General features: G+C 40.8%; 3 protein-coding genes across 4 annotated transcripts; 2 read left to right on the top strand and 1 right to left on the bottom strand.

The window, feature by feature from the left end:
- Positions 1 to 48906: 48906 nt before the first annotated feature.
- On the top strand, positions 48907 to 76761 carry ST8SIA6 (ST8 alpha-N-acetyl-neuraminide alpha-2,8-sialyltransferase 6). Its single transcript, XM_053467799.1, has 8 exons — positions 48907 to 49169; positions 63268 to 63321; positions 63882 to 63968; positions 70725 to 70811; positions 71545 to 71689; positions 74077 to 74189; positions 75705 to 75797; positions 75989 to 76761. Exons 1-8 carry the CDS (start codon positions 49063 to 49065, stop codon positions 76455 to 76457), a joined length of 1155 nt encoding a protein of 384 aa, XP_053323774.1. The 5' UTR covers positions 48907 to 49062; the 3' UTR covers positions 76458 to 76761.
- A 14985-nt stretch (positions 76762 to 91746) lies between these two features.
- Positions 91747 to 105302, bottom strand: HACD1 (3-hydroxyacyl-CoA dehydratase 1). Its single transcript, XM_053467239.1, has 7 exons — positions 105135 to 105302; positions 96973 to 97090; positions 95142 to 95160; positions 94976 to 95064; positions 93742 to 93863; positions 92654 to 92832; positions 91747 to 92110 (listed from the first exon to the last, which is right to left on the bottom strand). The coding sequence occupies exons 1-7, from the start codon at positions 105248 to 105250 to the stop codon at positions 92028 to 92030; spliced, it is 726 nt and encodes a 241-aa protein (XP_053323214.1). The 5' UTR covers positions 105251 to 105302; the 3' UTR covers positions 91747 to 92027.
- Positions 105303 to 111068: 5766 nt separating this feature from the next.
- STAM (signal transducing adaptor molecule) lies at positions 111069 to 124045 on the top strand. 2 transcript variants are annotated; one of them, XM_053466958.1, is made up of 14 exons: positions 111069 to 111252; positions 114467 to 114551; positions 114872 to 114947; positions 115220 to 115315; positions 115439 to 115585; positions 116230 to 116320; positions 117197 to 117383; positions 117806 to 117900; positions 118223 to 118311; positions 119089 to 119176; positions 119715 to 119769; positions 121540 to 121693; positions 122422 to 122588; positions 122998 to 124045. In XM_053466958.1, exons 1-14 carry the CDS (start codon positions 111213 to 111215, stop codon positions 123203 to 123205), a joined length of 1578 nt encoding a protein of 525 aa, XP_053322933.1. In that variant the 5' UTR covers positions 111069 to 111212; the 3' UTR covers positions 123206 to 124045. The 2 variants fall into 2 exon arrangements, with proteins under 2 accessions (XP_053322933.1, XP_053322934.1); XM_053466959.1 differs by having other exon boundaries at positions 122422 to 122593; positions 122998 to 123122.
- Positions 124046 to 124420: the final 375 nt, after the last annotated feature.

Raw genomic sequence — 124420 nt, 5'->3', positions numbered from 1 at the left:
TCAAAAAAAGTGGAGAAAGGATGATAATCACACATTTAAATTTCAACTGTTATTAAACACATATGGAAAACATAACGCATTCAATGTGTGGATATATACAAAAAGCTGTTCACGTTTATTAAATATGTAAAAAGTATAGAACTGGGCGACATGCCATCACAGCATTGGCTATCTTTACCATGGTATGTAACATATGCTGTCGACTGATAAACGTAATGTAACAGGAAATTGGAGCTTCGTTTCTTTTTTTGCCACTAAAAAAATTCACATTTTTAACCCGGCATTTTGTTACCAAAGTGTTTTAATATTAACATTTATTTGTTTGTATGGGGTTTTCCAAGGATATAGACACGTACATAGCTACTATATATATATATATCAAGAGCAGGATACCTAGGGTGATAACCTCTAATATTCATGGTACTTGTTACTTGTTGAGACAGAACAGCTGAAATACAATTGAACCATTTATCTTAGGTATGATCACTCTCATTGCAACACAATAACAGAGAACACACATGTACTATCAATTTAGGTGTCAAAAAGTCAGAGATTATACAGACACAGAAATAATGGTAGCCATTACCATACACATGCTAACAATCAGACAAAACTATCATATGGCGGTGGAGCAGACTGATAATTCACTGATGGTGGTTAATTCTTTTACATTATTATTACATTTTATTTAAATAGGGCATATTATTACATTTTATTTAAATTATTTAAATCAGGTTCCATGGTGATATTATAATGAGGACATAATTCAAATCCAAAAAAATGAAAAGTGCTTTTTTTCTTCTCAAGTCTATCTGCTCCATTGGATACTGTAGACGATACAGTTAGACAAGACTAAGTACCTATTAAGGTCTGAGTCTTTACAGGAGAAGAAAACAGGCAGACTAAATGGGCCGAATGGTTCTTATTAAATTCTGTTGATGGTTGCCGGTATTTTGTATTGAGTTCCCTATAATGATGCTCATTCATCATGGATCCCAACATGGATCTGCTACAATCCATCCAGACCCACCTGCAAGTGTAAGGGTGACCAATTCTTTTATGTCGGTTTTCACATGTTTAGAAGGTACAATCTATAGCATTTTAGTAGATTCAAAATAGTAATAATATAATTTATTGGATAATGTAAATGTTAACTATATAAGTAGTGAACAGTATTATTTTTTAGTTGCATGGGTAAAAAATAAACATAAAAAAAGGTTTGAGAACAGACAGCCAGTTAAAAGTCTACCACGTCCCTGCTTAACTTTTTTTTCTCACATTTTCGTTTGTTAATGCAGAGAAAAAAAATCTTCATAAATGTATCAGTCTGGATGTGTCTAAAAGGGAAATATAAAACTGAAACTCTGCACAAGGCAATTGAAGACCACAGATGTTGCCCTCATGAGCCAGTTCTCCAGGTGAAAAAAACCCGAAACCTCTGGGAGTGACTTCCACAACATCCCACGCCCATCCCCATTTTAAATTGGGGTATTTGCCGTGATGTCACCAGGAAAGCTTACGACATCCGCGGGACCACCCACTGGCTTGCCGTAGCCCACAAGTACCCAGGTTTGCTCACCAGTGAGGTCCAGTTGGTATCCCTCTAGGCACGGATAAACAAGATCACCTTTACCCTTGAGGTGGACCTCAAGAGATCAATTAGCATGAAAAAGAAACATACAAACAGGTTTGAGAACAACTCTACTGGGAAGAGGTAGCAGCTTGCCCTCTGGTGTGTCCCCTCTTGGGAGTAACTCAAGTTTTTTAGCTCACGCATGTCATTCTAGAGCAAAAATCTCAATCAACATATCAATCTGATCCTGACCAAAATGGCAGTCCAGAAGCAAAATACAAGGCAAATTTCTTCTGTTCTGTTTAACCATCAATCCCAGGGTTCGGTTGGTATCCCTCTAGGCACAAATGAACAAGGAGGGCCGTGTCTGGGCTCACCCTAAGTGTAAAGATAAGTCCAGACGTGACCTCCTTGGTCACGTGTGTGTAGTGAGATATTAACCAAGACTTGTGAAAGCTTAAATGTAAATCTATTGGCTATCTGTACTTTTGATTATAATCAGACTAAAATGTTGATTGAGATTTCTTTTTCCGTAAAAGTAAAATAAGTCAAGCAAAACTAAAGACGCAATCAAGCAGGAACACACCTGAGGCCAGGCTATTAAATGTTTGAGCAATAAAATTGTTCTTAAACTTTTGTTTGCATATAATATCACAACATAGGTTTGTTTATGATTAATTTCAGAGCTTAGAACGATAATACACAATCTTTCAGGAAAAACATCCCGAAATACAGCTCCTGCTAATAATAACAAAGGACAACCAATCACATGCAATAGAACATGACCGCTAAAATAAAAAAGAAAGTGCTGCCACCATCTGGTGATGTCCAAATACTGCATCCCATTTGTGTTTAGTTTTAGTCTATCAGTTACAATTCAAGTTTATTTTTAACAAGCTGTTCATTCTGTCCAGATGCTTTTCCCCCCACATACCTTAACATTTTTTCTGTATGTGTAGCTTAGTAAATGGTGCATATATGTAACTGTAGTAAAAATTTATTTAATTTATTTAATATTGAATAAATATAAAATGATTTGAACTCGCTCTGACTTATTTTTTCAATTATGCAAATGCAATCTTAGTCACAAAAACAGCGACTAAGTAGTTGTTAAACTGCACCACTTACTAAGCTACACACACTAAAAAAATGTTAAGGCATGTGGGGGGAAAAGTATCCACACACAATATAAGATATTAAAAACAAACTTGAGCTATAACTGATAAACCATATCCACTTCATATGCAGATCCCTTTGGAGTAATTGCCCACCATACAAGACAGCCTTCGACAAAACTCGACTAAGGGGTCCAATACCCAGATCATCTCTCATGGGCAGCGGTCTCATCCCTAATAGAACTCATCAGCATGAAGTTATGATATTAGCTTAATACTTGAGGCTTGGGGTAGCCAAGAAATACCATTACATAAGTTATGGTGAGTAAAGGTGATGGAAAACCCTTCCACTTAAAATTAAGGGGGTAGTAGAAGCATTATTAAACTCTCATCTTCAGACACCAGACAGCTTGTTTTTTCCCTCAGAAATCTCATGGTGCTGCCACTACCACAAGGGATTCTGTGTAGGCACATGCAAATAAGGTCACTACTAATCACCTTTTGCCTCTATATTTACATGGCTCTCTTGAAAGTAATTGCCCGCTGTGCAAAACATCCTTTGACAAAACTCAGATAAGAGATGCACTTGTAGCAGCTGTTTCATCTATAATGGGACACATCAGCATGAGGTTGTAATGCTAGCTTAACACTTGAGGCTTGGGGAAGCATGAGAAATACCAATCACAAAAGTTATGGTGCGTAAAGGTGTCTTGTCTGGTATCTGTAGATGAGTGTTTAATAATGCTTCTACTACCCCCTTAATTTTAAGGGGAAGGGTTTTCCATCACCTTTATTCACCATAACTTTTGTGATTGGTATTTCTTGTGCTACCCCAAGCCTCTAGCATTCAGTCAGTATTGCAACCTCATGTTGGTGAGCCCCATTAGGGGTTAAACAGCTGTCTGTGATCTCTCTGTCCAAGTTTAGTTTAAAAGCTGTGTTGTACAGCTGGTAGTTACTTTCAAGGGATCTATGTTTGATGTGGGTACAGAAGCAAAAGGTGGGCAAACTAAGGGGAGTTTAAGTTCTTGGGGCAGTGAAGATTATTACTGTATTTATGTAAGATTCAAATCGTTGAATGATTCAAATTTTTGAACGACTTTCTGACTCTATGAGTCATTGTTCCTCTGTGAATTAATGAGCTTTGACTTGATCCCAGAGTCTGTGTCTGAGTGCTCTGCAGATGACTTGCTCTAGGATCAGGTTACAACTGCATGATTCATGACTGAACTGCTACAAATGAATCGTTCAGTCTACTGAACCGATTCATCCGGATCACTGAAAAGAATCGGATCAAAAGAACGATTCGTTCATGATCCGGACATCACTATTGCCCAGAATGCCTTGTGGTTGTGGCAGCACCATGATATTTCTGAAGGAAAAACAAGCCTTTTGGCTTGTCTGGTGTCTGTAGATGAGATAATAATGCTTCTACTACCCCCTTAATTTTTTGTATCAATATGGTAATGCATCATCCTCACCAGCAGGTGTCTCTCTAAGCCTGATGAATTGTGAAGACAACCATTTAGACATGTTAAGAGTACAAACTTGCTAACTCATGTACATATTTTGACTTCACAGCATGCATATACCCCCCCCCCCCCACACACACACACACCCACTTTGCACGGGTTGGTAAGCGTCTTGTATTCACCTCGGATCCCATTGTGATGCACTTTTTTTTCATACTCACTCTTAAATTGCCCTGGCAATTGGCTGGTGGTGGACGGTAAATTTTTTATCTTACCAGCCACTGGCTGGGGCCATGTGATATCTTCACTGGCACTTTATTTGGCACTGACACTTTTCAGTTTTTTCAGTCAGAGCACGATTGATTTCAGGTTTTGGTAGTGAGTTAAGAACCATTGGGTCATCTGAAACCATAGTGAAGCTGAGCCCCAGAAGACTCAGTCCAGTATTGGTGAGGGGAGTGGCGTGTGCCTTCTGGCCCCAATCCCCAGGGCCGGACTGGGACTGAAAAGCAGCCCTGGAAAAATTTGGAGACCAGCCCCATATAGTTTATCTCACCGTGAAGCTCTTATACCCACACGCACCCCTTATACACACCCGAGTCACACTATGTGCCATTCTTTTTATCTCATTATTTGTATTAAAATGCCAGAAAGCAAAAGTGTTAAAAGGCCCTAATAAATGAAACACATTACACATAATGGGATCAAAACATTTACTACTGCGAACTTTTTTAGATGAAAGAGTTCCATTTTATTCGGTGGAACAAAACACTGATCACATTTTTCTTCACGATATTCTGGTAAGAAACTTTTATTTCTTTATTAATTCATGTAGACTATTTTTTTCCATATTTAATAAAAGCTATGATTGAGGCATTGTTTGGTTTTTATTTCCTTTCATTTGACAACCTACCCCCGAGTTATGCACCTCTGCCCCCAGGCTTGCCACTCTGCCCCCCTGATATGCCTTCTAACCCCCTATATGCCACGCTGCCTCCAGAAATGCCTTATACCCTCTATATGCCACTCTGTCCCATGATATGCCTTCTAACCCCCTATATGCCACTCTGCAATATAGGGGGTTAAAAGGCATATCATGGGACAGAGTGGCATATAGTGGGTATAAGGCATTCCTGGAGGCAGAGTGGCATGAAGGGGGTTAAAAGGCATATCATGGGGCACTCTGCCTCCAGAAAAGCCTTATGCCCCCCTATATGCCACTCTGCCTCCCTAATATGCTTTATACCCTCCTATATGCCACTCTGCCCCATAATATGCCTTTTAATCCCCTATATGCCACTCTGCCTCCAGAAATGCCTTTTACTCCCTATGTCACTCTGCCTCCAGAAATGCCTTATACCCCCCATATGCCACTCTGCCTCCCTGATATGCCTCAACCCTCCTATATGCCCCTCTGCCCCGTGATATGCCTTTTAACCCCCTTTTTGCCACTCCACCTCCAGATATGCCTTATACCCCTATATGCCACTCTGTCCCATGATATGCCTTCTAACCCCCTATATGCCACTCTGCCATATAGGGGGTTAAAAGGCATATCATGGGACAGAGTGGCATATAGGGGGGTATAAGGCATTTCTGGAGGCAGAGTGGCATAAAGGGGGTTAAAAGGCATATCATGGGGCACTCTGCCTACAGAAAAGCCTTATGCCCCCTATATGCCACTCTGCCTCCCCGATATGCTTTATACCCTCCTATATGCTCCTTTGCCCCATGATATACCTTTTAACCCCCTTTATGCCACTCTGCCTCCAGATATGCCTTTTGACCCCCTATATGTCACTCTGCATCCAGAAATGCCTTATACCCCTATATGCAACTCTGGCATATAGGGGGTTAAAAGGCATATCATGGGACAGAGTGGCATATAGGGGGGTATAAGGCATTTCTGGAGGCAGAGTGGCATATAGGGGGACACATTTACATACACACACATGCCGATTTTTTTTGTTTTTAACAAATACAATAAACATTATACAGTACAAAAAATACATTATTTTACTCACCTTCTACTTCTCTTGACTTCCTGGTAGCTGCACACTGTTCTCCTCTATGCTGACAGCCAGGATGCCACTGACCTGACATCCGGTGCTGCAGCAGTCTGAGTGCGAGGGGGCGGAGCTTCCACCTCACGCTGCTCCCATCACTATGCAGCCATCAGACTGCTGGGAATGCAATCTAAACGGCCGGTGCGTGCTGATGCCGCCGGCCGGAGCTACTTTAACACTTTTTTTTTATTTATATGGTAAGCTGGATCGGCTTGCCATATAAAGTAAAAAAAAAAAGTATTAAAGCAGAGGCGGCCGGCGGCATCAGCACGCACCGGCCGTTTAGATTACATTCTCGGCAGTCTGATGGCTGCATAGTGATGGGAGCAGTGTGAGGGGTGAAAGGTCAGTGTGAGGGGGCGGAGCTTTCACCCCTCACGCTGCTCCCATCACTAGACGGCCATCGCACACGGTTGCTGGGTGCTGATGCCGGCCGGCCGGCCGCATCAGCACCCAGCGGCCGCTTTGATTAGATTTCGGGCAGCCTGGGGGGCAATTGTCCCCCTGCCCAGCCCACCCCTGGCACCGAGGGAGGCGTTCAATGCCATTTGCAGCCGCTCAGCGGCTGTCTTCATGGTTAGTCTGCCAGCCGCCCAGCCCACGGACCTTCCGGCCCACCGGGAAATTTCCCGGTATCCCGGTGGGCCAGTCCGGCCCTGCAAACGGGTCTTATCTAATGCCAAAATCTATATTTCTTAATACAAACAACTCGCAAATGTATTAGCCTATAAGTTAGTGAAGAGGTGAGATTTGTAGGTAAATAAATATCCAAAGGTAGACACAGAGCTCACCACAGTATGATGGGTCTTGAAAAGTAACCAAAACCCCCTTAGGTATAAAGATGCCATCTCTTCCTTACTACGCAACAGCTACCCATTGGGATGGGGTAAAGAAGGTGTAGGCAGACACAAAAGAACTTATTTAGTTCTTTTGAAAATAATGTAAAAGTTTTTTCTGAGTGTTAGCATGCAAGTGGATGTGTCTGTTATGGTGAACCCTTACCTCAACTGACTGCTGAACTTGGTAAACACCCGCACAGGGATTTGGGCGGGGACACAGTCTCCTTTTGTTTTTGCAAATGTATCTATTTATTATTTATTAGGCAATTTAATTGAGAACATAATACTTACAGAGCTAATAAATGCAATTCCATTGGGGAGAACGTCAATGTCTTCTGATTCGGCCTCTGTAAAGAGTTTTCATATAACTTTAAAAGAACCAACATTATAAAACAGATAAAGCCTCGGCAAAGACCGGGTCCGCCACTCTAAGGGGCCGGGAAGCCCCCCACCAGGGCCGGCCTTAGGGGTCTGCGGCCGCACAAAGCTTAAATTAAAACATCGGGGCTTAACAAAAACTTTATTTAACATGGAGGATGTTAAATAAAGTAAAAAAACAAACAAACAAAAAAAAACCCTGATGTTTTAATTTAAATTCTGTGTGGCCGCACACCCGTAAGGCCGGCCCTGGTGGGGGCTTCCTGGCTCCTTAGAGTGGCGGACCCGGACCCCTTATGCCGTGCGTTAATGAGGCCGCATAGGCCCAGTCAGTCCGGTCCTGACTGGGCCTATTTTAAGGTAGGGGCCTGGAGCTGCAGCTCCATCAGCCCCTAAGTCAATTCGGCCCTGCCGCGGCCCGGCCGGGCCCACCGGGCAAATGCCCGGTGTGCCCGATGGCCAGTCCGGGCCTGTTGTAGTGTAAGTATGCTTTCCTGCCTGCTCCAGTCTTTGCTGCAAAGTCAGCGGTGACAATTTATAGGGAACTGGTTACTCTGCGCAGAGCTAGATAAAGCCTTTACCTTGTCCTTTGTACACAGCATACAATTTGTAGCCATTGAACGAGAATGACTTGTGCATAAATGTAGATAATAAACAGTGTTAAACATCTGACAGGAGCAGCAAGGGCCAATAAGACGCTGTCATTTATGAAAAGGGAGCTGCTGAGTTAATAAAAGGAATAGAACTCCTTAGTTAATAATACGTTGAAATTGTTTACTTAGCAAAAAAAAAGGCGTCTTAGAGGGGATATGATTTCATTATACAAATCCATACAGGGTTAATAACAGCTGACCTCTAATGATCTATTGATTAATATGACTGTACAAAAAACACGACATTCATTCATGAGAAATTTTCACTTAAAGCAGTCAATCTTTACAATAAAGATGTGGAATTCACTAGCCACAGACATTGTGCTATCAGATTCGATAGACGCTTTTTAATATGGACTCAAATTTTTTTATAGAAATATTGCGGAACCCCCAATACTTACTCCTCAGATCAGTGAATGATATTCGATGAGTATGCGCGGAATTCTTCTATTGTTTTATGTTAGTGTGTGTGCAGGCATGTTATTACTGTGTGTGTCTGGGTATGATATTGTCTATGTGTGTCTCTCTGGGTATGATAGCATGCATTTGTGTTAGTGTGAGTGTCTGTGTGTGCATTAGTGCTGATTGTCTGGTTGTGTTAGTGTCAGGGTGTGTGTTAATGTATGGGTCTGGTTGTGTTAGTGTGAATGTCTGGGGGTGTGTATTAGTGCTGATTGTCTGGTTGTGTTAGTGTGAGTGCCTGGGTGTGTGTGCTTTAGTAAAAAGATTGTGAGGAGAACCGGTGTGCCCCAAAAATAGTGTGTGGTAAATAAGGAAATCTCTAAAAATACTTCCCTTTTGTTTTCTCACAGCTGCCTCCTTAAAAACAACTCTCTCCAGGTGTTGTTAAGAATAGGTTCAATTTCAATAGGGGGCGCTCATGTAAGAAAAACAAACGAAACAACAATAGTGTAGACTGTTCAGACGATACGGTGTTAATTATATTGCGTTAGTTGCACTCACAATAGTGCTGAAGATTTGTGTCTGTTTCTCATTCCCTTCTCATAGCAGCTCGTGAAAAAGGTAGTAAATGGTTGCACTCACGGGATCCAATGCACATAAAATTATGTGCAAGGTGCGCTCAGGGAGGGGGGTAGGGGAAGCCCACGGTGTCCAGGATCTCTTCTCCAAATGTCATGGAATTTCAGGTCCAATCCCCCGAACTCTGTGATATAGTGCGGCAACTTCTTCCAGCCAGGGAGCGGGAAAACCACCCCCAGAGAATAAACAACTGCTGCTTATATTTAAAAATATAGATTTATTATGGGAATATCCCTTTTATTTAAATTTTAAAAAAGTACTTTAAGATATATAAAATATAAATCTGTAAAAGTCAAACGATTAAGTGAAATAAAAAGTCTTTCCTCAACGCGTTTCGGCTTTAATGGCTTCCTCAGGAAAAAAAGTATTTGATCGCTTCTTCCACTCTTTTTATGTGTGTTAATTCGTTGTATTTTCTTCCATATACGCTAGATGGCGGTGTAACGTTGTTTCCCAGAACATGAGGACGTGTTGTACGCACATGTACACTAGGTGGCGCTGTTACGTCATTCCACAATACGTGAGGACGTATTGGAGGCTGGATGTGCGTACTGCCGTCATTCTGTTTATGCGCGTCCCCATAGAAACGGCTTCTCCTTCTCCGTAGGGCTGTCTCTATTCTTGGTGTTGCATCGGGTCGTAGTGTCCTGCTGTGCTGTGAAGTGCAGATGGTAAGCAATGACATTTAAAGACGGATTAACATGAAGGTGGTATAAACGCTATAGGATGTAAACGTTTAAGGATGTGATTGCATGAATGAGAAAACATTAAACGTGGATATATGAACTATAACTAAACATACTATGGGTTTTGTTTATACATAAATGTCTATATGGATCCAGGGAAAAGAGAGCAATAAGGGTGGAAAAGTGCCAAACAATAATACAAAATATGAAATATTGGAATTATGTATAATACATATACAATGTCTATTCCCATGATTCAAAATTGATTAATTGAGAAAACAGGACATGAATTACATTATTGTGGGACACCGTGTTTAATGCTTGAATTCATAATGTTCCCAAGATGTTCCTAAATTCTTCCTTTAAGTGGTCTGATTGTCCTTCCCCCATACTGTGCACCACATGGACATTGTAATAAATAAATTACAAATTTGGTGGTGCAGGTGATGAATTTCTTAATTTTGTATGTAGTCCCTGTCCTATTACTGATAAAACTGTTTGCTTTCCTTGGTAGGTAGGTGCACATCTTGCACCTACCGCATGGGAAAAAACCAATGGGTTTCTTGCCCAGAAAGGTATTAAAATTAATTTCTGTTTTCTTTGTTGGGAGGAAAATGTTTTTCAAATTATTTGTTTTTTTTTGTATATGATTTGAGGTTTTTCCAGTAAGAGGGGACCTAAAATGTCATCGCTCTTCAGGACATGCCAGTGTTTCCGCAATATCTTTTTAATGTGGTGAGCCTTAGTATTATATTCCTTAATGAATGAAAAACTGAAATCTTTCTTGTTCATATTATGTTTGGGCTTTCCTTTTAGTAGATGAGATCTATCCATTTGTTCCACTTTCTGTTGACTTCTCGCTGACTTCTCGCTAATAACTCTATTGGATAGTGTTTCTCCCTAAATTTACTTTTAATATCTGTGGTGTGTTTAATAAAGTCCCGGTCCCGTGTACAGTTCCTCCTTATTCTCATCACCTGTCCCGTGGGGATGTTATCTAACCATGCTGGGTGATGACAGCTTGTATAATCAATGAAACCGTTGGCATCGGTAGCATTTTTATAATTTCTGGAGCATTGCCTTCTGTGAATAGTTCCACATCCAAGAATTCAACACTTTGCTTTAGTATGTTGAAAGTAAATTTTAGGTTGTATTGGTTCTGGTTGATGTATTCTATAAATTGATGTAATTTATCCAGTGTTCCCCTCCATATAATTAACACATCATCGATATATCTCTTCCACAGCACCAGGTCTGCTTCAAATGGATTGTTGTGCCATATCTGTTCTGCTTCCCATTCGGCTACGAAAAGGTTGGTGTAACTCGGCACGAACCTGGCACCCATGGCTGTCCCACAAAGATGACAGTAAAACTGGTGTTCAAACCAGAAATAGTTATATTTCAAAATGAAATCCTTCCGATGTGTTGCATGTTATCTCCATGTTTAATGCTATCTCAATGAGTAGTGTTATGTCCATATTTAATGCTATGTCCATGTTTAATGTTATCTCTATGTGTAATGCTATGTCCATGTTTAATGTTATCTCTATGTGTAATGCTATCTCCATTAGGGCTATTCATAATCGATTAGTTGGCTGATTATTTTTTCGATTAATTGATTAATCGGAAAAAAAAAATCAATATGCAAATGTTTCGTGTATTTAAAATAAAAACTTATAATTTACTTTAAGATGTGTCATTAACACTTTTTTTTCTCTTTATCACAATGGCATTTCTCTATTTGCCTTCTTATTTTACTGATATAATAATGAAAGCTATATTCTAAAGGTACAGGAACCCAAAACACATTTTTTCTCAAACAAAGTTTTACCAAAATACCAAAAAAAGTTTTACTAGTAAATATTCATTCATGTAAACTATTTTTTCATATTTAATAAAAACTATGTCTGAGAAAAATGCCTCTTGTTTATATTTTCTTTTATTTGCCAACCTGCCCCCAGATATGCACATCTCACCCCCAGCTTGCCACTCTGTCCCAGAAATGCCTTATACCCTCCTATATGCCACTCTGCCTCCCTGATATCCCTTACAACTCCTATATGCCACTCTGTCCCCTGATATGCCTTTTACCCCGATATGCCTTATTCCCCCTATATGCCACTGTGACCCCCTGATATGCCTTATAGCCCCCCATATGCCACTGTGCCCTCCCTGATATGCCTTATAGCCCCTTATATGCCACTGTGCCCCCCTGATATGCCTTATAGCCCCTATATGCCACTGATATGCCACTCTGTCTCCTGATATGCCTTATACCCCCCCTAAATGCCATGCCGGGTTTTCCAGGAGGCAAGAAATCTGCAGGATCCGGTCCGGGATTCCTATGGGGCCGGCGTCAGGCACAGGTGCTGGACATTAAAAACCCCTGGAGCTTGATACTCAGAGAGACTGTTGGGGGAAGAGGAAGTTCCCTATGGTCCCAGGGCAAGGAGAGGCCCTGAAGAGGACAATCCCTGAGCCAAGTGAGGCAATACCTGCCTGGACATTTTGTGTGTTGTCTGGGGGAGGTTTTCCAGAGCCTGGCGTAGCTGGGTCTGGCTGGGAGGTTGAGGTAGTGGGTGATTAGGCTGGTCAGTCTGGACCAGCATAGTTCAGTTAGAGAGGGCTCCAATTGGAACTAGGTTTTCTTTTGCAGGTTTCACAGATACGTAATACTTTTATCCAGCAAAAAGAAACTTCACGTCCGGATCATCAATAAGTCGTCACAAACACATCAAGGCCATCCTCCATAAGCATATGTATTTCAGCCAGCAATACACAAGGGCACATACCATGCAACAGTCAAAGAGTGGTTTTTGGGGTTTAAGCGGTTAAAATAAAGCAAAAAAAAAAAAAACGAAAAAAAAAGAAAAAGAAAATAAAGCGCTGTTTTGTTCAAAGCTGCTATTCCTGGCTCTGATTGCCCTAGAGGACTTAGGTGCTTAGGATCCCTAAAAGTGACATGTATGGCCCTCATGCTATAGGGTTTGTCACATATGGTGGAGAATGCAGGCAAAGCACTGCTATGGTCTGTGGGCTGAAAGCAGGAGCAGAAAAAAATAATAATAAAAAAAAAAAAAGCACTGTTTTGTTCAAAGCTGCTGTTCCTGGCTCTGATTGCCCTAGAGGACTTAGGTGCTTAGGACCCCTAAAAGTGACATGTATGGCCCTCATGCTATAGGGTTTGTCACATATGGTGGAGAATGCAGGCAAAGCACTGCTATGGTCTGTGGGCAGAAAGCAGGAACCAAATTAAAAAAAAAAAAAAAAACCGTCGCTTTATTTTAACCGCTTAAACCCCCCAAAACACTGTTTGACTGTTGCATGGTATATACCCTTGTGTATTGCTGGCTGAAATACATATGCTTATGGAGGATGGCCTTGATGCGTTTGTGACGAATTATTGATGATCCGGACGTGAAGTTTCTTTTTGCTGGATAAAAGTATTGCATATCTGTGAAACCTGCAAAAGAAAATCTAGCTCCCAATTGGAGCCCTCTCTAACTGAACTATACTGGTCCAGACTGACCAGCCTAATCACCCACTACCTCAACCTCCCAGCCAGACCCAGCTACGCCAGGATCTGGAAAACCTCCCCCAGACAACACACAAAACGTCCAGGCAGGTATTGCCTCACTTGGCTCAGGGATTGTCTTCTTCAGGGCCTCTCCTTGCCGTGGGAGCACAGGGAACTTCCTCTTCCACCAACAGTCTCTCTGAGTATCAAGCTCCAGGGGTTTTTAATGTCCAGCACTTGTGCCTGATGCCGGCCCCATAGGAATCTCGGACCGGATCCTGCATATTTCTAGCCTCCTGGAAAACCCGGCATGGAATTTCCACAGCATGGGGAAACGGAGCATTGGCCCACTCTGCTCTCCAATTGCTCCACCCCAGGGACCCATATTTACGATCTGGATAGCACCTGTACCCAAATGCCACACTAAGCATTTCCCTGGGGTTTACACTGTCACAAATGCTATGTCCATGTTTAATGCTTTATCCATGTGTAAGGCTGTGTCAATGTTTAATGCAATCTCCATGTTTAATGTTATCTCTATGTGCAATGCTATGTCCATGTTTAATGCTATTGTCAAAAATCTGCAGGATCCGGTCCGGGATTCCTATGGGGCCGGCGTCAGGCACAGGTGCTGGACATTAAAAACCCCTGGAGCCTGATACTCAGAGAGACTGTTGGGGGAAGAGGAAGTTCCCTATGGTCCCAGGGCAAGGAGAGGCCCTGAAGAGGACAATCCCTGAGCCAAGTGAGGCAATACCTGCCTGGACATTTTGTGTGTTGTCTGGGGGAGGTTTTCCAGAGCCTGGCGTAGCTGGGTCTGGCTGGGAGGTTGAGGTAGTGGGTGATTAGGCTGGTCAGTCTGGACCAGCATAGTTCAGTTAGAGAGGGCTCCAATTGGAACTAGGTTTTCTTTTGCAGGTTTCACAGATACGTAATACTTTTATCCAGCAAAAAGAAACTTCACGTCCAGATCATCAATAAGTCGTCACAAACACATCAAGGCCATCCTCCATAAGCATATGTATTTCAGCCAGCAATACACAAGGGCACATACCATGCAACAGTCAAAGAGTGGTTTTTGGGGTTTAAGCGGTTAAAATAAAGCAAAAAAAAAAAAAAAAAATGAAAAAAAAGAAAAAGAAAATAAAGCGCTGTTTTGTTCAAAGCTGCTATTCCTGGCTCTGATTGCCCTAGAGGACTTAGGTGCTTAGGACCCCTAAAAGTGACATGTATGGCCCTCATGCTATAGGGTTTGTCACATATGGTGGAGAATGCAGGCAAAGCACTGCTATGGTCTGTGGGCTGAAAGCAGGAGCCGAAAAAAAAAAAATAAAGCGCTGTTCCTGGCTCTGATTGCCCTAGAGGACTTAGGTGCTTAGGACCCCTAAAAGTGACATGTATGGCCCTCATGCTATAGGGTTTGTCACATATGGTGGAGAATGCAGGCAAAGCACTGCTATGGTCTGTGGGCAGAAAGCAGGAACCAAATAAAAAAAAAAAAAAAAAAGAATTTCGCTTTATTTTAACCGCTTAAACCCCCCAAAACACTGTTTGACTGTTGCATGGTATGTACCCTTGTGTATTGCTGGCTGAAACACATATGCTTATGGAGGATGGCCTTGATGCGTTTGTGACGAATTATTGATGATCCGGACGTGAAGTTTCTTTTTGCTGGATAAAAGTATTGCATATCTGTGAAACCTGCAAAAGAAAATCTAGCTCCCAATTGGAGCCCTCTCTAACTGAGCTATACTGGTCCAGACTGACCAGCCTAATCACCCACTACCTCAACCTCCCAGCCAGACCCAGCTACGCCAGGCTCTGGAAAACCTCCCCCAGACAACACACAAAACGTCCAGGCAGGTATTGCCTCACTTGGCTCAGGGATTGTCTTCTTCAGGGCCTCTCCTTGCCCTGGGAGCACAGGGAACTTCCTCTTCCCCCAACAGTCTCTCTGAGTATCAAGCTCCAGGGGTTTTTAATGTCCAGCACTTGTGCCTGATGCCGGCCCCATAGGAATCTCGGACCGGATCCTGCATATTTCTTGCCTCCTGGAAAACCCGGCATGGAATTTCCACAGCATGGGGAAACGGAGCATTGGCCCACTCTGCTCTCCAATTGCTCCACCCCAGGGACCCATATTTACGATCTGGATAGCACCTGTACCCAAATGCCACACTAAGCATCTCCCTGGGGTTTACACTGTCACAAATGCTATGTCCATGTTTAATGCTATTGTCAGGAACCACTTTTTCGCTGCCTGAACCATGGCTTTTTTTTTTTTTATACCTGTGGTGTTTAAATCTGCTACCACTAGTGGCCACCCTCTGGAGCACTCAGAACTCAGGTGTGCCTTTTTACCTGGGTTGAGCCCTAGCCAATACATCCAGCTGGGCCTTGTTACCTGGGATTACCCTGCCTTTCAGTCAGGGCCTTTGTATTGAAGTCTATGGATCTTCCTACTGTGGCTCTGCACTTGTACCCTGATCAAGTGGACTCCCTGCTTTGTACCCTGATCAAGTGGACTCCCTGCTTTGTGTCCTTCCAAGTGGACTCCCTGCGTTGTGTCCTTCCAAGTGGACTCCCTGCTTTGTGTCCTTCCAAGCGGGCTGTGTGCCTTTCGGACCCTTCCAAGCGGGCTGTGTGCCTTTCGGACCCTTCCAAGCGGGCTGTGTGCCTTTCGGACCCTCCAAGCGGGCTGTGTGCTTTTCGGACCCTTCCAAGCGGGCTGTGTGCCTTTCGGACCCTTCCAAGCGGGCTGTGTGCCTTTCGGACCCTTCCAAGCGGGCTGTGTGCCTTTCGGACCCTTCCAAGCGGGCTGTGTGCCTTTCAGACCCTTCCAAGCGGGCTGTGTGCCTTTCGGACCCTTCCAAGCGGGCTGTGTGCCTTTCGTGCCCTTCCAAGCGGGCTCCCTGCCAAAAGACTCATTACCGGTATTTTATTTTGCCATACGTCTGGTTTCTTGCTTAGACTGTATTACCCTTATTTGCTGGTCCTGTTGTACATAAAATACACTGCATTACCTGGATTTCTGCTTGTGGTGTCTTTGTTTGCATAATCATGCACCGTGGGTTACAGACTGAACCCCAAGTATCCCCTGCGCATGGGCTCCTACCCGACCCGATCACCGGAGTCCGGACAGAATGCAAAGGCCATTACAAGGAGCCCGCGGGGTTACTTTCAGTCATCAAAGTGATAGGAGAATGTTTACTTGAACTGTGCAAATCTGGGACTCCAACTCCAATCACTCTCATGAAGATCATTCACCTACACCTGTTCCGTCACCTGAGAAATCCAACAAGCCTGTTACCAGTATGAAAAAGGAATCTTCTAGGAAACGTGAACCCCTTACCACAACCAAATTGCAACAAAGGCGTGATGATCAGGCTTGCTTTTACTGTGGCAAAAAGGGACACTGGATCACCCATTGTCCTCTGAAACCTCCCAAACCCTCCATACCGATTGAACAGTCTACGTCACAAGCACAGAGCTCTCCTAAAAGGGGAAGTAGCTTTATTCCCCAGGACAGTGAACCCATGGAGTATATACCACCCCTGGTGATTCCTAATGCTTCTCAAACTGTAGTGGATGTCCAGCTGATGACTGTTCTGTGATGGAATGCAGCTTCTGTGATTCTACCGTCTGTGGCAGTGTGGGTTTCTCCCATATGGATGAACTTCCTATTGCTTTCTGTTCAGCCATGATTGCAAGTCCTATCACTCTTACCTCAGCAAAGTGTGATACACCAGAGACTACCATAGCCCCTAATATCTCCTCTGGACTGATGGCAAAGATACATGACCCTATTCCATCTCTGAGGAGGAAGGGGCCTTCCATCAGTGCTTCCCATACCAAGTCTGCTTCTCCTGTTTTGAACCAGTGCAGTTCTGGTACTATCCCCCTGCCCCCAGTAGTGCCCTGGGTACAGGACAGCTATGTGACCCCTGGTACATGGAAAGAGAAAACACTGAATCATACCTTCTCATCAACTTCTTCAGCATCCAGTCCTAATTTGACCTATGATTGCACCACAGATAACCTTTCGTTTGATTGTGTTATTACCTCTAATGGCAATGTAATCAGAAATGAAGACCTGGAGATCTGTGAACAAGCTTTACCGAAAAAGAAGAAGAAATCACGTTAAGTACACCCTTCTGCTCAGTTTATTAAAGGCGTACAGATTTTGTTCAGACTGTTCGCGTTCGGTGACCGCTCCTTGGGGAGGAACCACTTTTTCGCTGCCTGAACCATGGCTTTTTTTTCATACCTGTGTTGTTTAAATCTGCTACCACTAGTGGCCGCCCTCTGGAGCACTCAGAACTCAGGTGTGCCTTGTTACCTGGGTTGAGCCCTAGCCAATACATCCAGCTGGGCCTTGTTACCTGGGATTACCCTGCCTTTATGAACCTGCCCTGCCTTTCAGTCAGTGCCTTTGTATTGAAGTCTATGGATCTTCCTGCTGTGGCTCTGCACCTGTACTGTTCCTGGTTCCCTGCTTTGTGTCCTTCCAAGTGAGCGGTGTGCCTTTTGTGTCCTTCCAAGCGGGCTCCCTGCCAAAAGACTTATTACCGGTATTTTATTTTGCCATACGTCCGGTTTCTTGCTTAGCCTGTATTACCCTTATTTGCTGGTCCTGTTATACATAAAATATACTGCATTACCTGGATTTCTGTTTGTGGTGTCTTTGTTTGCATAATCATGCACCGTGGGTTGAGATGTGTGTTATCCATGCGAATGTACATTCCGGGCACTCTGGGCGTCTCTCGCCCTAATACGGGTCCTGGATTTCTGCCCTGTCCAGTACCTGTTCTTATGCATTTAGTTATGTATTCTTATGACGCATACCTATACCATTGTGTTACGGCACAAATGTCCTGGCTGATTATGCATGTATTTTCAGACCTGTTGTTTTCCATGGTTGGACTTTGGGGTACCGTCTTAATCATAATATGATTTTTTTGAATATGTTGTTTCACAATGCATTATTGTATGTTGTCTTACTACACTATGCTGTACTGTGTTGTTTGTCTTTACACACCTTGCAATAAACGGAGAATTGATAAAAAATCATGCACCGTGGGTTACAGACTGAACCCCAAGTATCCCCTGCGCATGGGCTCCTACCCGACCTGATCACCCGAGTCTGGACAGCTATATCCTTATGTAATGATATGTCCATGTTATATCTACTTGTAATGTTATGTCCATGTTTAATGCTATGTCCATGTTTAATGTCATCTCTATGTGTAATGCTGTGACGGAACCCTCCATCACTGGGACCACCGGAGAGGCCTAACTGCCAGCCTCCTCCCTATTGACTATGGGCCCTGGGTTTGTAAAGACTTCTGTGGTTACCCCCAGCAGTATCATCTCATCACTGGCTGAGGGGATTATCTCCAGCAGACAGCCAGGATCTGGACTAGCCGGCTCCGTGACAAATGCTATATCTATGCTTAATGCTATGTCCGTGAGTAGGTCTACATCCATGTTTAATGCTATCTTCTTGTGAAATGCTCTGACCATGTTTAATGCTATGTCCATGTGTAAAGCCATCTCCCTCTTTAATGCTATGTCCATTTATATTGAACTGATGATGTTAAGGCAGTCTATTAAAGGGAAAGAGCTTGCGGTGGAGACATAATCATCCGCAGAAGCTTTGTGCTTCCGTGTTGTCAATTACGTTTTGCCTTTTCTTCTCTACAGGTATAAATACACAGTTAACCTCTTAGTGTCCAGAGGGAAGGACAATCTTTCAAGCCATGGTTCCCCAGAGGTTTCCCCCCCTTAGGGGTGGTTTTTCCTCTCCTGCGTGCTGAAAGGTGACTCTTCGTGAGTCTCGAGGTAGCTGTCACCATGATCATTGCTTTCCGGCCTAATTAATTTTGTAATTAATAATAAATAAATTAAATGACCATCAGTTTCTGTTGTGTTTTTTTTATACTATTGACTAAAAGTAGCTGTAACCATATGTAATAACAAAAATGAATGGAGTTTATCCAGACCAATGGATCGGGCCCAACCAGTGTGTACGGGCTGGCTTCCTCAGGACCCTTTGCCAGCCATTTCATGCTTTATTAAAAAACATCAATGCACAGGTGTACAAAAAGGACAATGTATGAATTTAAAAGGTTACAAATTTGCATCAGTGCGTCTCATGTTTAGACGTCACTTACATCTTCACACACATCATAGTTAAACATTTAGAATGTTATACAAAATACTAAAACCCCATATTTTTCATATATATCTAAACCCTCACTAAATCAGTTAAATTGACAGAACATACCCCAATAAAAATTCAGGTGTCCAGATTGTATATGCATTTCGAGCATTTTAATTGGGCTTATAAGGTGTATATTGCTGTTTTTTGAACTTTTTTTTTTTTTTTTTACGTTTAGTATGTTGGGTTTGTAAATGGAATCTTTAAACAAAGAAGCCATGAACACCACCCAATCTAGGATATGTCACTAGTGGCTTCAGGACACATTCCAAGCAGACATTTGGCCATAGATTAGCTATAGAAATACTTTGTTGAACTTTTTTTCCCACCAACGCTTCTGTGTTTTTTTTTTTTTTTTTTTTTTTTTTTTATTTATTTTTTTTAAGAATTTTTTGGCACAGGTTATGAGTTATGGCAGAGAAATCCAGTATATGTTTTTTGGATTATGGAAATGCCCTACATGCATAGGTTTTTTTACGTTATTATTTTTTTTTTAATTTGCCTGGAACAAACTTTTTGATAGCTGCGCAGAGTTTTTATATTGGTCATGTCCCATCAAAATACCCTACATTTTCATCTTGTTTTACTAAGTTGCAGCAATCCTACGGTCTTTTTTTTTTTTTTTTTTTTTTTAATCTCAATTCAAATCTCTGTTTATTCAAGGTATGCGTAAAGACAAGTTATAGTGTGTACATTAGAGGAATGAGAGACACCTCCCGCGTTTGCACAGTAAAACAACGGTCCGCTAAAACAAATCGGTAAGCATACCAGGGTCCGAAAGACTCTAGAATGAACAGTGGAGAGTGAACAACACCAGATACGGAGAGGAGATCAACATACTGTGATCATGTCAGAAAATACAGTATTACAAAAATACAGCAGTATTAATAAAAAATAAACATAACTAAAACCGAATCAAAACAGTCCAGGATGTCATTGCAATCCTACTGTTAAAGCAAAAGCAGAACAATATAAATATTGAAAACATTTCCAATTCCCTATTGTATGATACAGAGACCTGGTAGAGAGGGACAGGAAGGGCAGTGGTACCTAAGGAGTCTATCCCAATACCTTTTTTTATAGTAGACTTTTTGTGCGTTTGGTGGGGGGATTGTACAAGGAAAATACAATTTTTGTCTTTGGATGAGAGGATGTTTCTCAAAATCTTTAGCTGGAACTGTAGAAAAGTGTAATTCTTTCCAGTTCCAATTTTATCTTAAAGCACCTATGCATTAAACACGGAAATTTGGGTCAGGTAGATCACAACTTTTGTATACCATGTTGTGGTCTTGCCTAACATTAGGTAGGGCTGTTGACTTTGATCGGAAAGGTATACCCCACCATGTTTTATTGTTATTGATAATGCACTGTAGTTTTGGGAACTGTGCATCACCCTTACCTCTGACATGTACGAGTACCAAACTTTCATTGTGTATGGAGGAAAGAACATACTCTACATTTCTTCACAGAGCTCTTTTGTTTTGGGTACACCGATTGGTGGATGGAAGCTTTTTAGGCTGGGGTGTCATATATATAAAAAAAAAACAACTCCAGGCTGGTATCGGAATTATCTACCTGGATACCAAAGGTATGTACATTTCTAGTTTCCTATTTTTCCTTCTTGCAACATAACCCTGCACCCACTGATCTTTATACTTTTTTAACCTGGTCCATGCTATAAGCACATAAGCTTTCTAGACCTCAGAGGTCTTTTCGTCACCATTTCTTCTTCTGTAGGAGAGTCCAAACATACACCTTTCAATACAAATCATACAACGTATGCAGTTAAGTGTCCATTTTGCGTGTGGAGCTCAGTAAGAACAATACCAAGACTTTGCTACACTTTTAATTTCATTTAAAATATTTTACACGATGGATACTTAACATAGACACAACTGTACAATGGAACTGACAACATGTTGATATTGTTTTAAAGATACAACACCTGGCTTCTTCAAAATATACATAAATAAAAATTAATTAATTCAATCTGAATCCCGTTATGAGCGATGTATTCCTGGTTTTCATCACATTGGTTACAGATCTTCAATTTTATCTGGCAAGTGGGTCCAATACAAAAGCCTGACAAATGGAGATATTATTATATTGTGGAGCCTTGAACAAGTTTTCTAGTCTGAACTCTTAATTCAACTGTTTCTTATTCATTTATTGAATATCAGTGCACTTATTTCACTTTTTTCAATTGTTTTCTTTCTCTCTAATTAATGATATAATTCATTGTTTACTATGTTTTCAACATGGTAAGACGTGGTAAGTGGTAACTAGGTACCGGATAATTTAAGAGTTCCTCTAGACATATATACAGTGCACGCCGTCCCAGTGTCCTTAAACAGTTTGGTGGTTTCATGGGAACGTGAAAGTGGCCACACCAAGTCAGGACTCTAGGAACGATTCTTAGAATCATGTTTATGCATTGTCATCTTTAAAGAGTTTCTTCTGAATCAATGTCATCGGGAAGGTTCATACAGGTTATCAGAGAAATATAGAGAAGAGCATCTCTGGATAGCTTCACCCTACTAATGGGAATCTCCGAGCGTGGTTTCTCCTTCTCTGTAACATAAGTTACATGCACGGGGCCTTTGAAGTCAGTTGTGGAGATGTTGTCATGTGTGTTCCGATTCATGTTGACACTTGAGTACTTCTGCCTACTCTTTGTAAGAGGAGTCGCAGCCACCCCAACGCCTGTGTGCAGGACAAAGAACCATTTAAACAAGTGATATTCATAAACTGAATCGCAAATCTGATGTCATAATCCAACTCCATGAGTAAAATGACTACATTAAACTTATTGCACGGCTTAGGGACAGCATTAGAGCTCTTTGCTGTGTGATATGTATGCTCTATGTATGTTGTGCGGATATATATATATATATATAGGCAATAAAGCTTGCTAAAATGGTATGTAAATACCCTTCTGCCCTCAAGCGTTACCTGCAAGAGTCCAGACCGCCCAGTAAAGGGTTATAGAGTTCCACATATCCACACAACTATTTCCAAAGCGGGCAGAAAGGCCGGGTGCCCCGGGAAGGGCTCCTCGTAGCTGCGAGTTTGGGAGTTGCCCTCAGACCTCCCATATACGTGCCAACCTTCCTACCGCCTGACACATCGCATCTCTCTCCTTCTTCGCAGCACGGGCTGAACAATGACAAGCGCAGCGCACATACGAGGTTCTCTTCCTGGGTACAAATAAAATGTTAGCTGCCATTGGCTGCACTGTTCAGCTCTGGAGTTATTTTTGTATGGCACCATATGATTGGTCAATACATAACAACTCCCCTGCAATGCATGTGTTCTTCCTGTGTGTAAGTGTAAAGTGTCAGAGAAATGTATGCCCCGGGGGTATCCTAATCTCATTCTATTGGTGAGATTATTTCAAGTGTCACAAATCAGGGATTTGTATTGTTAAAGTGATGCTAAAAGGAAATGTGGGGCTTTAGTCAGGATTTTGGCCATCTTGCCTTTGCTAAGGTCACAGACTCCAGCTTTTACTGACTATATCTCCACAAATTAACTGGATCAAAAAAACACCCATAAAAACTTCCTATTGCACAGGATGGTGAGTGTGTGGCTTTGTAAACCAGTGGCCCTCTGGGAATTTGCCTCGTATGCCAGATGACCAGTCGAGGCCTAGGTCTATTTCTTAAAGGGAGCTGGAACACATTTACAGAAGGGGGGTACATAGAAAACTAATACAAGTCACATAGAAAGGATCCAGTTGTGATGGAACTGCTGCGTTTAGTCCTTTTTACACTAGGCATCACAATGGATGTGTGGGGGATTGCAAAACGAACACAAAACAGCTTCAGTGAATTACCTAAAGCAGGAGTTGACAAATTTGGTTTGAATCTAGGAGCCAACCAAAAATTTAGGAGCCAACGTTTTTTTCTTCCCCAAACATGTTTTTCTTTTCATTTATTACCTCCTGGTCTGCTGTATCACTTTGTACAGTACTGCAGTTAACCCCATTATGACAAAGGGTTATTTTACACCATAAAAACTCAAGCTTGTATGTTTAACCATTATTCTTACACTTACACACACTAACACATACAGTAACTGACACGCGTGTGCTACACTCATGTACACACATGCTAACACTATACACTAATACACACATCATATGCTGACATAATGCCAACATGGTGGACATACTGACTGGCACTATACATATACACACACATACACACTGACTCTGACATAACAATGTAAACACACACTCAGACTGACCCCAGTAACTATACAGATACACACTGACTGACACTACAGTATACACATTCATGCATTACCCAAACCCGCACACACACATATGCCTCGTAGAGAACGCCAATGCTGCTGTCCATTGTGAATCTGGCAACATATGCTTTTCGGGGGGGGGTTGTAGTGAAGCAGGTGCCATGAGGCGCACAGCAGGGTCGCATAACATGCATTACATGACCCCACTGGGGTGTCAAACACACAACACATGGTTTACAGACCATTTGATGTAGCACCTAAGCAACACAACATACGGTAAATAATGCATGACACAGTGCAGTAAATAAAATATGAATACAAAGTATGAATACAAAGGTCACATAAAATAATATGGTATTCTTCCACAACATATACCAGTGACTTGTTCTAGCCTTGGCTGAATATGCCCAGGGCAGCAGGTCATGAGGCATTAGACCTTTTAACACAACCGGGAGTAGATTACCCTACTGAGCAATCCAGATCCCCTTTGCACTACAGCATTATGGGTTGATTGGGGAAATCAATGATCTCGATTGTAACCAGCCCAATTACATCTGGATGGAATAACCCCCTATGGCAAGCTTCCACAACACTACAGGTCCTTAAGAGACGAACACTATTATATTACAGTGCCCTGCAAAGAGGATGGCAGCTGCATCGGTGCAGGATGTGGGTAATGTGCTGCCCTGTGTCAGGCCTGGCATGTGCATTACTAAAGGAATCGAGGAAGAACGTTCAGTTTCAAACAGATTTATGGGTCCTGCCATTTGTTTTGATTAGTTACACATTACTATGTTTGAAGCAATAAAATAGAAACCACAATAGGCTGAGTGTAGTGAATGATTAATAGCCACTGGACCTACTTATACATTGATTTTATGTGGTTTTATTAAGGATATAATTGAGTAACATATTTTGTCAAAACCACTATATCTATTTTTAGCCCAAGGCCTATACCTTTTATTTTTTTATAATTTGCTTGGGAAATAGATACATATAATGATTATATATGTATATATATATTATGTATATACATATTATGATGTCATATCTTTGTGTGAAGCAGTGGGACAGTCGCCTCAGGATCACACACAGGATTTCTGCAAGGTAAGTGAGTAAGAAAGGGGTAGTAGGAACATGTAGAGATAGGAATAAAGATATGGATAATGAGGAGAAGAAAGAAAGGGGAGAGAAGGGAGAGATAATGAGAAAGAAGAGAGAACAAAGGGGAGAGATAATGGGAAAGATATGAGATGGAGAAAAGTTATAGAAATAACAAAAAAAGGAAATAATGAATTAAGACAGATAATAGATAACAGACAGATAATAGAGAGGTAAAGAGAAAGAAGAGAGATAAAAGGGAGAAGAGAGAGCAGGAGAGATAAACTGAAAGGGGGAGAGAGATGTGGACAAAGGCAGGGCCGGACTGGGACTGAAAAGCAGTCCTGGAAAAATTTGGAGACCAGCCCCATATAGTTTATCTCACGGTGAAGCTCTTATACCCACACGCACCCCTTATACACACCCGAGTCACACTATGTGCCATTCTTTTTATCTCATTATTTGTATTAAAATGCCAGAAAGCAAAAGTGTTAAAAGGCCCTAATAAATGAAATACATTACACATAATGGGATCAAAACATTTACTACTGCGAACATTTTTAGATGAAAGAGTTCCATTTTATTCAGTGGAACAAAACACTGATCACATTATTCTTCACGATATTCTGGTAAGAAACTTTTATTTCTTTATTAATTCATGTAGACCAGGCATGTCCAAAGTCCGGCCCGCGGGCCAATTGCGGCCCGCGTTCCGGACTGATGCGGCCCCCTAGTGAGCCACGGGACTTGGCGTCATCAGCCGGCGCAGGGAGAAGGAAAGCGCGAGATCTGGGCTTTCCTTCTCCCTGCGCCGGCACACACAGCCACACAGCGGTGGGCGCGGCTTCAGTGTTGTGCGCCGGGATCTGTCAACAAACCCCGGCGCACAACAGCTGTTGCCGCGCAGATCGCAAGGGAGCAGTATCGGAGGTATTTACCGGACATCCGGCTTAAAATCACTCAAGGGAGCCGGATGTCCGGTAAAGACCTCCGATACTGCTCCCTTGTGATCCGCGCGGCAACAGCTGTTGTGCGCCGGGGTTTGTTGTCAGATCCCGGCGCACAACACTGAAGCCGCGCCCACCGCTGTCCGTGCCCTCTGAACCCCGTGCCCTCGGAAGAAGACAGAAGAACTGAAGAAGAAGAGGAGCGAAGAGCATGAAAAGGAGCTGTAAGGAGAAAAGAGGAAAGGTAGGAAAGCATACAGTGAGAGTGGATTGGTGTATGTGTGTGGATTGGTATATGTGTGGATGTGTATGTGTGGATTGGTGTATGTGTGTGGATTGGTGTATATGTGTGGATTGGTGTATATGTGTGGATTGGTGTATGTGTGTGGATTGGTGTATGTGTGTGGATTGGTGTATATGTGTGGATTAGTGTATATGTGTGGATTAGTGTATATGTGTGGATTGGTGTATGTGTGTGGATTGGTGTATGTGTGTGGATTGGTGTATGTGTGTGGATTGGTGTGTGTGTGTGGATTGGTGTATGTGTGTGGATTGGTGTATATGTGTGGATTGGTATGTGTGTGTGGATTGGTGTATGTGTTTGGATTAGTATATGTGTGGATTGGTATGCGTGTGGATTGGTATGCGTGTGGATTGGTATGCGTGTGGATTGGTGTGCGTGTGGATTGGTGTATGTGTGTGGATTGGTATGTGTGTGTAGATTGGTATGTGTGTGTGGATTGGTGTATGTGTGTGGATTGGTGTATGTGTGTGGATTGGTATGTGTGTGGATTGGTATGTGTGTGTGGATTGGTATGTGTGTGGATTGGTATGTGTGTGTGGATTGGTATGTGTGTGGATTGGTGTATGTGTGTGGATTGGTGTATATGTGTGGATTGGTATGTGTGTGTGGATTGGTGTATGTATGTGTGTGGATTGGTGTATGTGTGTGGATTAGTATGCGTGTGGATTGGTATGCGTGTGGATTGGTATGCGTGTGGATTGGTATGCGTGTGGATTGGTATGCGTGTGGATTGGTGTATGCGTGTGGATTGGTGTATGCGTGTGGATTGGTGTATGCGTGTGGATTGGTGTATGCGTGTGGATTGGTGTATGCGTGTGGATTGGTGTATGTGTGTGGATTGGTGTATGTGTGTGGATTGGTGTATGTGTGTGGATTGGTGTATATGTGTGGATTGGTGTATATGTGTGGATTGGTATATGTGTGTGTGGATTGGTGTATATGTGTGGATTGGTATATGTGTGTGTGGATTGGTGTATGTGTGTGGATTGGTGTATGTGTGTTGATTGGTGTATGTGTGTGTGGATTGGTATGTGTGTGGATTGGTGTATGTGTGTGGATTGGTATGCGTGTGGATTGGTATGCGTGTGGATTGGTAAATGTGTGAGAGTGATGGGTGTTATGCTGTACCATTTCCAATGTATTTTTCATTATATAATTATGCTCTAAAGTACATCATAACTCCCATCACTCTATACTGTTCCATACAGTGGCAGAGCTGGGAGACAGAGGCCTTGCACCCCCACCGCAGGACTCCTGAAAGGTAAGTGAACTTCAAAGAGGGAGAGGGTAGATAGTTAGGAGGGGTAGATAGGGAGAAGGGAGTGAGAAGGGGTAGATAGGGCAGAAGGGAGCGAGAAGGGGTAGATAAGGCAATCATACTCCTATCATGCCAAGTCTGCGACTGCCTCCTGGAATCTGGGTATGCCTGGGCATGATAGGAATGTGATTGCTGTTAACAATTATATATATATATATATATATATATATATATATATATATATATATTGTTATTTAATTGTTTTGTCCTATTTTGGTGTGTTACTTACTTTAAATAAAAGTGTTAGATTTTTTTTATGGTGTGTGTGGGGGGTCATATTCAGTTTCGGCCAGGTAGTTTTAAAGTGTGTGTGGGGGGGGTGCCACATACAGGATCCGCCCCGGGTGCCAAATACTCTAGGTACGCCCCTGCCCTCTCCTACACAATTTCTTCATCAGATGCCCTTGTGGCTGTGTGTGCCGGCGCAGGGAGAAGGAAAGCCCAAATCTTGCGATCTCGGACGTCGCTAGATTTGGGCTTTCCTTCTCCCTGCGCCGGCACACACAGCCACAAGGGCATCTGATGAAGAAATTGTAGGCAGTGGCGGAACTACCGGGGTCGCGACTGCGACCGGGCCCTGGAGTTCTGCCAGTCAGTGGGGCCCAAGGGGTGCCGAGCGGTTGCTGAAAAAGGAGAGTGAGAAAGGGATAGATGTGGTATGCCGTTTTCAATAAACTTTGCATAAAATAGTTAATTTGCATTTCATTTTAAGGGTTCAGAAAATGTCAGGCAAAATGGTCGGCCCTCGCACATGTTCACTTCATCAAATCTGGCACTCTTCGAAAAAAGTTTGGACATGCCTGATGTAGACTATTTTTTTCCATATTTAATAAAAGCTACGATTGAGACATGTTTGGTTTTTATTTCCTTTCATTTGACAACCTACCCCCGAGTTATGCACCTCTGCCCCCAGGCTTGCCACTCTGCCCCCCTGATATGCCTTCTAACCCCCTATATGCCACTCTGCCTCCAGAAATGCCTTATACCCCCTATATGCCACTCTGTCCCATGATATGCCTTCTAACCCCCTATATGCCACTCTGCAATATAGGGGGTTAATAGGCATATCATGGGACAGAGTGGCATATAGTGGGTATAAGGCATTCCTGGAGGCAGAGTGGCATGAAGGGGGTTAAAAGGCATGCCATGGGGCACTCTGCCTCCAGAAAAGCCTTATGCCCCCCTATATGCCACTCTGCCTCCCTAATATGCTTTATATCCTCCTATATGCCACTCTGCCCCATAATATGCCTTTTAATCCCCTATATGCCACTCTGCCTCCAGAAATGCCTTTTACTCCCTATGTCACTCTGCCTCCAGAAATGCCTTATACCCCCCATATGCCACTCTGCCTCCCTGATATGCCTCAACCCTCCTATATGCCCCTCTGCCCCGTGATATGCCTTTTAACCCCCTTTTTGCCACTCCACCTCCAGATATGCCTTATACCCCTATATGCCACTCTGTCCCATGATATGCCTTCTAACCCCCTATATGCCACTCTGCCATATAGGGGGTTAAAAGGCATATCATGGGACAGAGTGGCATATAGGGGGGTATAAGGCATTTCTGGAGGCAGAGTGGCATAAAGGGGGTTAAAAGGCATATCATGGGGCACTCTGCCTACAGAAAAGCCTTATGCCCCCTATATGCCACTCTGCCTCCCCGATATGCTTTATACCCTCCTATATGCTCCTTTGCCCCATGATATACCTTTTAACCCCCTTTATGCCACTCTGCCTCCAGATATGCCTTTTGACCCCCTATATGTCACTCTGCATCCAGAAATGCCTTATACCCCTATATGCAACTCTGGCATATAGGGGGTTAAAAGGCATATCATGGGACAGAGTGGCATATAGGGGGGTATAAGGCATTTCTGGAGGCAGAGTGGCATATAGGGGGACACACTTACATACACACACATGCCGATTTTTTTTGTTTTTAACAAATACAATAAACATTATACAGTACAAAAAATACATTATTTTACTCACCTTCTACTTCTCTTGACTTCCTGGTAGCTGCACACTGTTCTCCTCTATGCTGACAGGATGCCACTGACCTGACATCCGGTGCTTCCACCTCACGCTGCTCCCATCACTATGCAGCCATCAGACTGCTGGGAATGTAATCTAAACGGCCGGTGCGTGCTGATGCCCCCGGCCGGAGCTGCTTTAACACTCTTTTTTTATTTATATGGTAAGCTGGATCGGCTTGCCATATAAAGTAAAAAAAAAAGTATCAAAGCAGAGGCGGCCGGCGGCATCAGCACGCACCGGCCGTTTAGATTACATTCTCGGCAGTCTGATGGCTGCATAGTGATGGGAGCAGCGTGAGGGGTGAAAGGTCAGTGCGAGGGCGCGGAGCTTTCACCCCTCACGCTGCTCCCATCACTAGACGGCCATCGCACACGGTTGCACCCAGCGGCCGATTTGATTAGATTTCGGGCAGCCTGGGGGGCAATTGTCCCCCTGCCCAGCCCGCCCCTGGCACCAAGGGAGGCGTTCAATGCCATTTGCAGCCGCTCAGCGGCTGTCTTCATGGTTAGTCTGCCGGCCGCCCAGCCCACGGACCTTCCGGCCCTGCCAATCCCCCTAAGAAGGTCTTCATGTACAGTTTGGATCACCGCAGCACTCATCTTCACTTTGATTAACATATGAAGAAGACGACCTCGAGCTCAAAAAAAAAAGAGGTGTCCCCAAATGGTACTTGCTAATTCAGTGGGACAATCTACATATTTTGACTTCACAGCATGCATATTCAAGCGATTGCATCACTGATGCCTCTACAACATTATTGATTATTTTTCTCCTTTCAGCATGACTAAGCTCTAAATGACAGTTATTTGAGGAAAGATATTGAAATATTGACATTTCAAAGACATAACGGTATTTAATATATTGTACTGCATGTGCATCATGCATGGGTATGTATTATAATAGGGTACATACAAAATTAATATAATAAATCAGCCAGCATAGCCGAAGGTGGTCTGAGATGTAGGGTATGGTTATTAAGCTTGGGGCTGATCCTAGGATTTGCAAAGCTTGGTGAGAAATAACTTGTGGATTTAAAAAAAAAAAATTGTAATAAAGATATTAAAGAGGCAATAAAAATATTCCAAATGTAACTGTCTACGTAAGAAGGGTCTCTGTCCCATTGCGAAATCCCTCAAGTGATGTTACTGAAAGTAAGTGTTCTGTCCAAGCTTTGTTACATTGTTTTACTAAAATTAGACACTTTAGGATGAGACTGGTTCCTTCATGGACCCAGATGCACATGCGCCACTGGCCCCATCCTAGGGCTGGCCTTGACTACACTCTGAGTTGCAATGTAATGGTGCCAGACTACAAATAACATTGAATGAATCTTCAAGTATATCTAAATAAATATTATACAGCATATGGTGACACAATAGATTTGGAGCTTGAGGAGAACAGTACTGACCTACAAAGCTTTTATAGTGACCTGTCAGAGAACGGTATTTGAGAGTCAATCAAAACGAATAGGAAAATGGAAGAATTGGAAAGAGCATATGATTAATGAACACAGCAGCAAGATATTAGATGTGTAATCTACCCCCAATTGGGGCTTGTACTTTAACTTGACTCAAGGATCAGAGGAGAGTAAGAAGAAGGCTTTTCGTTAACCTTAACCATATTCCTATCTGTGCAACTATTTACACAAGTACTTAGCACACACTTATACAAACAGGCAATAAGACAATGACCTTTTATAACATGCTTGGCATAGTTGTGAAACAGAATGGCAGTGAAAGTTGGCTCTGGCAGTGTAGCCAATAAATCACAATGGTGCATGCGGCTGCACACTAAAAGACTGGATCAACAGCACTAGCGGCAATAATAGCCAGCTCAATTATTGGGCTCTCCCTTAGTATTCTGGGATCATTTGTCTCTTCTCATTAATGTTTATTGCAGTCTATTATTTACAGAATTTGAAACAGTTGCGTTCTATATGGGTTTAATACACAGCTGAGCGATTTAATCTCTGATTTTTGTCCTTCAGTTACCTGTGGTCCCAGAATCGGTCTGGGAACTCAGCCAACTCAATAATTGGGCTCTGATCAGTTATTATTAAGCTGGTTGAGATCCCAGTATAAGTCTGGGAACTCAGCCAACTGCTGTAATCAGCATTTGCTTTGTCAAGGGAGCTGTCCAATGTGTTTTTGATCTTTTCCTGACCTTACGTGGTTTGGCTTTCCTCACACCACAGGTTTTAGTGTGATCCAGTCATTTACTGTTTACCTCTAGAGTGCTTGTCGTTGTGCATTTAGCTAGGAGCACTGAATTTCACTGCAGATTTGTATAAAGGATGACCATTCCGTATTTACAGACTAAAACTAAATCTAGTTGGGAGCATTGGGTCAGGGCCATTAAGTTTAAAAGTTGTCCTCATGGAAGCTGAGATCAATAGCATGCATTATCCAATCCATCTCCCTTTTCATCACTCACCCTTACAAAGGCTTCCAGAAGCAATAAACAACTATACGATAGCTGAGCGATAACATACTGGGGAAGAATAATCATGCAGATTCTGAGAACAGGAAATTAGGATGGCTGCTCCCATACAGATAAAGTGAGTTTCTATTTTTATATGTCATTATGTGACACTTTTTATTGACACTTTAGCTGAGAAAGCCTTTTAGGACTGATCATACCGCATCCTGTGCAGTACAGTACACGTGTTGACGTTAAATTATAGGAGCATACATGCATGCTGTGTATAACATAGTCTATACTTTATACTTATATGGTATATCACTTGGCAAAGTATAGTGGGCGGTAAAGCCTAATATGTAATACATCATGTATTGAATATTTTTGACTCCTGAAAGTGATTACTGACCTATGTATGCAGCATCACAGCTTACCAAGGACGGACAGCCGCTTAATATTGTGTCCTACAGTGCATCCCATCTTGGGGACATCTCAAATTTTATTTGTAGGGTACGTCACTCCTTCAGGAGGTCGTGCAGACGTCGACCTCCTTGCTCTTTTGTGCCTAGAGGGATACCGACTGGACCCCACAATACTTATTGGCTATCCACTTACTGCACATAATACTTTGTGTTAAAAAAACCCTCAACAATGTGATAGATGTATTTGTGGATGTTTTTCAAAGTCGATGACACAAATCAAGTTTTCTATATGCTTAGATGGGAGAGAATGGCGAATGGCCATATATTATAGTTAGATAAGCAAAGTTTATATCTAGGGCAGGGCCGGCCTTAGGGGTGTGTGACTTGTGTGGCCGCACAGGGCACCATGGCAACAGGGGCGCCGTCCGGGACTTAAATTAAAACATGGTTTGGTTTTTTGTAACTTTATTTAACAGCCTCCATGTGAAGTTTTCAGCCTCCATGTGAAGTTTTCAGCAACCTATCGGCGCCCCTCACTCTCCGTGACTCTGTCGTGGCGCTGTGAAGCGCGCAGAGCGGGAAGACGGGCGCCTCCGGCTCCCACCGCAAGACAAGGTAAGTAAGGATAATGAGATGTAGTGAGAAGGGGCAGAGGTGGTAGATAGTGAGAAGGGGCAGAGGGGGGAGATTTTTTCCCTTTCTTTTTTTGGGGGATGGGGCAGTGCCAGAGGAGTAGTCCGCACAGGGAGCCAGAACACTGAAGGCCAGCTCTGATCTAGGGTTTCTCAATATATCTAATTAGAATAATTTAACAGTTCACCCCCTCTTACTCGCCTACTCCTACTGCTTCTTCAGACTAAGCTCTGCTGTTCGGACCCTGTTTTTGGATTGTGGCTCATCTTCTCCTTAATTGGACTGAATATCTGGTCTTCTACACATGTACCATCTTCCTCGGCCTCCCTTACTATTTGTGAACCTCCTTGCCCTCAACTATCCTTACCGTTTCCTCCACTATGTGTGAGAATCATCATTAATCATTTAATTGCATGAATAGCTATAGAAAGGACACTTAATAATACAAGAAATGGTAAAGCCCAGTCCCCTACAGCGATAAAACCCAAACGGTATCCCTTTGGCCATTTGAAATGTTGGGACATTCGGGCATCCTTGTAATCACCCGTGTTCCTTTTCAAGTTTTTGGCTGTTGTATTTCAGTATGGCAGTGGATGACTCTTTTCCAAATATTCTCGACAACTAGATGCTAAAATCGTCATCCGTCAGCAGTGAAAGCTGCGGGGTCTCAGATGGCACATAAACGTTAAGAAGATTTCTCTGCACGATCTAACTAACCTAATGAGAGTGGAACTCTGTACTCTAAAGAGCATTTTGCACATCTGCTATGTACAGTGTATAGTCACCTTAGAGTATTGAGTTTCTTGTAATGAACAATTAAATTAAATTGTTTTCTAAGAAATATTTCAAATACTTTTTACAGAGATCAGGAAAACAACCCTAAAAAAAAAACGATTCTTATCCTTTCAGTACATAAACCATCTGCTCAGAAACCAAATATCTGAGACCCATTACTTAAAGCTAATTATCAGACATTTGCCGGAATATCCACCAGCACCTTTTAGTTTTCCATTAGCTAAATCAGACTAAATGTGTACTAATAAAGCAGATGTTTCACATTCACATTAAAGGGAAGGAAATTTGCATATCTTCTGCATTGTGATACCCTAAATATCCCAAACAAGTTTGGAAATATTAATGTTAGTCACTCAACTGATAATTAACCCTTAAAAAAAAGATGCAGCAAATCTCTTTTAACAGTAACCACTAAAAGGCAAGATACATGTACAAACAGCTAACATGACGCAATTAAATGTGAACTCACATATCGACCGGAGGAAAACATTCTATGCAAGTTTCATATTTCTCTAATAACACATTTTGATCAAGCTTGGAATTCGTATACTTTTTTTTTTTAAACACAGATTTCAGTGTGGAATATTATACATCCCAAGGGAAGGACAGTCCCCTTCTTAAGTCCAAAACACACCTGGAATGTGTGTTAGAGGGTGTTTGTGTTCACCTGAGTGTGTGTGTTAGTATGAGTGCCTTGATGTGTGTTAGTGTAAATGTGTGTAGTCCACCCTAGTCACAACCTCTAAAATTATAGGCACCCCTCTTTGGTCACCAATTCAAAGGTAAAACATGAATTAATATCTATATTTTACATTTAAAAGCAGTCCATATCGTATACAAACAGATCAGTTGAGTATATATTTCAGCTTGAAGGACTTACATCATACAATATACAATATATTTGTCTCCTAAAAATAGCCCCTCTGTTGCACACATTTCTAATAAACTGTAATAACTTCCTGTTGTTACAGCAATAGAGCCGGGCCCCTGAATGGTACCTCTGCCTTTGTAACAAGTCAGTGCGAGAAAACCACATCAGTGAAGAATGACATCAGACACAGTAATTACACCCAAATTCTACAGAATAAAACACAGACAACCTTATGGAAACTTTCATTTACACAGCCGTAAGAATCTGCTATTCCCGATAATTGGTTTTGTTTGTTTCAGTCTAAACACTGATTTTCTCTATTTAGACCTGCTGTGATGTAGCAGAATATCATGACATAAATATGTAACATATGGATTTACTATTAGCAGGGTGCCTGAAGGGAAATGCACTGCTTACACAACATGAATAATCTTACAGTATTCATTCATGCCATCGTAAGCTATATCGCTATTCCATGAAAAAAAGCATTAATGTGATTTAAAGTGTATCTGCCAATTTCCCAAAATGGTATATGTTACAAATCAATAGCCATATGTAGCACTGTATTTACAAAGCCTCAAGTGCACTCAAAATGTGCCATTTCTTAAAAAACCCGATAACTCATATGAGATGTATTGGCAGCACCACAGAATTGCGTATTCATTAAAGACTGCTGAGTTTTCATCAATATTGAATTCCTGAGCCCCCATTAAAGTCAGTGGATGTACACCTCGGCCTTGGGGCAAGTATGACTGTTAGTTGTCATGCCCTTGTGGTGGGGGAGGGGGAACCACATTTAGCCCTTGCCTTTTTTACCAAACTGAAACTAGTCACCATACCTGGAACTTACATGCAACTTACTCCAGGACGTTTCCAGGGATGTTGATCATCAGAACTGGGAACTTTATGGCTACGGCCACCTAGAGCCCCCCTTGCGAGATGCACGTAGGTCCCACTGAAGTCGATAGGAGGTCCCGCTGACATGGAGGGACACATGCTATTTTAAATTGGGTAGTGTAGTGGGGAAAGGGGTGTGCCGCAACGCCGCTTCTGCCACCCGGAGAAGCGGCACTTCCCCCAGAGTCTCCGGACAAAACTCGGAGAGTTCCCAGGTCTAGCCCAGTCTACTTAACGGCTCATTACAGAGAGGGAGAGACAACATGGTCATGATGTCATATTTATTCTTTTTATTTATTCTTAGTAAAGCTAGAGTCCCAATACGTATTTTTGTTTAGGGCCTCCCAGTACCTAGAGCTGCCCCTGTCTGCCTGAGGGTCATCTCAACACCTAGAGAGATATTGCTGATACAATAAGGTTATGAAGCAAAGATTGATCAGTACTCAAAAGAACAGGAGTGATCTATAACGAGTGGAGAAGAGTCTACTACGCATTTGCTGAAGCCAGGCTCTTTCACACCAAGGGCAGAGTGCTGCTGGGATTGACGACAAACTGTCTTGGGATTGTATATTCAAAGGGACAGAATCCATGCCATCTATTAGCTTTTGCTTATGAACATTAACCTTATGTAATCAGATAAAAATCTTTTGATGAATAAGTCCAGACATACGTTAAAAGAACCTTTCACAAGCTTCTCACACATAAAATGACAAAAATATTTTACAGCTGTGTTTATCGTGTTCTTTGGATTCCATCTCTCAACACAAAGAGATCAGTGGTTCCTTTTTTACATATCACATAATTATATCACATAATATTTTAAAGTATTTCACACAGTAACTAAAGGTAGCATACAGAAAAATATACAATAAAATAGAATAAATGTACACTCCATAGAAATCTTTAACTTTAAAATACAAATCCTACAAGTATTAACCAAGTAATGGTGTAGAGGGCAGAATATATGTATAAATGGTTATCAAATAAAAAAAAACTACATAATGTGTATAACCAAGAGCCTTTACTACTGTATTTTGGCCAAAAATACATGAGCTCATTATCCCCGCCAAGGTTGATGGCTAATGAGACCCCCCCCCCAAAAAATGTGTGGATTTCCAGAATATTTGATTTAAAAAAAATCTGTAAAAATGGCTAGTATAATATGGCTAGACTCTTGATCCATTGTGTATGTGTAGTAAGGATATAAGCAAAAAACCCCCAAAACAATGGCACTTGGTTAAATAAAAATGGCAATGATGACGAATGTATGACACTAGAAGATGCTACATTGAGTAAGAGATTTATTAACATTTGGTTACAATCCAGAGAGCAAAATTGTTGCCTTTGTTGGCTTGTGTGAGAATATTAGCAAATATATCCATCCAGTATCATCAGTAATCTTACCACGATCCGGGAACTGGTGAAGCAGAAACATTACATTGGCTGCTATAAAGAAATCTGCATTGGAGAAACTTTAAAACGCGTTTCCCGTGGCGTTGATTGACATTTGAGCAAAACAATGTGTGACATGACAAAATCTAATGCTGTCGCCCTGCAAGCCCTTGCACAGCTTACAATAGTCTAGCACTAGTTAGTAAGTATTTACGATGGTTTCATCTCAGTACTTCATACTGTATAAAGCAGGGATGCTAAAATGGTAGATATCAGCTATAGTTGATCTAGGTGGGAAAGGCAGTGAGAAGGGGCAGAGGTGGTAGATAGTGATAAAGGGGGAGAGGGGATAGATAGTGAGAAAGGGGAGTTTTGTGACTTCGGGATGGGGAGGCGCCAGAGGAGTAGTCCGCACAGGGTGCCAGAACGCCTAAGGCCTAATAACATTTCTAATACTAAATCAAATGAGTTGTAATTGCTCATATTGCATTTCTCACCTGTTTTCAAACCGAAACGTGCAGAAAGCATGAAAACTGCGATCCAACGAGCAGTAACGTCTTGCTCTGTTGGATGTCAGCGTCCAGTTTGCTTGGAGTCCATTTTGCCGTAACTTAAACCGCCTTTATAAAAGGTAACAAGTAACAGATACTTTTTAAGAACTCTGCAGGGATTCATTATTAGGGAACTAATGCTACAAAGAAATCACGTTGCTTTAAGTCTGGAATTTTACAAGCCCCTACAAATCTTTGTAAGGAATACAATCTTACTTTTTCCGAGGGGCTTGTACGTTAGCTTTAGACCCTTGTTAAAACATACAAGCTTCCTTTGCAAACATTTTCCAATGTGATGGGTAATTAGTGGTGTACTCTTACACGCCGCAGGATAGAACTGCTGTTTATTTGCAACAGATTCCCTGTTCACGTGTAGAATTGTGTTTGAAGTCTCTGAACCAATGTGGCATGTAAGTGGACTAAGCGATGTTTTATGACAAGTATATATTGAAAATATTGGTACTGTGATATCGAAAATCCCGGGGGACATGTTTTGTGAGGATATTGTACACAGACAATGTCAAGATCTTGTGTATGGGTCCTTGGGGTGGAACATTTGGAGATCAGAGTGGGCCAGTTCTCCAACTCCAGTTTTTCAACAGTTCAAAACTTCACAATGGGGGATACTGTTGACAACCTTTGCAAAGTAAGATTTTTTTTAAATACTTCCAAGCAATGTGTATTAATATATAGATTGTAAGCTCCTTTGAGCAGGGCCCTCCCCACCTGTTGTCTCTGTAAGTCAATTTGTTATGTTACATGCTACTCGTTACGTCCTGTCTACCCATTGTACAGCGCTACAGAATTTGATGGTGCTATATAAAACAATAAATAATAATAATAATAAAGTCTAGGTACATTTTCTGCAGATAATTATCACATTGATCAAGGTCGCCCATATAATAGAATAACAGCTGGATATTGATGTCATTTTAAAAAGCACACTTTATATTAATTGCATGTAAATAAATAGATTTCTATAGCTTTTAACTTCAAAACTGCAGACACAGGGTGCCAGCAAAACACTATCAACCATTCTGGCCCGAAATTCATCAGGAATAAGTAGATGTGGTTGAATGAAACGGAACCCGTTCATATATCTTCTTGTATAAAAAAAGAACACCCTTGCACTTCGTGTCACATATAACTACTGATTTATTTGGAGTGCTATCTTATTATGCCAAGAACTATCTAGAGAAAATCTCTAGAGAAATATCTTGCCTTCCTAAGCAGTTTCTGGTTTCTTTCGCCTTATATTAATCAGCCTCTTTATTTATTTCTGCAAAAAATGCTCAATAGACAAACCAGCGGCACGGAATTGGATGCGTGTTAATCAGATTTCCATAATTGCAAGTTTTATTTCTCGTGCAACACAGACACCTCTGTAAAACCTCAATTTAATTTAAGATTTGGAGATATTTTTATTAAATTGGCAGGAAACTTTATTTTTAACAATTAAGAAAATGATTAAGCAAACCTGTTTATATGTATATTGTATTTAAACGTTTGCCTTTACAGATTTACATACTCACCACTCCAGCGGCCTGCTTTCTCTACAGTATTGGATCAACAGCAAGAAATGAAGATATGGGAAAGGCAGAACGCATGATGGACGCATGTCTTTTTTCAGCCTATGTAACTATGTAACCTTTCGCTTGTTGTATCCTCACATACAGTGGCATATATTTCTTTCTTTTTTTTAACTAACCCAGGGCAATGCCACCAGCCACCCCCTCCGTGCCACCTTCCTTACAGCTGAGTGCCGGGTTATGACATCATATTCCAACATTCTGCATTTTAAGGCGGTGTGGAATTGCGGCGAAAGTTAGCTATGGAGGTGGTGCTGACTGTGTTAGTTGGCCGTCTGGGGAGATCAGGAATCTCCCCTTTAACCGCCCGTCTCAACACTGGTGCTACAGAAAGCTTTATTGCCCAAGATAGAAATAGGCTCCCTGTTTCGTGACAGAGGGACTGTGGCACCCCTGGACCTGCCACCCTAGGCCAGAATACATTGCTGCCCATGCACACCTTCTTTTGTATGTTTGTCTTTTATTTTATTGTCCCTGGGAGCACCTTGAATATAACCATGACCCTTACAGCTAGTAACATGCATCAACCAATACAGTTAAGATAAAATAATTAGATGTATGTGATCAGGGCCGGCCCAAGACTTAATGCCGCCTGGTGCGAAGTTTAAAATGCCCCCCCCCCTTGCCGACACCATTATCTACCCTCCCTCCCTATTATCTACCCTATCCCCCCCCTTTGTACTTACCTTTAGACAGTCCTGCGGCGAATTTCCCTGCTCTGCCACGGTGCCGGCTTGTAATGCTGAGCGCCGGAAATTGACGTCACTTCTGGCGCTCAGCATTACAAGCCGGCACCGAGCTAGAGGGCTCGCAGAGGAGAGAGAGGGGCGCTGAGCGGGTAAGCGAAAACCACAACGAAGGTGCATGTAAAACGCAATCTGCCTTATCGCTGACGTGTGAATGATTCTTTGATAAACAAAATAACAACAAGTTTATTTGTGTAGTAAGTAAACAGCGCAGGGCATTTATCCTAAAGTGAAATCCAAGCGCAAATAATGATTCTAAGTAAATGGATTTTCCTGCCAAGCACATAAAACAGCACAGAAAATCCATGGAAAAGGAGAATATTTACTGCTGTGAATCTTTCTAAATGAACAGCAGCTGGAAGCCAGTGAGATTCTTATTAAGTCTTTAATGAGAATGCTGTTTTCTCACAGCTATTTCTCTCTCTTAAATTCAAAAACTGTGACAATGGTTTTGGGAAGAGGGCGCTTTGAGATCTATATGCAAAGTTCCTTGTCTTAACGTGTAGAACTTTCCTGTATCTTTCCCCTAATTTACACGCCACTTTTTAACATGGATGAATACTCTTCCGTGTATTAGGAGCAAATAACCTCCGGAATAATATTTTCTTGTGAATGCCCGGTTTTGTTCAGTTGAACACTCAGCGTAGCTCCAGGCTGCTATAAAAAGTGTTTATATCAAGTTGATTTACACCGGAGTAGATTAAAGCTTTCCAGACTATCATTCTGTATACATCTGGTAAAATATACATTTTATATTTAGTGAACCTAAATTAGACATTTAGTCTTACCAGACCCCCCTATGGAGTGCAAGAGCGACCAATGAGCGTACCTTAAAGTTACGGACCGGGTCATCAATAAATTATTTACATACATAGATTGCCAGTTTGTGACAGAAACATAGAATTTGAGGGCAGATAAGAACCATTTGGTCCATCTAGTCTGCCCATTTTTAATCAGCCCTTGGTCTCATGTTACATTCAGGAGCCATATACTCATCTCATGTTGAGTTCCTTCACTGTGTTAGCCTCTACCACTAATTTCTTGTGCCAATGAACCTTTCCTCTAAAAAAAAAAAAAAAAAAAAAAAAAAAAAAAAAAAAGGGTTAAATATTTGCATTCTAACATTGAAAAGATAATTTTGCTTCTCTAAAGTAACCGTACTCATCCGGTGCTTGGAGCAGATCCAGGTCGTTCATGGCATGTATGTTCGGATTTTAGCAGTGTACTGTCTATTGCCATTTGCCGCATGTAAAGAATTTGAAATATTTGTATTTACACTTCTGGGATTTGCTGCCACCTCCTTTTCTAAACACGAGTAAAAATGCCATAAAAATAAATGGAGTATGTGTTACCGCAGCACATAATGTGCGAATATTACCCCTGCTTCTTAGCTGAATGGAACAAGTGGGGAACAATATATATTATTTCAGTGTAGTTGTACCTTTTATTTGGCTACATTACATTGGCTGCTAGCACTTGTTACCAATGTTAATAGAGTCTGCGTCTCATACACTGGTCACCTATTTTATTATTATTTATTGTTTTATATAGCGCCATCATATCCCATAGCGCTGTACAATGGGTAGACAGGACATAACAAGTAGGATATAACATAACAATTTGACTTATAGAACAGGTGAGGAAGGCCCTCATCAAACAAGTTTATTTTACTTTCAAACACGTATGTATGTTTTGCATGACGCAGAGAGAGAGATGGCGGTGTTATAAATATATATCTCCTAGTGCTGTTAGGAAGATCTCTCTGAAGGCAGTGGTCTTTTTGGATCTTGCTATGAGTGAAGGGTTCAGCTCATTTAAATGCAAGGGAATGACAATTTCTGATGGTATTAATAATAACAAAGAAAGACATTCATGGGGCTATAAAATCACTGAAATCAAAGGACCACACAGATTCTGTAATATCTGTTATGAACCCAAATTAACTTTTCACCTCCTGGACATTCTCAGTGGATTTTAGAATGCCAAGACTGAGGTAGGGACTAGGAATGCGAACCAACATTTTGAGAGATAAATAGAAGCTGCCCAAATGGATGGATAAAACATGTTGAGATGGAAGTTTGGAGGCTGAGGTAGCAATGGAGTACTTGGGGGGGGGGGCAGTCAGCCCCAGGTGCCACTCGGTACATTGTGGTCCCAAGTCTCCTGTAAATTCCCTCTCTCTCAATGTCTCCCTACTATCTTCACCAAACAATTCCGTGTGTCCCTGCCTCGTTTCACACAGCTCCGCTTCTTCTCTTGCCTCTTCTTCTTTTGTCTTCTTTCTTCTGTCTTTGTGCACGTACTTCTCCCTGGTATCAGCTCTGTTGACTAGGCCTCCAGAATACTTTCACAAAAGGGCGTATTAAGTATAACAAGTATTTATATGGCCCCTGTCTCCCAGCGGGACGCAAAGCATTTTAGCACACACTCTCGGAATTAACCGAACCGGCAGCTGAATAACAGATGTTATTAGTACCTAGTTGATGGCACTCATTGGACGTGGACAGCCTCTCTTTCCCGTTCCTCTCCCTTTTTGAGGAAGCGCTCCATATGGGCTGGTCAGCGGAGCTGATACTGGGGTGAAGTGGACAAAGAAAGAAGACAAAAGAAGAAGCACAAGGAGAAGGGGAGCTGCGGGGAAGGAGACAGGGGCAGGGAAGCGGTCAGCTGAGAAGGTAGGGAGACATTGAAAGACAGCGTGAGAGGGTGTGACAGAGCGTGATAGTAAGAGGGACTGAGAGTGTGGATGTTTTTATACTGTAGGCCCATGTGAAGTGGACAGGATGGCACAGAAGGCTCTTCTTAACCACCATTTTTTCATGCCCACTGTGTGAACCATACAGGTTTGACTTTATTGGTTTATAACACGGACACATGTACTACGTGGGCTTTGCACGAAAAGTGACATTGTTACAAAGTTTGCAAAATGGTCTAATCACTATAGCCACGTCCGGGTGAACCAACCATAGTTGCTATGGTGATAATATGACTTTCCAAACCTTGCAACATAATCACTTTTGTACACAAAATCTCCTACTGCGAAGTAAAGAAACATGGTCTATTTTTAAAATAAATGTGTTAGAAAGGGAAATTTTAGAACAAGAGGTCATAGCCTAACATGGAGGGTCAGAGGTTTAGATGTAATTTAAGAGTGGTAGATAAATGGAACAGTCTCCCATCAGAAGTGGTAAAGGCTAATACAGTAAGGGAATGTAAACATGCATGGGACAGGCATAAAGTTAACCTGAATCCAAGACCAAGGACCAATTAAGATCTGAGATTTACATCGGGAAAAATGTAGATGAAGGGTAGATGTGTTGATTCTTATCTGCCGTCAAATTCTGTGTTTTCATCACAATCTCATGAAGCTCTTAATTTTTAGATTTCTAGATTGTAAGCTCACTTGACCAGGCCAGTCCACACCTTTGGTTTCTGTTGGTCTAAATTGTTATGTGATGCACAACCTAAATCCACTTTGCCCATTGTACAGCGCTGTGGAACATGATGGTGCTGTATAAATTAAATATAATTCTTCTCTTATTTTATTTAAGCAGTCAATGCCACATTCAAGATTTCTTTCCAGGAAAACAAGAACAAAAGTAAACTTAAAAAGCTATGTTTGTATACCTTTGTGGGCGACCATGTACCAAAAGAGAAAGAGAGCTTCTTGTCCAAATCTTGTGCGAATCAGGAATAGCTCGAAGCGCGGATATTCCCCAGCACGCACATCACTCCTTCTCCCCGACTTTTAAGGAGAACGCAGAGAAGGTTGAAAAATGTAATGTCTTAGTTGATTGTGGGACACGGGTTGAAATCAGAAGTGTTTAATGTATTCTTCCCCTTAGGGTGAAGCTGTGGATTCTCTACACTTAGATGCTGCAAAAGCTTTTGATATAGAGGACCATGAGGCACTGTATATATTAAGAATATAGATCTAGGAGAAGCTATTTGCACTTGTGAAGAAGCCTAGTTTAAATTCCAAAAACATAAAGATGTTATAAAGTGAGCAGTTTTCCAGCTGGGCAAAGGTTGTAGAATTAAAGCGTAATATTCTACACTTGGCATCCATCACTTTGTTAATCATCATAAACAGTGCATCTAAAGAGTGTCCACCATGTTGCCAAAGCTATAGATGACCCAGGTAATAAGACAAATATGATTGCATTCAGCAGAAATTGTAATATTTTAAGATATTAGACTCTGATTCAATGAATTAAAGCTAAATAATAGAACATATCTTCAAAGTGGAGACCTGAGTTGGAGGCGCATAGTAAGAATGGGGTTAGAGGCAAGGCCAGGAGCACGGTCATCCACCTACCTTATCTGTCAGGTACGATGTCATTTCGCAGCACTCTGCTTCAATAGATTGCAAGGTTGTCACGTGGGAGCCGTAATCGAGGTGTCTGGATCGATTTTATAGTTAGTGGGCCATGATCCCACAAAAGACTTGCTCTAGTTTCCCCAAATGATGAAGTATTCAAACACGAAGGTGATCTATGATGGTTATTGCACAATTTCGTCCGACAGACTAGAAAGTAATGCGTTACATTGCAGAACAAAATCACATTCAGTAGCAGGCAGCGGGCGTCTCAAATGCAGATGATATAAATATATATATATGTGAGATCACGTATATATGATTACCTATGGAACAGTGTGCTTGCAGGATAATGTAAAATAAACAGGGCGAGTAAATGAACAAATTATTAGGATCAACAAACAAACAACTAAACAAACAACTAAAGCGAAGGACAAACACCCACAAAACAGCATGGGGGAAGCTGCAGCCCGCACTAAAAGATCTTCAAAATAAGTTTAAGTTTGGTGAAATTATGTTAGAGCTTACAGCAAGTCTAAAAAGAATTCTAATTCATTATTATCACTGCCAAAGGGAACCAGAATCTTCCCTGCAGCAGCCTTTTATCTCGCAATAATGACAATAAGGGCAATTAAACTTTGGAGAGCAAAATAACTAATTTGCAAGTTATTTTTTAACACTCCTTTGGAAGTGAAGGGGTCAGATAAGGCAAATCTTATGAGATTTACTTCTTGACCTATAGAGGTTTTCTTAAGACATTTAAACATTAAAATCCACATTTTTTTAAAATCAAAAAACAAAGAAATGCCTACAAGAAAAACAAAATTCAATGAAACAACCAAAGAACCAGCATGTAGGAAAAACTGTAGTTTAAATTGTGTTTTTTTTAATGAATCATAAAATTGGGAACTCCTCTGCTTCAAAATCTGTAAATGTAGTTTCTGTTGAACACAAATGTTTTTACACTGCTAATCCGGTAATATATTTTTTGTGGTTTGTTTATAGTTTTTCATACAGTTCCCAGCTGGAAGCCCCCTCCCCGAAAAGTATTTGCCTCCTTCCTCACCCCAAGCTAGTTGGCTTATAGGGGATGGGTTCGGACAAACAAGACAGAATGATCACATGCGCATTAAGCACTCCAAAGGCCATGTCTGACCATGGGTGAAGGTCTTTTTCTTCAGCTCTAGAGCTGCAGCTTCTCCTAGGAGTTTTTTTAAACATTTTATAGAATGCATTTTACAGAACTCACAAAGTACTTTAATATGCATTCTTTATGCAGGGCTACATGGGGCACTGGAGTGTTCTTTTAATGTCTTTGTAAAATTGGAGCCCTTTGATGTATAACTCTTAAAGAGAACACCCCCCTGGTTGTGGATCTGCATTAATGAGACAGAAATATGGAATAGGCCTGCCATTTATATTTGTAACGTGGGGACTACAGACAGATACATAGTAACGAAGTGAACGACATGAATCAGCCCACCCCAGGAACTGATTAGACGCTGAAGGAGAATTTTTTTAGAGGATCAAACCTATATTTTTAGCACTTATTCCTGAAACACTGATGTCAAACTCCTGACCTTGAGTGCTACAAACAACCAGCATTTAGACCCTTGCTTTGAACACAAGTGCTTCAATCAGTTCCAGGCGTTTTGATTGAGCTGCCGGTGCTCACGCTGCGATATCCACAAAATCTGGCCTGATTGTGGCCCTCAAGGCTTGAAGTTTGACACCCATGTCTTAGAACCAAATATATTTTATGCATGAAGAGCATGAAGTGGAAAATGTCCCAGGACGCACATCACCTCTTCTCCCTGAACACCATCATGGCGGACCTTTCCTGGGGTCTTTGGTGGACATGAAGTTCTATGGACCTTCACAAACCTTGCCATGGACACAGGTGTGCTTGGACGGACACTTTGCCTATACCTGTCCCTGAATGGTTGTTCATGTTTTTAATTAAATACCTCTTTTTGTATTTGTAAATCATTTTATAACTTTTTAAGATAGTAAAAATATAACATTTAATGTACGTGTGTCCCAAACACCCAGAATGTGCCATACGTCAAGTAGACGGACATTAATATTCCTTTTAAGCTATGTTTGTTTTCGGGAGACGGGACAACTCTGTGGCTTGAAGAAGAAAAACCAAAATATTTATGGCGGATCCATTTAACTGCTATACGGTTGGAACTACAAAGGGTTTAACACATCTGCTTGAAGGGATGTTGGATCGTTAGACACAAACGAGCAATAAAACTAAAGCAAACATTAAGGAAGACATCCTGAGCTAAAGGGGAAAAAAAAGGAAATTCTAAGACATTTGACTTGGAAACGTATCACTGCTGTGACTTACTGGAAAACCAGCGCAAGCAAATTACTCAATGCAAAAAAAGAGTCCACATCATAAGGCTTTCTTTTCATTGGCTCAAGTGAGAACTCCCAGGCAAATGCTAATTATAGGGTCTACGTAGCCCCCGGCAGTAAGCACTTAGTAGACAGAGACAGTAAGCGCCCCTGTGTTCCGCAGACAGGTTGGAGCTATAAACAGCTTTCAAAAACAGACACTTATCAGACCGAAAGAATCCAACTGCACCGATCAACAATACAGTATTTAGAAACATGCTCGCCGGATCAAGTAAGCTTCCTCTATATGGTCTTTTAACCCCCCCCGCTTAGTCATTTTTCACCATGAACAAATAAAATAATTATGTTAAAATGCACAATGGGTATTTTAAGTACCGTATTTCATTGATTATAAGACGACCCAACAAAATCTGAATATTAATTTAGGAAAAAAAGAAAAAGCCTGAATATAAGACGACCCTATAGGAAAAAAGTTTTAGTAGTAAATATTAATTAATGTAAAGTATTTTTTCATATGTAATAAAAACTATGATTGAGAAAAATGCATTTTTTTATTTCCTTTAATTTGCCAACCTGCCCCCCAGCTATGCACATCTGCCCCCAGTTATGCACATCTGCCCCCGGCTTGTCACTCTGCCCCAAATATGCCTTATACCCCCCTATATGCCACTCTGTCCCCAGATATGCCTTATACCCCCTACTTGCCAGCCCCCCCCCCAGAATTGCTCCACGTGCTCCAGACTCCCTGGTGTCTACAGGGGCAGTCGGTGGACGTCTGCGCGATGCACTTCCGCCAGGGCTTTTATGGTGGAGCACCGGAAGGTCATGTCACACCGGTGCTCTGTCATAGAAGCCCAGGCGGAAGTGCTGGGCAGCAGCGGAGGTTGTCTGCGACCATTGTGCAGACGTTCACCGGCTGTCAGAGAGGAGGATCCAAGTCTCCTTTCCTCTAATATAAAACGAGGGGTATTTTTCAGAGCATTTGCGCCGAAAAAAACCTTGTCTTATATTCAAGCAAACGCCGTATATACACAACATAAAAAGTGATTTTCTGATGCAAGTAGAAGCAATCATGGTGCTTAAGGTGCTGTTCCACTGAGACAACAAATTGAGTACTCACATAAAACATACATTTTAGGAATTTTTTTTCAGTAGCAACAACCTATCAGTGTCTGCTTTTGTGTCCTATGACAAATTAAAGGTACCCGCACAAATTATAAATGAGATCAAATGTTACGAAATTAAATAATTAACATTTAGAATGATTCTTCCAATGATGTATAGGGTTAGAAAAGTGTTAAACTTCAGCAGAGCGGGTGGAACGGCACCTTCGAAAAATTCATCTAGAAATGCTAGTTCTAGTACATCGGCTTATATTGGAACTTCTCAATAGAAAGATGATAGCTGTTTCATAATATTACTTGTGTTAGTGAATTCACCCCTTAGCAATATATGATGAATCTAATAAATAATATTAATAATTATAATATTTTATAATCAATATTTAATATTACGCTCAATAACAATATTTAATCTATATTGATAAACATTCAGGATAGCTTTATGTCTATCCTATGTATGTTTTTAAATTGCATCACTGATGGAATCATCATTAGAATATAGTTAAGAATATGAAAAATACAATTTAAAAAATTGAATTATTAGATCTGTAATATATATAATACATATAATATATAATATATATATACAGTAGCAGACAATAAAGGAGTGGTTATGAGCTCTCTCTGTATTTAAATGGGGGCCCTGTTTAATGGGGAGGAAGGTATTAGCTGATCACCACTTTGATCATGCAAAAAGAGACAGATGCTGCAGCTTCCCTGGCAGGCTCCCCTCTCCGCCTTTATTAGCAGGACTTGGTCTCGGAGGCGGTGTGATCAGACAGCTACCTCTATGATGAGCTCGTTCCCTACTCACAGGACTCATCAGTCTCGGCTCGGAGACATCTGGCAGTGAGAGCCCTCTGTGGATGAGACCTGCGGATTTCGGAAGATTCTAAATAAAGGGCATGGTGCAGAACAGACCCGCGGGAAGCAGACGTGAAGCACACCGGAGGCAGGGGGCAAATCATGCTGTGCCATCCAGAGGAATGCTGGGGAACCTGATGAATGGCAGGCAGGGGCAGATAGTCAAGGGCTGCATGTAGAAGGGGGTCGCCCATACCCCGGCAGGTGAGGGTCCAGGAGATCGCGCTGGGTGGGGGGTATTAGCTGGAGCTTCCGTGTGATCTGGGTGGAGGAAGCAGAGGAGGGCAGCAGCTGAGCCCGGGGGAGGAGGAAGACTGGGTGGGCTGCCTGCCGGAGACGGGAGGGCGGAGGATCAGAGAGCAGCTATCTCCGTGATCTCACTATTTTGGAGGCAGGTGGAGGGTCGGTGAGATCCTGGCGTGAGAGAGGCAGAGAGGAGTGCCGCTGGATGAAGGGGGCTCCGGCTGGGGGGTTTCTGCTGGGGCGGCGGGGCAGCTGCCGGACCTCTCCCCGGCTCCCTGTCACTAGTGAGTGATCCGGCTCCCCGGAGACATGTGGATCCACAGCATGAAGAAGACCGTCCTGCTCGGGCTCGGGAGCAGCCTGCTGCTCGTCTTCATCACCGTCTGGCTCAGCATCGGGGACTCCCCCCGTTACAGGTACAGCAGCGGCCACCTCCTCCCGGCTGGCCGGGGACACGGGGGGCAACTTATCTGTGTCTGGAAACTGCCGTCTACAGGTAGTCATAGAGTGCATCGATTTACCCCGAGACTAGCGAACTGCTAACCGGGACATATATATATAGATATATATACAAATATATATACCTATACACAAATATATATACAAACACACACATATACGTTTATTTTATATATATATATATATACACATGCATATTGTATGAGAAGACACTAACAGCTATCTGTAATATATATACACATTTATACATATATACACACACATATATGTATACTCAAAAAGAAATGCTTTGTTGTGTATATATATATATATATATATATATATATATATATATACACACATATCAAATAAATGATGGTAGTGTCCAAAGAGGCGCCTTCATATTACATACGCCTTTAGCATGTCTTTTATGTGATATAAGTAGCAGAATTGCCATATAGTTAATGAGTTATTAGCACTATGTGTCATTAATGGATAGATTGTATTTTATTATTTGATTGTAGGTAAGGTAAAGACACTCTATATGTCATCCTCTATACTGACAGCTGGCTTTTGGTAGGAAAATGCGTACATTTAGGTGTGATCCATTTAGTTCTTTTCCTGTAGAGCATATGGTTACCGAGACCTCTGTGCTTATTTATCTCTGTTTTATTACATTAGTTTACTTTAGATTAGATTTATTACTTTTAAACAATTTTTGGGAGTAACACAGGATATTGCATTTAATTTGTGTGTATTTGAGAGTTTTTTTGGCAACGTATATCTATGTATATTTAATAAAAGAAAACTCTAAAAAAATGTATATATCTGTCCATATGCAAGAGTCTGTATTCACAAAAGAGATATTAGACCAAAAGTAAGTAGATGATGATATTATTAATTACGGACAGAATCCTAAGTGTTATTCCTTATATACATTATGCGTTACCGCTTACATATATAATGCCCCATAACCAATTCTTCTACAATTTCACATTGGACGGTATGGGGAATACGGTGCATTAGTCTGAATATGGATTGATAGCAGCTAAAATTAACCTCATTTATGCCAGCTCTTTACACCACTGGAGTAGGATTTACTAGCAATTTAACACTTAAACCTCGCTAATCATCCCTAAAAAGAAGGTCCGCCTATGATGTGTTTCATATCCAGAGGTGATGCTTAATAAGCCATTGACTAAGAATTGTCCAACAAGTCCTGGTGTAGTATATGGTATATGTGACCGCTTTACCGCTCATATAAGATTGTAGTGTGAAGAGCCATATCAATCATTTTAAAAATACAAAAGGGATACGCACCACATTATCGTCATTTTACTAATTTCCATGAATCAGGGAAAAAATCTTATCGTTTATATTAAATTATATTCCCATGCTAGCTCACATTCAGTTTTTTTTTTTTTAATGGATCTTATGTCCCTGGGATTTGTGAACATAATAGCAATCTCAGAATACCACTGTGCAAAATCTTACCCCGCTGTCTTCTTAAAATATTACATTTCAGTAGGGGGTAGACAGCAATTTATGACTTCCTATGAAAACTAATTGAGTGTTTATCTGTATTAGACTACATCAGGATATTTTGTACTCATAGATAACGTATTAGGAAAGGCTGCCATGTATTGTTCAATTGAGCTAACCGACTGCCATATGGGTATTGATAGTAAATGACTTACCTAACACATAAATAGATGGCTGAAAATGATAGGAGTTATGGCATTTGGTGTAAATTTGGTCCTGGACAAGCTGCCCCCCCATCTCATCACACCTTCCCCAGCCTTCTTTTTTGTCAGCACTTCTTCTCCTCACCTTAACTCTCAATAAGTCCCATTTACATCCAATTTTATTATTTTCCTCTTATCACCTTATTTTCTCCCATCTCCTGATTGTTAGCGTTGTTGCTCTAGATATATATATGTATATATATATATATATATATATATATATATTATATATAATTCTGTTAATTAGATTAATAATAATTCTGTTTGGACACCAAGTTAGACAAGAGGAACAGAGGGATGGTTTGGCTCAGTGTAGGTCTGTCCTTCCAAAACAGATAGATTTGCAAAATATTAGTTGCAATTGGACTGGTTTTCTAAAGGGTATACTGAACAAACTGTTGAGATTGGAAATAAAAACACGTAGAAGAGATATAAACTGCCACAAAATCTGTTGAGCAGTGATCTCCAGCAGGTAGCTATAAAGTCCCAAGTCTGGCTACCACAACATAGCTCTTGAGCAGCAGGTACACTTCATGTCTGGAAGAGAGGGTGTTGTATGACTGTTCTAGAACAACTAACAACTAATTCTTTTTTTTTTTTTCCAATTTAACTACTGTGTGGTCCTCATTCCCCAAATATCTAGTAGTAGCTGCTCATTTTACTCTTTTTCAGCCAAGATAACAGTATCTTCATTCTAGATGAGCTCTGTGCTTTCCACAGAGGCTAGTCCACCTAGCTCACCTTTATGAATACCTCCTTGGCCGGTACACAGCGTGATATCTTCTATCTCTCGGTTATACACGTTTGATGGTGGTGGTATAAATTTGAAAAACGAGTTCTACCGTTCCAGTTTAAGAATCCCGAGTTCCGAATGTGCAGACATCGGCACCATTATAAATCAAACATGATTAGAGAGAAGATGGCTTTGATTTACAATTTGCCCTTGTAGTCTACATCAATAATACCCCGTGTAGCCACCCTGTGTATAGCTCGCTGTGTTACATACAAACATTTCTTAATTATGAACATTAGGCTTACCAGCCTGCGAACACACACTCCTACATACTATCCTCTACTTCATATGCTTGTTTCCTGAAAATGTGTTTTAGAGGAACCATGGTTTCTCTAGATGAACAGCAACCAGATGCGTTCTATTTGACGACAGTGGTTTGCTTTGCAGTGAATATATTTCTGTGTTTTCAATTTAAGTCGAGTATCATAAATGCTGAGTATAATTATACGTCTTCCTGTAAAAACGTACAGAGCATAGAAGCATTTTACATTAAAACATATCCATTGATGGTTCATGTTAGAAGGATCTGTAGGCGGAATTCAAATACTTGGGAGACTAAAGTATCTACCTAACCACACAATGGGCTGTATGTACTAAAAGTCACTCTGGTATGCTCTTATCACCATACCATAGCTTTATAGAATGGTTGGCTTATGAACAATGGTTTCATTGTTGCAATTGGTACTAAGACCACTTTTCAAACTTCCCAAAGTAATCACTTTCTAGATTAAATCCCCACCATGTCTACAGTGTAGTATATTGCACACATAGCTTAATAGACATATGGAAAAATATCCAGTGGAACATTTGAAAGTAGTGATGGCCCGGCTAATTGCATATGTACTATATGATGCCTACATGGCCAAAATATACCCATTGTGATAAGAAAGTACCCATTCCCGACTTCTAGGTGACGTCTCATCAGCAGTTACCCTCTCTAACCCAGGAAGGACTAACCCAGGGCAGCGTACCCAACTAAATCCCAGGTCTTACCTCTTATAGAAGGTCATGTAGCTTCAAGGAAGAGGTAGCAAACATCACTGTAGTATAAATACTGTAGGATTGTTAAAAAGGAGAGATTGCTTTTCCTTAGTGAACCATTGAGCTGCTGCCCACTGAAACTTTACTGCCCCATTCCCTGGGACCTGCTGTCTTGGCCTATCTGTCAACAGTTTTACCTGGAAATTGCCATTTACTAATGGCTCAGTAGGTAATAGTTAAATGGGTTTGAGTAGTTTTTGAGTGTCGTCAAATTCAACGTTAGATGCTACAATTGTCGGCGAAAGGGTAGACGTTTTCGCTAGAATAAGCCAAATGGCTTACGATTTGAAGAATGGTAGAGAGAGGCAGCTGTAGGTTAATGTTGATAAATGTAAAAAAATGCACTTGGGACATAAAAATTAAAGACAAAATGAGAGAGAGAAATAGTTAAATACATAAAGAAATGGCAAAACATTAGGTCATAATCTAAAACCGGATGGTCAGAGTCTTAGATCTATTGTAAGGAAGCTTAACTGGGAGGGTCATAGGTAAGTGGAACAGATTCCCAGCAGAAGTGGTAGAGGTTAATACAGTGAAGGAACCTAGCCATGCTTGGTATAGGCATATGCTATCCTGAATTTAGGACACGAGGAAGAACTGATTGAGGTTCTTGATATCTTGGTATCTTTATATCAGGAAAAACAAGCAGACTAGATGGGCCGCTTTTATCTGCTGTCAAGTTCTGATTCTATGTTTTTCTCCTATATTTTACAAAAGAAATATGATAATGACACAATATTAAGACAATAATTCTGTTACAAACCCGGTACATTAATATTCCCAGACACACAGAATGTAACTTTGTTCCTTGATAACCAAGCAATTTGCTTGTATCTAATAATATACTAATATCTATGTAGAAATAAACTGCTCGGCGTTCTTTGTCCTGGATTTTAATGCTTGAGAACATTGTTGCAGAATGAAAAGGGGTCTGTGATCATTTAATGCGCCTGCCGTTTGTCTTAATTATATGGCTTTATGAAATTAGTTGCTTTTTCTGGTGTTTTTTTGTGTGTTGTCAGTTGCAATACTCATTTCACGCCGAACAATGCTTCTCATTAAAACAGTGGCAAAAATGAAAAAAGTACTTATTCGGTAAATATATTGACCTTAATGAGTTTTTCAAGTGTTGTGATTAGCGGGCTTTACTTTTATGCTTTCCATAAATTTCAGTTTCTTAGTTCCAAGCCTTTTACAACAGCCCTTTCTACCATGACAGGCGATTAAGATATTCCAGTTCCACTGTCATGTGTCTGGGTGAAGCTTCCAGAGCAGTTAATTTGTGTGACCAGTGACAGGTTCTGGCCATGTTCTAGGATGAGAGGTACAGGGGGACTGCAGCCCCCCTGCAGCTGCTTTCTGATCTCCCCAACTAACACATGAAGGACTATGCCGAGTCTAATATCTATATATCTTTATGATGCGCGGCTTTAAGAGAAAGAGTACCAAGTTATGATGTCATATCCCGGCGCTCTGTAATGAGGACAGCGCCAGTGAAGGAGATGTTTGGCTGGTTGTGACCATGAGATCTTGGTGGTTCCCTTCTCCTGAAGGCAACTTAATAGTGTGAACCGAAGAGTGGAAAGTTAATGTGAGTAGACATGGTAATCATTTGTTGCCTCAATGGCAAATTCTAATCATAATTCATTTTTTACATTGTTGTATTTTGGTCATCATGTGACTTAAGTCATCATATCCTGCCTTCCATCACTGAGCTGTTGGCCGTGTCTTTTACCTCTGAGCTAATTACACATACTATATGAGAATATTTTTAATTCAAATGTATGTTTCATGGCATGTTTTCTACTCATAATACCTGGGGGCTTATTTGCTAAACCATGAGCTGAGTTGAAACGTTTTATCTCGTTAACCATGACGCAATTATAATACATAATAAACAAATATGGCAGGCAAGCAGTCTTTGTATTCTTTTTCCTTTTTTTGCAATATTTTTATGTAAAGAATTCCTTGGTGATTGCCCTGTGTGTGTAACAGATAAATATTACAAATTCAGTGTAATTACGTATATTAACAAACTTCATACTATTTCAGTCAATCCTGCGGGAATTCCATGCTACCCTGATACAGTAAAGCCACAATCCGGCCAGCACTATATTAGTACTGGTTCTTAATTGAGTAATTTAGTATATTTAGCGTGTGTTTTCATCCCCCTAAACCTCCTAATAGATTGTAAGCTCACAAGAACATGGTTCTCTTTCTGTATCAGTATGTCTTATGTTTGTTCATGTTATTGCTAATTTTATATATTGTTTATTTAGAATGCTTTATTCCCACCCATTGTAATAGCGCTGTGGAATTGGATGGCTCGCTATAAATACAATATAAAATGGAATAATATTTGTAGCTAGTACACGTTAGTAGTATATGTATCATGTTTGCTCATATATTGCATGAATCATGAAATTCCACAGTTATTCTCCAAAGCAATGGCTCCAGACTAATTTTTCCAGCCACAAAGCATTTGTTCTCACACAGTGTTTTTACCAGCCATATTTCATCTTATTCTAGAATGAACTTTTCTTCATCATAAACCACAATGTTTTATTACATCGCAAGGATTCATTAGGCCAAAAAATAAAAAGCGCTGTAATCATTTCCATTGACGTATTATACATGGGAACATTTTATATTCTCCTTGTTTCATCAAATGTGGCAAGAAAATGGAACAAATATACAGAGTTTTCAACCTCAGTCTTCAGTTAAAGCCAGGAAAGCGGGCTTTCAGGATCTCCTCACACAGATGCAGGCTGTCCTAAACAGTGTCAAAATTCTCATTACTGTTAGCGGCATCTTCTGTCCTAAGTGTCCCAAGGCTTGGGGTGGCAATTACAGAAGGAGCCCCTGTGCCACAGGAGCAGTTAGTTGATCTTATTGGGTTCTCGATCTTCCTGGTGGGCCTCTGCCCAGAGGTCCGACCCTATGGAGGTCTATGACTAGGTCTTCTCCTGGGTCACGTGTCCTTCTGAGGCCATGAGACCATGCCCCAGGACACCCAACATGTCTAAGGCAGGACCAGTGCGTGGCTGAGAGTGCTGTTCTGGTTCAGGCCATGGCAGGCCCCACATAAATAAACCACGGCTGGCGGCTACATCTGTGCAGTGTCCAAATAGAAAGCAAATGTCGCTAAGTATACTAATCATATCTTTAAAGTGTTTTTTAATTTCATTCCATAGAAAGAATCGATGTAACACGTTTAATGCTCAGGAAGGCGTTAAGCACTCATTACTTCTATATGGCCATCTCTATTACTCTGTTCCCACTATCCTTGTTTAACGGCGAAAGCTTTATTTTGTGCGTTTCTTGAATTCTGCCACATTGATGTGAGACAATTGGGAAAAAAGAACTGCAAAAAATCCTCGAGAAATGTGCACTATTAAAAAATAATGAACTCATGTTCTATTCCACAACTCCTTCTAAGTCTTCCTCACTGTCCTATTTATTTTCTTCACGTTGACTTTTAAACTCGTTAACCTCTTCCTTCTCTGTAAAATATTTACGTGATGAAACCCATGCGTGTTATTCCTCCAATAGCTTTGCTTCGGGAGATGGCACCTTTGTTTGCCTGTGCAGAAAAAGAACATTATATATTAAAATTGACAGTGCCCCCCCAAAACATTTCAGGTGCCCGAATCGCATGATGGGAGGTATGGCAAGAGGCTGGGAAGAGCAGGGTAAATCCCAGAAGTGAATGAGACGGGCCCATGGCTACCTGTCTTACCTCAATAGCCACCTCATGACACTAGTGTCTCTCAGGGCCAGACCGAGGAGATCAGAGGGTCTTCCCAAAGGGCCGATGCTCCTGTGGGGCTGCCATCCGTGACAGTGCCCCAAAATCATGACTGTCCTCTTAGGAGGTATGGTTAATGCATTCATTATTTTTTATTATGACATAATAATTACTTGTGTTAAAAGATTTCCCTAAAGAAGTCTCTATCAGCGCTAACTTCCACTAACCCTTGGTTCTATCGACTATTAAACATTAAAGTGGGCGAGAATCACCGGAATAAACAACGCAGCCCCATTTGTAGAATTTTCTCCATCAGGAATTTATCGATCATTGATTTGAAGACTCTCCAGCTCCTACTGCATTATACAGAATAAATCTCTTCTAAATAATCTCTTCTCCGTTTGTAATATTAGTTCAGAGTGGCTGTCAGAGTGTTTCTAAATTTCTCTTTTTATGACGTTTTCTTTTTATTTCCCGTGTTGGACTTCTAATTCATCATGCGTTACTTGGTGCCTGCTTCTTACGCAAGATTATTACACAGTAAATGAATCAAGGATTTAATTATTCTTGATTAAAGATTATTTCTGGCAGTTACTTATGCACATGCTTAATCGTTGTCATGTCCTCCCTCTGTATAATACTGCTTTACTGTTGAACCCTTTTAAACATCTCAAAATGTTTATTCTTTTTTTCCCCCATTTAAGCCTGCGATATTTCATGTTTACAATAATTCTCCTTTAACGAATGTACATAATATTGACTGGTAATCACTCCTTAAGTGATTGGGCACAAATTTTTGGACCTTGCTGCACAAATACGGCCTCATTAGTACGGGCGCCGTAGGGAACCTCTGTAGTCACTATGGTTATTATTTTTGCATTTCAGTCTAACCTTTCTACTCTATAATCTCGCTGACATGTCTGTACTCTCGGAAGCTGCTTGGGTAATTATTGTTTGCTTCTGTTAAGCCCCAGCCATGGCTGCTATTGGATCATAATGTTGAAAGGATGCTATTTGTTGAGATTTTCAGATTACAGCACGGGAATCTTTTTTTCATTAACATTTCATCACCGGCTTGCCAGATAAAGCTTCCTGCGCCTCACGGCAAAAAACAACCGCTGGCCAAAATAAAAGTTCCTGTTGGAATACATTTCCTATCACTCTTAGCCGCATGGAGGCAGAAATTATCAGCGCTGGGCAGATGTCATGTTTTAATTCCCATTACTTTAGCCAGGCAGAAGCTAGAGGAGGAAAATAGAAATTGTATTCCAACGCCGTGACGTGTTATTAGACTCACATTTGACATTTAAAGAGTTGGCATTTAAAGTGGACCTGTCGTCCACAAATGTATATACTTTATGTACTGTACAGTGTGCTATGTGAGTTCTTTATTCACAAAATGTCTTTTAACTAGTTATAGGTGATAATGTATACTCTATAAGGTAACACCGCTATATGATAACAGGCATTTTAAAGGGGAAGTAATGTCTTGTTTTATATGTACAAGAAGTGACGGGATGGACTGGCGATGACGAGGTGGCCCTAGCTCTTTAAGGCCAACAACCACCTGATAACGTAAGGGTGGCCGTTGGCTGGATATCCATGGCTACACGTCGGGCTTTTATGCTAATGCAATGTGTGGCTGGGTATATTCAGCCGTCCGCCATACAATGCATACAGTGGAGTGGCAGATCAGGTGAGTACAGGGTGCCGATGGCCAGAAGTCCACCAGGCCTGCTGGCTAGGCGTCTGAAGGTGCTCCTTTTGGCAGCAGTGTTTTACATTCATTTCTAAAGACTGGGTTCAGTTGAAGAACATCAAATTGTTAGTATGGCAGTTTGGGGGGGGGGGTTATTTCCAATCTAGGTTTGATGTAGTAATCAAACGGGGCTCTCATCCGCCCAAGTTTCAAAGCAGTAATTGCGCATGCTTGTCTACACACTTGAAGAGCATGTGCAGTTACAGATGTATTTTGTCAATTGATATTAGAAGTAAACACAGACATCTGGCTGTTCTTCTCAACTCCACGTATCATATACAAACGTAAAACACTTATTGTAAGCCGAGGGTAGCTAGTGTGTTCTGTATTTATTTACAATTATTTAGAATTAATCAATAATCATTGACATGGGAGATGTGGCAAGGGGCTTGGAGTGCTAACATTCTCAATCACATGTAGGGCAGACCAGGTAAAAGTTGTGAGTTAGAATACTGTTTTTTTTGTTTGTTTTGACGCATAGAAGTGAAGTTGGGATCAATGTTCAATATGGTGGTCAGGCAATATTTCCCTGTGTATGGAAATATCAGGTACATACAAAATTTGGGATAGTGTTCCCAGAAAGCCACAAAAAGTACCTGATACAATACATACAATAAAATAGATAGATGGCACTGAGTTACGTTCCCATGAGCATGCCGCTCCCCGACATTGATAGGTGGCTATATGACATAGTTTTGTAACAACTATAGTAATTACAAAAAATAAAACATTATTACTAAAAGATATGGTAAAAATTTGGGGTAGAATAATATTTTACTTTGTTATTTTTCTTTTTTGAGCTGTTACAGTTACATGTTTTGCTGTTGTCATTGTTCATTTTCGGTCTGGTGAAAATCTCCTGTTGATTCAAACTACAGCTGACTTCAAGCGCTTTGGAAATCAAATCACAAGCTGCAAATATTCATAGGCATTCATCTGGAAACAAAATATCTGTTGGGTTTCAAAATCCAGCATTTCCATCTCCTGAGATGCCTCGCTGTAATATATTCACTTAGTGTAGATAATCAGTGGCGGGACCGCTTATGGAGAGTGCTAGTAGTTCTTTAAAATCAGTTGTGTTTCACCTGTGCCCGACGGGATTCCTTCCTACCGGCCTTACAGAATGTTTACCATTCACCTAGAAGTAGACAGTCTATTTAAGAACAATTTGGTCGCCTTACATTAATTATATACATTATTATAATCTTTTATTTATACAGTATATATACACTATATGGACAAAAGTACTGGGAATTTTCATTCAGCAGAGCATTTGTGAGGTCAGGCACTGATGTTGGACGAGAAGGCCCGGCCTGCAATCTCCATTCCAGTTCACCCCAAAGGTGTTCGGTGGGGTTGAGGTCAGGGGTCTGTGCGGGCCGGTCAAGTTCTTCATTATCAAGCTCATCCAACCATGTCTTTATGGACCTTGTTTGTGCGCTGGGGCCCAGTCATGCTGAAATAGAAAAAGACCTTCCTCAAACTGTTCCCACATCACCCCTCCTCCGCTCACTTATACAGGGTGTATTTTGATGGAAAGTTTATGTCATAACTGATATTTTTTTAGTTGATATTTGATATGTATGCTGAGTGTGGTATCTACAGAGAAAATACAGTAAATGTCATTTTATTTGAACCAATGAAGGTTTTCCCAGTAATATTTGACAGGAATATACCGTATTTGCTCGATTATAAGACGAGGTTTTTTTCAGAGCAAATGCTCTGAAAAATACCCCTCGTCTTATAATCGGGGTCGTCTTCTAATCAGACCTCAAATAGAGGTCTGATTAGGAGACTAAGATCCAGATCCCCCGCACCGCTGCAGGGGACCTGGATCCTCCTGTCGTCGCCCCCCCCACACACACACACTTACCGGTGCTTCCGGAGGTGAAGTTGGCAGCGGGGGTTTGTATGCGTCCGTCGCAAATACCTTCCCCGACTGTCAGAGATCATTGTTCCAGAGTTCCTGATCTCTGACAGCCGGGGAAGGTATTTGCGACGGACGCATACAAACCCCCGCTGCCAACTCCACCTCCTTCCGGCTGCCGCGGAATGAGACGTCAACCCGCTGCCCCGGCAATACACCAGGAAATTGGAAGCACCGGTAAGTAAGTAAGTAAGTGTGTGTGTGTGTGTGTGTGTGTGTGTGTGTGTGTGTAGGGCATTTCTGGAATGCCTTACACCCCTATATGCCACTCTGGCACTTAGGGGGTTAAAAGGCATATTATGGGGCAGAGTGGCATATAGGGAGGTATAAGGCATTTCAGGAGGCAGAGTGGCGTTAAGGGGGCATTTAATAGTGCACTCTGCCTCCTGAAATGCCTTATACCTCCCTATATGCCACTCTGCCCCATAATATGCCTTTTAACCCCCTAAATGCCAGAGTGGCATATAGGGGTATAAGGCATTTCTGGAGGCAGAGTGCTCTATATAATGCCTTTTAACTCCCTTAATGCCACTCTGCCTCCTGGAATGCCTTATACCTCCCTATATGCCACTCTGCCCCATAATATGCATTTTAACCCCCTAAATGCCAGAATGGGATATAGGGGTATAAGGCATTTCTGGAGGCAGAGTGGCACATAGGGGGTCAAAAGGCATACCATGGGGCACAGTGGCATATAGAGGGTTAAAAGGCATATCATGGGCCACAGTGCCATATTGGTGTGGCAAGCCTGGGGGCAGATGTGCGTAACTGGGGGACAGGTTGGAAAATACAATAGAAAATATAAAAGAAATAAAAACAAAAAAAAAAATATTTTTCTCAATCATAGCTTTTATTAAAAAAAATAGTTTACATGAATTAACATTTACTGGTAAAACTTTTTTCCTTTAGGGTCGTCTTATATTCAGGCTTTTTCTTTTTTTCCTAAGTTAATATTCAGATTTTGGGGGGTCGTCTTATAATCAGGGTCGTCTTATAATCGAGCAAATACGGTACACGTTGATTCATATAGCAGTTAAGATGGCTTCCTACACGATACGCTACACTTCCTACTCATCATATGTTTGTTCAGATTTCCATATTGTCTCAATGCGGATATATCTTCCAGTCCAATAACCGCAGTGTTCTTTAGTTACTGGAGTTAGACAAGAGACTTCTGCTGCATTCCAGAGTTTAGGGCAGTCTTTAGTTTAAAACAGTCCTATCTGCCTCTCTCTGTAATTATTTGAACCGCGTGTAAAAGGATTTATAATCCTTTCCAGATATATGTTCGCAAAACAGGTGGCATATGAACTCACAGAATGCATTGCATTGTTTAAACGAAAGCTGTTAGCTAAAGCAGCCGGTCGTCGGTTCCCCATCAGTGCCAAAATGCACCGTGGGCATGGGCACACTTTATTTAGATAGAAATCTGGCATTAATTAGTTCTATTTAGAAACAGAGCTCTGCCAGGCTTCCCATTAGCTTCTGACAGGTACATTGTGTAGGCAAATGCTATTCTTAATTTTCAAACGGAAACAGTTGCTTTTACTGGATCGACACTATTGAAAACACATTTACAACTCCCTCTTTAAATCAAAACTTAAAAAGTAAGACACGTGACTCCAGATAAATAACCGGTTAGCTGGTAGACCATATGGCCCCTTTAACCGGAGGTGCTTATGGAAAAATGTATATAGCACAGCTGCATTACTCAGTGCCGCCTGAGGTGTTTTTTATAAACACGATGGTTAAATGGGCCATCAGGACACCATCTCAATAAATAATTTTGGGTAAATGAGCGAAACATGTTCGTCTTACCTAGGTAATGCATTTACTTTAAACGGGATACAAGGCTTACCTATTAGGCTTGTGCACATGGACCAAAATAACGATTCTTTCGTTTTTGTCCATCGAATTTCAGGTTCCTGCTCTTTTTTAGGTTCAGATGAAATTTGAAGGGCTTTTTCCATTCTGAAACAAAATTTGTTGTCAGTTATCCTCACTCACACTCACTCGCTCTCTCTAACACTCTCATTCACATTCTCTCAATGTCTTCCTACCTTCTCCTCCAGCCGTTTCTGTGTCCCTCTCTCCTTTCCCTCTTCTTTGCTTCCTCTCTTGTCTCTTCTTGCTCTTCTGTCTTAATTGTTTGTCCATTTCTCCCCGTGTCTTCTTTCATTGCCTGCTTCTTTGTGAACCGAGCCTCCCGGAGCAAATTTGCAAAAGGGCAGCCGGGTTTACAGAGAAGAGGACGAAGAAAGAATACTTGAGGAGAACTGGACAAAAAAGACAAAAGAACAGGAAGAGGCAAGAGAAGACACAGAGCTGCAGGAAAGAAGACAGGTGCACAGTCAATGGAGAAGTTAGGGAGACAGAGAGGGTGTATGAGAGAGCATGAGAGAGTGTGGGAGCATGAAAGAGTGTTAGAGAGTGAGTGAGTAGAAGTAGAAGAGAGTAGAAGAGAGTGTGAGTAAGTGTGAGTGTGGAAAAAAATGTGAATTCAGAGCTCCCTGCTTCATTTTAATTTGTTTTGTTTGGAGTCCCTACTCGTTTTTGGACATTTGTACAAATTGACAAAATTGACAAATTTTGTTAAAAAGAAAATTCATACGAATCCAAATGTAAAAGTCTATTATATATTCCAAAGTGCAGCAAATATTGAGATAGTGTGCACATAAATGGATGCTAGTTTTAACCAAGAATGGCTTTAAATCCAAAGTACCATAAGTTACAATGAGAGACCCCCATACATAGAAAATTATTTTAGACATGATGCTTTGGACCGGTACCTTGTCTGCATTATGGAGACCCGGGCCCTGGGTGCTCTCGTGAAGATTTAATGAGCTCCATTGATTTTAGTAAAATACAGTCTTATAAGTGCAGACAGAAGTGTGTATAGAAATTCTAAAAGGTTTGGGATTTAACCTGAGAGATAAAGCAATTTCAGATCCTTTTCAAAACTCTTTCACACTGTACATACAATGGAAACACATCGACGATCTTACTTTCCAACACATTCCATCAACAGGGGACTATAATTTTCTTTCGTTTTATTTGACACAGGCCTGCTAATGCGACAAGTAGAGCGGGGCTGCTAAAGCCAGAAGTGAACCAAATGTGAGTCGTTTCTATTTTCATTATTTGATTTTTTTTTTGTTTGTTTTTTAACGCTTTTAAGCATAATGGTTGAAAATCAATTCACAACAACAAATAAAAATTTGGATTCAGACCTAAAGTCCAGTGCCATATATAAGATAACATCATACAGTATACATGTTTAAGTCTGATGCCAGCCAATTAAAACGGAATAATAAAAAATTTGGATTTCAATTGTAAGTACTAATTAAACAAAAGCTGCATAATTTCACAAAAAAAGGTCAATATATGTGATCTAAAATTCTATTTTATTTATTAATTTACAGGATATTGTAGACTCACCTTAATACATTAATTGTATAAAATAAATGGACTTTTCAATTTACTGTATAGATTCAGTGTAGTCTGCATTTAGATGGATACCCTCTGGTGCACCGTAGGGATCGGTGTAGTCAAAATACAGCCGCAGAGCTGATTCCCACAATGAATTATTGCGTCCAATTATAGAATTGCTATTATAGGTAATAATTATATTGGAAAATGTATACCATTAACTGTGTTTTCAATTGATTCATATTTAGAATATCTTCACTAAACGGCTATACAGCAAATACGTCATTCTGCAGAGATCTACAAGATCGTCTTTTGTCAGTCTCTTTGAGGAAAAGGTAATTATTATGACAATCTCTTGTTGCTTATGTTTAAAGAACATATTATATTTTTTCAATTTAAGCCCACAGAGCTGATATATGAAGGTATCTATATTTAAAAAAAATAATAATTTTGTTTCATTTGTATTTGAATGGAATTTATAACCATGATTGCCTTATCATTCAGTTTGCCTCTTTAAAGGTGTTGATCCACTTAAACAAAATATTAACCCCACTCCAGTATGCTGAGCTAAAACCTGGCCGAGAAATTTTCTGTTATTTGAAGCTTCAGTCACAGAAAACATTTAAAATGTTGCATTTTCCATGGCAACAGCCTATACACGCCTTCTTTTGCTTCACATGCCAATTATGTATTTTCCCATCAAACTGTCACATACAAGTAGTAGGAGACACCGTGGTCAGGTAGGACTCCAGGACAGAACGAGTTCAGACAAGCCGAGGTCAGGATTCCGGAGAGCAGGATAAACGATAAACGTAGCCGAGGTCAGGATTCCGGAGAGCAGGATAAACGATAAACGTAGCCGAGGTCAGGATTCAGGAGATCAACGTAGTCAGGCGAGCCAAAGTCAAAACACGGGAAGCAGGAGTGTAAACGCTATCAGGGCACTAACACAAGGCATAGACGACCATCAGAAGGCAAGGTATAGCTGGTTTTGCATTCCATGAATTATACGCAGAAAGTTGTGTTGAAAGTGAGCGAAGTCTAGATTCTTTAGTTGAAACGTTCTATTGTTATAACCCTTGGCAAAACTGCAAGACCTTTGCATGTTCAGGAATCATCCCGAGTTTTGTTTCCTCAATAAAAAAGCTTAATTGGGTTATATATTTTTTTCTGTAAAGTGACTCGAGTGTTTTGGACTTTCCCAGAAACTCTTTGGGGTGCCCCAGATCCCAAGCTAAGTACATCTTCAAAGCGATGACTGGGAATTTGAGTACATAGATTGTTCACATACTGATTTATAAGCAAATTCACAACTCCCACATGTGCTGTTACTAAAAATTAAGAAATGCCAGAGGCATAGTAAACCACGCAGACAGTTTTAATTGACAACTTGTAAAAGAAACATATGAAATACCGCCGAATAGTTTCTATGGAGTGGGGAGTGATTTTGTATATCATCTCAATCCATCTTATTTAGTTTAATGCATATGGTACTTGAGTGGTCCCTGTACATGCGTTCCCTATGCATTTGCCCCATCACAAACCCGGAGATATGTGTGTTTAGTACTAGTTTATACTGTTAATGTTAGAAGTTGTAGGATTATTACTGTTTGTTAATAGCTATAGTGACACTCCAGCCATCATATGATGGGAACTCTCCGGGTGAAGCACCGCTTCTCCGGGTCAAGACCTGAATCATCCGGGTCGCGGGAGTGAGGTATTGACACGCCCCACCCCAGGCCATTTTTCATTTAAATGGGGGTGTTTCCTGCTGATATCAACAGAAACGCCCCCAACGTCAGCGGAACCTCCCACCGACGTCAGGGGGAACTCCCACCGACGTCAGCGACATCAGTGTGCAGTCCTGGCTGCGGCCCGCAAGGGAAGGCTCCAGGTAGCCGGAGCCAGAAGTTCCCAGGTATGCATATGCTAAATTTTGCAAATGCATGATGTATAGTTACTGTGCTGTGATCTTCCGTGGCATTCTTCTCGCTGACTTTACCACGCTTTATACAAGGCCTGCTTAGCTTTTCTTGCAGGAGAACCTCTTTGGGGTTGGCCCCTCATAACACATAGAGAAACCGGAGGAGCGATACGTTCAGCTCTCCTGTAAACCTTCGGGTCAGTGAACACATCTGATAAAAAAAAGTATCAAAAACACGTCTTGTGCAGTCCCTCACGCCAATTCCTTACATCTCAGCACCATCGCATATTATACGAACGCGATTCCGTATGGCTAAACGTTTATCCTGCAAATATCTTTTCCAAGAATAAAACACTATTGGCATAAAATGCATTTTAGAATCAAGAGACAAGGAAGTGAAAGTGGCAATAAAAAGCTTAAAGTAGAACTGTCAGCATTTCATTAATGCCAAATAAAAGCTGTCTGCTCCAAAACGGTTCAGTGAGATTATTATGTTTAACACAATTGCATCTAAATCACCTACATCTTTTACATTTTTGCACGATATTTAATCCGCATGTTAACTGACTGTTCAGTAATTAGTGCAAAATTTGAGATATTCAATACATAGCTGCCAACGGTCTTGAATTCACTGGCATGATCCTGTAAACCAAGCATCTATCTCAGCTCTTTGCTGTCCTGAGAAATATCCCATTTATTTAGTCTGAAATGTTTTACTCTGGCCAGAGTTTCCACACATTTAATGGCACAATTGGGATTTTTATTGGTTTTCAGACAACTAATTCAGTTTCCTGCCCTCTTGGCTCGGATGAAATTTGGAGGGGTTTTTTCAATTTGCGAACAAAATTTGTTGCCCATCACCTTCATTTATTCTCACTGTCTAACGTTCTCTTGTGCGCTTTCACACTCACTCGTCTCCCGACTATCTCCGCCAACTGATTCAGTGTCCCCGGCTTCATTTACGCTTCTTGTCTTGCCTCGTTCTCGTTCTTCTGCTTTCTTTCTTCACTTTGCGTCAACTTCTCCCCGCTGTCCATTGCATTGACCAGGCCTCCCAGAGAGCTTTTTCAAAGGAGTGGAACCGTCACACAAACACTCTCCCTGATTGGAGGAATAGGGGAGAGGCTTTCCCCATGGGGCGCGCTGTGGCTCTGCCCTGTTGCAGAAGTACTCCAAAAGGCCAGGAAAATGCAAAAGGCTCAGCTGAGCAAGAGAAGTGTTTTTATACCGCTATTTCTCTGCGGATCCATCTGCATTATTCTGGACTCTTGGAGTACTTCCATAAAGAGGCGGAGCCACGGGGAGCCCCATGGGGACAGCCTCTCCCTCATTCATCCAATTGGGGGAGAAGGTGTCTGTGCAGGATCCACCCTTTTGCAGAAGCGCTCTGTTTAACAAAGTAAGAATAGGACCAAGAAAGAAGACGGAAGAACAAGAAGAGGCAAGACAAGAACCAGCGCTGCGGAGAAGGAGACGGGGACATAGAAGTCGTTGGCGAAGAAGGTAGGTGAGTAAAAAAAATGATCAAAATGCTTTGTTTTCTAACTAAATATCAAATTTCATTAAAATTTGTCTAAATCCGAATGCACAAGTCTATAAAATACATGAATGAAACTGACACACGGATACAGATTTAGTGATGGCAAAAATAACCAATTGGCCCATCTATTGAATCACTTCAACCCATTGTTTTTTGCCTGCTGGGAGCGTATTCAGGTATCTACTACCCCCCCTCTTAAAAGTAAAAATGTCCAATATTACACCTCAATCATGCTTTCTAGTTCTTGCTTTCCTCCTTTTATAAAAAAAATACTTTCCTCGGATATTTGCCTATGAATATGGAAAATATTACTGAAATATATATTAATTAAAGCTATCCACCTGCTTATAACAGAAATAATAGTTATACATGTACATGGTGGCTTATTCAAGTATCCATTGTGAATGTATGGGGTTTAAACTAACATACCACTTCATAGCGTATTTTATTAGGAAAATTAAGTTCATATTAATGAAGTGAATAAATAGTTACCCACTAAACTGTGAGTGTCAGACAAAAGCCAGATTGTATGAAAGGTGTAAAATGTGTTGAGTATATAATGGAAAATTGTTACAAAGAAATCCACTATAAGTGATTTTACACCATGAGCTATACAGATTTAATATTTATTATAATTACTAAGCTTTTACCCCAGTTTTGGTAGTGAAAAAATTGTCTGTTTACTAAATCACTCATTTCTTCTGCCAAATTCAGCTGAAATTCAAGACAATATTAAATATTAAGCCTCTTCAGCAAATCCCCAGTGGTTTATGTCCAAAGAGCAGTGATGGTGGATTTTGTCTTTATCTATTGTGTATGAGATGGGCTAAGCTGATCCTTGTCTGGAAAACATTTGACATCAGCTCATGGACACTCATGCGTAAATGATATATGTGAAAATACTTGTGTGGAGAATTCATAAAAAATAAAGAAAAATGATGCAGCGCAAAGAAATGTCAAAAATCGATAAAATATTGATTTTCATCCGCGTCATGCAGTAGGAGAGAAAATGTTCATGTGTCGTGAATTTTACATACAATGTCCCTTGTAGTTCATGCGCCATGTTTTATATAAGGGGTTCTGATCTTAGGGACAGAGAGCTTTGATAAGCTTTGCCTACAACAGGGGCGTCCAACCTGCGGCCCTCCAGCTGCTGCAGGGCTACATCTCCCATCCTCCTCAGCCAGCCCCTTATCTGAAAGGGCATTATGGGAGATGTAGTCCTGCAGCAGCTGGAGGGCCGCAGGTTGGACACCCCTGGCCTACAACATGTATTTAAGCACATATACAAGGCCAACTCTCTTCTTCTTTCAGGACAAGCTATCAAGGTTTGGCCATGCATTAAAATTATAATTTTATTTTTGACAATGTATTTTCAGTATAGACACATTAAGAATTTAAAGGACCCACGGGCTGTAGCTCTTGAGCAATAGCATTTTGTTTTGTCTTTTTTGCCCATTTTCTATTCTATTTTGGGAATAGACATGGGAAACCAGATACCTTGGACTTTTTTCACATTATCTTTAAAAAAATACAATTCTGCCCCCTGCTGGCCAGTTGATAACTTTCAGCAATACTTCAGATACACAAGGCTTTAGTTCAAGTAAATATAATGTCCAGCTTGTGTTACCCATTTAAGTTTCATTTTAGTTGAAAATGTTTTTTTTCCCATTCGTAACACATTTCATCAGCATTGTTTAGCAGACAGAGCATTAGCCTCTTGTAGGATGACATAAATGCCTCTGGATTCAGGTAACAATACCTTTTACCAATTCTTCTGTTCTTAAAGATCGTTATGTTTAAAGACATATTCCAATAGTAATTTGGAATTTTGCTGTAAATACCATAAAAAGGTATTAACTATAGTCAGTGTCATTATAAAATCCCCATCACCCAATTGATATTACAGCAACTGAATGGCTCAGCGGCCATTTTGTTCTATTGAGTAATATTGATGAGTAAGGCTGTCCAGGAATATGACGCCATTAGTCGGCTGTGCTGTAGTGCCGCTGATCCCAGGTGAGAATAAAAGACGACCTTGATTGTGAGACCTGGTAGTTTTTTCAGATTGTTTTCTAAAAAAAACCCCTTGTCTTATAATGAAGCAAATATGGTATAAACTAATGATTAAATGCGGGAAGTTGTGGGAGAAAGTGTCAGCTCCCACAAACAGCACAGTAAAGGAATAACAAAATTTTGTTTCTTTCCATATAAATACTTAGCTGGAAAGAAAAAAAAAAGATGAATATTTTGTATATGCAATTAGATACATTACACCAGTGAACTCATAAACCTCTTTTAGCTGACCAGGATACTTTTCAGAATAACATCCCTTGAATAGCCTTTTGTGAGAAGTTTATGATGCGCTGGAAAGCAGGTTGGCTGATGACAGCCTGATTTCTCCTCTGTCAGCGGGCGTAATGGATATATTCACGTAACTGGTGTCATCATCTCCAGGCTGAGAGTTACCTACTGGAGAAATGGACCTCCAAGATCTTTTATGAATTGTAAATTGTTTTACAAGATAAAATCTGGAAAAGTCAGAATTACCGTTTTTGTATTTTTTTAAGCTGTATTAATAAGCATGTTGGGATTCATAATCAAAGATTGCCACAGATTACTTTGCACAGAATAGAACTTCGCTGTGTCGGGGTTGTAAAAAAAGTGAAAACCACCCAAAAGTGAAAAGAAAGTTTCAAAATGATGTGAGATACAATGTAACTACAGCTGTTTTCCAGAAGTAGTATTCTAAGCCTTTTTCACATTCGCTTCCTGGGATCAGTTATTGCATGTGGGGTTTTCTTGTGTAGCAAATGGTTGCGAAAATTAGCAAGCATCCATCATCTGCAAACGTAATTTGGGACAAGGGTGAGAGATAACCCGATTCCTCTTAAAACAATAATAGTATTTTTAAAAGGCTTTGTAAGCAGAAGGTGGGTGATGTGTGACCATAAGATAACTCCAGTGGCTACTGAAGGCTTCACTATCCCATTAGCTTAATATTAATATGAAGTAACTATTTGAGACAAACTATTCACTAAATAGAGAGCTGGTAGAAGAGTTTGGTTTCAACTGTCTGATTTCATTATACATTATGAAGTGTTGGCAGATGTATCCAACAAGAAGGGCTGAGCTGACCCTATATAATGCATAATTCAATAGTGAATGAGACTGTGAAAACTCTCATTGATTTACCTGTACATTATACAGGGCCAGCCAAGCTCTTCCCGCAGTCCTGCATAATGTTAAAACCTCAACTCTCCTGCAGACACTCCAGCCAACTGGGCCAAGAAGCCTCCACAATATGCCACATCATGGTGTTGACCCTTTTGGCATTGAAATAATTGTTGAACATTTGGGGGGGGGGGGGTCTTCCTTACGCCCTGAGATGTTATATGAATGGTTCTGATGGGGTCACAAATGATTAAGTGTTTTCTGGGCACGCTTGGCAAGCCCCATGAGTGATGTACCACAACAGACGGGCAATTCATTATCCATTACCCTTGGACTACACACATTGCTAATTCTAGTAAATTAACAAGTTAATGTTTTTATGTAACAAGTAAAAATGTAACATATTTTTTGAATGGCACCGCCTGCTCTGAATCACTATCTAATAATATTAAGGTACTCAGAAGACTATTACATCCAGGCTGTTAATGAAGTTCAGAATTGTACCTGGCAAAAAAGACCCCAGGAATATACAAAATTCAGGTACAGTAGTCTTTATATTTTTTATATTACCGGTACTATTGTCACCAGCCTGCTGATTTCTAGTTAATATGTAAATATTTTTACATAATCTAATATATTTTCGTACATTGCCACATTAGAAAATGCATAATAGAATACATAACTGGCGATGGTCGGAGATGGAGCTCTCACAAATAATTGAATAGCAACCTTCCCACAGATTGTAATACACAAAAGAGATAAAAATGGTGATACATTTTATCACAGTTAATAAATCTAGATATATATTTATTTTGTAAATATGAAAGAAAAAATCACCACTCCCCACTATATCAGTGTGTTTACATGTGTTTAAAGCAGGTCCCAGCTCGGTCGATCACGGCACTCCAGCATATAAATGGAGAACAGGTGCACATAACGGAGACTCCCAAATCTCCCAAATAGTCCATAGAAATATAGGCCTAATAAATGGCACTCCATTTAGTGCCTAAAAACCGGGACAGAGGTAGAGCTCGATGGGACAGCGGGATAGAGTGGCCAAATCTGGACTGTGGAAGACAAGAAATCTGCCAGAAGCTGCTAACATTTGAAGAGTTTTCACTTTATTAATAAGTGTGTGCTTTTTATGTTTGCCGTGTTTTCTCTCACTAGACAGAGCGTTCTCACTAGGCAGCGCATCTCACCCACTGTTTACAGAATAAACTAGACATGCAATTATTTCTTGTAATAAAACCCTACTTGGCTTTGTTCGCAGATTATATTTATCCTCATGCTGTAACGCCGTTAATAACTTCATCGTGTCTCAAAACAATACCTCGCTGGGAAGCAACATCACGTATGAAGTGGAGACTAAGAAGAACATTTTAATTGCACAGGAAGTTTACAGAATGCTTCCTAAGGTAAGAATATTACCACTTCATGTGATTCATTTTAGGGGATTATTTTGTGTCCCCATTTGGCTCTTTAAAGTGACACGAGTAAGTGGCAGACAGATCTGGTCTGGTAGTAGACTGGATTAGGCACCTGTTCTTCAGGTATTTCGTTGGTATAGGAACCTATAGCTGTTTGGTTAATAATATAGCTTTTGCTCTGTGGTTCTCAGGGTTCTGGCACCTGTATTGATAAGCGGATATCCCACCTATCACTCTTTAAACCACTTATATAACATTTAATAAATAAATAGTGAGCAACTAAGAATAATGGACACGATGGAACTGCAATTAATTTATCCAGCCGGCAAGCATCCCAGGTGTAACTATTTCCTATCAATGAATCATAAACCTAGGAAATGAAACCGATGTTAAACTGTGTTCCATCCCTATCACATTGCCTGTGCCTGAGAACTTGTAGGATATTATTTCGGTACCCAAGTGGTTGGTTACAAGGAGATTGCTGGAGCCACAATTAGGAAAATAGGAGGTGGCCAAACATCTAACACAGGTCAGTTTCTTCTTTCTTCGGGCAGGGCAGTAGTATTTGGCAATGGCCCACTTCACTCCGACTTCGCTCCCACTTTACTCCCACTCATGGGTACTATATGCTCCCACAATGTGTGAATACACTGTCTCCTGTTTTGTTTTTTTTCACTTTGCTGAAAGGATGGTAGATAAATGGAACAGGGTCGCAGCAGAAGTGGTTAAACATGCATGGGATAGGCATAAAGCTATCAGACAGACTAGATTAGCCAAATGCTTCTTATCTTCAGCTTCTGTGTTTCTCTGTATATATATATATATATATATATATATATATATATATATATATATATATTTGAATGGAGATTTTAAATTAATATTCTTCATTGCTCTATGTTCTCTTTCTCTCAAAAACGATATCCAAAATGTATGGGTTTTCATATTTCATGAAAAAGATTTTTATAATGTCTAGTGGAATTAATTCAAGGAATATAAGGTTTTAACTTTCCTGAAAGGTTGCTCAAATTAGTTTTTTTTACACGCGTTATGTAGCTATGATTAATGTGCTTAAATATACTGAATGCTAGTAGGGAGAATCTCAACTGGATTCATCAATTGAATGGCACCGGGGACCTTCCAGCCCAAAGAAGAGTTTTACTTAGCATGAGAAAGCTTTATGCTCCTCATAAGCCAGATGTCACGGTGCCCAGACATTGAACTGCTAAATATTTAACCTTGGAAGAGAACATAATGAAATTTTAAATGGAAGTAGATAAATTAAAATTGCTCCATATACGTAAAGATTAGCGATATAAATTAACAGAGGTGGGGAGACGGACTGTTACTATATTACTTTATTCTTAATTCTGCATTGAAATATTCATTCCTTATGAGCAACAAAGAAAAATCTATTACCATTTTAAAATCACAAAACATATCTTTTTAGATTAAAAAAAATAAAAAAAAATAGATACATACACTTGTGAATGTAAGATTTTTTTCTACAGAACTGGATAAATAAAGTCGGCTTCATATTTAATAGATAGTAGTCTATTAGTAGTCATATAAAATCAGAAGCTTAGATGTCATTGAAGATACTGATGGATAGACGTGGAGAATTTTAGAGATGGGAGAAAATATGGGACGGAGTAGAAAGATTGTTTGAAGTGGGATTAAGGTGATGATAAAAAGCTTTATTTCATGTAAGAAGATTCTGCTGCCTGTACGGTTCCAAGTCAGCGCCATCATCTTTTTATAGATGAGCCAGTAGAGTATCCTCAGAAATAAAGCTCTTCTAAGAGCGGAGATGTAAGAGATGCAGGAATGAACATGAAAGTGAAATTGGTTAAGGGATTATCACGGGATCAGGTAACGCACAGTGGATTCAGCGGGGGGATCTGATGGTGGGTTCGGTATTGAGTGGAGTGGGAGCAGATAACCTGACGAGATGCCAAGTAAGGGAAATTCTCTGATGTTTGACAAGCAGCAGAAGAGAATCTCCAAAGAATTCTCACTACGGATCTACGGCATATGAATTAAAATATTTCTCATTGAGAAGTAAAGTAACAAGCAGCTCATATTTCCCATTCAAAATTACAGATTCCTCAAAATGAGGCGAGTGTCAACCCCAGTACCAGATTTCAAGGTTGTCTCTGTCTATTCCCATCCATTTTTCATAATTTTTGTAGCATTGCATATTAAAACTCACATATTCAAATATTCTACATTTTTTTATATATTTCAGCCAAAAAATGTGCCTATTTGTAACAAAGTTCTTCTCATTCTGGGGCTATCTTGGCGACAAAAATAACAGTCTGTTCTAACGATCGTGCTGTAATGGATTCATGTTCATGTATTTCTGTTTATTACAGTCACAACCCTTCGCAGGAATCCCGTTCAGGCAATGTGCGGTGGTTGGAAATGGAGGAATGCTCAAAAACAGTAGGTGCGGAGCTGAAATTGACCAGGCTGACTTTGTCTTCAGGTAATCTAAATTTACGGATAACTTGTGATATGTCAAGTTCATGGGGCAGCCGGGGCAAGCTTTTCAGTGATCAGCGACGCCGATGAGAACCAAATCACATTTCAGTTGTTTTTAGCCATCGGTGAAGCAAACCATAGTTAAGCTCACTGTTCCGTCTACAAATGAGAACTAAGTGATACTTCAGCATGAAATGATTGTCAGTAGTTCAGTACCTGCCAGCTTCATCTTGGCATCATATGATTATTTACAAAATCTGGTCATTCAGCAGATCCAGGTAGAAATTCAGGAGTGTGCACTCAAGTTTCCAGAGCACCCAAGTTCCCAGTGCAATCCCTTGCTATGGCTGAGTCTTGCACTGAAACCCGTAACACAATTTCTAGACAAGCAAAGGGTCCCGATCTTAGCAAGTGGGTGAGAGGTAGGATTTCTACATCGTGATTTTCTTGGAAATTATAGGCTGAGATATAGGAAAGGTAGAAGTTCTTTTAGTGGTTCATTCAGTGGTGTTTAGATAAAGAGTTTTGAGAATTAGAATTAGAAATCCAATGCTCCGGGTATTGAAGTGTCTCTGAGCATCTCAGGGAGAGTATTGGGTCTAATATGTTGCAGGTCCGTTTCTTCTCTCTGATAAAAGAAATACTTCCTATAATAACCACATATCATACATATTGTATCAAAAGCTTAAATATGATGTTTCACGTGGACACATTTGTATTCTTTCCTTCACAAACTGTGTGAGAACAACCTATCAGCAAATGTCTGAGCAGTGTGTAGGAATGGAGTTTCTAATGCTACATACAACAGTATTAAATTCAGCAGAGTAGGTGCATCGGAGCCGTTAACACCATTAAAAGAGCATCGGGTCCCCCGAGCCAAAGATTAAATGCAGTTATGGCTTCTTCCAGCATAACAAACAAGTGATAGACTCTCCAGACTTATAATCCTAACCGTACGTTATAAAAATTGTATTAGGAAACTGAAGGCTGAGATTGTGGCTGTGCAGCTCGTCTAGCTAACGAAAATATTAAAGGTTCTGCTACTGTTGAAAGATATAGTCTCTGTTTTCACCAAACACCTCTGCAGGTGTGATTCTTTAAGGACCAGTAACTAGGGAATTCTGCTCTGTACCCCAGTACCCAGTTTTAAAGATATACTGAACACATCCTACCTTGGTCTCTGCTGTGCCATAGAACTACGGGCAGACTATGTGGGTCGAATGGATCTTATTTGCCTTATATGTTTTAATGTGCTAATGTCATCCACCCCTAATTTTTACCCCGAAAACATCTCATAATTAGGTTTTCAGATAAAAACATTGCCGGAAATGTCTTTGTATGATTTCTAACCTCTTATAAAACACACTCCATAGCAGTGTGATTACTGAGCCCTGAGGTTGTCATCATGTTACTAAAACCCAGAGGACCCTCTGATTTATACATTAATAGAATACGAGGTCCTACTGCAAAGATCTCTATATCACTCTGTATAACAGATTTCTTCCTATACGTTTTACAGATGCAATCTCCCGCCCGTCTGGGGTAATGCAACTACTGATGTTGGAAACAAGACAGATCTTGTAACGGTTAATCCAAGTATTATAGCACTGAAGTAAGTCATTCTATGTAAATTAGTGTAAATGCTTACATAGGGTGTCATGTTTTATGTACTAATTTACCAATGTTTTGTAAGACGCTCTACAAAATAACTTTTTTGGGGCATTTTATTACGGCTGTGACGTATTTACCTCTCTGAGGTCCAACCAATTGGATTAATTAGTATTTATTGATCGATTGCTACAGATATGGAAAACTCAACGAGATGAAAACCGCTTTCCTAAAGGACCTTACTAAATACGGCCATTCGTTTCTTTTGCTGCCGGCTTTTTCATACAGCAGCAACACGGCTATTTCCTTTGAGGTCCATCGTATATTAAAGAAATACCAGGCAAAACAGAGAGCTGTATTTTTTCATCCCAACTATCTTAAGAGCCTTGCACAGTTCTGGAGAGGGAGAGGCGTGAGGGCGTACCGGCTCTCCACCGGATTCATGATCACCAGTGCGGCAATAGAATTATGCGAAGAGGTCAAACTGTACGGCTTCTGGCCCTTCTCCAAGAACTTGGACGGAAAACCGATTAGCCATCATTACTATGACAACCAGCTGCCAAAGCCTGGCTTTCATGCCATGCCCAAAGAATTTTATCAGGTCCTACAACTACATTACAAAGGGGTCCTCAAACTTCAGGTTGGTGAATGTGAAAAGAGATGAAAAACTTACCGAGACTCAACCACCGAAGGTTCTTCCAGGCCATATCTGAAGGGATGGATTGACCTTTCAGTATGTAACTATACTTCCATTTCTTTACTATACTACACTGTCCTCATAGCTGCGATGGAACAGAATTATATCAATGACATAGCTGCTGAGAACACATTTTTGTGAAAAAAAGGTTCTTTTAGGAATTGCACAGTCCCAGCAAGAGGATATATTTTGGGGTGGAATTCGGATCCTTGGGAGGATGGACAGCTATTTATCTCAAATTTTGTTATTATAAAGATGTTATATTACACTGTACTTTTAAGTGTGGCACACAGATTCGTTCAATTTCCAATCAGAAAGTCCACATGTGATTATTATTGTTGGTTTCTGTGTTGTCTTGAAGAAATTAAGTCTATTTATATTTATTTAAATATGTATATATAGAAAGACCCTCAGGAAATTTGAAGCTTAATTTTACAAATAAATAATGTTTACAATTTTATTATGTTCAACAGGGAATGGTTGTTAGAACTTCGATGATTAAATGGAAGCCTCAAGTAAAATTGTTCATTTTAATATATGGTTTAAAAAAAATTCTATTCATGAAGAAAATACCAATATAACAATTAACCAGTATTTACCAAAGAAATTAAATAAATAATTATATCTACGTTTACATCACACCGCCAAGCGTCTCGTATACCTTGTGGGTGCTGATGACATAATAATTAACGAGCCCCCTCACTATATACATTTCTGTAGGTCTGAGAATTGTAGGAGCTGTAGATTAGGTAATGCTGGGAAGCTACATGCTGGTAACGTCGTATTTAGAAATATGGCCCACAATCACACTGTAAGAATTTAAACATTTTCTAATTTCCATGTTGGATTATTTACGGCAGGAGTAGCCCCAATGGGCATCTTATGGAGTACAAATTGCTTAATCTTTTTCCAGCTAAAAAGGACACCAAGTTACTGGAGTAATTTTATACAATATTTACTTAGCTTTTTAAGGGATCATTTAGTATTTTCTGTGTCGCTGATGGTCAACATCAAACCACCTTATTCACGTGCAATGTATCTCGGCTTCCCTAAGGAGATGGGTACTAAACGATCTCTGATTAGTGGGGTTAAATATAATGATTTATAATGGTTTGTTCTGAAATGGATAGTGCTCAGTTTCTTTTGGTTTTCTCTTTATGCAGATGAGACTCAAAGCTTTGTTTGAGCTACAGCTCTTTTTTTAGGATGGTTTAATAAAATATGCGATAATATTCATTCAAACTACTAATGAGAAAGTTGTCTATAATGATTAGAGATAATTGAGCTGCTACCTTTTGAGTCCTGAGAAGGGCTGGGCTTGGCTTATCAAACCGCCTGCGAGCCGAGGCAGCGAATTGCTGTAATTTTGCTAAATGATGTGTATACTCCAATGTCTTGTCTGTACAGACACTTTGTCCTATGCCTGGTTCACATGGACATGCAAGAAGAAGACCAAAATCGTAACAAGGAGACATTTTAGTCAGCCGGGGCCTGGTTTGCATCTTTTGAAGCAAAACCCAGCTATGATGATCAATTTAACCGGGAAGGTCTTCTGGGTATATCATACATACCGTATGGAAAGAACTGCTTGTGGAAAAGCCACATAATTTTCGACAATGTTCTTAAAATGGAATCATGATATTTTTTGTACCTTAATTTGTGTAATCAAAATATATGTGCCAAAAATTACATTTTTTTAAGAAAAGTCTTCCTAGTCTTTTTTTCATGGGGACAAACGTTATCTTTAAAGGGACAGTTACTAAATGTTGGACACTACTGAAAGTACTACCGTCTCTATTGTTGGCTGTTGTAGGGTCATCTTTGTGTTCTCTACCAATTGGGTCAAAGCCTGTGTGCATAAAGTTACTACATACTAGACTTGGGCACCAGGGGGCTCTTCGTGTTCGTCTTCGTGCTCGTCTTCGGGGAAAAAAAAATCTTCGTATTCCGCGAATATTCGCCCGTTCCTGTCTTCTCTTCGGGCGAATATTCGCGGACATTCTTCGTGCTCGTTTAATCTTCGTTTTCCTCCTGGTTGCCTAGCAGGGGTTAATACGGGGTTAATAACACATCACAGCAGCAGCAGCTGCCGTGAAGGTACGTGTGTGCAGCTCTATTGGTCGTTTCGGCAGGGGGCTGGTCTGGCATCAACGAGTGAATTGCAGAACTGCAGAATGCACTTCATTCGTTGATGGCAGGCGAGCCCCCTGCCGAAACGACCAATAGAGTTGCACACACATACCGAGGTGTACTGTCCATAGATGTTTAATAAAAGAATAGGGAATATTTTACATTTTTAAATTGATTTTGGACCACTTTACATGCCTAACATTTGCTACCTATTTACAATGGCATACTTTGCAACAACCCAACTTACTTATTGGACAGGACTGGAAAATAGCAGGACTGTCCACCAAAATCTTGGGTGTGTTGGCAGGTATGCTGATGGAAAAATGTTGGACAAGAACTAAAAAATAGCTTAGGGTTAATGTACGGTTATGTTTAAGATTAGTAGCAGTGCACTGGTTTGGTTAAAGATGGATTATGTCTAAATAATAATAATTTAATTTTAATGTTTTTTTTTTAAAAAAAAATAGGGGTTTATTTAAATGTATTTTAAAGTTAGATTTGTTATTTAGTACTTGATTATATTTATTAAATGTTTATAGTAGCGTTACCTACCAAGCTATAACTACCTATGTGTATTTGCATTTTGCATACCTAGTTTAGCTAAATTAGATGGGACAGGACTGGAAAAAAGCAGGACTGTCCCTGAAAAAGTTGGGTCTGTTGGCAGGTATGTGGATGGAAAAATGTTATAGGGTGAAGTGTGAGTTATAGTGTTAATGTAATGCTATTAGTGAGTGAAGGCCAGGGCAAATAACAAGGAAAACGTCCTTGTGTTTTGTGCATTGTAAGTGTGTGTGTATGTGTGTTATGTGTGATGTCACTGTGTGTTATATGTGTTATATGTGTTATTGTGTGTGTTATGTTTGGTTGGTTGTGTATCAGAAGGAAAATAATGAAATGGAAAAGGAAATGGGAAAGGCAAATGAGTGGGCAATTGGCGACCCGCTCACCTGTTTCACCCCAGGGCAAAGCACCCAAACACTGTCAGTCTTAGACGTTTGGCAGCAGACTTCCAGAGCTCAGACACAAGGCCCTAGCGTAAGCTGGCCACTCCGGCGGAGGTAGCAGGCGTTGCCACACCGCAAACAGAGGCAGCCAGGGGGGAGAAACTGCCCTTACCATTAGGGACATTTTGGGCATGACTCTAGCCAGGAAGCGAACTGGCAGAGAAGAGATGCTGGCACCACCACCAGCAGCAGCATTGAAAAGGCGAATGAGTGGGCAATTGGCGACCCACTCACCTGTTTCACCCCAGGGCAAAGCACCCAAACACTGTCAGTCTTAGACGTTTGGCAGCAGACTTCCAGAGCTCAGACACAAGGCCCTAGCGTAAGCTGGCCACTCCGGCGGAGGTAGCAGGCGTTGCCACACCGCAGACAGAGGCAGCCAGGGGGGAGAAACTGCCCTTACCATTAGGGACATTTGATTCATGACACTAGCCAGGAAGCGAACTGGCATCGAAGAGACACTGGCACCACCAGCAGCAGCAGCAGCAGCAGAATTGGGAAAGGCGAATGAGTGGGCAATTGGCGACCCACTCACCTGTTTCACCCCAGGGCAAAGCACCCAAACACTGTCAGTCTTAAACGTTTGGCAGCAGACTTCCAGAGCTCAGACACAAGGCCCTAGCGTAAGCTGGCCACTCCGGCGGAGGTAGCAGGCGTTGCCACACCGCAGACAGAGGCAGCCAGGGGGGAGAAACTGCCCTTACCATTAGGGACATTTGATTCATGACACTAGCCAGGAAGCGAACTGGCATCGAAGAGACACTGGCACCACCAGCAGCAGCAGCAGCAGCAGAATTGGGAAAGGCGAATGAGTGGGCAATTGGCGACCCACTCACCTGTTTCACCCCAGGGCAAAGCACCCAAACACTGTCAGTCTTAGACGTTTGGCAGCAGACTTCCAGAGCTCAGACACAAGGCCCTAGCGTAAGCTGGCCACTCCGGCGGAGGTAGCAGGCGTTGCCACACCGCAGACAGAGGCAGCCAGGGGGGAGAAACTGCCCTTACCATTAGGGACATTTGATTCATGACACTAGCCAGGAAGCGAACTGGCATCGAAGAGACACTGGCACCACCAGCAGCAGCAGCAGCAGCAGAATTGGGAAAGGCGAATGAGTGGGCAATTGGCGACCCACTCACCTGTTTCACCCCAGGGCAAAGCACCCAAACACTGTCAGTCTTAAACGTTTGGCAGCAGACTTCCAGAGCTCAGACACAAGGCCCTAGCGTAAGCTGGCCACTCCGGCGGAGGTAGCAGGCGTTGCCACACCGCAGACAGAGGCAGCCAGGGGGGAGAAACTGCCCTTACCATTAGGGACATTTGATTCATGACACTAGCCAGGAAGCGAACTGGCAGAGAAGAGACACTGGCACCACCACCAGCAGCAGCAGCAGAATTGGGAAAGGCGAATGAGTGGGCAATTGGCGACCCACTCACCTGTTTCACCCCAGGGCAAAGCACCCAAACACTGTCAGTCTTAGACGTTTGGCAGCAGACTTCCAGAGCTCAGACACAAGGCCCTAGCGTAAGCTGGCCACTCCGGCGGAGGTAGCAGGCGTTGCCACACCGCAGACAGAGGCAGCCAGGGGGGAGAAACTGCCCTTACAATTAGGGACATTTTGGGCATGACTCTAGCCAGGAAGCGAACTGGCAGAGAAGAGATGCTGGCACCACCACCACCACCACCACCACCAGCAGCATTGAAAAATTGGAAAGGCGAATGAGTGGGCAATTGGCGACCCACTCACCTGTTTCACCCCAGGGCAAAGCACCCAAACACTGTCAGTCTTAGACGTTTGGCAGCAGACTTCCAGAGCTCAGACACTAGGCCCTAGCGTAAGCTGGCCACTCCGGCGGAGGTAGCAGGCGTTGCCACACCGCAGACAGAGGCAGCCAGGGGGGAGAAACTGCCCTTACCATTAGGGACATTTGATTCATGACACTAGCCAGGAAGCGAACTGGCATCGAAGAGACACTGGCACCACCAGCAGCAGCAGCAGCAGCAGAATTGGGAAAGGCGAATGAGTGGGCAATTGGCGACCCACTCACCTGTTTCACCCCAGGGCAAAGCACCCAAACACTGTCAGTCTTAGACGTTTGGCAGCAGACTTCCAGAGCTCAGACACTAGGCCCTAGCGTAAGCTGGCCACTCCGGCGGAGGTAGCAGGCGTTGCCACACCGCAGACAGAGGCAGCCAGGGGGGAGAAACTGCCCTTACCATTAGGGACATTTGATTCATGACACTAGCCAGGAAGCGAACTGGCATCGAAGAGACACTGGCACCACCAGCAGCAGCAGCAGCAGCAGAATTGGGAAAGGCGAATGAGTGGGCAATTGGCGACCCACTCACCTGTTTCACCCCAGGGCAAAGCACCCAAACACTGTCAGTCTTAGACGTTTGGCAGCAGACTTCCAGAGCTCAGACACTAGGCCCTAGCGTAAGCTGGCCACTCCGGCGGAGGTAGCAGGCGTTGCCACACCGCAGACAGAGGCAGCCAGGGGGGAGAAACTGCCCTTACCATTAGGGACATTTGATTCATGACACTAGCCAGGAAGCGAACTGGCATCGAAGAGACACTGGCACCACCAGCAGCAGCAGCAGCAGCAGAATTGGGAAAGGCGAATGAGTGGGCAATTGGCGACCCACTCACCTGTTTCACCCCAGGGCAAAGCACCCAAACACTGTCAGTCTTAGACGTTTGGCAGCAGACTTCCAGAGCTCAGACACAAGGCCCTAGCGTAAGCTGGCCACTCCGGCGGAGGTAGCAGGCGTTGCCACACCGCAAACAGACGCAGCCAGAGGGGAGAAACTGCCCTTACCACTAGGGACATTTTGGGCATGACTCTAGCCAGGAAGCGAACTGGCAGAGAAGAGATGCTGGCACCACCACCACCACCAGCAGCAGCATTGAAAAATGGGAAAGGCGAATGAGTGGGCAATTGGCGACCCACTCACCTGTTTCACCCCAGGGCAAAGCACCCAAACACTGTCAGTCTTAGACGTTTGGCAGCAGACTTCCAGAGCTCAGACACTAGGCCCTAGCGTAAGCTGGCCACTCCGGCGGAGGTAGCAGGCGTTGCCACACCGCAGACAGACGCAGCCAGAGGGGAGAAACTGCCCTTACCACTAGGGACATTTTGGGCATGACTCTAGCCAGGAAGCGAACTGGCAGAGAAGAGATGCTGGCACCACCACCAGCAGCAGCATTGAAAAGGCGAATGAGTGGGCAATTGGCGAACCAATCACCTGTTTCACCCCAGGGCAAAGCATCCAAACACTGTCAGTCCTTGGCGTTTGGGAGCGGACTTCCAGAGCTCAGACACAAGGCCCTAGCGTAAGCTGGCTACATTGGCGGAGGTAGCAGGCGTTGCCACACCGCAGCAAGTGCAACCAGGGGGGAGAAACTGCCCTCACCATCAGGGACATTCGAGGCATGACACTAGCCAGGAAGCGAACTGGCATTGAAGAGAGACACTGGCACCACCACCAGCAGCAGCAGAATTGGGAAAGGCGAATGAGTGGGCAATTGACGACCCGCTCACCTGTTTCACCCCAGGGCAAAGCATCCAAACACTGTCAGTCCTTGGCGTTTGGGAGCGGACTTCCAGAGCTCAGACACAAGGCCCTAGCGTAAGCTGGCTACATTGGCGGAGGTAGCAGGCGTTGCCACACCGCAGCAAGTGCAACCAGGGGGGAGAAACTGCCCTTACCATAAGGGACAATTAAGGCATGACACTAGCCAGGAAGCGAACTGGCAGAGAAGAGATGCTGGCACCACCAGCAGCAGCAGCAGCAGCAGCAGCAGCAGCAGCATTGGAAAAGGCAAATGAGTGGGCAATTGACGACCCGCTCACCTGTTTCACCCCAGGGCAAAGCATCCAAAGACTGTCAGTCCTTGGCGTTTGGGAGCGGACTTCCAGAGCTCAGACACAAGGCCCTAGCGTAAGCTGGCTACATTGGCGTAGGTAGCAGGCGTTGCCACACCGCAGCAAGTGCAACCAGGGGGGAGAAACTGCCCTTACCATAAGGGACAATTAAGGCATGACACTAGCCAGGAAGCGAACTGGCAGAGAAGAGATGCTGGCACCACCAGCAGCAGCAGCAGCAGCAGCAGCAGCAGCATTGGAAAAGGCAAATGAGTGGGCAATTGACGACCCGCTCACCTGTTTCACCCCAGGGCAAAGCATCCAAAGACTGTCAGTCCTTGGCGTTTGGGAGCGGACTTCCAGAACTCAGACACAAGGCCCTAGCGTAAGCTGGCTACATTGGCGGAGGTAGCAGGCGTTGCCACACCGCAGCAAGTGCAACCAGGGGGGAGAAACTGCCCTTACCATAAGGGACATTTGAGGCATGACACTAGCCAGGAAGCGAACTGGCAGAGAAGAGACACTGGCACCACCACCAGCAGCAGCATTGGAAAAGGCGAATGAGTGGGCAATTGACGACCCGCTCACCTGTTTCACCCCAGGGCAAAGCATCCAAAGACTGTCAGTCCTTGGCGTTTGGGAGCGGACTTCCAGAACTCAGACACAAGGCCCTAGCGTAAGCTGGCTACACCGGCGGAGGTAGCAGGCGTTGCCACACCGCAGCAAGTGCAACCAGGGGGGAGAAACTACCCTCACCATCAGGGACATTCGAGGCATGACACTAGCCAGGAAGCGAACTGGCATTGAAGAGAGACACTGGCACCACCACCAGCAGCAGCAGAATTGGGAAAGGCGAATGAGTGGGCAATTGACGACCCGCTCACCTGTTTCACCCCAGGGCAAAGCATCCAAACACTGTCAGTCCTTGGCGTTTGGGAGCGGACTTCCAGAGCTCAGACACAAGGCCCTAGCGTAAGCTGGCTACATTGGCGGAGGTAGCAGGCGTTGCCACACCGCAGCAAGTGCAACCAGGGGGGAGAAACTACCCTCACCATCAGGGACATTCGAGGCATGACACTAGCCAGGAAGCGAACTGGCATTGAAGAGAGACACTGGCACCACCACCAGCAGCAGCAGCAGCATTGGAAAAGGCGAATGAGTGGGCAATTGACGACCCGCTCACCTGTTTCACCCCAGGGCAAAGCATCCAAAAACTGTCAGTCCTTGGCGTTTGGGAGCGGACTTCCAGAACTCAGACACAAGGCCCTAGCGTAAGCTGGCTACACCGGCGGAGGTAGCAGGCGTTGCCACACCGCAGCAAGTGCAACCAGGGGGGAGAAACTACCCTCACCATCAGGGACATTCGAGGCATGACACTAGCCAGGAAGCGAACTGGCATTGAAGAGAGACACTGGCACCACCACCAGCAGCAGCAGAATTGGGAAAGGCGAATGAGTGGGCAATTGACGACCCGCTCACCTGTTTCACCCCAGGGCAAAGCATCCAAGCACTGTCAGTCCTTGGCGTTTGGGAGCAGACCTACAGAACTCAGACACAAGGCCCTAGCGTAAGCTGGCTACACCGGCGGAGGTAGCAGGCGTTGCCACACCGCAGCAAGTGCAACCAGGGGGGAGAAACTACCCTTACCATCAGGGACATTCGAGGCATGACACTAGCCAGGAAGCGAACTGGCATTGAAGAGAGACACTGGCACCACCACCAGCAGCAGCAGAATTGGGAAAGGCGAATGAGTGGGCAATTGACGACCCGCTCACCTGTTTCACCCCAGGGCAAAGCATCCAAGCACTGTCAGTCCTTGGCGTTTGGGAGCAGACCTACAGAACTCAGACACAAGGCCCTAGCATAAGCTAGCTACACCGGCGGAGGTAGCAGGCGTTGCCACACCGCAGCAAGTGCAACCAGGGGGGAGAAACTACCCTTTCCATTAGGGACATCTGAGGCATGATTTCAGCCAGGAAGCGAACTGGCAAAAGATACTGGCACCACCACCAGCAGCAGCGTTGGAAACGGAAAAAGGTGAATGAGTGGGCAATTGACGACCCACTCACCTGTTTCACCCCAGGGCAAAGCATCCAAAGACTGTCAGTCCTAGGCGTTTGGGAGCGGACTTACAGAGCTCAGACACTAGGCCCTAGCGTAAATTGGCTACACCAGCGGAGGTAGCAGGCATTGCCACACCGCAGCAAGTGCAACCAGGGGGAGAAACTACCTTAAACATTAGAGAGAAAAAATTTAACTTTCCAAGCTAAGAGCTGGGTAACCCAATTTGGGCAGATTGAATTTAAGAAAGGCAATCTGCTCCATCAGATGAGGTGCCATGCGTGAGCGCTGTGGACTCAGTATGTTTCCAGTCATAGAAAACACGCGCTCACTTTGAACAGTGGTTGGCGGACATGATAGAAGCTGCTGCGCAACCCATGAGAGTGCAGGCCACACACTCTTCTTTTCATCCCAGTAGCTAAGAGGATCAACATTAGGAGCAGAAGGAACTTCACAGAGGTAAAGTTTGACCATTTCAGCAGCACTACTCTCCTTTCTGCTGCTAGCTCTGTCAGATGGTCCAACTATACTGCCAAGTGCCTCTTCCCAAAACGCAGCTGCTCCACTCAGCTGTGTTGTGCTGCTTGTGGCACTGCTGCTGATGCTGCTGCTAGGCCTCCTCCTGCACCTCACCCTCCTCGGACAGCATTCCCATTTTACGCTGCCAGTCACGCACCTTGTTGACCAATTGCTCCCGGTAGCTACTGAGAACATTGAATTTCAAAGCTAGCTTTCCCTTAATTCTTGGATCACAAAGGCACGCTAGCATCATTTCGGGACTCTCTTCCATTCGCTTGCGAAGGTGTACTTTTAGCAGATCCTTCAGCTTCCTGACTATGGCTGCTACGTCAGGATGTAGAGTGCCACCTTGAACAGCCTCACGGTTTCCAAGGAACACATCCATCTTGCTGCCTAGATGGGAGAACACTGGGATTACCTGGGCCAGACTGGCAGTGTTTGAGCTTAAATTTTCTGTGGCATCCCTGAATGGTTTAAGGACTGCCACTAGCTGGGCGATCACTGTCCAATCCTCCCTATTCAATGGAGAGGTAATCCCTATATTGTGCTCTGAGGCAAGATTATGGATTGCCCTCTGCTGCTCCAAAATCCTCTCTAGCATGTCTAACGTGGAGTTCCACCGTGTACTGACATCCTGACGTAGGCAGTGTACGGGAAGACCTGACCTCTCTTGCTCTTCCCTCAAAAGTTGGCTAGCCTTAACACTATGATGAAAGTGCCCAGCGATCTTTCTGCAGCGGGACAGAACTACTGCTGCCACATTAGTTCCTTCTGACATTGCTGCCTTCACTACAAGATGGATGATGTGGGCTGCACAGCGCACACCAACAATATGACCATCTCGCAGCGCTTTCACCATATTGGCACCTCCGTCAGTTACCACAAAACCAACTTCAACATTGGTGCCCGCCTCTGCTCCCACCCAAAGGCTAAACATTTTCCTAATCGCATGCAGAATATTTTGGGAAGTGTGCTTTTCATCCATCACTTCTGCATGGAGAAGGAATGATCGGTAGCCTGCTGCAGCAACTTCCTTAGACACACCGGGCTGCCACCAGTGTGCTGTCAAAGAAAGAAAGGCATGCTGGGCGCTAGGTGCACTCCACAAATCTGTAGTGAAATGAACACACTGACCAGCAGCCTTGGAAAGCTCCTCTTTCACTGCTGCAACACAGGACCGATACAGCGAGGGGACAATGTTCCTGCTGAAAGTGGAACGTGACGGAACTGTGTATTGTGGAGCCACAGCCGCCATCAATTGTTTGAAAGGCTCCCCTTCAATCATGGAGAAGGATGCCCCTCCAACAGCAATGAACTGACCAATAAGTCGCGTTACTTTATTGGCCTGCTGTTTGGGCATCGTTCTCTTGGAGTGGAATGCCCCAAATTCTTCCAGGGTGGGCTGGGCATGCAGTGCTCCAACCTGCCTTGGTCTCTGGCTGCCAGCACTAGTTGCTGCTGCTGCTGCTGCTGCTGCTATTGGCTCAGAAGAAGAAGCTGTTGGGGTTTTTCCACGGCCACCAGCTATGCTGCCTGCACTAAGTTTTACCTCTGCATCTTTCCCCAATAGCACAGCGTTGTGTTGAGTGCTGAGGTGATGCTTCATGCTAGCACTGGTAAAATGGCCAGACACTTTCCCTCTGCTTATTAGCTTCCCACAATGTTTGCACTTTCCATAGCGCCCTTCTTCAACATTTTCAAAGTGCTCCCAAATTGGGGCGCGCATAGCCTTGGAGTGTGCCTTGGGTGCTGCTCTTACTGCTCGGGGTGGATGAACAGAGGCAGAACTAGTGGTGGTGGGACTGGTGGTAACAGTACTGGCCATAGTGGGACTGCTAATTGCTTTAGATTTGCTAGGTTTTGCTGCTGCTGGTGGTGGTGATGGTGATGATCGTAGCGGAGAAGGTGGAGGCTCAGGGGAAAATTGTGCACTAGTCATTTGGACACTGCTCCCTGAGGAATCTGATTCCTGACCACTCATCTCCTCTACTTCCTCTGGCTCATAGTCTAGCTCTTCATTAGCCAGATCGAATGGAATTCCTGCTAGGCTGGAGCTAAGACTGATATCGTCGTGAGACTCGTGACTAGTAGTAGTGCGAGCAGGAAGAATAGACTCTGCACTTGGCCTCTCAGTCTCAGGCTCCTCTGCTACCTCGCTAGGTGGAGTTCCACTATGTGTAGCCCTCTCTCTAACTGTCTTTACAAAAATTTTGTAAGGACTTGGTGGCTTGCTAGAGGTACTAGGAGGACATGGCGTGGCGGTACCAGTGGGAACAGTAGGCGCAGCACTAGTGGTGGTAGAGGCGGTAGAGGTGGGGGTGGTGGTGGTGGTTTTCCCTACAAAGGAATGAGATCGCTTTGGTTTGGGACCCCTCTGAGTCTTGCTGCTAATTTGGCTCTGCTTGGTACCTTGCATGCTGCTGGTGGATGGGGAAGATGCTGCTTGGGGCAAAAGGCACTTCTTTTTAGTCACTGGGCTGGTACTACTTGTGCTACCCTTTAACTTTGAACGTGCTTCTGGTGCTTTAGGCTTTCCGTAAAAAACCATAGAGCTTGTGGGCCTAGCCGCACTACTACTGCCTGCTTTTGGTGCCTTTCCTTTACTTGATGATCCTTCAAGCAATGCTTCCCCAAATGATAAGCGAGAGCTTGGCCTACTTGGCCGACTAGACTGACGCAAAGGCTGCATCTTAGAACTGGTGGTGGTGCTGGTGGTGGTGCTGGTGGTGGTGGTGGTAGATGGAGCTTGTCCCTCCTTAGTCCCAAAAGGAGGATCCATTTCAAATTTTGTGTTGTGTGTGTAGTGTAGTGTAGTGTAGTGTAGTGTAGTGTAGTGTTTAAAAAACTATAAAAAAAAAATAAAAAAATAAAAAAAAGGAAAAACGAATTAAAGACAAAAAAATTAGAGGAAGTTCTCTTCAGTGCTACTGCTTAAAAAGTAAAACTATGCACTACTGCACTGTGCTGTGTGCAATCTGCCAAAATCCTAAAGTTATTTAAATTATTAACTCAAGATTAACTATTTAATAACTAGCAGTATTTTATTTTTAATTTGAATTTACACGGGCCTAAGAGCTTAGCCTACCACTATGCTAGCCTAAAGCTATATTTCCTTACTATAAGTCTACCTCTAGGCAGACGCTCTCAAACCCACTAAGCTAAAGTGAGGTTAAATCAGATTCAGTATATGATTTATTAATTAATATTAAGTTATATAATATTAATAGATTAGAACTAATTTACTTATATATTATGTATTATAGATAGAAGAATATAGATTATGAATTAGAATTTAGAATTAGAATTACTTATATTATAGATTATGAATTAGAATATTATTATTTATAATATATTATAGATTAAGATTAAAGAAGATTAGAATTATTTTAGTACTACAGCTAGTAGCTTGAAGCTTTGCTTAGTACAGCTCGTCACAGTCAATTTTTCTTGAAAAGAATTAGAAATAAAATAAAATGTCACAGCAAAACAGTTATCTTCACTGCTTGCTGCACTCACTAGCCCAACAAGTTCACTTCACTGATGGACTGAGGTGAGCAAAACACTAAGGGTACTTTTAATAAAATTGAAATAAAATGTAAAATAAATGAGAAAATCTTTGCAAAACAGTTAACGTCACTGCTTGCTGATCAAAAAAAAACACAGCACTTATGCGGCTGCACTCACTAGCCCAACAAGTTCACTTCACTGATGGATTGAGGTGAGCAAAACAAATGAAATAAAATGAAAGATTAATTAAGAAAAATTGACTTGGTCTCTTACTGTTGCTAAAACAAAGCACAAACTATAGAGCTGCAGCACCAGTACTAATAAGATTAGCTGAACTATACGCTAGTAGTAATTAATTAATATTATTACTTTTATTTATAGCTAATTTAATTAACTATTAAGATAAGAAAGAATTAGAGAATTATTGATATTACTGATTTTAGATTAGACACTAGTAGATGTTCTGAATGTCTACAGTACACTCTACACTAATATACTATTACTAACTATAACTGACAAATATATATATTTTATAATGAATTCAATTATTAATTATATTAATTAATATTACTGATTTTAAATTAGACACTAGTAGATGAATGTCTACAGTACACTCTACACTAGTATACTATAGTATATATATATATATGACTGACAAATATATATATATATATAATATTATAATGAACTATTAAATTATAGATTCTATTAAATTGTAATTTATAAATTCTATTTAATTTATTTAAGCAGGACAGGCAATAGGCACTAGTGCCAGCCCAGGGCAAGGGCACCCCAGTGCCACTGAGGCACTGGGTGCACTGTCAACTCAACAGCACTTACACTAAAGTTGATGACAAATTAATTTTAAAAAAATTAAATTAATCAAATTATTATTATTAAATATATTAATTAAGTAGCACTGAAGTGAGGATGAAGTACACAGTGAGAAATGGCAGGCTAAGGCTTACCAGTCTCACACAGAACAGAACAATCTCTCTCTGTAACGCTCGGATGCAGCACAGCAGTGTTGCCAAAGCAGTCACAGCGAAAAATGAATGGATCTCTCAGGCAAGCTCTGGTCTTATAAAGGCGCCTTCAGAATTCAAAAAACAGCAGCACAGGCATTGGACGAGACCCTTAGCGTTACGTCACAAGAGTGAGCTGATTGGACAGACGAGTTTGAAATTTTGGCGGTTGCGCGGCAAAAACGAAGACGATCACGAAGAATCTTCGATTCTTCGTGATTGTGAGTCTTCGTCTTCGCCTACGGTTTGCCGGCACTGTATTCTGTTCTACGTTCCTTCGGAACGAACAAAAAAACGGCCTCTTCGTGCTCGTTTTCATGTTCGCCCGAAGACGAATGCACAAGTCTACTACATACTTCTTCTTCTTGGGTCACCACTTTAGTGACATATGGAAAATTCTATCTCATGTGCATTTAAATCATCATGTTTGATAGGCTAGACCAACAAAAGGGCCATTTTCATTCTCTTTCTCTCTTCTGTATTATCAGTTTAAGCTGTTCAGAAAGCAGCTTTAGTAGTTATTATACCATGCTGCTCAGAACAGAAACTGTGTGTATAATCTCAAATTCATCGAGGTATCAATAGCTTTTATTGAGTTAAAGGCCATTAGGAAATAGTAAATCTCTGCTGACTTGTCTCAGTGTGACATTAATATTTAGCAAATAGAGCCTCTTTCTAATCAAGTCTAATGAGCATAAAATTAATTTTTACCATGATAGTTGTTGCTTCATTAAAACATAAAGCTAGAGACAGATGTCCATGCAATAACATGGATCTTTCATCAGCAGTAATTGCCTTTTTGGTTGGAAGTCCAATGATATTTATATTCTTATAATTTATTACAGTTTAACTTGTAGCCTGAATCACCAACCTGACATATCTTAAAGTGCCTGATGATACAAGAACTGATATTTGGAAGTTGTGTTGGGGCCACTGTTTTATTAATTAATAAAATATCTCAATAGGTATATTGCAAAAGAATAATGGAATATTTAAAAAAAAGGTTTAATATTTTATGGTTGAGAGATGACCTCCAGGTTGGTAATTCAAATTGCCAAATAGATGATGTCATCTGTATAAAATACCTGCTCTGCAAATATCTGGCGAATTAAAACAAAATTAAGAGAGAAAAGCGAGATCCGTTTTAAGTTGTTGATACTTCATTTAGAATAATGTAATTTCACCTATAAAAGATGACCAGCAAAATGCAAACATTAACGTAAGGAAAATGAGTCAATGTAGATGTTTAAAAAACAAATGAAAAATGAACAGACCAGGGGTTGGAACATACAAAGGTGACAATGCTGATCTCAATGTGTATCTTAAAAAAAAAAAAGACAGATGGGGACATAGTCCATTATACAAGGTTCTCCAGGACCCGATGCCAGGAGACGTCAGCAGCAAGAAGGCTGATGTGATTGGGTTAGTCATCCTTTTCTATGATTACTTCTCCATGGAGGACTTTTCTTCTCTGTCTCAGCATGTGAAAGTACAGTTGGGGGAATACTGGAATAAGAAACAAAAAGAAAATAACAATTCCATCCATGTTTTATTCCATCCTCCCTTGAATCCAAGGGAATCCACCAGTTGGCCATGATTTATTATCAATAGGCAGTAAATTATATGAAAACGGTTGTGGACAGGTCTTGTAGGGTGCAACTTGCTTCGGTAAGTTATCATTATTCTGTAAATTTCCATCTATTTTGTGCTTTCTGTACATTTTGCAGATACAGAAAGCTTTGAATAAATAATAGTATATTTCGATATGATTTTGGATTATTGTTCCATAGAAGTCTGCTTACAAAAAACAGTAATTTTAATTCCCAATTTATGTTTACGCCTGGAGCCAAATCACCATGAACACACTGGGCAAGGGCTCAGATAACATCATTTGTGGGGGGCTACAGGAGAGAAAAAGGCATGCACTTCAAATTGCCCGTCCTCTGTTTCCTGTACCATACCCATTTTCAGAGACAAATAGTTAAGGATATTTCATCCCTTACTTGGGATACAAATGTTTAGCAAAAGAAGAAATTTGCAGGCACTTACGTGGTATATAAGAGCACATGATAATGATAAGGAAGTAGTAGTAGTCGAAAGAAACATTGTACTTGTTCGGCAGTCTCAGAGAATACATTCCAGACTTCCGCACATACGGTAAAGCAGCATAAATGGTTAAGAGTTCACCAGCAACCCCAATAGGATACAAGACAATAAATAAATTATACCTGGAAAGAGAAAAATATTGTAAGTCTGTTATTCAGTATTACTAATTAATCTATACCTTTAACCTTTTTATTAAAAATAAGGAATTCTTATATTTATTGCTTTTTTCAAAATCTAAAATGAAATTTAAAATAAAAATAAAAATAAAAAAATCTGATTAAAACTAAGTTTGGTAAAGTGCTGGTTATAAGAAGCAAATTAGTTTAAGGTCAATAAATGTAAGGAAACACGTGGAAATTGGCCTAAAGCCGATATGGTATTTAGCAACATCTTGAAATCTGTGTTTTATGCTAAAAATATGGAATGTAGGTCAATCTCTTCCCTTGGCTTTTGTTACCAAGGAAGTAGCAATACTAAAAAAAGAAGAACGACAAATAAAGGCTTTCTGATACTGCAAGATCACTTTGTTACATCGGGGCAAGGAGGCGACAATGGCTGAGGGGCCCGATTCCAACAATCAACTATCCATTGCCACCATAATACTATGAGTATTTATTATTGACATTATTATTATTTTTATCAGTGTTATGGCCGAACAAAAGTCCAACTTCTTATTCTGATGTAAAGATACGTCCAGCAGCGTTTATGAATGCACTGTTGGCCCCTTTACTTTTGGCAACCAGTCCTACCAACCACAACACAAAACAGGGCCATGCATGAGATCAAGTAAGCGAAAAAAGGTAAAGTTCTATTCCTTTTTTTTTTTTGCTAATATGCTTACATAAAAGGGGTGAAAATGTAACTGTAAATATCAGAATGGGTTAATAACACATTGTATTAATAAAAAAGATTCATTAAGAAAGGGGTTGGCAAATGCATTTGTAGTCACCGTAAGGGGATAAGCATTACAACTTTCCATATTTGTTAAACATGCAAAAAAAAAGTGCTAATAGCAAAAAAAGAAAACCCACCTGGCCCATTTTATGAAGTACGGTAAGTGATTGAGGAGATTGAATGTGTAGTAGGAATATCGCGTGATCTCTGTCACCGTCCACACGACTAGAAAAAGAACAACACTATGTTCACTCTGGATCTGTAAAAAAAAATGTAACCGATAGTATTATAAAAAATACAATTATAATAGGTCAACAACTGCATGTACAAACATATTGTGATAGGAAATGCCAATTCAATGATCTTTTGTCTTTTCTGATAAAAAGAAGCAGCATTACTAGTTACAAAAAAATGTAAAGTAAACCTGTCACCAGAAAAAAAATGAAACAATGTAAAGAAAAATATATTTTTAGAACACAAGTGAAAACAAGCAATAATACCAGGAATCTGATACCTAAAAAACTATAAATTGAATCTGACACGACTGGTTTCATTTTATAAAGTTTTCTTTTCAGTTCACATTTATTTTATACCCCAGTCTGTTGCTTAGTAGTCGATTTCAAACTATTCTGGAACCACAAACGAAGAAATCAAGGGGTATGAAGGAGACCACTTGGCCCTAAGGGATTGCAGTTGAAACAGTATCAGAGTCTTAGGGTAATAAGGATAAGTGATTTGGGTGAGAACACCGACAGTGTTATCACATATGTTTTTTGGATCCTGGGGTCCACGTTGCCAAATATATATATATATATATATATATATAAATACACACAAACCCCTTCCCGGTGTGCTTTCAAGAAACAGATACGTATTTACCTGTCCAGGGTACCCCTGCTGTAAGAGTTAATAGGGCAAATCAGATAAATGTGTCAATGGCATTAAACCCCCAGACTGTGCGTTGTTAAATGAATGGTAAGCACATCGCGTATCCATTACACTTTTCAACATGTTCATGCTTTTCGCGGTAACTGTAGAGATCCATGGACCGCAGCCCAAGACCTCCAAGTATGAGCTCCGCTTCTTCTTAAACAGCTCTGTCTGCAGATAATTCATGCACTGCCAGGAACTTCTCCAAGAAACATACAAATGTCATTTGAGCCAAAGTCTAGCCTCCTAAGCGACAAAAGAGCTGCATTGATCTTGGATATTTATTAAGAAATATATATAGAAATGATGCATCGAGCTCATAATTTTTCATCAACATTAACAATGTTAAATAAAATAAATGACATTAATGTGGATTGGAGCGGATATTTACAACTAAACAGAAGCATAAGAACAAAAAAGGGACAGCATTTGTAAACCCACCTGTCTTATACTGTTGGTTATCAACCAAACCATGAAAATTCTTGAGCTGACTTGGACCCCTGTTACTAGCACCGATGTGCGCACTATTCCTTTATGAAGAAATAATATATAAGTACTTTCATAAGCAATACCATAAATCAATAAATGCAATGAAATCAGAACTTACCAAGCGCGCAGTGGACCAACTAAAAAAGAAACAGATGAACAAACGTTATTTAGCATTTTACACTGTTATACATGCTGTTTCTGGTTTTCGATCACACGGTTTTTAAGGATTCATTCTTTTGGCTAATAAATTAAAAATAAACAAAAAGATTGAATAAATTATCTTATGTGTTTGAGCTGTGACCTAATGATCATAGATCTACTGGGATTTAGTTGATTCAAATGGTGTTTTCCCAAAGCACTTAAAGGTGCTGTTCCACTTAGACAAAACATAAATTAGACAATCCAGAGTTAATTAGAAGATGTTAGTTTTACTGGGTCATACAGGTTTATACATGCTGTGATTAGCATTTTGGCAATGTTCCCAGAAAACGTGGTTAAGGTTCAAAGTGGGGACAGTGTTAAGCATTCAGGTGTCCAATAAATCTAACAGGTGCTGCTTATTAAGTAGCAAATACAACCCCCCAGGAAACAATGTTTGTTATTTTTGGGAAATCTAAAGTTTTCAGCAGTAGAGCAGAGTACAATTTCAAAACTAGTAGCTTGAGGCCCACAGAATACTTTTAGTTATCGCAAGGGAGTTTTATTTAATGCCAGGAAAAATTACTGAGAGGGTGGTGGATAAGTGGAACAGCCTCCAAGCAGAAGTGGTATATGTACTTAAACACGCATGGCATATAGCTCCTAAATTAAAGACAAGATCAAGCACTGTGTGAGTCTTTAAAGCAGATAAAACAGGCAGACTAGATGGGCTCAGTGGGTCTTATCTGTTGTGAAATTAAGTTTTTATGTCAATCTACAAAAAAGGACAAATTCCAGTTACATTTTATCACCAGGTAAGCACTTATTTCCATAACTGGGCATTGGAGTTAAACATAAACTTTATGGACAGGGGAACAAATGTTATTAAACTAATAAATCTTAGGTAATTAATATGCAAATGAGAATTAACAATATCAGTGTCTGTAAGGAAAGCTGTATACAGAAAGGGGAGTGCAGAACCTTAAAAAGCATACAAATTCAGATTTCCAGGTTGTTGCTAGAATAATAATGACCAATAAATAAACAAAACTTAGCAAGAATTCAGTGCATACCCAGTGAATACTATACAAAAACTGGTGATTCCATCACACTATATGGCCATATATTGCTTAGCCCACCACTATGTAAAAGTACCCCAAGTTTATTTTTCATGGCTATATTGGCTATATTGAGTTGAATCAGTGGGACTGCACTGCATTTTAACCCAAATGAGAGTCTCAAGCAACTTAAAGCCTTCTCTGGACACCATTAATGAGGTACCTGTCTGTACACTACACGCTCCCTCCCCCCCTCTCTTGTCAGCTCTCCTGCAGCTGTACACTCTCTCACGTACTGACTCACTCCCCTTGCCGTTTCTTGCTCCAACTCCCATCTCTCCTGTATTGGTTTTCTCTGTAGCTTTACACTCTCTCACACCTTGATTTACACCCCTTTCCCTCTCTTGCTCCCCTCCCATCTCTCCTGTAAGTATCAACTCTGCAGCTGCACAGAGAGATCAGAAGAGACCAGACAATGGCTGGAGAAGGGTAGTAGGTGAGTGATACAAGGCAGGGGGAGAGTGCATTGGGGCACACAGAGAGGGAGGGACTAATGGAAACTAAATTCATTGTCTGTAAATGAGTGAGACAAAATCAAATTGTACAAAATGATTTTGGACAATTCTACTGCTACCTAATTTAACATCTTTGAATGTGGTGTGCAACTCTCTAAAAATCCTTGCTTCTCCTTAAAGTGGACCCAGAATTAGTAGCTAATAAAACAAGTCAGTAGCAAGGAAAATGGCAATTTACCTCAAGTAAAGCAAATGTCTGGAAAAATTTAAGTGTCTTCTGAATATTTCTGTACAAACCCTTGTGCGTTCCTTTCTGCATGTAAAATCGAGCCATGGCAATAGCAAGAACGAGCCACCTGAAAGATAAAATGACAAGATACATTAAAATACAATTTTGTGTCATTTTAATTAATGAATAGAAAAATATTATCAGGTATTGACACAAAGCACTTTTTCTGGACTTCAGGAATTTAGGACACTATAAAGCAACTTGAAGGACTGGACAGATGGTGGCCCTCAACATTGTGGGAAGAATACTTCAATCAAAAGCTGCTATACAGATGTTAAAGGTAAACTCCAGTGTCCCACACAGCCTCCTGGAAAAAAAGAATGAATATTAAAGTACCTTGTAAGTACTTTAACATGCATTCTTTAAACTTACAGAACAATGAACAAAATATAATTATTTACCATAAGGGAGAAGCTGCAGATCCAGAGCTACAGCAAAACACATCCATGATTTATTTTTTTATTATTACTATCATTTTTATCTGTTTTGCGTTAGAAACATAGTAGTAGGGGACAGAAGAAAAGAGGGGGCTTGGGTACATCAGTATAAATGCACATAATTATAATTATCATTAAATACAGTTTGCAAGCAAACATTTTTATCCGTAGCTCTCAAATCCATTGAGTAACAATAAAATGTTATGTCTAGGTGGTAACCCTACAGTTAGGTGAATGGGAGGGGGGGGGAGTGGGAGACACCAAGAGGATTATAAGGAAATAGGAGGAGGACACCTGGCCTGTATCTGCCCCATTTCATTGTGGACAAACTCCACTTTGGGACAGACAGATGGATGCAATTACCGGTAAGTATTATTGTGTATGCTCATGGCTTGTGAATTTCAACCAAGGTTCCCAAATGGCTAAATATCCACAATGTTGATTGTGAGCATTATAAAAGGCCATTTCTGAGCAGCAGACAGTGTTCTTGCATTTTGGGTGGAGTAGGACTTTTCAAGTTCTAGCTATTACCAATTTGACAGCCATGCACATGATGGTGGTCACTTTGCAGAAACAACCTGGACACAAAAGGGGAAAGATGTTTAGCAATGCTCTTTCCAGACATGCGGTCCATCAATTCCCTCCACCAATTTGCTGCTTAAATTCAATGGGAGCTCTTTCCACGCATCTGCATGGGGGTCTCATTAGATTGCAGAGCCAATATACCACATGTCATGAGATGTGGTTGGCCAATAGCTAGGAGGCAGGGAGAGGGAGAAATGTATATGGGAGGTTTGCAGAATCCCTCCTATGAGCTTGCAATGGGGACCACAGAGAAATTTAAAGGGCTCAGCTATCATATACATTAAACGCATGTGATTGTTGGGGTCTCCCTTTAGTATCAAGAAATCACTAGCAAACAAATCACAATCAAGTAAAGGAACGCTCATTAAAAGAGATATTTCACAGATCACAAATTATTTGGTTTATATCACTTATATGTTCCATTTATGCATAGTTTACGGTTATTAGTTTAGAGAAAAACTATACATGCTATAAAATACAACGCACTGAGAAAGTTATCCCCGTTCATAAAAGTGAGGCCAAACTTTCTACGAATCCTGATTTTAACTCTACACACACGACAACCTTTTATGCATATATTTTTATTCATTATTATTATTATTTTATTTCTCTGTTTCTAGTGGGTGTCTCAGATATATATACAAACAATATGGGGTGGTTTTTTTTTTTGCGTTTTCATTTATTTATAGAATTTCCTTTTTTTTTGTATTTATTTTTTATACAAGTTAAACCAAGTTGAACTGCACACTGTAACAGTAGTTACTTTCCCAGCCAGTCGCATGCCTTCATCTGCCAAATATACTGTCTATGAAAAGTTGTAATGAAGCCCGTCAGACACATGATACTTGACACCTGTTATTCAGCAAACTCAGCGCTCGATGAGCTTAACACATGATAATATTTAAAGTGTGCAAATTACACTCTGTAATATTCACACAAAATCATTGTTCTGTTCAGTAAGTAATTTGCAGCTGTTGGGAGTAACTATTATTATATTATTATATTTGCTTATAGCGCATCTGTATATTATTGATGTATATGCAAAACATAGGCATGCGCCTAACTGATTTAAGTAATTGATATCTGCCTCGTTGGCCCATATACAGGATATAACCGGATTACGAGATGCGATGGAAATTTGAATGGATTTGAACATAAAAAATTTCAGATCTAGGTTGTTAGCCCAGTGGATTATATCTTATTCCAACACCAAGATTTAACATCGCTGTATACACTGTTACCCCTAACAATCAAAGCTTACATCACAGCATCACAATGTAAGAAAATGTCATCATCATTATCTTATATGTCTAGGAATAAAATGTAATGTTTAAATAAAACATTTGTTTAATGATAATGGTGATTAAAAAGAACATGCCATTGATGCATCAATAATGTAGGGAAGCAGCTTCTACTACATAGCCCCAACATTTTGGCTGTTGCAGTTTAGGTTAGAAGCAGGGTTAGGGCTTAGCCAGAAAAGGGTCTTTAAAAAAAGTCACCTGTTTTTTTACTTTTCTCAGCTTTTTTCATTTTTCTTTTGCACTGCTCATGGAGCAATATGACTATAGATCCTCTGTGGGACTCTGTAGACCCAAGGGATCTCTCTTGTAAATATGGGGTACCCCAATGATATCTTGATGACTGAGTCTGTTAAAATACCGCTTTTTTTTAAATATTTGTATTATTTTTTATATTACAGAGGCTATCAGAGACCAGGAAGGGTCTCTGCCTAATGCTTCCCACAGGGTCACCTTTGACACCAAAGGTATGGAATGCCAAACTTCTGTTCGGGCATTCAAACACTTCCAGTGTAACCAGCCCTTGTACCAAGTGTCATGACACTGAATGTGTCAGCTGGGGGCCAGCAATGCTAGGTCTTGCAGACAGAGGTCTTGGAGACCAGGCTGTAGTTAGATCACTATCTCTGCATGTTCATGGGTGTAAACAGCGCCAATTTTAACTCAATGTGTATACAAGTTACAGTACCAGCCTTGTAGACATACCTAGTACATCTCTTCAGCACTGGCACCTGTGGAAGTAATCCTAAGTAAACTTGCACAATAATAAATATTAATAAATTAATAAATGTTTTCCTCTATTTTTTATTATTCACACCAAATGATGGACCATACATATATAAATAAAAGAATGTCCCATCTGCCCTGGAAAGACACAATATCTAGTTTGTGTTGGTACACAAAAGTGGAAAAGGTAAATCATGGTTGAACAAATACATAGTAAACAAGTCATAAAAGCTAATATCAGTGGATGGTGAAAAACAAGTAAACAATTTGTCTTTTTAGCATTTGTAATAGGGTTATGTTTTTCCTTAAATGTTTTTAGGGGCCTTAAGACTGTAGAACTCTTCTGAACGCAGGTTTTCACACAAGGGCACAGGGTTTACTTGAGCCTCTGCCAAATATATGGACAAGGGTGACATGTGCTCAATGTCACTAACCATAGTACAAATAGCAACGATGGAGTATTTTTGGAATGCAGAATTTAAAAAAAATTCACCATAAAATATTGTTGTTGTAAATTGTTTAATTATTGACTAGCCTTCTCTTACATCTGGCTGGGTTGTTCAAACTTTTTTTTCAAAAATGTATTTGATGCCAACACCCTTCCTAAATTTCATTGCTGCAAATATATTATGCCTCCTGTGCTTACCATGATGCCAAAATAAATGGTATCAATATTGATAAAATCTAAATGCGGGTATTAAAACACAAAAATATTTTTTGAAATTTAACGTTATGGTTTTATCCTTGGTTCTGGGAATGCTTATTCATATTTCCACATTCTCATGTGCTGCCTACCAGCGAAATTCCTTCTCTGGCCTGAGATGCCTTGACTTCACCTTCAAAGACCTCACACTCAAAATAATCCTTGGCTGGTGTATCTGCCCTCTTCACTGCACTCAGGCTACTATGTAAAAAGAGATACACAATCAAAATGTAGTGATGTTTATGGGGCAGAAGATCATATTTACTAAAGTGGAAGAGGTTTTCCAAACATCGGCATTTTGCATAGGAAAATAAATATCTAAAATAAGTAGGATAAAATACATTAATCTCTTACAGACATATAAAAAATAAAAATGTTGCCCTGGGCTTCAATATACAGATGCTGGTAGATTTACCAAATTCTGTTTTAATTTGCCTATCAATGTAGCGGGATTTGTATAGGCCCTATAGGGGTTCAGTTTGGCTTCGCTGATGTACATCTGCTAATTCCAAATGACAGAAGAGCTCTTAAAGGGACAGTCATGCCAAAATGTTTTTCCAAGGCTGAGTGAAGACAACTAAGTTTCAGATAAAGGAAGAACTTTTCCCAGTGAATTCTCTCCTCAATACAGAAAGACCTGGAGCTATAAGCGCAAGGGCAGCATGACTAGAGATCCGAACAACCTGAGCCACCACATTCAGACTATACTTGTATCACCCGTTATAGAAAAGAAAGCGCTAGGTCAAGAAATTATGAACAATGTAGTTGGAGCTGCGGAGGGTAATGATGACAGCATAAATGTAACCTGACCAGAGTAGATTGTAACTCCCACCCCTTCCTTCCTTTAATAATGTTGCCCCTTTTTATAGATGGGAATTCGTAGAAGGAATTTTATAGCGTTCAGGAAAGCATTCTAGATCGTAAGCTCATTTGAGCAGGGTTGTTATATCCGGTCTACCCATTGTACAGCATTCCGGAATATGATCGCGCTATATAAGTCAATAAAAAATAATTTCATACACATGCTGTTTAAAGTGATTCTGTCCCTATACTTGCATGAAATAGATTTAAATAAATAGAGATGTATCCAGGGTTTAATGAGATTGCCTTTGGTATCATAAAGTAATTTCTTTCCCCATTTGGGCATGAGCGACAAAAACATTTATTTAGTATGGTCTTAAGGAGGAAGGGAAGTTGCGCATTCCACTAGCCAGGTCAAGATAAATCAACATGAGTATTCCTTTGAAGACGATGGGCTATACAAAAGTTTAATATGCTTTTATGGGGGTTATAAATTAATCCATGTCATTGTATGTTATCTGACTTCCTCTCCAATGCAGGATAGATGTGATGCTTGTGAGTAACTCACACATATTTGTCTGCAGGTAACCTGTCCCTGGTTATATTAAATACTGAACAGTCCTACATTCTGGAGGCACAGGACCATGCCTAATATTCACATTATTCCCTTTGTTACATTCTCCCTACTATTGTCTTCTGTTTACTATAATTAAGCCTGACTCTTGCACCTGAGCTCATGAGAGAGCATCTTAGCATCAACAAAAGGGATGAGCTTCTAAATTCTAAGTATGAAATATTAAGGGAAGGGGATCTGCAATTATTAAAAAAGAAAATTACAAGAAAAGTAATGTCATTGTCAGGTGTCAGAGTGCGGACCAGACTGAAGAAATACTAGCGCACTAGATAATATTTATCATGGAAATATATATTTAAAATGGGGCCTTGGTTTCTATATCTAGATGTTTTAATTGTGCTGAATATCCACTTTAATACAGAACCACAGTTGTTATTTTGTGGACACATTATACTAATGATTCTCTTCCTCCATGAGCCTAAAAATCTCCCAAGTACTTTGCAGAATATGTTTCATGTTCAGGTACTGGGGCATCTGAATATTAATTGAATGCCAGAATATCAGCAATTCACTTATTTTCTCAATATATGTATATTTAAGAGATGGACAATTGGAGACTACAGCACCACTTCCCTACCACTGACCAAGTATCTTAGAAGATATAGTCTACATTATCTGGAGCACCAAAGATAGATCTCCCATCCTTAGACGATGGTTATCTACAGAGCATCATGGCGGGTGACAGAAAAATCCTTGGTGGCTCTGGGACACAATGTCCTCCTCAAAGCCTGCCTACCCCTGTTGGTAGGCCCCCAAAAGCCTTAAATGTCACTCATGCTATAAAGGTCTTATACCGTCTTCATTCTGCCTATATGCAAATAAGATTAAATGGCGTGCGAGCTTCATGTGATGGTAATATTTTCATTCTCACTCCAGAATTTCTGTATGCCACCCAAATGCATACTAAGCCGGGGTCTTGGTTATGGTGACTATGAGTCAACCAAAAATGTGGAAGGGGGTCATAATACTCATAATATTATATATATATATATATACATATATATATATATTCCTTTCCCCCATTATTGTTATAAAATGAATAACACCAGCCAATGCCCAATGGAGAACAACGTGAAAATATCCATGTTGAATTAAACCATTCCACTCGTTGCTGTGATTATAAAACACTTCAAACTTTCCATCAGAAAATTCATAGCCCCCCGATATTTTTTAGCATCATACAATTAAAGCTGCAATTATTTTTCACCACATGAAAGTAATTTTATATTTTCGTACCAGGCACTTGTTAGAAATTAGATTAAAGGGGCTGTTCCACCAAAACATAAAGTGTACTCTGTAAAATGCTAGGCAAACTGTTGTTTTGTTCTATCCTCTGAAGATTTAATCAAATTAAAACTTCTACACAGAAACCTTTTCCATTTCTATGGCAACAACCTATCAGTACATGTTTTTAGCAAAAAAGCACATTACTCTGAAACAACATAGAAGTACAGAATAGATGCCATAACATTCTGGAAATGTTAACCCTTTAATAGCCTGTCGTGAAGATTCTGTGTAGTGACTCGCCAAATTTGTTACTTCCTCATGACTTCCTCATGGAAACCTTGACTTGTCATTACTTAAAGGTAGATGTAATTGAGACAAGAATATCAGCCATAACCTACTGGAAGCAAAAGCACCAGTTTGGAGTCTTAGATATGATCCTGGCAGTATAGAATAGGAAGGAGTCAGCTCCAGACTGTGTGACCCCGAGATTTTAGCCTTTCACCCTGAGACCCTGAGATTGGGGCAAAAACCCTGAGACTCGGGTCAAACCCTAAGAGTTCCCACCTATTTACTGACACCTATGTACTATGTATAACGGAATACACCTATTTGAAACCCACAAGCACAGGATTAACCAAACACATCCATGCAGGTAGAGATGAAATAAAAACCAATCAAAAAGATATTATAGTGATGTCATTTAATGGAATAGTTCCAAAAATGTCCATGTACTTCAAACCTATTACCTCCCTCGAATAGCTAATTTGTAACTATTATAGGTTCTAAATATTTTTACGCTCAATTACCACTGGCGGCTGGCCAATAACTTAACAATAACTTCGTATTGTAACTAGTCGATGAAATATATGGATTCAATTACCATTGTTAGATGTTGAAGGGGATTCTATAGATAAAATGAATGAATTAATGAAAACCACACGACCCACTATTGCAAATGTAGCGGATATCACCTTCACTTATACTTGTATGCCTGCGCAGTGATCATACGGCTATGTGGAATGGAGGGCTACATGCCTCGGTTACTGTAAAATGTGCCTAGGGAAGCAGTTTGCCCGCCCACTGGCATGCTTGGATCTTGCTATACTTAACCACAGGGGCCGGCAAGCGGATGACGCAGCTGCTGCTGTAATGCACCGTATTAGGAAATGCAAGGCAAAGAAAAGCAATCATGTCCCGTTCAATGCATCCGTCACATATCTTTTCTTTTGCCCTGCTTGGTGCAATTGTAACAGCAAATAATCAGCAAATAAATCCAATAAACCTTTTTTTTTTGTTCTTTTTCAGTTAACCCTGGTTTTTATAATTTTTTTAAAGGACCGATGAACCCTAAAGCGTGAATCAATCTATTAGTCCATTTAAAAAACACAGAAGGAGTTAATCAGCAAATATTAAATGGGCAGGTCATCATTTACTCATCTCCCTTGGTTCCTTGAAACTTTAGTAGCACTAGCATTGCTTAACCCTTGAAATGCCAGCGGGGTTGAGTGGTGCATTGTCGTCAAAATGAAGAATGAAAAATTACCATACAATAGTTAACCCTGTGGATCTCAGCTGCCACATACGCACCCACTGCTAGCAGTGAAGCTAGCGGGCATTCATTGTATATAAATGTGTTGAAGAGTTGTGCAGAATGACTCTCTGATAGAGCAGATTTTTTCGCCAATGTATGTACATACCCAGCTGTCATGGCAATGTTGTAAAAGGTGAGCCATGCTGTCGCAAAGGGGCCGATTGTCTTTTTCCTGCTGTTTTCCTTCTCTTCCACGGACCCTTCCTCCTCACTCGATGCCATGGCTTCACAGGCACAAGCTGCGGCTCAGGCTGGAACTTGAATCAAAGCTGACAGCTGGGGCTGACAAATCTAATATTTGGTGACACACAGACCCGCCAATAATAGAGCCATAAGGAGGAGCCTTTAATAGCTCTGTCTGCTCAGGACTTCTCGACGGTGAACAATAATTACCATACAATCCAAAGTTTAGGATATGTCATTAATAAAATGAAAGAAAATGAGCAAAAAAACACTGTTCCGACTCCGTCCACAGACGCATCCTGTGTGTGATTTTTAAGGTCAACGCTGTGTATGAGTGAGGAATGAGTTCCCGTGACACCATTTGAGCCCCTCAGACTGGAACAAGACACCCTTACCTTAATGGAGAAATTTCATGGAAACGTAATGATTTTTTATTATTTATATTGAGCATTAACCCCTAAGTACCTGGAAGTACATCCACACAAGTAATCGATGTGATAAATCACCAAAAGCCCATCCCTTTCTCGGAGACGGGACATGGTCTATCGCCAAACCAAATTGGTTTAATTGATGTTGACATTGCAGAAAGTGTCTAGCTACTGGTTTATTGGTTTTATGATCTCGATCAATGATCTGTGGCCCCCTGTGGCCCCTAACACGCTCTCATAACATCAGATCGGTTTTCCCGGTATATATGCTAACCAACGAGGACACGTCACCATACGAACAACAAAGTCACTTTAGCATGTTATTATTCCATGTCTAATCTTAAAACGTTTACCAGTGTGTGGGTGTGAAAAGTGCGTAGAGGACATCATATGGGGACATATTACGCAGCCTAGGCATTTATAACACCCCAGCCTCTGATACTTAGCGCCGGAAGCCGGTTTGTCATATCATTGCACAGGGCCCGACAATAACTATCTATCTCACAGGCTATATCCCCTTCTGTAACAAAATAAAGAGAGACTTTTTAACACTGTTGGTAACGTTTTATCTTTTGAATCAATATCCCAGTTCTGTATTACAATCTTTCTAACGTCACCGGAGCCTGTACTGAAATGTACAATTTGTAAAAACTACTTGATCAGATTTGTCCTGTTTATTTACTGCAGTAGAGGCTTCGCTAGCTTTTGATCACTTATCTGTATACAGACTCCAATGAGATTAGAAAGATTGTAATACAGAACTGGGATATTGATTCAAAAGATAAAACGTTACCATCAGTGTTAAAAAGTCTCTCTTTATTTTGTTACAGGAGGGGATATAGCCTGTGAGATAGATAGTTATTATCGGGCCCTGTGCAATGATATGACAAACCGGCTTCCAGCGCTAAGTATCAGAGGCTGGGGTGTTATTAATGCCTAGGCTGCGTAATATGTCCCCATATGATGTCCTCTACGCACTTTTCACACCCACACACTGGTAAATGTTTTAAGATTAGACATGGAATAATAACATACTTGCGTGAATTTGTTGTTCATATGGTGACGTGTCCTTGTGGGTTGGCATATATACCGGGACAACCGATCTAATGTTACAAGAGCGTGTTAGGGGCCACAGAACATCGATTAGGACTGCCTATCGAGATGATAAAACTGAAAAACTAGACACATCAATTAAACTAATTTTGTTTTGTGGTGACAGACCATGTCCCGGCTCCTACAAGAGGTGGGATAGAGCCAGTGCCCCCCTGCAACGGGAATGTAATGGATCCATACTTTAGGTATAGTGGCACTGAAAGGACTCAACGAACAATTACTATACAATGTTTTAGATAGATAGATATAAAATCGACATATTGGATTAATTCTCTCATGCCTGTTGACAAACTCCAACTATGAATACCTTGGTTCTATTGTGTATATGGAGATGTTTGTGGGGTTAAATTCACAGTGATATCCACTTACCTAAATATATGAATTTTGTTGTTAATCTCGAGTGACTAATACCTGCACCGATGTTATATGAGAGGTGATTATGGTTGATTATATTCGGGAGATGTTGAACCTTACAGCTGATTAAGGTGGATTAGTCATGTTTTGTATATATAGAATTAAATTGTACTTTGTTGATTATCTTGACAAAGGTCCCTGATATAGTCCAAAACAACGATGACATGAGACCGATTATTGAAAATGAATTATTATGATTTTTTAGTAAAGTCCTGTGCCATTATTTTCTATATGGACTGATATATATTGGTGGAACAGCACCTGGACAATTGTACCGGTTAAATTTGAGTAAAGGCTGAGTGCAGGAGTACTAGATATATATATATATATATATAATTATTATTTATTGTTTTATATAGCGCCATGAAATTCCGTAGCGCTGTACAATGTATATATATATATGTGTGTGTAAATTGGAGTACTAAACACTGACAAGCTATAGCCTTTCAGGCATGAAAAACCCTTGGCTATGAAGGGGTTAAAAAATTATACGTGTAATAAAAACTGCGCTGGGTTTGCATACTGGCCCGGTTGTACTGTAAATAAACTTCATGATGGAGTTTAACATCAACTATGGTTTATCCTGTAAATATGTTACATATAAATGTATATTTCAATCCTTAGAACCGTGACAATAATTGTGTTAAATCATTAGTAAACAGGCGAGCTGTCACGTCACAGGCTGCCAAACCTAGTCAAATGGCCTGATAGTCCGAGGCTCAAGACTATGACAAAAGGGCAACCCAGGGTCCCACACATTTGCATGGAGGGCACTACGAAAATGTAACGGGGACATTCAGCTATCATGATGGTGATGATGATGATGATGATGGTTCTCGTTGAGAAGTCAATGAGACGAGTTTCAAGAAATCACCTCTCATGAACTATTCGGTATGCAGAACCAACTCTGCCTGTCTTCCGTGAGAAAAATGCTGGAAACGGCCATTAAATCAACTCAGGGTTACTTGAAAGAAACGGTTTGAATGGCTAACTCATCACGCGTTAAAGTGACAAAGTTCTTCTTTCTAATGCAGGTCAAATGTTTGAATGAGCAAAGGTGAATTAGTCACATTAAGTATGTGAGCGCCTCACCTTCTAGGAAAGACTGAGAAACCGTTCCGGTTTGTGTTAGATGACATCTCCGACACAGTAGCATTTCTTGTGGAGAGAAATCTAAGACCGGACGCTGTTTTTTATAATGCCTGCAATCTGCAATATTTATAGCCTTTTTCGCTTATGGCAAAATATTGTTGCCTCTTTTTTTTCCGGCCGTATCTTTTCATGAGATAAGTTGCCTATATGCTGTATAAATACCATATACTGAAAGAGTTAATCCCCAAAGAAATCTGCCTCCAACAGGTGCTTGTTGCAGCTGCTGCCCCCTGGCTTCGGAGATCTACATGTGTTCAGCGGCACAAGGAGAAATACCAACCCGGCTTGGTATTCTTCTGTATGTCCCATATTACTCGCAAAGGTCTGGATCGATTCCGAGCCCCAGGTAGTAATTCTAGGAGTATGTCTGCTAACGACCAGCTATCACGGTGTTATATTTTGTTGGCTGGAGGGGGTTTATCGCTTTTTTTGCTCACTAAAAGCATTAAAACCACAGCTTACTGCCATGCTCAGATTTACAAGAATCGGATATCTCTAATCCTGCGCAGGATCTTATTGCTCTGTATATACTTGGTTAAGCTGTCTGTGTGTTCTGCACTGTGCCGCCGTCTGCCTTGTATATGATATGCATGTTCTGGCTTTCAATAAACTCGGCCCAGCTGTATAGAGAAGGAACTTTCTGTCCTAAGCAGTTCCACCTAGTGTGATTCTCCAGGGTATATTTAAAAATCTGCATATACAAATGGGGTTAAGAATCAAAAAGTAGTAAACCTTCTCCCTAATTTGTATGTTTTTTCCTAGAATTCTTAAAAGTATTATTGGGCTGTTTCATATTATTTTATTTAACACAGGATTGCCTTGATACATTGCTTACCTATATATATAGGCAGATAAAGCACATTTAGTTTTTTCCATACTATATGAAAAGAAGACCTATATTTAGGGAAGAATATTAACACTTACATACTGGAAACATATAATAAAGTGTAAGCTTAAATCTTGTTTCTGTAAGTCAAATTGTTATGTTGTACACTACTTGTTTAGTCCAGTTTGTCCATTGTACAGCGCTGCGGAATATGATGGCGCTATAGAAAACAATAATTTATAATAATACATTTTATTAATACAATAAAACATTAAGAAAGTCACTTTATTCCTAAAGCAGCTGTCTGTGCTGTGACCTGTCACCTAATACAATTGTTATTGTGCTTCCATCCAGTCCTCGCTCCCCGGGATCTGCAGAGACTCGTAAGCAGTAATGCAGGATCATTGGGTGTATCCCGTGACTGGGCAGGGACAACGCTGCGCTCCCCTAGTCAGTAGTGCATTAAACCTGCCGCAGCACCAGTACAGGGTTAAACAGGGCAGCACCGGCAGGAGCTGCAACTGGTAATGTGAGCGTTCTACATACATACAGCTCATTCTTGACACCTCACAGCACACAAGTGGTTAAATGCGAGTGACCTGTTTTGACATCGGATTATAGGTTTTTTGTGTGGTGCATTTAATTATCATATCACATCGGTACTCAATTTCTGTTACTTATGATGAAGTTGCTTACTCTATTAAGAAGGCACATCACAATGAGGATGTATATATATATATATATATATATATATATATCTATATATATATATATTTATATTAGGTCTGTGCTGGAAGAAGAGCTTGGCTGGCCCTGTATAATGCATAGTTAAATCAGTGAGATTTGTACAAAGTCACACATTGAATTATACACTATACAGGGCCAGCGCAGCCCTTTACCAGGGAGACACCTCCGAGTGTTGGCCCTTTATAATGAATAGTGACGTGAGAGAGTTAAATACTACTCAGCAAACTCTCACTTTAGTGAATGAACCCCACTTATGCACACTACCCATTGTACAGCGCTACAGAATATGATGGCGCTGTATATATAAAAAAACATGTGTGGGTTTACATTAGCTGTAATTGGCTTGTTATGAACTCAGAGCACCAGCTGTTCTTCGATCATGTGATTTGCATGTGAGTGAGCACATGATCCCTATGACTCAGGTCATGCTGGAAGAACAATACATACTCATTCTCCCGGAGCTGGCTGCAGCAGTCTTTCCCAATCGCCATCCTTTCTCTTGACCTCATCGCCACTCACTGAATACCCGCATGATGTCACTGCATTTATTTTATTTATAAAACAAATCGAATTCATTACCCATGTTGGTGGTTTCTTTCTGTATTACTTTGGATATGGTAAACCATTCCATTGGCTCGCTGGAACTGAAATGGTTAATCGTTTTACCGTAAGAGTTCATTCAATCCAATAGATAAAAAATATATATATATTTTTTTATATAAAATAAGTTGAAATGCTATAATAACCGATCATTCATTATCATAGTCAATGAATAGAGTTACATTGTTTCCGCTCGGTCGCACAGTTAAGTAGAATGTGAGCAGAGGTCTCTCCTAAGCCCCTCCCACCTCAATGGGCGTGTGCGAATCCCTGGGCAGCTTCAGGGAACGTCAACAAATTTCCATCTCCGTCCTGACTTAGGGAGCAACTGCCAAGCCTCTGTCTACAGTAAATTTCTTAAACTCTTTCACTTCCCCTTAATTTATTTATGAGTTTTGAATCTGAAATTGAATATTACCATAGTGTAATTGCTCATCACTACTTTCATTCCAGCCACTACTGTTTTTTTTTTAAATAGTGTTTAATTACTCGTGGTTTTCAAAACAGGCATTGGTAAGACAGCTGTATTACCCATGATGCTCGGTGGTAGAGGCTGTTCTGTGGACCCTCTGGAGATCTGATGCTGCCTCTTTGGCAAGAGGATAGAGAAGCAGGGATAGAAGGGGAAGAAGGGATTGTCATCTCCAGGATCCCGTATCTGACATACACACACTCCCTTTATCATAGAGAGGGACACTTCTAGATAGAAGGACCAGCAGAGATGCCTCTCTTTACCTCTAACCCGTTTGATCCTGATGTAGGTAAGTTACCTCCACCCCATCTGCACCTCCCACACATCTGCCTTTTGTCTGTATGGTACAATCTCTCCAAACCCCCTATTTCTCTGAAGCCATGTCTCATGGTTGCTTCATATTGTTCAACCTTCTATTCTAACACCATAAGGATAACTTTCTAAATAAGCTGACCCTGAGGCTCTTTAATTATTAGCCCATAGTGAGCATTCCATGTAGGGGAGCTCAATGTGTTGTCCAAATGGCTCTACTACTGGCCCCCCCTGGAAAGCTTGTCTTGTCATTATTAAAGGAGTAATTATTATTGAGTCACCTGCTTTCAAGTCATCTAGTTTAGTCATCCCCTTTAATGTATGTGCTCTAAAAAGAGCTGCGTAAGTTGTTGGTGCTATATAAATAATTCAAGTAGGGAAATCAACCATGACGTACCGGAAGAAAGATCACCAACTGGAAGGCTGTAGATCTGTGTTGAATAGGTAGGAATTGGTCCTGAATGTTGTAACCTCGAGATTGGAGCAAAATCCCAGAGACTCTGGGGCAAACTTTAAGAGTTCCCATGTAGGGCCGTAAGCATTTGCTGATTGTGCCTGGTTGTGTGTACGGAGACTTTGGTTGTGTTTTACTAGCAGGGTCAGCAAGTGTCTCGGCCAAGGACGCCTCGTCCTCGGAGCCACACATTCTATCAGGCTTGCAAGCAGACACAAAGCCCGACCATAAAGCTGTCAGCTCTCTTATTGTAATCGCTAAAGACTACTCTGGATTCCCATGGGATGCACTAAAAAGCCAGTTAGACATTGAATGGGAGAATAATTTGGGACTCACTGCAGTGGGATTTATTGTACATAATCACGTCAACACAGCTTTGGTGCAAAATGGTAAATTTGGAGCAACCGACAGCAACATTCCATTGGTTTCCAAAGTGATTGGGTTACATGTAGACTTTCGCCTTGCAATTGGAATTTGTAATGATGACCACAAAGTACTGAGACTTGTAATCGATAGGAACACATTATTTAGTATTGTAAGGAAGAAAAGCATTTTTAAGGTCACAGTGGGGCAAAAGAGTACCCAGATTTTGACAATGTCCTATGTCCCTTCTAAATGACACACGCTGACCGTATTCCCAAAGAAGTGTGGCCGTAAGTGACATGTAATGGCTGAAGTGTGAGCAATAGGTCACTGATTAATAATGTTTATTTCTATTCTAAGTGAAATTCAAGTTAGTCATACGGTTGTTCCACACATCTATTGTTTAACACAAGCAGTATATGGCCTTGCCCCAAACGCCCTTCTAATATGAGGGATATTGGTGAAGACCGTCACTCGCCCCACACGCCGTACACCACGTTCTTGCTGCTTTTTGTATTGGTTTTCACTCTCGAGTGACTCATCTTTCCAGTCAGAAGAAGCTTAAACTCTATTGTACAGAAAATGAGTCGATTATAGTAAACTGTTTGTTTTTCAAACAGTGCGTTTTTGTTTTCGAATATGTGAAATGTAATGTTGTGATAATACATAAAAAGCTTGCAAATCGGTTTAGTGAAGACGCTACAGTTTCCAAGTGTGAAATCCGATTCCTATTTGTGTGGGACATGGGATTGAAGCCCGTACATTCTAAGGAATAAGTGAATTATAGATCACCGCGGTCATATATACAATATTTTTCATTTTTGACCTCCTCACCTTTTTCGTACGTCAACTTTTTGCGCTGATGATATCGAACCTCCATTCTTTATACTCCCAATGTAATGTAGATAGGGATGCAATATTTGTGTATTAATTTTTTAAATGATTGTCACCTCCAGTCCGCTCTTGCGCAGGCTCAGAGAAAGCCGAGGGCAGGGGACTGTTCAGACCCCCCGTGCACATGTGTGGAAAGTCCTCCTGTTGATTTCAATGAGAACACTTTCCTGTCACTGATTGGCTGTTTCATGCAGGAAAGTGTATTTTATTCAGCACTTTGAGATCGGTTTACAATACAATAAATTGGAGGTACAATATAATCGTGTAGTAAGCACAGGAGGAATACTTCAGTAGGTATGAGCATCGTTGGAATGGAAGACATTGCTGCACTGTGTATGGAGTGAGCCAGTGATTTTTATTTATTTTTTTATTATTATTTTTTCCCTAAGTCAGCAATTTATCCTGTATCCAGAAAAAGTGATTATCTTTCTATTGTTAAAGGATTTTATCACAATTTTTATATTTTGATTTTAAAATTTTCATATGTCACTAGAGGACATTCACGGTAATAAACAGAGCTATTACCTAGCAGTCTGGGGCTTTTTTTTTAAAAGTCATTGAAATGATTTGAAGGTACAATTCCCTTCATTTATATTTTTGATGGGAAGCTGCCTAGGGCAGGCATTTTATAAAGAAACCTCATTTGTTCGCTTGCTTTAGAAATAAATGATCTGCCATATTGCACTGAATTAATCCTTAATTATCTGTTGAAAATACCCAACTTGTGTGGATTTTTATGAAACAGACCATGATTTTATTTATAAATTTTTCAAATATACTCCCATTCAAAAGTTTGGGGTCACTCGGTAATAGCCTTGATTTTGTCTGAAATGGGTCAGAAATACAGCGCAAACTTTGTAAAAGACTATTGTAGCGGGGAATGGCTGAATTTTAATGGAAGATCTTCATACGCGTACAAAGTACTCCTGTGTTCCAATGGCACGTTTATTTGCTAATCCAAGTTTAAAAGGATAATTGATCAGAAAAACCATTTACAATCATGTTACAGCTAGAAATGTCCTTGTTTTCCATGAAAATAGCAAAGTGATCCCAGTCTTACGATAATGTTTAATACTAACCATCCATCAAGTAAGAAAAACCCACACAAAGTATTTTCATTAGTGATTTGCCAGAATTTCTCTTTATTTGTAAGTTCATATTACCATACCTGGGAACTCTCCGGGTTTGACCCGGAGATTGCCGGGTGAGCCCTGTTTCTCCGGGTCAAGACCCAAATCCTCCGAGTTGCGGGAACGGGCTCTTGACACGCCCCGCCCCGCCCATTTTCCTTTAAATGGGGGTGTTTCCCGCTGACATCAGTGTGCAGTCCTGGCCGTGTCCCGCAAGGGAAGGCTCCTGGTAACCGGAGGCCAAAAGTTCCCAGGTATGCATATTACTGTATACAATGACTTCCTACTCAAAATCATGAGTGCCACAAATATACAATCCATGTCAACAATTCTTGTATCCTCGTTTTTAGAGAAAGCTACCAGTGAGCTCAACACAGCTGAGGACTGGGGCCTTATACTGGATCTGTGCGACAAAGTTGGGCAGTCGCGGACGGGGTAAGTAAATAATAATAAAAAAATTCAATGTCTATGACATTTCATTAATATAATTTCAAATCCGATGTGTGTTAAAAAAAAAATAACATGGGTTAAAATTACACGTGCTTATTATGCTGAGTGTATAATGTATACGTTTTTAAGGCTATTGAAAATAATGCAGAATGTGTTGAGTAAAACCAGTACCCTTTATAAGGAAATTTTATTTGAATATTTAGAGAAAAGGGTCCAGAGATTGGTGGCAGATACTTAATTTTATTTACTATTTTTTATTTATTTTTTTTACCTGATTTTCGTTATTTGTTTTGTAAACTGATCAGGCCAAAAGATTGTCTCCGCTCGATTATGAAGAGAGTAAACCACAAGGATCCTCATGTGGCCATGCAAGCGCTAACAGTAAGCTCTTCCTTATTTAGTAGTTAAGCACTTATATGTCATAGATGAAATCAGAATGTAGGATTTATATTTTATGATCTAGTTGATGCTCCTGCCCCCCCATCCACAACGCAGGAGTAGAAGAGGATTTGCCTTAACCCTATTGTACAGCTCTAAGGAATATGAGAGCGCTATATACAGCAATAATAAAATAACCGGAGGCCATAAAATCTCAAAGCAGATAAATCAAAACTTAGTTTGCGTTCATTTCAACAAATAACATTCTATTTCAGCTGCTGGGTGCGTGTGTCTCAAACTGCGGCAAAATATTTCACCTAGAAGTGTGTTCCAGAGATTTTGCGAGTGAAGTTAGCAGTGTTTTGAATAAGGTAAGAGCCATTAAACTGTGGGCCATTGGCGAGCGGTCGCTGCGTTGTTTTCTTTACAGCGGATAAAACTCCACGGGTTAGGCTCCTGCACGCTTGTAACGTTTTGTTTTTTTCTCCCCGCAGGGACACCCGAAGGTCTGTGAAAAGTTAAAAGCCCTAATGGTTGAATGGGCAGATGAATTCAAGAATGACCCTCAGCTTAGTTTAATAGCGGCCATGATAAAGAATCTTAAAGAGCAAGGAGTAACCTTTCCAGCTATTGGATCACAGGTATGGGATGATGGGGTCTTCAGCATTATAACTGCGGGTACTGACATATATATATATATATATATATATATATATATATATATATATATATATATATATAATGTGTGTGTGTGTGTGTGTAATATCCTCTACAACATAGAACATGTGCAGCCCATCAGCTATGAGTTGGACAGATACAGTTAATGAAGTGTATCTCAGTACAGAAATCTTATTTTCTGAAAATTGTAATGTGAAATGAAAAGAAACTGTGGCTTCTATTACATATTTACTGGCCCTTTTAAGGATTCTTTTCTGTTTTCAAACTTTTCAAAGAAAACAATAGGGCTCAAGAATTTGTGACTTTGAAACATTGTTTTTCTCTTATGTTTTATACATCTTTTATAATGTATGCATGTTTTGTCATCCAAGAATAGCTATATTTTATAGGTGGTTTCATCCTTCGAAAGGCTTTATAATAGGACTGGGATAGAATCCAGATGTATTTGAATGGTTTATGAAGGAAGTTGCATTCAGAACAAAATCAAGAGAGCCTGTTGATTTCATTAAAGTAGTGAATATGTAAAATCGTATTGTGTCTGTGCTGTCGCGTGTTACGTGATGATAAAAGGTTTCATTCTTTCTTTTTTTTTTTTTTTTTCTTCTAGGCGGCCGAACAAGCTAAAGCTAGCCCTGCCCTAGTAACCAAAGATCCGGGAACGGTTGCAACTAAAAAGGAAGAAGAGGATCTTGCAAAAGGCAAGGCAATTTTCTCTAAAATTAGATTTTTTTCTGTATGGGGGGCAGTGGAACAATAACATAAACATTGACAAATACACAATTTGACACAAAGAACACACGATAAGACGCACTGGTACCGAAGAAGAGGCCCTGTGAGCATACAAACATCGAGAGATTGGGCAAATTAGCTTTCTCCCATTCTGACACCTGGCTGATGAAGATTGCCGTAATAATATGAATTATAGTTTGTGTATCTTTGTCCTCCTCGCTGTTTAATAGAGAACAGGCGAGAACATATTTTGTAGTGATAAAGGATTTCTATCACAAGCAGGTTCTTGCCTAGAGAATAAGTGAAGGGCACTTTTTCTCCCATCTTCCTCATCCCTAAACCCTTACGGGGACCAAGACTGAATGCGAAGCTGCTGCATGTCCACGCATTCATCCAGTAGCTCTAGATCAAGATGGAGAACATGAAGCCAATATTAGAGGTCCTGTCACCTCATGCTTGTGTATAATCGACCTCATGGTCGTGTTTGGCAAACACTTCAGTATTATCTGCAGGATTGCAGTGCTTTGGCACGGTTCCTTTCTACATTTAAAGTTTCAGGTACTACCCTTTGACATCTTCTTAGCACTACAGGTTGTTTGCAAAAAAAAAAAAACCAACTGGTCGGGGTTAATAGCCTATTTAAAGAGAGAAAGCAGCATACTTGTTCTATACAGTGAAGGTTCCTTGTAGTTGGAATCGGTTTAGTATTGATTGTCAATGAGGCTTTTTTTTTCCTACTTAGGCTAATTTTACCCTGTCCTGTGTGGTACGATCATTTTTCTTATACAGAGTGAAACTCCCCGTGACGTTTGCTTAATACTGCATGTACATTTTTATTTTTATAGCTATTGAATTGTCCCTTAAAGAGCAAAAGCAACAAGGCACAACGTCTAGTCTGTACCCGAGCACAAGCTTCCTAACCAGTCACAAGTCCGAGGGCCGGAAAGTCCAGGCCATATACGACTTTGAAGCTGCTGAAGACAATGAGCTAACGTTTAAAGCGGGTGATATAGTCACTGTTCTGGATGACAGGTACGGACACAATCATCTCTTTTAAATAAGTTGCCTTTGTGTTGAAAGAACAAGCTGAGTGTCCTCCCCTGATTTTCCTGCGACTTATGAAAAGATAGACGCCAATGAATTGAACCGTTATGAAGAGGTCGGGCGCATGCTGATAAAGTACAGGAGTTTGGAAATTGTATTGCGACTCAAATATTGAGACTGCTTTATGCCCTGAAGATCTCATAGACATTCATCTCTAAATATTTTAAGAACACCGCATGAAAATGGTGTCCTAACCATTAAAATCTAATTTGTTCTATTCTAGGAGGGTAAAAATCCCCAATCCTACACTTCTTACTGGCTAAGCTGTATACAAAAAGGGTTGGTTTGTAAACCAACGATTCCATTGCATTCTTCATCTGTTCTGTCATTTATGATTGATGTTATTTCAGTGACCCAAACTGGTGGAAAGGCGAAACTCAAGATGGAATTGGGTTATTTCCTTCTAATTTTGTCACAGCTGATCTTACTGCAGAAGTAGATATGAGTAAGTTGACTGTTTTTATTTTCATATTCAACCTTCTCTTTGTCTGCAGATTACTTAAAAATCTCTAATTGTGTATTTGTGTCCGTAACATCAGGGGGGCATGTTGCCCCCTTTAATTTGGAGTACATATAAGGCCTTTAGAGAGAGAGTAGTATGAGGTACAGCGTGTAATGTCTTATACAGATATTTGTCAGTGGTTTAGATTGTTAGAAAGTAGGTTTTCATCATACACTCCTCTTACAAAATACTAAATATTTAATAAAGAGAATGGATTTCATTAGCCAGCATCATAATTGGGTGACGTTAATATTTCTGGTTACAGTGAAGAGCGAAAAGAAGACGGTACAGTTCAGTGATGAAGTGCAGGTGGAAACCATAGAACCGGAACCTGAGCCGGTTTACATTGATGAGGTAGGTTCTGTTTTGGGGTATACGGTAATGCCGACAGATTGTCACAGTGGCTTTTACATTTTGGCTAGAAAGGCCAGCATTAAATTAGATAAACCAATGTTACTGTGTTTCCAGATTAAATTTAGGAAGTATGTATTAGTAAGCAGATTTATGTCCGCAGCATGGGAGCAGCCAAGTCAACTTCTGTCCCTGACACCCCACTAAAGAATAAATTGTGTATTTCCTTGAGCAGCCATCTATGCCGCTTCTAATGTCAGGAAATGGCCTCCCCCTGCAAGACCAGCTCTAAATAGAGCTAGGAGACACTTTAAAAAAGCAAGTAAGCTGGTCAGATACCGTCCATTTGGTAACTTTAGCAATAACTAGATTTGATCTCTAAGTCGGGGTTATATAGGTGTGTGTGTGTGATATATATATATATATATATATATATATATATATATATATGCTACTGTACTTTGCTGAAGCCATGTAGTTCCTCCTGATAACACTAGGTGTCGGCATACCTCGTACCATGTATATCATAATATCATATATCCATAATTAAAGTTAGTTCAGAAACTACTAATTGTTAGGCTCTGGCCACTGGCATGTAGAGTAAAAACATATCGGTGGGATGAAGGCTCGTGTGTTTGAATATTTTAGGATTTTATAGAGGAAAATGCTTTTTTGGATCGACAATTCTATATTGAAGGCCATATTAATGCTTTATGTAATGAATATTTATGAACATGAATGATATGTATGCACAATAACTGATTGCACAATGTTTAACAGGATAAAATGGACCAGTTGCTACAGATGCTTCAAAGTGCAAATCCTACTGATGGCTTACCAGACCCAGCAGACCTGCTTCATCTAGAAGGTGAGCCAGAAGATGTTTATTTGAATAATGTGTATCAATGTTACAAATGTGAATTCAGTATCCATAAATATTATCAGGTTTTACATAAAAGAACATTAAAGAACTTTAATGTTTTACTGCTTCAGCCAGAAACTAAAAAGTACTTAGGAAAGGTGAGACGGGAAAAAAATGGCACGTTTTAATTTTGAGTGCTTAAACAGTTATCTGTTCTATTGACATCAATCTTTATGGGTTTTTAGTCTCATAATACATCTTTTGTACTACCAGTTGATCAAAAAAATCCAGAAAATGTGCAGCGTTTCATTTTTACGCGATCTGCAACCAGATCCGCAATTGGATATTTATTCGCTTTTATTTTATATTTGTGCAAATATGGTATATATATAGTTGCTAATCATTTTATATATAGGTGCTGATTATGTCACCACTGTTATGGTCAGCGCTTTAAGTTACATTTTATTTTACCTCAATTAATTGGTTTTAATTACATGTAGATGACCTGTATTTCTTTTATATTTATTTTTCCTTTCATTTTTAGCTGCCTGTCATCAAATGGGACCATTAATCGATGAAAAACTGGAAGATATTGACAGGTACGTGTGTTCCCTGTGCATACACTGAGGCGGTGTTGGCATATATCTGTGGGTATTTAATCATCTTTGCAGAAGTCTTCATATTTATCTGTTGCTAAATGTTGATTTATTATCTATCTATTAATTGACAGATGTTTTGCAGTTCTGGATTTAGCGATCTTAACCTCTTAAAGTCCGGGGCATGTCATTAACCTGTTTAGTGCTGAAAATCTTGCGCAATCAAGCGAAACTTCCATTATAAATGATTGCCTAGTGTTCTCAATGAACACAGGCTCCATTCATGTCTAGTGAGTACAGCCGTAGTCAGAAACCAATCAGCAGCCTCAGGTAAAAAAAAAAAAAAAAAGTTAACCAGTGGCAGTCTGGATCGCTGTAACTGCCCATTCTTTTCCCCCCACTTCGCAAGTCTTGCACAATCAAGCAATGCTGCATTCATGGACAGTGAGTGGTGCTGATCAGAGGCCTAAGAAAAGATTAAAAAAAAACTAAAAAAAAAAGTGTCACCAGGTTGCCAGCTGATCTATTGTGGCACGGCCAGCTGCACCTGCAAATAAAATCAATAAAAAAGATTAAAAAAAAACACAAGAAAAAATACATCCACACTTTATAGACTAATGACTCCCATCACCTCCAGCCAAGTGTAGTGTATTGTCATTTCACCCTTTATTTTCTGTGACCTTGCACTATTTTGTGGGATGTTGCGCAGTGAAATGAGTCTCATGTAGTAAGCCCTGTAGATTTCGAAAAGTATACAAAAACCTATGCATGTGGGGTATTTCTGTAATCCAGAGATGCAACTAAATACTTCTTGGTGGATTTTTCTACAGTTACATGTAATCTATGCAAACGATCCTAAGAAACATGGAAAGTTTGGTAGAAAAACAAAATTAACGTTGCAGCTCCCTTTGACAGAGATTGGCGACCGAATGTTCTTTGTGGGATACCCAGGGTTGTCCAAAAATATATACTTTTTGTGGAGGTGTTTTGAGCTGGTGGGCTGCCAAACAGTCCCAAATGAGACATAGGCTTCACAAAGTAAAATTTAAAAAAAATTCTTTTTATTTTTAAATTAAGGACGCTTACATTAATGTATTTGGTGATGTGTGTGTGGTATTAAAAGAAAGCTCCACCTGTCCTTAAAAAAACAATATATAATATTGTGTGGGGGCACAAAAATGAAAAAAGGAGAATTGTGGTTAAGGGAACAGTTGATGGGAACATGTTTCTGGTTCTTGGACACGAAACACCTTTAGTAATGAAGGAGTTACATTTTAATGGCCCATAACTGCGTTGATAAATTTTGTATTTGCTGCATCTAGCTACGGAAAGAACAAGTTAGCACCGTTTTTTAATGATTTTTGTTTTATCAAAGCAATGTTCAGCTAACAATGGGGTAATGAACGGGCAAATTACACGGGGTATTAACTGGGTTCCTGTTTGGTCTATTATCAATAGTTTGAGTCACTTTAGATTGTGGGAAACTGAACCTACATTGTATTAAATAAGTTTTTAGATCAATGCAAATAGCAGATTTCAGGAAACTACATGTAGTTATTGACTATAGTACAGTTTGAGTTCCTTTATCTCTCTATGGATATATATAATATATACACTAAATATAACCTATATTCTTCTTCCTATCTCTCACTGCCCCCTAAGGAACTCTATTTAAATCTGAGATCACGCTGTAGTTTGTATCGGGGAGGAAGGACACATCATATGATTAGCAGACGTTTCTTCCTAACACTTTGTAATTTCATATCGTTTCAGGAGGCACTCCGAATTATCTGAACTAAATGTTAAAGTAATGGAGGCTCTTTCATTATACACGAAATTAATGAATGATGACCCCATGTATTCTATGTACGCGAAGATGCAGAACCAACAGTATTATATGCAAAGTGCAGGAGTCCCTGCTCAGCAGGTAAGTCAAGCGTAGTGTAGACTCATAAACACTTTTTGATGTGTACATGTGAAACATCTTTCCAGCAGAAGTGGTAGAGGTTAATACAGTGCATGGGACAGGCATAAGGCTCTCCTGAATATAAGACAAGACCAAGGAATGATTTAAGGTCCGAATCTTTACGTCAAGAGAACCGGGCAGGCTGGATGGTTCTCATCTGCCGTTATATGTTTCTATGGATCACGCTGTCAGGCATAACGGCACAGATCAAAATTCATGCTTGATAACTTTTGCTTATGTAGCTGCGTTTAGGCTGTGTGGGTCTCCGACATATATAGATTAAAGCAAACACTTCCCGAATTCCCCTCGCATTGAGTGGTGAAGAAGCTTCTCTTCGTTGATCAAAATAACACATAATGAAAGGAATAAGCCTGCGGTCTAAAATATTTTTTCAATATGCAAATATTCTCTGAACAGCTAAATAACCTGGTTCCCCCAATAATGCATTACGTAGCAGAGGACCGGGTAAACCAGTCCTCTGGCACTCAAAGGGTCAGATATACATTGCCCTCCGAGGGTTGTAAGCCTATTTTTTTTTATTTATTTTTTTTTAATCCTGCATTCATTAATTGAAAGTGTGTATTGGAATGGGGGGGGACATTTAACTAGGAAAAAGTGGGGGTGCATACATTTTCTTTTTAAACCAATTTCTGGTTTAATTTTTTATTTATTTTTTACAACTCCTACAGCCATATCAAGGACAGCATCCGAATGCCACCTACCTTGTTACCGGGAACGCACAGATGGGCCACATACAGACCTACCCGATCCCTCCAGATCAACTTCCTTCGATAAATCAAGTGACACATCCTGTAAATGCAGAAATCCCCGGCCCGTCACCTCAAGCTGCCTATAAGTAATGTGAATATTTTATATGTTCTTTACCTAGATAACAAGGCTTTATTTTATCCCCATAATCTGCAAATGTACACAAATTATTTCATTAGTCAGCAAACTTGGTGTTTATATATGACATCATTTTGTATCAAATACTGTATTACTTCAGCAGAAATATCTTCACGGGCTTCATTGACATCCATGCAAACAAACCTTAGCAGATCTGCCATTATTTTCTTTTATCTGAAGGATGAATCCCATAAAAACGAAGACACCAAGTTTTAAGAAGCTTTTCAGTTTCCATGGCAACAGCCTATCCGTGCCTGTTTTGTGCTTTACCAAATACCATTGAGCTTGCATATATTACTCATGGATCTATGTCAGTTTTGCTACTAATACATATATTTTTTATGTGTCTTGTTGTTTAGTGCCTCAGTAGTCCATTCAGCGTCAGGAAGCACGTACATCAATCAGCCGGCTGCCGGATACAGCCAAAGTCCTGCTGCTGCCGTTGATCTTGGTGCTTATCAGACTGGTAACGTAACTTCGGAGGCTCCAAGCTATACAGTAACCTCTTCAGCTCCTTCAACCAGTCAAGACCAACAACAGAGTTATCCACAGAAAGCTCTTCTATAGGCGCATGGATTGCGAACTGCGTGCTCTGGGTACCGGAGGGGTGCACTAGTGCTCCTTTGCGCTCAACTGGTTAGCGTCCTAAGAAAACCCACAATGTGACCGCTCCTTTTATCTAAATCTGGCATTTCATTTTTTTAATGGTCCTATGCAGACTAGGTAGATATATAATATATATATATAGGTCCTACCAGTATTTTATTTCTATTTTAGTATAGTAAATACCTAAAACCCGTCGCCGCTGCTTGTGTTTGGCCAATGGTTTCCTATGGCGGTTGTGTCAGACAGGTTCTAATGCGGCATGCCCAATGATATCACAAGTAATTCCTCAACTCACCGAGCTCCGATATTTACAACTTCAGCTAAACTGTTTGTTCTGCAAACCAATAAAGATGCCTGGAGCAGCCATTTAACTTAAGATTAATAGTGATTAGTTCTGTGTAGCAGTGTAAGTGTGTGCACCATCTCCTTTATGGTCCTGTGGTTGAAGACACATTTTGTTAAAGTGTTGCTGAACAAAAATGAAAGAAACAATTGGTTTTTCCAGAGCAGGAAACATATCATGAAGATTCTAATCTAAATACATCTAAAGTTTGTGTGTTCCCGGGCAGGGGTGGAATTCTCCATATAGCGTGATTTATCCAGAGTGACCCGTTTTCCATTTACGGCCAACATGCTCGTGCCTTGCCTTTAATTCCTTTCTGCCGCAACCTTTCCACGTCTTGATGGTAGCCTGAGATATAAACCTTATTCTTTATTGTTTCGTTAGGCCAGCTGGGAGATGTGATGCCAAAGAGTGAGTTGAGTGAGCATGGACTGACCTTTTATAGGTAACAAGAAAGAGAGAGGAGAAAAAAATAATCCAGTGTAGTGTAATATGGAATATATATATTTTTAAATGCTCTTAAAATTCAATACGTGAAAAGGGACATGATCCTAGGAGCTTATTTTAAAATAACTGCATTTTTTTTTTTTATTTTCTTTTTTAATGTCAACATTTGTATATAAATATAATACACTGTTGTATAGATATGTTGATTTAGTAAATAAGTTATTTCTTTACCTGGGTAAATTGACTACACCCTTCATTTCATTACCCAAACTAGTTTTAGTTTTAAAAATTTCATTTTCTCTTTTCTTTTTCTTTTTAAAACACTATTAAACCTACCCGTTTTTAAGAATATTTTCTTCTGACACTCCCGGAATAGCCAAGTCTTA

The sequence above is a fragment of the Spea bombifrons genome, chromosome 5 (assembly GCF_027358695.1).
Source record: "Spea bombifrons isolate aSpeBom1 chromosome 5, aSpeBom1.2.pri, whole genome shotgun sequence".
Lineage (NCBI taxonomy): Eukaryota > Metazoa > Chordata > Amphibia > Anura > Pelobatidae > Spea > Spea bombifrons.
The sequence above is the reverse complement of the archived record's forward strand: the minus strand, read 5'-3'. Positions and strand labels throughout refer to the sequence as shown.

Coding starts and splice junctions, on each gene's coding strand:
- ST8SIA6 (XM_053467799.1), top strand. CDS start 49,063: ATGTGGATCCACAGCATGAAGAAGACCGTCCTGCTCGGGCTCGGGAGC. Junction 63,322..63,881: donor AAGCCAGAAGTGAACCAAAT/GTGAGTCGTTTC, acceptor ATTCATATTTAG/AATATCTTCACTAAACGGCT. Junction 71,690..74,076: donor TTTACAGAATGCTTCCTAAG/GTAAGAATATTA, acceptor TGTTTATTACAG/TCACAACCCTTCGCAGGAAT.
- HACD1 (XM_053467239.1), bottom strand. CDS start 105,250: ATGGCATCGAGTGAGGAGGAAGGGTCCGTGGAAGAGAAGGAAAACAGC. Junction 93,864..94,975: donor TAACCAACAGTATAAGACAG/GTGGGTTTACAA, acceptor TTTTTTTTACAG/ATCCAGAGTGAACATAGTGT. Junction 92,111..92,653: donor CATGTGCTCTTATATACCAC/GTAAGTGCCTGC, acceptor TTCTTATTCCAG/TATTCCCCCAACTGTACTTT.
- STAM (XM_053466958.1), top strand. CDS start 111,213: ATGCCTCTCTTTACCTCTAACCCGTTTGATCCTGATGTAG. Junction 117,901..118,222: donor TACTGCAGAAGTAGATATGA/GTAAGTTGACTG, acceptor TTCTGGTTACAG/TGAAGAGCGAAAAGAAGACG. Junction 119,770..121,539: donor AAACTGGAAGATATTGACAG/GTACGTGTGTTC, acceptor ATATCGTTTCAG/GAGGCACTCCGAATTATCTG.